The following is a 144179-nucleotide window of genomic DNA, read 5'->3' as shown; positions in this document are numbered from 1 at the left end:
CAGAGCTACCTAGATCACTTAAATGACACAATTGAAAGCATGTGTGTATTGTTTGTGTATTTATACACAGGCACTCATATATATTCAAATAATTTAAAAAAAGTTCATTTACCTGTTACTACCACACACCAAATCCGGTCGTTGGTACTTCCTGGCTTGTGTAGCCACTAGGTAACAAAGCTCAACACTGCGCCCTAGCATCCTGGAGCACTTCTGTTGTCTTTTGTACGTGTTTTGAGTTTTTATGTGCTTCTGAGTTTTTACGTGTTTTGGAGTTTGTATGTGCTTTGTCTTTAGGGACCACCGTAAATATACTTTTATTTATTCACTCCACATAAAATGTAATAAATAAATCATATAATACAAAAACCAACTATTCACGGTTCAACTTTTAACTATTTAAATTTTCAGCTTTTTCCTTTTAAACATATTTAAAGTGTAACAACATTAAACACTGCAAACCACAACACAATTAAATATAAATTAAAAATATGAAAACAAAAAGAAGATGCACATTCTCTGTCATATGGGCCTGCATGAATAAACTTTCTGAATCCTTTATCATCCGCAACTGAAAATAGTTGTGGATGATTACTATACCTTTCTAATGTGACGTTGTTGTCCCTGCTCTCTTTCTCTGTCTCTCCCTTGGTAACTACCAAGCATGTGTAACTACCGCGCCTCCCCCCTTCTTCCCAGCGCAAAGCACAAGGCTCACGAGTGGAGTGAAGCTGAAAAAAGTGTGTGAGAGAGAGGGTGAGAGAAAGAAAAAAAAAACATGGCTCCCAATAAGGAGCCGGCTCGCGTCGTTCACGTCAAAGAGCCGGCTCTAAGAGCCATTTCGTTCGCGACCGACACATCACTAGACACAAGCGTTGAAGCCTCGATACAGTCACATCACTACTTCTGTGCAGTAAAAATGAAATAAATGTCCGCATCCACGCTACAGACTGCGGCACGATTTCAGTTGATCGTAGCCAGAGTGCAAGAACTGACAGGCAGGCAGACCAACGACTCCAAGCACCTGGACTTCAGTAGTGATCTTGATAGCTGTACACGTACATCCACACCAGCAGGTGGCAGTAATGCAGCAGTTCGTTGCTGAAGTCTGTGTTTGAAAAGTTTTCTTATGGCAAATAAGACCGGAAATGGGCTCAGCATGCCGGTGTGCTCGCGCAGTTCGGCATGGGTGCTCGCTACATTCAGCAAGAGTCTGTTCGCGCTGTCTCTCGGAAAGGCAGCGCTTAGCCGGCCAGGAAGTCCGCTGTTAGCACCAGCCGCAGGTCAGGCATCAACAAGAGGCAGCATGACAGCCACGGGCATGTCCCAGAGAATGGTGTGGGTGGACCTGGAGGTGAGTCACGTCGTGGGAACTGTGGTTATTGCTACAAGGCACTAAACGCTTTACTTAGCCGTTGAATGTAACGGTAAGCTGTGGAACTAGATGGCGCATATAGCGCTGGATGCTGGAATAGTTGTGTGAAGTGTCCAACGAGCTGTAGGCAGTCCACGCAGGAACATGGCACGCGGGTGTGCAGACTTGAGCTGCTGTTCTCAATCTGTCTGTGCTGTTTATAATGACGACTACGTGTGTGTGTGTGTGTGTGTGTGTGTGTGTGTGTGTGTGTGTAGATGACAGGGCTGGACGTTGAAAAGGACCAAATCATTGAAATGGCCTGCCTTATTACAGACTCTAACCTGAACATCCTGGCCGAGGTAATGTGAACGTGAACACTGGAGCCTCTGCTCGTCTCTCTGTCATACAAGTTCAAGGCAGCTGTTGTTTTTCTCCAGGGGCCAAACGTGATCATTAAGCAGCCCGACGAGCTACTGGAAGGGATGTCAGAGTGGTGTAAAGAGCATCACGGAAAGGTAAGCCGGCGTTTGTTCAGGGGCTCGTACCAGTAAAGCAGAAATACAGATTGTTTTTCTACACGTCTGTCAAAAGTCTGTGCTGGAAAGCACCTCTGCAAGAAAACAAACTAATCTAGAATGCTAATGGGAACATGCAGCTCCTTACAACCACGGCCTTTAACCATAGCGTGAGCACGAATGTTCCCGGCTCCTACACTCTTATGAGTCTCTGAATCAGTCTCTTCTTATTCATCGTAGAGATTGTGCAGACATATGTTCTTTCTGCTGGTTGCACTGTGCCATTTGAATGCTCCCTGAGTCAAAAACACTGATACTAAATATAATATATATTAATTAATATATATTAATATATAAATCAAATTGAATTGAAGCTTTAATGTTAGTGTTTTGGTTGCTGCCGTGGTGGTTGTTCTGGAGTGACCCAGTGCAGATGAAAGGGCGGCGTGTGGTATTATGGGCTGTTACTCAAGCGTTCTTAGGAACTTATAAACTTTGTGTTCAATACACAAAAACCTTTACTGGCTAATTAGTGTCAATTAATAAAATCTAAAATGTTCACTCACCTAAACTTAAATGAAGGTTCTGGTTAGTGTAGCAAATCAAGTTTAATACTTGTCACATTACTGAAGTCATTTTTATGTTCCAGTTTCTCACAGGCTCATAGGTAACTGTACAGGTGAGACCTGCCGTTTGCCTGTAGGACAAATTCAGAACATGAAGGCTCTGCTTGAGATTCCAACTCTTAAACTTGCTTTGGTATTGTTTCACTGAAATTCTTGAGATTCAAAGAGATGTTGATGTGAATGAAGGTGGCCATCATTAACACGAACCCATTAAAAACATTAACCTCTTACCTAAGGGTGGTCCTTAAGTTGACATAAGGTAAGTGGTGACCAGTGTACTGTGGGACGTGTCGTATCTCCCACAGTACACCAGACACTAGGGGTGCAACGATACACAAAATTCACGATTCGGTTCGGTTCGATACTTTGGTGTCACGGTTCGATATTTTTTCGATACAAAAAAATGTTCATGCCTTTTTAATTTGTCATTTATTAAAATTATAAATATATATTTTAACTCAAAAGTACAGTTTTTAAATTTAACCCTAACCCTTGTGCGTGTTTTTTATTTTGACAGCGAATGCGCACCTGCGGACCACTTATGTGCAGCCCTGGTTATTTAGCTCGTCATATCGCAGCCACAGAAATTATTTTGTCCATGAAACCATAAAGCTGCACTTTCTTTTAGCCTTATAGTCTGATTTGTCATAACTTCTCCGTTTTGTGGTAAGCTTTTCTTTGGCTGTCACTTCTTCACCCTGACCTGTCTTATTTGGCTCAGCAGAACTGAAATATATATCCTGCTGCTTTTACACAGGCACTCACATAAGCTCAGCGATTCTCTGCGATCAACCTCTCACATGTTTAAGCTGCGGGAGATTTCACTTGTCATGTTTGCATAGTAAGCTAACGATTAATAAGACGATGTCAGAGGAATTGGTGCACAAATTATCATCACTCACAGATCAGTGCTGTCGCTCTCTATACACAGTTCGCACGATTGCAAAGTGAAAGCAAAAAAACAAGCGCAAATTCAAACGCGACTTCAATATGTCACATATTGACAGTGGCTCACCGATGCCAATGACATAATTACCCAGCTACATTTCTGAAAGAATGCAAAAGCATTGACATATATTTTTCCTACAATAGCCCGACGGGCAGGGCAGAGCTAGATTTTGGTAGCCCGACTGGAAAAAATCGCTAGCCCCAGGACGTTGGGCTAGCGATATTGCAAGCCCTGTATCTGATTGAGGAATCACTCATCTTTGGAAAAGAGAGTTTATTACAGAGAAATGTCTCTTTCCAAAATAAAAGCTATACTATCCGCTTCTTCTGGGCTATATTCTCAGCAGCATAAGGAGAATCATGTGCTAACAGCTGTCTAAATGACTCGGCTAAAGTTAGTAGCATGCTTGTTGTTTTTGTCTTTGCACTAGGATGATGTCGGTGTAAATGTGCAGTCATATTCGTTGTGTTCCCACTAGTGCTTTCAGGTTAATCTCATTGAAATGACGTTAACGCTACAACACGGCAAATCTCCGTTAACGAGCTACCCCTGATAGCCCCGTGCATGGGGCTAGACGGCCAACACGTTAACGAGCTAACTGCGCTAACACACTAGTTCCCACCCATGTAATTGAGCATTGCGTGGCACATCCAACATACTGTTTTACTTTAGTCCATGACTCGCTTACCTTCAGGGTCATACGTCACATGAAAACCAAAATAGTTCCAAACGCCAGATCTGAATGAGGGTGGGGGAGGTCCATGTTGTAAGGAGAGCTTAACTTCTGTCTCGCTAGCTTGCCCTGCGCTCTTCCTTCTGACTATGCTGTCTGTGTGGAGCGCTCAGTGGATCTGCGCTCGACAGTGCAGCCTAGGCGGAGTAGTCGAACGCAGATTCACTGAGCGCTCCACACAGACAGCATCGTCAGAAGGAAAGTTGATAAAATAAATTACAAATGTTGTATTGTTCGATACATATGCGTACCGAACCGAAAGCACTGTATCGAACGGTTCAATATCGATACGAATATCGTTGCACCCCTACCAGACACATTGTCATTTCAAAAATAACCTTTTTCCCCAATCGTGTGTTTAAGTCTGACGCCATTAGCTGTGTCCTGGTCCAAACTCTGTTTCAGGTCCCAAAGTCAAACAACACTGCAGCATCACTGAGAGTTGCAAACTGTCTAAATTCTTTCATCTGTAATAAAATGATCAGCGTTGCTGCTTTACCAGGTGTAACAATGAAGTTTAACATCCAAGCATCCATGAAAACAGAATTTATTACATTTAAGTTAGAAGTTAGCAGGAAGTTAGCTCGCTAGCTTCCATCTAAACATAATATAGCATGTTTTGACAGAGAGACTTCTGAAACAAATTCAAACGTACAGCTCTGCTATCACTTCCAACATAAATGAGGACAGAAAACTAAACAGCAGTGACGTTTGTAGGGTTACTGAAGTTGGGCTAGCTGGTATATAATGATGTGCTACGTGATCGCTAGCGACACACCTATGTTAGCATAGCATAAACACAGTGAAGCTGGAGGATGAACGCTAACTTTTTTCTACTCGATAAAAATTAACGTGAAGGTTCCTGATGGTTAGAGACAAATGCAGTCGCATGGCAGGATGCTGTAAACGGACCAAACTTCAGTCAGGAGAACAACTGAGATAATCCATCCACAATATGAGGTTAGTCATTCATATACTGCTGCATGGGCTGCAGTTACATCGTAAGGGTTTAAAAACTGAGAGGCCGGCAGTGATCATGGACTGTTTTTAGGGGCTTGTTCAGATTAAACAGAACAAGATACAAAACATTAAAACATGTTAAAAACACAACAGCCTTAATAAACACAGAGTTGTTTGGACTGAAGCAGGGTTCATACGTCATCACTTAAGGACCAGGTTACTAGTGTATGAAATTTACTATCATTCAGGTGACAAAGTCCACATGCTTAACTCCAAGGTTTGACGTATCCAGACCCAAAACAAAATCTTCTGATCCTCTGTAGCTCTTAAAATGAGATAAATGCAGCTTTGCACAAGAGCATGACATGTGACACCATGTCAGACTAACGTTAAACCAGAATGTAGACAGTGTGTGAAGTCTCCCTTTGCTGCTTCAGTAGAGGTTAAGTAGCACCAGGTGCTGCTAATCAATGGACTGATTAATCAGAAGTTTTGACAATTTGCTGGTCTGGACATCAGCAATGATCTTACAGAAACAGTTGGTGCGACCCGTCAAATCATTTAAAGTTCATCATTTTACAGTGAGAAAGATTCAGGGAGGTGCAGACAGTTACCAATCTTCCCAGAAGTTAATGTTATTGTAACCTCAGGTTGTGCAACACTGAGAGAAAACCCAGACACAGCAGTTCAGATTTTAGTATTTGTGCTCACGCCTGCTTTTCCTTTCCACTTTACTGTTGTCTTGTTTGAACGATGAGGCGTGTTTTAAAGTGAAGTAACAAAGTCTGTTGGTGTAATTGTGTCTTAGTCAGGACTGACCCAGGCTGTACGGGACAGTAAAATCACCCTGGAACAAGCAGAGTATGAGTTCCTGTCCTTCGTCAGACAGCACACACCACCTGGACAATGTCCCCTCGCTGGTAAACTCTTTCTGTTCATGTCCTCAGAACCAAGACCTGGGCACAAAGTTATGATTCTGCATGTCTGTCTGTGGTACTGTGTGGGTGGCTGGATTATGCCTAGCATCTCTGTAATGACTCTCCGGTGAAGCTACAGGAGCTCGAGGAGAGCCAATCGTCAGCTTAGCTTTCCTAATTTTCCGAGGTTTCCATTTGGGTTGCTGTGATTACTCTAATTAGATCGGGGTGGGGAACTCCAGGCCTCGAGCACCTGCAGGTTTTAGATCTCACCCTGGATCAAATGTTCATCACCAGGCCTCTGGAGAACTTGAAGACATGTCGAGGAGGTCATTTAGCCATTTAACCTGCAGGACACCGGCCCTGGAGGCCTGGAGCTCCCCACCCTGTGTTGGATAATGCACAGTGAGCTCATGAAAGTGATTAACATGCTGAGTGTGAAAGGACTGAGTCAGGTGTCAGTGTAGGTGATCTGTTTCTTCTACTTCACCCTCCTCATACTGGACTCAAAGCTCAGACTATCCTGTAGATCAGGGCTGCCCAATCCCAGTCCTCGAGAGCTACTATCCTGCAGCTTTTAGATGCATCCCTACTCCAACACAGCTGAATCAAATGGTTTGATTACCTCTTCAGCATGCCATCATGTTTGGCAAAGGCCTGATAACAAGCCATTCATTTGATTCGGGTGTGTGGGAACAAGGATGCATCTAAAAGCTGCAGGACGGTAGCTCTCGAGGACCGGGATTGGGCACCCCTGCTGTAGATCATGTGTGTAACAGCAGCACATGTGCTGGTGTCAGTGATTGGATTGAGGAGTCATGCTTGTGATTGGTTGTTCTACAGGTAACTCTGTGCATGCAGATAAGAGGTTCCTGGACAAGTATATGCCACAGTTCATGTACCACCTTCACTACAGAATCATCGACGTGAGCACCATCAAGGAGCTTAGCAGGCAGGTGACTTTAGGAGATGTAAACTGTGAGAGTTGTTGCAGCCAGGCCGCTTTGCATGAGCTGACCTCAGAATAATCTGGCATCTTCATGTGGAGAGCCACTGTTAAACACTGTTGGTCACAGGGAGTGTGGGTGGGGGGGACTACACCCATAAACATGAATGTATATTATGTCTAATTTCCATTTCCTAATCAAACCCTTTATAGAAATGAATGGCCACAGATTCATGGCTCAGGTATTTTAGAGTTTACAGTGTTTGCCAGAGACAAGCTGCACTCACTCACTTGGTTTCTCACTTTGATGTGAACTAAAGTTGTGAGAACCGTTTACTGGAGTTAATGCACCGCTGCACATCATAGCAAAGAAAAGGTTGCATGGCATTTTCATCTGCATGCTGCCCATACATGAAAATCATAAATGTATCAGTACGATTGACTTTCTTTCTACAAACACTTTCAGACGCTGGTTTCCAGAAGAATACAAAATGGTGCCTCACAAGAAAGCAACACACAGGTAAATAAAAAGAAAGCTGCATCAACATATATATGAAACGGCTGATGAGCTTCAGTTTTATTTATACAGCATCAAAACCTAACAACAGTCGCCTCAAGGTGCTTTAGATTGTAAGGTAGGCCCTACAGTAATACAGAGAACCCCAACAATCAGAAAACAGTTGACCTCGGGAAGGAAAAACTCCTTTTTAACAGGAAGAAACCTTCAGCAGAACCTCCGGTTGGGGGCGAGGCGACGAAGACAGGATAAAGACATGCTGTGGGAAGAGAGCCAGAGATTAATAACAAGTGTGATTCAGTGCAGAGAGGTCTGTTAACACATAGTGAAGAAGAAGAAACACCCAGTGCATCATGGGAATCCCCGGCAGCCTACGTCTATTGCAGCATAACTAAGGGAGGATTCAGGGTCACCTGGTCCAGCCCTAACTATATGCTTTAGCAAAAAGGAAAGTTTGAAGCCTAATCTTGAAAGTAGAGATAGTGTCTGTCTCCTGAATCCAAACTGGAAGCTGGTTCCACAGAAGAGGGGCCTGAAAACTGAAGGCTCTGCCTCCCATTCTACTTTTAAATACTCTAGGAACAACAAGTAGGCCTGCAGTGTCAAAGCATGACCTCTCTATAAGAGAGTGAAGATTGCACCTGATTATTGAAGATCTTGGATGAGATGTTGAACAGAATAGTGTACAGCCAACCTTTCTCTTCCTCAGGGTGATAAGGCCTCGAGGCCCTGCAGGACACCGGGCCTCGAGGCCTGGAGTTGAACCCCCCTGGTGTAAAGCTAGTTACACAGATGCTGTATTGGGTTTAGCTTGGTCCTGCTGAAATATGGAAATATGAAAAAAGACATTGTGGGAGTGTATGCTGCTCTAAAACCTGTACAGTGAGGGGAAAAGTATGTGATCCCCTGTTAAGGTTGCACACTTCCTGAACTCAGCAGTCAAACAAAGAAACAAAGCACAGAGGACTTTCACATTTCTACCACAGGTGCATCTGTGAGGAGGGTGAGGGGTACCACTGGTGTTCATTCTTAATGAGGACAATAAAGACACGTCCTCATAAGGACAGAGATTCATATTGCTGTGTGGTAATTATGAAATGCATCTTGGGCCATAGTGATGAAGGAACATGGACATAATGAAACTTGTAGTGAAACAAAGTTTCTATGGGGAAGCAACCTCGTGCGTTACTTGTAGAAAAGTGTGGACTATTGCACAGTCCAAAAATGTAAAAGGCCTCCACAGCCTAATCTTCAGACTTTGCTGTTCATATCGCTTTTTTAGACATGAAGCTGACATTCTGATAGGTTAATGGAAAGTTCATGTTTTTTTAAATCTTCCACCATAAATATAAGTTTAAACAAACACGCAGCCTGAGCTCAGGGCGTGGAGCTGAGCTTTTAGGTGAGAGCCACCTTTGCAGAATCTTGTTTTAATCCTGGAACGAAGTGTGCATGTGGAGGCGAATGTAGAAATATCCACGATGGTGAAGTTAAAATGGAGCTTTTCTTCTTTAGAGCGTTGGAGGACATCCGGGAGAGCATCAAGGAGCTGCAGTACTACAGAGCCAACATCTTCAAAGCATCAGAGAAGAATTGCACGATTGTTGAAAATGGAGGCAGCAGTATGAGTTAGCACATAGAATGAGAATATAGTCTTCAGTGTTATTATTGTATTGCCATCGGTTTTTGTTTGTGCACTTGCGAATGCTCAATAATCCTTTGTTAGAATATTGTTAGTGGTAAATTTAAAGGTTTCATTGAAAGAAGCAAGCAGCAGTTGGTTTTTTGTTTTTCTTTTCAGGAGAAATCCTTTTGTCCAGGTTCATGATAGTGATCTTTGGTAGATTGGATTTTTGTGTTGATTGAGACAGTGTCTGATGCAATTTTCAATTGTTCTTGTTTTGAAAGTGAAACCAAATAAACCTGGTTGTGCCTGTGGAAAAACTTCTTGTTTCCTTACTGTCATGTACCACATGATGCAGGAAATGGGAGCAACTATAACAGAAAATACCCAAATATTTGTTTATCCATTTCAAGTTCTTTATTTTCAATGTGCTGTGGTGTAGATAACTGGAAATGCAGTGCAATGACATGTTGGAATATTTAACATCTAAGTGAAGTGACGGACGTGAATGTTCCAAACTCAAACGTCTTCATACTGTTACATTTCTAACAGTACAGTAGTTTTATTTTCTGATCATATGTTTGGAGCCTTTATTGGACAGTGGCAGCAAAGGGCCACTCTGGGTCAGATTCAAATCCAGCCCATGTAGCATGTGGTCTGCTTACTGAGCTAAACTGGCACCCATATAGCAGGTTTGAAAAGTTGTCATTGCTGACTGGTGACGTGGGTTCAACATAAATGGAAATGATGTGTTACTTGTTTGAGTCAGTAAGTCAAAGCTCATACACAATATGCAAAGAATGTACAGCAGGGTGGTGTTAGCTTAGAGTACAACTTGGTTTAAACTGATTTAGACGAAGTGCAATGTCTTTGAAAGTGTAAGAGAATCTTTTGAATAAATGGAAAATGCTTCAAATCAAGACCAGTAAGTTACCTGACTTTAAATTCAGTGCACAGTATGTATTATTATATAAACCTGTGATGTTTGACAGCCATTGCATTGCAATCCATTGTAGCAGCTCTGCCATGAATTCTTTACATTTTAGTTTTTTGTTGACATTTTAAAATGTTCATTTTGTGTTTATTTTCGAGGTAATATCAAAATCCTTCAAAGACAGCAATCTTATCAATGCCTCTAAGGCTTTATTTGTTACGTTACATTGTAGCCATTCTCTTTGGTCTTGTCCAAAGGACATTGTTCCAGCGTGGTGTTTTTTACCACCTGTCATACTGGGTTTGGTTTGCCAAGCTGCAGTTTTCTTCTGTATAACCCCCTGCCAGATTGATGGGTAGCAGAAATTGCTTCTCTAAGATCATTGTTGATGTCCAGACCAACAAACTGCCAGAGTATTGACTCAAATACTTTGTTATTAGTGATGGGATTTCCAGCTCTTTTTAGAGAACCGGCTCTTTCGGCTCCCAACCCGCTCTTCAGGTTGTTTTGTTGCTTTAATTAATTTATTAACAACAATACAAAATTATGGACAAAAGGAATTACTAATGTAAAAGAAAACCTGTGGTTTTATTTATATATGTTTATATATAAATATATACGGTGGCCCCTAGAGACAAAGCACGTACAAACTCCAAAACACATTTCTAGCATTAACTGAACTTCCAAAGCAGAGCTACTAGATCACTTAAAATTGAAAGAATATGTGTATTGTTTGTGTATTTATACACAGGCACTCATATATATATTCAAATAATTTAAAAAATGTTCATTTACCTGTTACTACCACACACCAAATCCGATCGTTGGTACTTGCTGGCTTGTGTAGCCACGAGGTAACAAAAGCCCAACACTGCCCCCTAGCATCCTGGAGCACTTCTGTTGTCTTTTGTACGTGTTTTGGAGTTTTTAAGTGTTTTGTCTCTAGGGGCCACCGTAAATATACTTTTATTTATTCACTCCACAAAAAATGTAATAAATAAATCATATAATACAAAAACCAACTATTTACATTTTAACTTTTAACTATTTAAATTTTTATCTTTTTCCTTTTGAGCAAATTTAAAGTGAAACAACACAGAACACTGCAAACCACAACACAATTAAATATAAATTAAAAATATGAAAACAAAAAGAACATGCATATTCTCTGTCATATGGACCTGCATGAATAAACTTTCTGAATCCTTTATCATCCACAACTGAAAATAGTTGTGGATGATTACTATACCTTTCTAATGTGATGTTGTTGTCCCTGCTCTCTTTCTCTGTCTCTCCCTCCCGCTCTGTTCCTGTGCTACTGAGTGTAACTACCGCCCCTCCCCCCACTGCTGCTGCGCGTAAGCACAAGGCTCGCGTGCGGAGTGAAGCGGAAAAAAGTGCGAGAGAGAGGGTGAGAGAAAGGAAAAAAACAAACAAACCCCACGGCTCCCAATAAGGAGTTGGCTCGCGTCGTTCACTTCAAAGAGTCGGCTCTGAGAGCCGTTTCGTTCGCGTCCGACACATCACTATTTGGTATGAAGATGCACAGTAAAGAAGGTCAGACATCAACTAGGGAGAAAGTAGAAGGACAAACAAAGCCATATTGTCATTCTCTATGTAGCAGGTTTATCAGAGAAACTCAGGAGAGTCTTCTCCAAGCACAACATCCCAGTGTACTTCAGACCAAACAACACACTCAGACACCAACTGAGTGGAGGATGATTTTGGAGTGGGATCAGGGTGTAGCCACACAAATATACTACGTCAACCTCCTAAAAGCTTGGTGAAGGAAAGACACGAGTTAGGGCCCAAGGTGCCAAATTCAACTATTCCTGCCTCATTCTATTGCAATAGGGTTGGTAGATGCAGATGTGTCCTTCCCCTGCCTGGACACTCCACACTCAAAGAGCACCATTTTGAAATGTGTTACCTATAGTTTAGCTGCATTTAGTGTACTTCCTGGGTAAAGTCCACTCCGGAGTACCAAAATTGACTGATGTCGCATTCTTATGGAAAACTTGAGTTTTGCTGGAGCATTTATGTGCTTTGATATTCCTGCTTGACTTAATCTCTCTTATCTCGGTTTACTTCATATTGGCAGATGTTCCTTTCATTTAATTGGTTGTGGCAACTACTGTCTCTGTGTATTTTAATGGCCTTTTAAAATTAAATAATACACAGACTCAGGCCAGCTGATAGAAATGTGAAGTTATTGAGTTTCCCAAATGAATACATTGACATGAACAGCCAGTGAGTGGAGCTATTTTCACTTCACCTGGCTCCCGGGGTATGCCATGAATCAAAGTGTTGTGAACATACTGCCTACGGCTCAACTGATTCAGTAACTGTCCCTGCTCATTTCATTGGAAGAGACGGACAAACAATGAAGGCTGTACAGCTCGAGTTCATGACACCATCACAAGGTCGGAGGCTGCACGTGTCAAAACCCTAATGAAGAAGGACAGCCTGTGTGGCTGTGCAAACATGTATGCTGCCACTCTAGCTGACTTTGCACTTTAATAAAGTAGATGCAAAAGTTAATCAGTAAAAGAATGTAACAACCTTTATTACTGCTTTATTTGCCTTCACTTTTACCTCCAGTTACAACTTTATTGTGCCTACTGTCAGTCAGCTCATCGGAAAATCAAGGTAGTGAACATCAGATTAGGGCTGTGCGATATGACCAAAATCTCATATCCCGATATAAGACATCTATCGTCCGATAACGATATAAATCACAGAAAATTAACATTTTCTGTAAATTCTGTGAATCTCGGGCAGCTCGACTTGCCTGAAGTGTTTCCAGCTGCGCGTCATGTAGCTGGAGTCGAGTGTTTTAACTGATGCATGAAACGATACATTTTTAGACATAAGTTGTAACGGCGCCGTTTTCTTTGTGAGTATTTATTACACGGTGTGCTGCGGGGAAAAGCTTGTTTTAAGTTTGAGTCTAAGCTTTATTTTTTAGCACCTGGCGGCTCTTTTTTACTTCTCATCCGTAAACACTCTGCATCTTTCACGTGATTCAGTTTATTTTGAAAAGTCTCAACAGGATCTTGAGCTTTATTGTGAAAGGTTTATGTGGAAAATAAACAAGCAGACACGCGGTGGTTTTACCGTTGTTGTTGAAAGAAATTAAGAAATGAATATAGCCGCTACAATGACCATCAGAACCATGAAAAAAATATTGCCGTAAACAGTTTATTTTGCGACACCACGAAACAAACGACAGCGTAGAATGAAACGATAGATGTTTTTATATCGTCATCCGATATATATCGTTATATCGAACAGACCTACATCAGATTGCCCCGATGCATCCGTGGCAGTGTGTATGACAGGTAAAAACATGGGTTGTACAAATGTGTGTGAGTGCTTTGTCTGTTCATTACTTACATATTAAAAATACTATACTTACTAGGCCTAAGAATCACCACCTTAAGCGTGAATGATGCGGTGAATACTTTTTAGAAAAGACTAGCAGTTTTCTACATCAGTAGCATTTTAACCACACAAAGCACTTCACAATACAAGCCAACAGAGTTTTGTGTGGCAGAAGTTGTGAAAAGGTGGAGCTGAAACACTACGAGAGAAAAAGAACCAAAAAACTCAAATGAGCTGACATGTTAGCTGTGAGGGCTGCTGCTGCACTTTAAACAGTAGTAGCAGCAACAACAAACAACTAGCAGCAAGCCCTCGCTCTCACAGCAGGCTGCTATTAGCACCACCTGTAGAGAAGTGGGGGGGGCGTCCCAAAAAGAGTGAGGAGGTGACCGAAATAAATAGGAGGGACATAATTAGGAAGGGAGAGATTCAAGTCAAATAAATTGCTACTTTGACCATGAGCCACTCCTAGTAGCTAAAGTGTAGCTTTTAACTGTCACATGCTGCAGTGCAGTGCAACTAAGGACCGACCCTAAAAAATCTTGGCCCTAAAAGTCTAAAAAATATGATGTCCAACCCCAGATTTCGTATTTGATAAGGTTTGTAGTCAGACCTTGATCAGGTGACCGTGAATCCTTCTTTAGTTACGTTGCAATAGCCGTAGACTGCTGCGGGCTTCCCATGTTCACTCACTTTCCCCTATACCTGTTCACTTAAGTTATTCAGCAGATCAAGATAAAAGACAAGTTAAAGTACAGCCCTCAAAGAAGTTTGCAACAACTATGGTTAGCACAAAGTAGGGATGGGTATTGATAAGATTTTCACAATTCCGATTCCATTTTCGATTCTATTTAACGATTCGATTCTTTATCGATTCTTTTTAAAAAAGGAGAACACTAAGGTCGATTAGCTTAGAACTTCGTTTTATATCTTCTCTTTGAACAAGGTAGAAATTTAGGAGTAACATGGCCTTACAAACCCAACAGTGAGATCTTAAGAGATCCATAGCCTACGGCTCTTCAATGGGGTGTCACAGGGTCCCCAGGAAAAAAAATTGTAAATGTAAAATAATAAAATAAATATTCCTCTGTAGCAATAACAAAGTATAACATAAATTATTCAGTAGCAATTACACAAGAATATCCAGTAATGTCCCTGTCTACAATTAAACACATTCACTTACCGAAAATCGGTGGCATCTGCTGTGGCAAATGGGTGCAAGCCTTTTACCACAAACTTAGTCACTGCTCGGTGGCATTCGTCTATCCTGGCCTGAAAGGAGACGCTACCGGTAGACTGCAGCCAGCCAGACTCTGTGTCATGGTCCTGGGCCATGTGGGCCCAGTATTCTTAGTTTTCATGTATTTTTGTATTTTGTTCTTTATTTAGGCCATGCTTCCTGGGTTGATCTGTTACGTTGTTCCTTATGTGTTTTCCCTTCGTGACTCTTACCCCCTGTGTGCCCCTCTGTGTATTTATGAGCCCTCGTCTCTCTTTGTGTTTTATTCTATGTTTTCCCCAGCCCGTTATGTCTGCGTTCTCCCCGTGCTCTCTCTCCTCCTGTTTGAACCTCTGTGTACTTCCTGTTTTACTTTGCCCATCTCCCATCAGTGTTACGTTCACTCCTGCCGTGTCTTGTTATGATTATCAGTGTCACCTGTGTTCCCCGTGTGCATCCACTTCCCCTGATCATCCCTCATGTGTATTTAGTCTCTGTGTTTCATACAGTCTGTGTCGCGTCGTCTGTGTTCCCACCCTCCATGTTTCCATGCCCGGTCTGTTGTATTCATAGCCTTACCTTAGTTCATTCCCAGTTTAGGTTTCTGTTTAGTTATTGCTTTTGAGCTGCCCTTATTCTTGTTTGTTTCTCTTGCGTTACCAGCCACAATAAAAGGCTCGCTTTTGTTTAAAGTTTACTCCCGTGTCACTCGTGTCTGCACCTGAGTCCTCCACGCACTCTCCACACGGTCTGTCACAGCGGACCGTGACACTCTGTCTGTCTCTCTCATCATGGTCACCTAAATGCACAGTAATGGCAGGTTTTGTAATAAGGCAGATCGCGCTAACATAATATGCACTGTTAGTTGATTATTTACCTGCCGCATTAACGGGAGAGGACGTGCAAACGTTACCGCTGCTGCTGGGTTGAGATTCATGAGTCCGGAGAGGAATTAAAAACATGACATTCATTTAAGGTCATCGCGTGTTTTGTGAGCAAATGCTTTTGCATATTCGTAGTGTTTCCTCCCTTAAATGAAATATCTACTTTGCAAGTATTGCAAGTTGCCCTGTTGTCATCCGTTCTCGTAAAGTATAACCAAACTTTTGAGCGTTTGAGCCGCTTACGCGTCGTGTTTCCTGCCAGATAAATGACGCTCAGCAACGTGGTGACGTCATTCGGGGCGACTGGAATCAATAAGGGAATCGTTTACAAAAATGGCAAACAATTCCAAGGAACTGAAACGGTGGGAACCGGTTCTCAACAAGAACCGGTTTTCGATACCCATCCCTAGCACAAAGACACAGGCTGCACATGCAGTTAAAAATCACAGCTTGTCAGTTTTTGTGGCTCTTTAATAACATAGGACATATGTCATTAGAAAGATCAAAAGCTCCTAAAAAACTGCATTTGTCTAACGAATAACCTGTTTGGTTTAAAAATGTGAAGTTTATGATTTCTGTATACTAATATAATTCAATTCAGTTTTAGTTATACAGCACCAAATCACAACAACAGGAGCCTCAAGGCGCTTTATATATATCAGATAACCAGTGTAAAGCAGCAAACGTAAAACGGCAGGTACAAAAATGACTATAAAGCAAATAAGGACAAAGACATGAGCAGATAAATGCAGTGACCTTCCCTCACTGAGATACATACAGCAGTCACATTCATTTAAAGCAGAGTTGGGAGAAGGCCAGGCACTTAATTTTAACTCTCCTCACAGAGAACAGAAGTGGCACTAATCTAAAAATAGATAAGGTTCAGTTAGCTAAATTATATATACCTGAAGCTCCATCTAGGTATCCCCTCCTCCTACATCCTGCAGTATGTATCTGAGCAGCAACACAAGCACACACTGAAGGTAAGTGTGACTGCACTCAGCTTAAACATTAGACGTGAAGGAGGATAAACACCACTTTTCATAAAACAAACAGGAAAATGTGGCTTTCAAGAAAGAACTAATTTTATATTATATGGTAAAAAGTTCACACTATTTAACCTTGGAAAAGTTTTAGTAACGGGCAGCATTACTAGATTCAACTCCAAAATCGAATCTATTTTTACAATTAATAATTTTTGGCCAGAAATTGCAGTCTTGAGAAATTAAAGAGTGTAGTAGGCATCGACATTGTCCACATATGCTGCAGTTTATTGAGGATTACGTAAATTCATTAAATTCAATTCAATTCAATTTTATTTATATAGCGCCGAATCACAACAAAAGTCGCCTCAAGGCGCTTCATGCATGCATTAAAGACTCTAGTGTGGGCTTCTGCAAGACTGCTAACCATTAGACTTATAAATGATGACTCTGTTCCTGGTTAATGCTCAATATCTGACTTTGTGTAGCTGTGTGTAGCTAATGTGTCCAGTCTATACACTGTTAGACATTTTATTGTATTCTTACAGTAACTTACTGGCAACACTATTGCCAGTAAGTTACTGTAATTACTGATCTACAGTATCTTTACCGTTGTGATGTTTTACAGTTCAACCACTTTACTGTAAACGTGGTTTACAGTTAGAAAGACTTACCGTGATTAAGTTTTATAGTATCACTGTACTGCAAATGTGGTTTATGGTATAACACTGTAATTGTGTACAGTATAATTTGTTTAGACTGTAATTGTGTTTTACAGCAAATAAAAATAATGTTAACATTCATATTCAATATAAGAACATTTACAAAAAACAATATAATTCAATAAAGTAGTCTCAGAATAGTGAATTAAACCAACATTTATTGTTGATATTTTTTTTAACAAGAAAAACATTTTTCAACTGAATAAAAACAATGCCAATAACCAAAATAAATAGAAGCGTACATGAAAACTACACAGTCCTTCACCTTTCTGTGTCTGATTTTTTTAAGGAAAACAGTTTTTCATTCCACTAAAAACAGGACAAACCCACCAGCATGAACATTAAATAAACTATTACAATTGTAAAACAAAACTCATTTACAAAATGTAATAATTATCAGTGGGTCCCAGGAAATAGAATGTGACATGGGATTTAGATTTCCGTTACCAGGATGGTCGGGTTCAGCGTAGTCTTTATCACCACCTGTCAAAGACACATCATCAATATTCATGTTTGCTCAGGTTATTCACTTGTTCACATCTGTCTGAGATCATTCATACTGTTGTATGGATGTGTGTACAGTATGTATATAATTATCAGCTATGTAAAAGATATTATCATCTCTGTATTCTTACCTAGTTGGAAGTCCTCCATTCAAACTCAGAGAGCCACTGGAGGAAGGTGGTGATCCGAGGGCTGATGCTTGTAACCTTCGGTTCTCCTGTCCTCAACGACTGGACAGTTATGGGACCATGGGTGGTGCCACTCCCCTGCCGCCCGTCTCTTCCATCAAAATGACCTACCTACCTTTTCCCTTTCTGCGTAGGAAACGCTTCAGGAAACGGGGTAGAAGGAGTGGTGCCCGCGTTCGCGTCAAGGCTTATATTAGAGCCATGGCTATGGATTACCCTTCTACAAGTCGTGAGCTGTCACGATTTATCTTCTACTCCAGGAGCCGCCTTGCGGTGAAATTGTTAAGTCATCGTTGGATATGCCCTGTTGGCCCTCAAACCTATCCTACCTGTCCAGTGGCTTATCACTCTGCTCGGTCTTGGATTACACCACCTGGCCGTGGTGTTCAACACAGCAATCTCAACACCCTGCGACGGGCTACCGCTAATGACCTAGCTCCTCGGACTCGGATTGCTTTATTTAATGTTAGGTCTCTTTCAAATAAGGCCTTTCTCTTAAATGACTTTTTCCTCACCACGGGACTGGATGTTCTATTTCTGACGGAGACATGGACTTCTCCGGGTGAGTTTATCCCCTTTTCTGAGCTTCTCCCTCCTGACTGTGCCTTCTTTAGCTCACCAAGGCTCACTGGTAGAGGTGGTGGCCTAGCCTCGGTTTTTAAAAACAAACACGAAGCACGACTGCTACCCTCCCCAACCTATTCTAGCTTTGAAGCTCAGTTATTGGAATTGACTGGCCCTCGGACTACTCTGTGTGTTGTGGTTTATCGTCCGCCTAAATACCACAAGATGTTTATTTCTGAATTTGCTGACTTCTTGGGATCCATTCTTTTTAAATATGGTTCTGTTATTATTTCTGGTGATTTTAACATTCATGTCTGTTGTATGGATGACCAATTGGCTAACGATTTTCTAGCACTAACTGCTTCTTTTAATCTTACCCAGTGGGTGAATGAGCCTACCCGTGTTAAGGGCCACACCCTTGATTTGGTTTTTTCATATGATGTGGATATATGTATTAAGGAAATTAGAAACACTGGACTTTCCGACCATTCTCCGGTTATTTTCGATCTTGACCTTGGCAACACCGGATCACGCTTTGAGGCTCCTCTTTGCCCTACGCGTACTGTGAATGCTGATACTCTGTTGAAATTTTCTAATTCTTTTGTGAACTTTTCATTTACTACGTCAGATTGTCTTACTCCACAAACGCTTGAGAATTTCGCCAATACTCTATTAACTACATGTTCCTCTATCCTTGACATTGTAGCACCGATCAAAATGAAACGCCCCAGAACCTACTCACAATGTTGGTTAAATGATTCTGTTCGCGCCTTACGACGTATGTGTCGACGGGATGAGAGGAGGTGGAGGAAAGATAATCTCCAGTCATCATAAAGCAGCTTTCCTATCTAAAATTATCACCACCAATGGAAACAACCCTCGAATTTTATTCAAAATTTTCAACTCTGTGGTCAACCCCTGCCCCTCTATGCCTCTGCAGTGCTCCCCGGGCCTTTGTGAAAAATTTTCAAGTTATTTTTTGGATAAAGTCGCATCTCTTAAATCTACCCTTCCTTTGGTGACCGACCGTATGCCCACCCCTGATTGTTCTACTACTTTTTGTCAATTTGAACCTGTTTCTCTCTCTACTCTGAAGCATCTAATTGAAAAACTGAACAATACTAATCTTGTACATGATGTTCTTCCATCCCGTATAGTCAAGGATTGTTTTAGTGCAATTGGACCTTGTCTATTGTCCATATTGAACTCCTCCTTGCTGTCCGGCTATGTACCATCAGCTCTTAAACATGCTATAATCCAACCTGTTCTTAAAAAAAGTAACCTCGATCAAAATGATTATGCCAATTATAGGCCGATTTCCAAACTTCCCTTCGTGGCTAAAATTCTTGAGAAGGTAGTTCTGCTTCAACTTCAGACCTACCTGGATGAGAATAACATTAATGATAAATATCAATCGGCCTTTAAACAACACCACAGCACTGAATCAGCACTGCTCCGAGTTTTTAATGATCTTTTACTAATGGCTGACAATGGACGCCCCTCTGTCCTAGTGCTATTGGATCTTTCATCGGCATTTGACATGGTTGACCATAACATACTATTGGCGAGACTAGAGCACACTGTAGGCATCAAGGGCGCTGCCTTGGATTGGTTTAAATCTTACCTCTCCGATCGGCTCTCTTCGGTTCACTTGGCCACCTCCTCCTCCTCCGCTGTACCTGTTTGCTGTGGTGTCCCCCAGGGATCTGTGTTAGGCCCTACCCTGTTCTCACTGTATATGCTTCCTTTAAGTGTCATTTTTGAGAAACACCACATTGCCTTTCACTATTATGCCGATGACATCCAGATCTATTTTGAGCTGAATGATGATCTAGCTATGTCCGTGAGTAACTTTCGAGAGTGCATGTGTGAGGTCAAGCAATGGCTTCTGGCAAATTTTCTTATCCTTAACGATAAGAAAACTGAAATTATGATCTTTGGCAGTGACGCTCTTCGTGCCAAACTTCATGATGCTTTTGGTTTTCTCACTAGTTCTTTCCCTGACACTGTTAGGAATTTGGGTGTGCTACTTGACAGCTCATTTAAACTTGATAAACAAGTGTCTGCTGTCGTCAGATCTAGTTTCTACCAACTTCGCCTTATTTCCAAGGCCAAACACTACATCCCGCACAATGACCTGGAAAAGCTCATCCATGCCTTTGTAACGTCAAGACTAGATTACTGTAATTCACTTTATTATGGTCTCCACTCTACCCTTTTACATAGATTACAGACAGTCCAGAATGCCGCTGCACGCATTCTAACTAAAACTAAGAAGTTTGCTCACATCACTCCTGTCCTTGCTGATCTGCACTGGTTGCCTGTGAAATTTCGTATTCAATTCAAAATTCTGTTGTTTACTTTTAAAATTACTAATAACACAGGGCCAAGTTATCTTAAGGAACTCTTAAATTCATATCTTCCTACGAGGGCCTTAAGATCTTCCTCACAGTTATTGTTGGTTCAGCCCAGATCTCGCTTGAAGTCTAGAGGTGATCGAGCGTTTGCTCTAGCTGCACCTGAGCTGTGGAACAATCTCCCGATTGGCATCCGGGCGTCTGATTCTATTCAATCTTTTAAATCACGGCTTAAAACATATTTGTTTGAACTTGCTTTTTCTACTAGTTAAATTCTCGCCTCGCTTCTAGTGAGTTATTCTATTAATGTGTCTGGTTGTTTTGCGTTGTCCTGCGCTGTCAATGTTTTCTATCACTGTGTTTGATGGTACAGCTTTACTCTGCTATAGCTGTGTGCTATAGTTTATTCTTATTAGTGGTCTTTACCTGTGAACATAATCTCACACTTATATGACTCTGACGTTATAGTGCTAATTATTTTATTATTTTATTGTTGCGTTGTCTATGTTCTCTATCACTGTGTATGATGGTACAGTTCTACTTTGCTATAGCTGTGTGCTATAGATTATTCCTATTAGTGGTTTTTACCTGTGAACATAATCCCACACTTATATGACTCCGATGTTTTAGTGTAAATCATTTTATTGTTTTATTGTTTTATGTAAAGCACTTTGGCATGCCCCTGGCTTTTAATGTGCTCTATAAATAAAGATTGTTGTTGTTGTTGTTGTTTCTCTTTACGACACGACCTGTCTTGCGGCTTGTACCAAGTTTTGCAGGGCATTTTGTTCCCATGTCTGGATTGATCCTCACAAAGAACCTTTTAACGGAAAAAAGGCTGCTTTAATTTCAAAATTAAAACATACATTACAGCAATCACCTATATGTTTCTGCAACTGTAGTCAAGCTATCACATATATTTCATTCTTAAATGGTGTAAGCTTTAATGGTGTAAAGTATTTACCTCTGTATCATCTCCAGTGTGATGGACGCTGACTCCTGATACTCAAGGTTGAAAACGTAGTATGACGCAAAGAAGACAGCAAGGGTGCTGGCAAAGTCATGCATGTGCTCAGGCTCATAAAATACCGTGCCCTCCAAACTGATCATCCAGCGGCTTGCAGACTTGAAATTATTCGCTAAAAACAGACAAGAGTCCAATAAGACAATGTGCTCACCCTTACAAATAAGGTTTCCACAAGAATGCTGGATAGCAGGCCTCACACTGTACAAAAATAGAATCCACACGGTTTGCTGCTATTTCTCTTATTATTTATTATGTAATGAAAATTATGATCAATTACAGGAAAAAACTGCCTAATGTTTTGGCATTTTGGCCTGTGCTGAAATGTTAGGCTGTTTTTTCCCGTTGGTCATTGTGTATAATAAATAATAAGAGAAACAGCAGCAAACTGTGTGGATTCTATTTTTATACAATATAAAACAGACAAACCCCTGTTAAGTAAGTTGTTGTGGGTACAAATACCACAATAATTACATAGATTTTTTACAAAAATATTACAAGAGGATTGAAACTATTTACTTACCAAGCGCTATTACCCTTGGTGTGATGAGTAAGGTCATCTCTCTCTCAACAGACATCTTGGTGGAAAAAGCCTTTAAAACACAAAAGGAACTGATTTGAATGATGATACCCAAAATCATTGAAATATTTTTCCTTTGTTTATGTTGACAGTATCAGACAGAAAGTTTTTTGCCACACTCCTTAACCTCACATGGTTTACTGAGACTATCATTCCCTGAGTATTTAAACTGTGTGATCGACCTGTTTAGTTGTGCATAAGTGAAATGCTTTTCCTGTTTCACTAAATGACTGATGTACAATGCCAAGTCATTAGAGACTACACCTTCAAATAAATCATGACCCAAACATGGGGGAAGCCCAGTGCAGACATGAAAAATATTTCAGAGAATTGAAAGGTGAGTCAAACTTTACCCCCTGTACCATGTCTTGGTCAGTGGTGGATAGCTGTTGTACACTCTCCTTGTGACCAGTGATGGTTCTTTTTGGACCAAGCTTTAGTGGTGTCTTTTCAAAGTCTGTCCTTTCAATCAAGCAGTATCTACAAAAATGCGTACTACAACTGAAGTTTTCAGTGAAACCACCTAAGCAGTGTGAACCAAGATTATCTCCACAAATGGAAATCAAGGCCGCTTTGAGGGTATTTCCATCATCTGTCTCAATCACTGTATCTTCTAGATCTTTAAGGTCTGTGATAATACTTGAGAAAACTTTCTCCTGACCAAATGTCTTGAAGTCCCTTTCTCTGCACAGCATCACCAACTGCATGGGATCAACTGAAGAGCGATTGTGTGGCTGGACCTCAACTAGACTCATGTAAACCCCCAAAACTTTATGACCCAAGAGGATTCACAACCTCAAATCCATCCTGGTAGAGGATGATGGACAATGAAGAAGGATTGTCTTTTAACAGAGCATTTTCTTTTACATTTCTTCCATCTGCCACATCCTCTACAACCATGTTGGAAGAGGTATGATCTTTGGATTGGTGATATTGCTCTTTAACACTTGACTGTCTAAGGAGGGATTTTAATGTCTCTTTGATGGAAATGTACTGGCAAAAGCATTCCTTTCCAGCAGCATCACTTCCCAGATAAATCTGGGTGGGTTCAACATAGTCAAAATACTGCTTGTAAAATGTTCTCCTTGTTTTGTCAGATCTGAGTATTCCTTTGTTGTATATTGTGAAGACATCCTCTTTAGAGAGATTTTGAATAATCATTTCTATCTCAGTTTGTGGTATGTCTAGCTCAGAAAGCTTGCCCTTCAACTTGTCAAAAACATCTGACATAGAAGTGCTATGGACATGCTGAAATCCATCAAGAATACACTGTATTGTGCTCGCTGGCAACAGCATCTTGGCTTGCATTTTCAGGTAGAAAAGAGCCAAATTATGTAAAAATGTCTCTTGTTGAGAGAGAAAGCAATCTACAGTGTTTGCATGGCATTAAAGATAAAGATGTAGCAGAGGCAGCAGCGTACTAGATGGTGATGGAGGAAGTGAGGAGGAGTAAAACTGCACCATCACTGACTTGGGTTCAGATCTTGTACTTTTCTCATGGTCTCCCCTCATACATAGAAAGGTCTATTTTTGTAATTTTGCCTCTGTACATCTTCACATTAAATCAAAAAGTCAAGGTGAGATTAAAGTACACACTTTGTTTTTATTTTGTTCAGCACTTTTGCAATCACAATTATGATCCGAATGTGATGTCGTACTAAACACTTTTTCCAAGATGAGCTCTATAAATTCTCTCTAGGCTCCTCTTGTTTGTGTGTTAGTTTTATCTGTTTATTTATTCATTTCTATCAGTATTATTTCTCTTATTTCAGCATATGTGTAATATAACAATGTCTAGCCAAAGGCACACAGAGAAAGATCCAGGAGAAGGGGGGCCATCAGTACTGAAGACCTGAACCCAAATACGACTGTTGCTTCACCCTCTGCATCTTCTCTAGCTCCTCTCTCAGCTCTTGGTATTTCTCCAGATTCTTGTGTTTCTTCTCCCTTCTTCTCACTTGTAATCGCAACATCTATTACCAAGGCCATCTTCCTCTGCTTGTCCACTACTTACTATGTCCAATTGGTAAGTTACCACCAGTTTGTCTGTCTGTATCAGGAAGTTCCACAGACTCGGTCATTCTTCACCACCCTTGGGGGCGTCTCCCATTTTGACCTCGGGACTTCCAGGCCATACTCTGCACAGATGTTTCTGTACACTATGCTGGCCACTTGGTTATGGCGTTCCATGTATGCCCTGCCTGCTAGCATCTTGCACCCTGGAGAGAGTTTTGAAAATGATTTTATACTTGTAGTCTGTAATATCTATTAGACCTTATATAGATGTAATATCACATTCTTGTATAATAATTGTATAAATTGCAGGTCACAGCAGCACACAGAAGGTCCAGTTTATTTATAGCACATTTCCAAACAGTCCATGATGCAGAAAGGGCTTAACGATGTAAAATGATAATAAAATAAATAAAATCCACAACAATGAGGCAGTAAAATGTAGAAAAACACACAAGTAACTAAAATAAGTGATTAAAAAAATCTAAAACAACAACTAAGGCTGTTAAAACCAAAATGTTTAGGTCAACGTGCGTTAGCAGCCAGACCATAAAAATGTGATTTTAGTGACGATTTCAAATGTTTGTGCAGATCTGGGCATCTGCACTCGTCCGCAGCTCTGCTTGTGATTAGCTGCAGGAGTAGCAGCAGGACGCACAGACAGGAAGACATCAAGGAAGCAGCACGCTGACGAGCAGACAGGTCAGCAGACGCGAGACTTTGCGCTCGGATGAAGGGCGATGCTGACTGTGGCGTGCAGTTGAGGTGCGGCTCCGGGTCTCGCTGTAGTCGCGGTAGAGTCCTCCCCTGCTTGGATTTGTCCTTGGAGGGATGTCGGCTTCTCATCAGATCAGTCTGTTCGTGGGTAAGCTTTGCTTTAAATGTCATACAGTGCAGTGTGTGTGTGTGTGTGTGTGTGTGTGTGTACTGCGGGTTCTTGCTGCACTCCCACACAGCTTTGAAAAAGTTTTCGCGGTACTGTTTGAAAAGAAGCTTTGAAAAGCACCTCTGTGGATTAATGTGCACATACAAGATAAGGGCATAAATACCTCAGTACAGTAGACACCGCACAGACTGCTTGTCAAATGACAAAGGAAGATTGTTTTATGAAGGACAGAATTATTCCCGTTTATATTATTAGAGAAATAGAATAAAAGCCTGCACCTGAGCTGTGGTTTCACCTGCAGACAGAGTAAGACCAGTGTTCTTCCACAGGATATATGTGTGTGTGTGTCAGTGCTCATGTTGATAAAAACATTGGACAGCAGTGTTGTTGATGGAGTTTTTACCGTCACAGTACTCACTGCCCACATTCAGCTGACTGCCATTTTGTGCCAAGAGGAATTTGTCACACATTTCCAGATGGACAGTCTTTTGAACATCACGAGCACCGTTACTCTCCGTGCTCTGAACCTTTCTCACTTTATGTCCTTGTTTCTCTGCCTGTTCTGTGTTAGGCAAGCAAAGAAGACAAAACGATGGATTGAAGTTTGGAATTAGGTGCTGATTCCATCCTGATTTACCTTCATAGTGTGTAGGGTGTGTGTAGCTATTTATGTGCAAATTTCACATTATGACAGAAATGCCTAAGACTTACCAAGCATGTTAGCATTTATTGAGAAATATGAAGGTGGAGTAAACAGAGCTGCTGCAGGTTCTGCTGACCATTACTGTTTTAGAAAACAAGTCCCACACGAGAGAGAAACAGCACCACCATTGGTATGCTTGTCTGTGGGTGATGAGACACTTCATTACTTGCATTATGGGAAAATGTTAGACGAGCCACAGCAAGCACAGCTTGTTGTACTTCATCAGCTTGTCGTGCAGCTAAGTAAATGTGATGGAGCCACCATGACACATCAGTTTGTTTGTGCACTGACACCATATCTGATTATGTGGGTCATGTAGTAGTATTCAATTTAGGATTCAGTACAGTTGAAGTATGAAGATTGCTAAAAGCTGTCTGTAAACCAGCTCTCGCCCTCATCAGTCCTCAAAAAGAATTCATCTCTTTCAGTTTGAGTGGGTTAGGGTTTTAGTGTACTTTCTCTTTGAGCTTTAGGAAACTCACCTCTTTGCCTCCTGTTGAGTACTGAGAACTATCGACCTCCTTGCTTACATTGAGCTGATTTGCACAAACAGTGAGTTCGGCCTTATTCCTCTGCTTGTGTCTGGATAAAGAGATCAGCAGTGGCAGGCCAAAGGCTCTGTTAAGAGTGGAGATGATAGACGTTAGGGTGTGATGTGTTGCAGCATTCTGTCCTCAAATCTGTGGCAGCTGCCCTCCCTCGTCTCCTTTTCTTCTTGTTGAGTGTCTCAGCAGTGTGTGTCATCGGTGACTTTGACAGCCAAAAGACTCAAATAGGCCAATAGCTTTGGATTTGTTGTTCTTTGGGATGTGGGGAGCAGTGCACTCCCTCCGCCCGCAACGATGCACATGCCATCTCTTCTTTCCATCACTCCAGATTCACCTTAGGACTTCAGTGTGCATCTCGCTCAGACACTCGTCATGTTTGATAATCAGAGTAGAATCTCTGTACACTTAATGTCAGAGTGCCGAGTACAGAAGGCCTGTTTCACTCAGACTAAGGAGGTCAGGTGGCAGGAAGTGGCAGTTTTGTCTTGTTCATCCAGAACTGTGAGAAATGTGAGTAAAATGTATACCTTAAATACATCAATGTAAACTTTGTTTAGACTTGGCTCTAATCATCGCTCCATTCTTGATGCAACCATGAGTTTATGTGCCAGTACAGATCCAGTCGGTGGTGGACACACGGTCCTGCCTGGTGGAACTGATATGGGGCTGCATGCGTGTATGTAAACACTGAGTTTTAATTGGCTGTGTACAGCAGCAGGGATTGGTCCCCCTTCTGTCTGCAATAAAAGTTTGCACCACATGATAGTTTTTAATGAACTGATTTCTCACATTTATGAGTTTCCATCAGATTTCAGAGCACTGAATGAAAATGACAGTCACAGGTTTGTTTTCTTTTTTCTCACTTGTGGCCATTTTTCCAGTTCCAGTATTTAAACCTTCCCTGAATGGCTTTCAGAGTAATGATCATTCAGGGAAGGTTTAAAACCATGGAGAAGTCTTTTTATGGCTGTGGGTAGGGATGGGTATCGTTTACGTTTTATCCGATACCGGTGCCAAACTGGTACTTTTGAAACGGTGCCGGTGCTTAAACGGTGCTCAAACCGGTGCTTAAAGAATGGAGAACACAAAATTGGTCCAAAAACCTCTCATGTTCAGCTGTTTTTTTGTAAAAAGATAACAATGTTAGCCTTTTCTGCAGCTATGGGGCATATATGGTATCACTCTTGGCTGGAAGCAGTGCTTAAACAATGGAAAACACACAAACTTTGTCCAAAACCTCTCATGTTTAACTGTTTTCCACTTTTTCTTTGGTCATTTTAGCCTTTTTGGCCAGGGTGAAGGGAGTATCTGCCATCAAACAAGAAGACAGCCGCATGTAGCTATGATGGTGTTTGCTAGTTCACCTTACATGCATTAATGTAATAACGTGGTTAGCCTACTCAACGTAAATTACACACGAACAACATTAAGCTACTCACGCAGAGAAGAACGGCTGCTGCTGCATCATCATCCTCATCATTTCTGCTACACTGGCAGGGCTAGGGGCCAGGACTCTCCTCTTCGGGGTTTTTGGGGGATATTGCTAACTCCGGGTCAGATAACAGGCACTACACCCGCAGTAGATGCGCTCGGTGTGAGGTCTCGCAGCAAGCTATCAAATACGGCGCATTTCTCGGCTTTAAAAAAACGCTATGCGTCGCCAGGTGTTTCATCAGATTTGAGGTGTTACCTCCTTTGACAGTATCACAGTATCAGCTTAAAGCACTTGTTGCTGCTGAGTTTGCATATTTTGCTGTGAAGTACAACCAGACTTTGACCGCTTCGCCTTGGGCATTTTTAATCTGTAGCTCTGCCCTAAAAGAACGTACGTACCTGGACCCGCCTACTATCCTCAGAAACGTAAAATGATTGGCTAGAATCTAAAGTGTATCACAGCTCAGAAAAAAAAGCACCGAAATAAAGCACCGAAATGTGCGCTGCTTTTCGGTCTGGTTACTACTGTTTATGTCAGAACCGGTGCCATCATGGCACCGGATACCGGTACCCATCCCTAGCTATGGGTTTGATTTCCATCATTACAGATGGTTATACATTACACATGTATAACCATGTTATTGCACTGAGGACTGAGGTTACAATTCACTTCCAAAGTAATATTCCAATATTATTTCTCCACAGCCACATCGGAGTGGCTATAGGTCAGGAGGGTTTGGAAGGTTGTTCGATCCCTGACTGATCCCCAGTCTGCATGCCAAATAACCTCAGGCAAGATATTAAGCCTAAGTTGCTGTGCGATGCATCCATCAGAGTATGAATGTGTATGAATGTTAGTTAGTGAGCATTTAAAAAAATCATAGAAGAAACAGCTTGTATGAATGGGTGAATGTGGCATGTTGTATAGAGTGCTTTGAGTACTCTGGGAGAGTAGAAAAGCATCCATTTACCATTTACACCCACAGATTTAAACACTGTTCGGTCTGTGTGGACGTATTTTACAATTTCCAATAGAATACAAAGCAAAACCCTTTAGTGCGACCCAGACAGGTCACCAGTCTGCCACAGGGCTACACAGAGAGACCGACAACCATTTGAATTTAGAATCACCAGTTAACCTAACCCCACAAACCCCACAGTCTTTGGACTGCTCTGTAGCCTGACAGAGCAAACCACCATGCCACCAGTGAATTAAAGTGAAGCTACTGCTCATTTCCAACCCATGCCCCTTGTTGGGCTTTTACATCCATAGCTGAGGGCTCTGCCTCCAATTCTGGAAACTAGGAACAATAAATAAGGCTCCACTTTTAGGGCAAAGTGCTCTTAAGTACAGTAATGAATTATTTGTAAGTGAGGAGAAGATTTTAAAAGCATTTTTTCACATTCAAGGGTGGCCAGTGAATAGAAGCTAATATGTTATTAAGGACTTAGAGCAGTCAGGATGTTTGATATGCATCTTACAGGCCATATGAAAACATATAGAAATGAGCCTGAACTTATTGATACAGTTTTTAAAGGCAGATATAATGATTTTATTTTTGTCTGAATTTATATACAGAGAATTACAAATAGACAGTCTTCTGTATTTCCTTAAGCCATCTCCCCCAACCAGTCGCAGCAGATGGCCGCCCCTCCCTGAGTCTGGTTCTGCTGGAGCTTTTCTTCCCCTTAAGAGAAAGGTTTTTCTGCCCACTGTAATGTATTGCCTACTCATAGTTCATCTGATTGCTGGGGGTTTCTCTGTATCATTGTGGAGAGACTGTTGTTGTGATTTAGTGCTACATAAGTCAAATCAAATCAAATCACTTTTATTGTCACATCACATGTGCAGGTACTCTGGTACAGCACATGCGAGTGAAATTCTTGTGTGCAAGCTCCACAAGCAACAGAGGTGTGTAAAAATACAATACCGTAAGAACAAGCAAAATATAAAAATGGGTAAATCTGAGAATTATATGAATAAACATATGTAAAATATAAGAGTGTATGCACATTACTGAATGTGTGTACTAAATATGTATATCTACGTGTGTGTGTGTGTGTGTGTGTGTACATATTTTAAAAATGAAATAGACTAAACAATAAAATAAAATATACAGAGGTTGGCAGTTGGGAATGTGCAAAACAAGTGGCATTTATATACAGTGTGGAGTGCATAATGTTGAAGTTCTGGTAAGTGAGGGTGAGGTGACTATGAAGTGTTCAGCAGTCTGATGGCCTGGTGGAAGAAGCTGTCTCTCAGTCTGCTGGTTCGGGACCGGATGCTGCAGAACCTCCTTCCTGATGGAAGCAGTCTGAACAGTTTATGGCTGGGGTGACTGGACTCCTTCATGATCCTCCCCACTTTCCTCAGGCACCGCTTCCTGTAGATGTCCTGGAGGGAGGGAAGCTCACCTCCAATTATCCGTTCAGAACACTACTCTCTGGAGAGCTTTGCGGTTGTAAGCGGTGCTGTTGCCGTACCAGGTGGTGACGCATCCAGTGAGGATGCTCTCAATGGCACAGCGATAGAAGGTCCTGAGGATGCGGGGGCTCATGCCGAATCTTTTCAGTCTCCTGAGGAAGAAGAGGTGCTGCTGCGCCTCTGCGTAGTGTCGTCCGCAAACTTCACAATGATGCTGGAGTTGTTAGTGGCTGTGCAGTCGTAGGTGTAGAGTGAGTACAGGAGAGGGCTCAGTACACACCCCTGTGAATGAATGAATGAATGAATGAATGAATGAATGAATGAATGCTTTATTGGCCATATGCAGGTTGCCCCACAGAGGAATAGGACCCCTGTGGAGCACCAGTGTTCAGTGTGACGGGGGATGAGGTGATGCTGCCCAGTCTGACCACTTGGCGTCTGTCAGACAGGAAGCTAAGGATCCAGCTGCAGAGGGAGCTGCTCAGTCCTAGATCCTGCAGTTTCCTGTCCAGCTTCGAGGGAACGATGGTATTGAATGCTGAGCTGTAATCTACAAACAGCATCCTCACATACGTGTCTCTCTTCTCCAGGTGTGACAGGGCAGTGTGTAGTGTCAGGGCTATGGCATCATCAGTGGACCTGTTGTGGCGGTATGCAAACTGTAGAGGGTCCAGTGAGTTGGGTAGTGCAGAGCAGATGAAGTCCCTGACCAGCTTCTCGAAGCATTTGCTTACGATGGGGGTCAGGGCTACAGGTCGCCAGTCGTTCAATGAGGAGATGGTGGAGGATTTGGGTACAGGGACGATGGTGGCCAAATTGAAGCAGGCTGGGACTACAGACAGAGAGAGGGAAAGGTTGAAGATGTGTGTAAACACTCCAGCCAGCTGAGCCGCGCATGACCTGAGGACGCGGCCGGGAATCCCGTCCGGACCAGTAGCTTTGCGTCTGTTCACCTTCCTGAAGCACCTCCGCACATCCTCCTCAGACACAGTGTGCGCACTGACGTCATCCGCGGTGCGCACACTGTCCGGTCTCATGGTGTTCGCTGTGTCGAATCTAGCGTAGAATACGTTTAATCAATCAATCAATCAATCAATCAATCAATCTTTATTTATAAAGCACAAAGTGCTTTACATAGTTAAAAGCAGCCCACCCCACCCTCCAACTCACTCCCCACACTCTCAATACACATATATCCCCCCACCCCCACCCACACACACATACACACACGCGCACACTTAAAGAGTAAAAATTGGGCTGGGCTCGCATGAGCCAAGTGAGGAAACATTATAACAGAGAGCCGTCTGCACCAGGAGCCGGTCACAGACCGCAGCCTCCGGGCTGGGCACACAGCAGGAGGGAGGCCAAGGAGCCCCCCAACCAGGCTGAGAGGACCCCAGAGACCCAGCAGCCACGGTCAATAACAGCCCCGGTGCAGAGAGCGCCCTCCGAGGAAACACTGGAGATATGACGCAATACGATATATACAGGGTAAAATGATAAAATAAATAAGAACAGGATACAATATAAATATAAATATAAATAGAGTAAGAAGATTAAAAAATGAATAAGAATAAAATCAAAAAATATTAGGTAAATCCTAAATTAATAATAGAATAACAGGATAGAATAAATAAGCATAAAAAATAAATAAACGCTAAGTAAAAGCTAAATTAAAAAGGTGGGTCTTGAGCCTGTTCTTAAAAACATGTACGTTCTCTGCGGCCCTGAGCTCCTCCGGCAGGCTGTTCCACAGACGAGGACCATACCACTGAAAAGCTGCCTCTCCGTGAGTATGTGTCCTGACTTTAGGGACAATCAAAAGGCCAGCACCAGAGGACCTCAGGGTCCGCGAGGGTTCGTATGGTAAAAGCAGATCTGAGAGATAAGAAGGCCCAAGACCATTAAGACATTTAATGGTTTAGATCCTCACACAGAGAGGCCGTGGTCTGCGGTGTGCTGGTTTTCCCTCTAAAGTCTGCGATCGTGTTTAGTCCCTGCCACATACTCCGAGGGTTGTCAAACTGTTGCTCCACCCTGTCCCTGTACTCACGTTTGGCTGCTTTTATCGTCTTCCGGAGTTGGTAATGTGCGTGTTTGTAGTCCGATGTGTTCGCGGAGGCAAAAACGGTGCTCCGTGCCGCCAGTGCTGTGCGAACATCTCTGTTAATCCACGGTTTTTGATTTGGGAAGGATTTAACTGTTCTGGATGGGACGACATCTTCCACGCATTTCCTGATAAATCCGCAGACTGAGTCTGTGTACTCATCGATGTCATTAGCAGCCACGTGAAACATTTGCCAGTCCTCGTGATCAAAACAGTCCCACAGCGTGAACTCTGATTGGTCCGATCAATGGTGCACTGCTCTCAGGGTTGGAGCTTCCTGTTTCAGCTTCTGCCTGTAGGCGGGCAGGAGCAGGATTGAGCGGTGACCTGATTGGCCGAACGGGGCGTGGGTGAGGGCTTTGTACGCATCCCGGAAAGAGGTGTAGCAGTGGTCAAGTAGCCGGTCTCCACGAGTGTTGAAATGGATGGTGAAAAACCTGAAGAAAGTTGGTGAGACTTTCTTCAGGTTTCCCTTATTAAAGTCCCCGGTCGTGATAAACGCTGCCTCTGGGTGTGCGGTTTCCTCACTGCTGATCGCGCTGTACAGTTCCCTGAGTGCTCGGTCAGTGTCGGCTTGTGGGGGAATGTAAACAGCCGTAATAATCACTGCTGTAAATTCCCTCGGTAGCCAGAATGGCCGGCACTTAATCATCAGGCACTCCAGGTCCGGTGAGCAGAAGGATTTTACCGGGTGCACGTTCGCATAATCACACCAGCTGTTGTTGATCATGAAACACACCGCCGCCTCTGCTTTTCCCAGTAAGCTCCTGTGACCTGTCCGCGCGATGCACGGAGAACCCCGGTAGTTGTATTGCGGAGTCCGGTACCTTGTCCGATAGCCAGGTTTCTGTGAGGCAGATCACGCAGCAGTCCCGCATCTCTCGCTGGAATGAGATCCGTGCCCGAAGCTCGCACAGCTTGTTCTCCAGAGACTGCACATTAGCCAGTAATAAACTGGGTAACGGTGGTCTGTTAGTGCGCCGTCTCAGTCGAACCAGAACGCCAGATCTTCTCCCTCTGCGTCGGCGTTTGTGGCCTCCAGGGCCAGAGAACAAAGGCGTCTCAGGTGAGATGAATGGGGGGTCTGCAAAAGGAGGCTACGCGTTGCAAAACTTGAACTCCGGAAAGTGATGAGAAAGTCCATCTCTTATGTCCAGTAAGGTTTGTCGGTTGTACACAGAGAGACATGTGCTACTCGTGAAAAAATAAAGGAAAAGTAAAATTAAACACAAAAACCAGCTGTTGCTTGGGGGAGCTCGCGACAAGGCTGCAATGCTCGGCACCATCTAAAATTGAATTGAATTAATTGATTTGAGCTCAGTTATATCTGATATTGTCAACAAATGTAACGATGTATCTTCTACAAACCAGCAGATACCCAGTGTGTGGTGTTTTGTAAAGATGCATATTAGTTAAGTCAAGTGGCTTCACTGTCATTCCAACCATGTGCAGTGGTGATCATAATTAATCATGCTTTATATTGGACGTGACAAAGAGTTAGTGTATTAGAAAAAGGGAAACAACTATTAGTGTAACGTAGACTTGAAGTCAAGACCGCCTAAACCAAGACCAAGACAAGACCAAGACCAGAGGGTAGCGAGACCAAGACAAGACCAAGACAGACCGAGTCAAGACCAAGACAAAGTCGAGATGAGATCAAGACCGAGACAATAAAGCCTTTAAACTGCAGCCAGATGCTGCTTTGTTTACGGGTGTCAGGCATATTCATGTGTTTTTGCGATGCACTTGCACAGCCCTCCTCACCACTGTCTACTGTCTCACCCACTCACTGAGAGGACAGACGCACGCTCCACTTGACTGTCGCGTCTCTCACCCTCTCTGTTTTTCACATAATGATATTATCCTATATCCTCGCATGTGATTGGCCACAATATGGAGGGATTGGAGCATAGCTGAGCCACTGTGTGAGAGCTGAGCAGCGAAAGGAAATTAAGTGAGGAGTGGCTCTCGCTCAATGGGAGTCGACTCTTCTGATTCACTACAAAGTACTCTCTAAGCACAGCTCGTAGAGCTGATGCTTTTGCACATGACACATTATCGAATGTTACGTTGTGTGTCACTCCAAATCTCCCAACCACTATGTCGATCTGAGACAGCAACACCGAGACAGCGAGACCAAGACAAGACCAAGACCAAAGTCCGTGGAGACCAAGACCACGTAAAAGTGGTCTGGAGACCGGTCTGGAGACCAAGACCAACTCTAGTGTAACGGGTCAGTGCAATATCAGGACAGTCAGAGCATGTGTAATCCTGGGGTTTGTGCAATATAATTGATGTGTTTCCGTTATTGTTCTCTATTGTCCTCTGTTGTCCATTCTTCTTGTCATTGTTTGTTCTAATATGATGTGATTACTGTTTTTGTTCTTGTCACATGATCTGTAAATAGTGTCTCTGTATGTTTTTACTAACTTGTGTGTAAGACCAACCTGCCAGAGGGTCTGCAGATGGAAATTAGCCCAAGGCTATAATCTGGCATATTTGTTAAAATGTTCATTAATATGTATTTTCTCTCTTTCTAAATAATTAAATTTAATTAAATTAATAACATTAAATTATTTATTAAAGGAAACAATGTTCTTCCAAGATCATGGTGCTACATATAACAGACAATCAACATGGGACTACATAAAGTGCAAGTGTGCAAAAAACAAAAATCAAATCAAATCAATTTTATTTATATAGCACTTTTAAAAACAACAACTGTTGACCAAAGAACTGTATGATAAAATAATCAGATAAAATTTAAAAGGAAAGTAAAATAAAAGATAAGAAAATAATAAGAATAAAATAATGACAGATTCATACAGAATTAAGACAAAGAGTAAAAATGGGTCTTTAAACGAGTTTTAAAAGTATCCAGTGTTGGTGAGGTCCTGATATGTAAAGGCAGTTTATTCCACAGTTTCGGAGCAGTCGCAGCAAAAGCCCGATCTCCTCTGTGCTTTAATCTGGACCTAGGGACAATTAGAAGCATTTGGTCCGCAGACCTCAAAGGTCTTGCTGGAGTATAGGGCTTTGGAGTTGTCACGCCGCAATGCATTATGGGAGCGCACCACCATTTTAGCAGGCCACGAATCAAAACAAACACACTGTGTTGGAAGGAAGATTGCTACGAACCACACTTAAAAGCAGCTCAAAAGAAAAAGGACGTTATAGAGACAGATTGCGTCCAGATGCAAAGAGACGGTACTTACAAAAAATAGTGTGCATTGGAAATGTAGACCCGTATGAAATACGGCTGTGGAGTAGAAACCCTGAAGACCAACCGCTATTGACTTAGCCTGATATATTTTCGTACCTTGTCTGTGGAGTCAGTGCATACACAGCGAACCAATTTTGCAATTATAAATGTCTGGAGGCACACATCCAATTCACCAATGATTGGGTACAAGATTTGGCTTTTTTTAAGCCTCCACGTTGTGAATTCGCCGTCATTCAAACAAAGGTAAGTCAGCTTGAGTACTGCGAGTAAAATGCGTTTGATTTCCCCCTGAACATTCAAGTTAGTGCATTCATGAGGGGAAATTACAGTGAGAACATGTGGAGGCTCTGTTAGATGGATAACATAGTGAGATCAGTGCATTGATGTGACATTGTCCTGAAGGATGTAGTTATTCTATATGGTTAAAGAAATTGCACTAATTAATTCATATTTATTATAAATAATCCTAATTATACACCTTGCTTCCGTGTTTGTGTCCTGTGTGACAAAATATATTCTATTTTGGTTTTATACATTGATTAATGACCTGCAGAATCTCCTTATCATATTAAGTGATTCATAAAAGTCAAACTTTATGCTTTCCGTGATATCCGTAATATCAAGATGGCGCCAGTGTGTACGGCCTGCCGTCTGACTCTGTTTGTACTAGTGTTTTATTTTTACTTTGTGTTAAACCATGCTAACTCTCTGCTTGTATATGATCGCCAAATGCTGCTGGCTTTAAGATCCTCTCAGTTAAAAACTCGTTATTGCAATCGTGGATATCAGGGAACCTTCTCCCCACCGCTCCTGTCAGGAGTTCCAGCTTGTCTCCGTTGTGTTCCGGCGCTACCTCAACTGAGAGGGCGCCGTAGACGCCATGGGAAACGCAGTGGCTTATTGGTGAGAATGAAGGCTACCTGGACACGATTTCGAAAAATACCTCACCCTATCCCGACTGGATTTGACCGCGTCAACTACTGGCACTCTCTGGACATGGCTTACACTTGCCTGACACCTGTTGTCGGGCTTACGACAATAACCCCGCGCCAGCGTCCCCCCGTCTTCGCTCAGGTGGAGTAAACCCTCAGAACCTACGGCCGATAGGTCGGGCACCCACATCGACCGCTGAGCCACCTGTACCACTAAGATTAAGTCTTGTTAATGCTTGATCGCTAGCAAACAAAACTTTTATTCTTAAGGACTTCTTTACTGATCGGGGACTGGATCTAATGCTTTTAATGGAAACTTGGCAGAGAGTCAGTGAGTCCAGCTGTTTTACTGAACTTTTACCGCCTGACTGTGAATATCTTAATGTGCCGAGGATGACTGGGCGTGGTGGTGGAGTGGCAGCTGTTTTTAGGAAGAAGCTCTCTTGCAAACAACTCTTAACTCACTCGTATTCTAGTTTTGAACTTCTGACGTTTGAATTGAGGCATCCCCACCCGACACTCGTTGCAGCTGTATACAGGCCTCCAAAATATCACAAGGATTTTATCCAAGACTTTTCAAACTTTTTAGCTGGAACTGTGCCAAACCATGATCGAATCTTAATCGTTGGAGATTTTAATATTCATGTGTGTTGTCCCTCCAATTCATTGGCCAGAGACTTTTTAAGTTTGATAGACTCCTTCAGTCTTGCTCAACTTGTGTCTGGGCCAACCCAGAAACAGGGTCATACATTGGATCTTGTGCTGGCTTTAGGGTTACCGGTCCTAAGCATGGAAATATGTGATGCTGTTTTTTCTGATCACTGTCCTGTTGTGTTTGATATACTTATCTCTCCGCCATTTTACACCTCTTATTTCAACACGTCGTTGTCGTGTCTTTAACCAATCTACAACAGAACAATTTTCTATTGCTTTTAAAAAAGTTTTAAGTTCTCCCCTTGGCTTTGGTACGAAGGAAATGACAGTTAATTTTTATGATATATGTAAAACTATCCTTGATGAGTTCGCTCCTTTTAAAACTATAAGCTCGAAACCACGACCAGACCCATGGATAAATAAGGCCACTCGTTCAGCCAGACGAGAGTGCAGGAAGGCTGAACGTAAGTGGAAAAAAGATGGGCTGCAGGTGTCCTATCAGGTATCAGGACATTGTAAAAGCTGAAAAGTCAAGGTTTCTTTCTAATGTTATTGAGAATAGCTCCAATAATTCTCGGGTTCTTTTTTCAATTATTGACTCTGCCCTGAATATTTCCCCAGCTTCTTGTATTAATAGTTCCTCAGACACCTGTGAAAGGTTCCTGCAGTTTTTTTATCAATAAGATAAAACAGCTTCGATCTATGATCGCCCTGCCTTCACATGACGTTTCTAAAATATTCACCTGCTTTGCTGATTTTGATCAGTTTGAGCTTGTGTGTCTTGATGAGGTGGAGGAAGTATGTAATGGCACAAAGACATCATCGTGTCCAAATGACATTATTCCAACACATTCTAAAAAAGATTTTTAAGGTTGTCAGTTCTGACATTTTAGCTATTTTTAATAGCAGCCTTAGCTCAGGTGTTGTACAGCCTGTTTTAAACATGCTATTGTACCGCCTATACTTAAAAAACCTAATCTCAACTGCTCTGTCCTCACTAACTTCAGGCCTATTTCAAAGCTCCCCTTCCTGTCGAAAATTTTGGAAAAGATTGTGTTTGTACAGCTGCAATCTTTTGTAAACAGACACAATGTTCTTGAGAGGTTTCAGTCTGGTTTTAAAACTCTTCATAGTACAGAAACTGCACTTTTAAAAGTTCTTAATGATCTTTTATTAGCCACTGACTCAGGTGACTCAGCTGTGCTTCTGCTTTTAGATCTGACCGCTGCCTTCAATACTGTTGACCACAGCATCTTAATCTCGCGGTTGGAGCATTGTGGCGTAAAGGGCACCCCATTAGAGTGGTTCAGGTCATACCTGTCTGACAGGACCTTCTCTGTGAGCTTTGGCGATTTTATCTCTTCCTCAGCTCCCCTTACTTGTGGTGTTCCCCAGGGATCTATACTGGGGCCAATATTGTTCTCCATTTATATGCTGCCTCTAGGTCTAATTTTTAGAAAATGTAACATTTGTTTTCATTCATATGCCGATGATACTCAGATCTATCTTCAACTGAAGGGAAACAGTCCTGCCTCACTAGATCCCTTACTTCAGTGTCTCTGTGAAGTTAAATCTTTGATGGCCTCTAACTTCCTTAACTTCAATGTGAACAAAACTGAAGTGCTAATTTTTGGACCAAGCGGCAATCCCAGCACCTCTAATGTTAACCTGCACAGTCTTGAGCCTTTTGTCAAATCACATGCCAAAAATTTGGGGGTTATATTTGACAGCAATTTCACCTTTGAAAAACAAATTAGCTCAGTCGTACAGTGGTCTTTCTTCAAACTGAGGCTTTTATCTAAGGTGAGATCATTTTTATCTTTTAAAAACTTTGAACGGGCGATTCATGCTTTTATTATATCCCAGCTGGACTATTGTAACTCCTTATATGCTGGAGTTAGCCAGACCTGTCTGGCAAGGCTGCAGTTAGTCCAGAATGCTGCAGCTCGTCTTCTGACACGTACTAAAAGATGTGAACACATTTCCCCGGTGCTCGCCTCCCTTCATTGGCTCCCTGTCCACTTCAGAATTAATTTTAAAATTTTATTGTTGACTTACAAAGCCCTGAATGGACAGGCTCCCGGGTATTTGTCTGACGTCTTGCAGACTTATACCCCCCTTAGATCTCTTAGATCAAGTGATTTTTTGCTTGTAGCTGCACCAAGGTCGAGGCTGGTTCATAGAGGCGATCCAGCATTTGCAGTTGTAGCGCCTAAGCTGTGGAATAACAGGCTCCCACGGTCAATCTTTTTAAATCTTATCTTAAAACGCATTTTTATTTACTGGCTTTTAATACAGCATGAGAGTTATTTGTTAATTCATATTTGGTGTTTGCTATCAATACTCTAAGTTATTTTATTAGGTATGTTGTATTCTTGTACAGCACTTTGGTCAACGCTCCTGTTGTAATTAAATGTGCTATATAAATAATTAAACTAAACTAAACGAAACTTTCTCCATCTCTAAAGTGATTACATCATTTTTTGTTGGCAGATTTAGAATGTAACATGCAGCGTTCTATAGATGGATACATAAAAAGATAAAAAATTACATGTATGTAGGGATGGGTATCGTTTAGGTTTTATCCGATACCGGTGCCAAATCGGTACTTTAGAAACGGTGCCGGTACTCAAACGGTGCTCAAACCGGTGCTTAAAGAATGGAGAACACAAAATTGGTCCAAAAACCTCTCATGTTCAGCTGGTTTTTTTGTAAAAAGATAACAATGTTAGCCTTTTCTGCAGCTATGGGGCATATATGGTATCACTCTTGGCTGGAAGCAGTGCTTAAACAATGGAAAAAACACAAACTTTGTCCAAAAACCTCTCATGTTTAGCTGTTTTCCACTTTTTCTTTGGTCGTTTTAGCCTTTTTGTCCAGGGTGAAGGGAGTATCTGCCATCAAACAAGAAGACAGCCGCATGTAGCTATGATGGTGTTTGCTAGTTCACCTTACATGCATTAATGTAATAACGTGGTTAGCCTACTCAACATAAATTACACACGAACAACATTAAGCTACTTACGCAGAGAAGAACGACTGCTGCTGCATCATCATCCTCATCATTTCTGCTACACTGGCAGGGCTAGGGGCCAGGACTCTCCTCTTCGGGTTTTTGGGGGATGTTGCTAAATCCGGGTCAGATAACAGGCACTACACCCACAGTAGACGTGCACGGTGTGAGGTCCCACAGCAAGCTATCAAATACGGCGCATTTCTCGGCTTTTAAAAAAAACCCGCTGGCGTGTCGCCAGCTGTTTAATCGGATTCGAGGTGTTACCTCCTTTGACAGTATCACAGTATCAGCTTAAAGCACTTGTTGCTGCTGAGTTTGCATCTTTTGCTGTGAAGTACAACCAGACTTTGACCGCTTCGCCTTGGGCATTTTTAATCTGTAGCTCTGCTCTAAAAGAACGTACGTACCTGGACCCGCCTACTATCCTCGGAAACGTAAAATGATTGGCTAGAAGTGTATCACAGCCCAGGAAAAAAAAGCACCGAAATAAAGCACCGAAATGTGCGCTGCTTTTCGGTCTGGTTACTACCGTTTATGTCAGAACCGGTGCCATCATGGCACCGGACACCGGTACCCATCCCTACATGTATGTGCTAACTTTCTAAACACTTTATTCTTGTCTTTAAATGAACTTTGTCTGTGTGTGTTTCAGGTCCTGCACTCTCAAAGACTGAATAAACCAGCATTGCAGCCATGGGTCAATGTGAGCATCACAGGGAAGGTTGAAGCCACCCACTGCACCTGTAAGGCCGGAGTCGTGGAGACCTGCAGCCATGTCGCTGCTCTTCTGTTTAAAGTACACTGAACAAAAATATAAACGCAACACCTTTGTTACTGCTCCCATTCCCCATGGGATGGACGTAGAGACCTAAAATTCATTCCAGATACACAATATAACCATCCCTCCCAAACAGTGGTCACAAATCAGTCCAAATGTGTGGTAGTGGGCACATCTGCTATATTGAGATAATCCATCCCACCTCACAGGTGTGCCACATCAGGATGCTGATCTGACATCATGAGTAGTGCACAGGTGTACCTCAGACTGCCCACAACAAAAGGCCACCCTGGAATGTGCAGTTTTGTCTCACAGCAAAATGCCACAGATGCCACAAGCAATGAGGGAGCGTGCAATTGGCATGCTGACAGCAGGAATGTCAACCAGATCTGTCGCCCGTGCATTGAATGTTCATTTCTCAACCATAAGCCGTCTCCACAGGCGTTTCAGAGAATATGGCAGCACATCCAACCGGCCTCACAACCGCAGACCTCGTGTAACCACACCAGCCCAGGACCTCCACATCCAGCAGGTTCACCTCCAAGATCGTCTGAGACCAGCCACCCAGACAGCTGGTGGAACAATTGGTTTGCACAACCAAACAATTTCTGCACAAACTGTCAGAAACCGTCTCAGGGACGCTCAACTGCATGCCCGTCGTCCTCATCGGGGTCTTGACCTGACTCCAGCTCGTCGCCGTAACAGACTTCTGTGGGCAAATGCTCACATTCGATGGCGTCTGGCACGTTGGAGAGGTGTGCGCTTCACGGATGAATCATGGTTCACATTGTTCAGGGCAGATGGCAGCTGAGAATGTCCCAGTTCTTGCATGGCCAGCATACTCACCGGACATGTCACCCATTGAGCATGTTCGGGATGTGCTTGACCGGCGTATACGACAGCGTGTACCAGTTCCCACGAATATCCAACAACCTCGCACAGCCATTGAAGTGGAGTGGACCAACATTCCACAGGCCACAATTGACAATCTGATAGACTCCATGCGACGATGTGTTGCACTGCGTGAGGCAAATGGTGGTCACACCAGATACTGACCGGTTCTGGGTCCCCAGACCCCCAATAGCGCAAAAAACTGCACATTCCAGGGTGGCCTTTTGTTGTGGGCAGTCTGAGGTACACTTGTGCACTACTCATGATGTCAGATCAGCATCCTGATGTGGCACACCTGTGAGGTGGGATGGATTATCTCAATATAGCAGATGTGCCCACTACCACACATTTGGACTGATTTGTGACCACTGTTTGGGAGGGATGGTTATATTGTGTATCTGGAATGAATTTTAGGTCTCTACGTTTATATTTTTGTTGAGTGTAGAAGCAACAGTGTTGATCTGTGGCACAAGGACTGTTACAGATGAACCTGCATACTGGGTTTTGCTGGGTAATATGACCAAGATACAATCAGTGGTTGGCCATAAGATAGACTTCTCCTCTTCAGCTGCCCCCAAAAAAGGCTCTCAATCAAAACATAAACAGACCATCCGTAGTGACAGGTAAAAGAAGCCGTCCTCAAAAAAGAAAAATTCCACCTGCTACTGTGGAGGAGTTGGATCAACTGATGGGAAAATATTTCTCTAAGCATAGTTCTGTTCTGAATAACCCATAATGTTTTATTTAGGGCATAGGTGTCAAACTCTGGCCCGCGGGCCAAATTTGGCCCGCAGCCTAATTACATTTGGCCCGCGAAGCCATACCACATTACTATTAGAGCTGGCCTACTGGTATTATATACACCCAGCACGCCCCTGCGGGCGGTTTATCCTTCAAGCTCGGGTCCTCTACCAGAGGCCTGGGAGCTTGAGGGTCCTGCGCAGTATCTTAGCTGTTCCCAGGACTGCGCTCTTCTGGACAGAGATCTCCGATGTTGTTCCCGGGATCTGCTGGAGCCACTCGCCTAGCTTGGGAGTCACCGCACCTAGTGCTCCGATTACCACGGGGACCACCGTTACCTTCACCCTCCACATCCTCTCGAGCTCTTCTCTGAGCCCTTGGTATTTCTCCAGCTTCTCGTGTTCCTTCTTCCTGATATTGCTGTCATTCGGAACCGCTACATCGATCACTACGGCCGTCTTCTTCTGTTTGTCTACCACCACTATGTCCGGTTGGTTAGCCACCACCATTTTGTCCGTCTGTATCTGGAAGTCCCACAGGATCTTAGCTCGGTCATTCTCCACCACCCTTGGGGGCATCTCCCATTTTGACCTCGGGACTTCCAGATTATACTCGACACAGATGTTCCTGTACACTATGCCGGCCACTTGGTTATGGCGTTCCATGTATGCCTTGCCTGCTAGCATCTTGCACCCTGCTGTTATGTGCTGGATTGTCTCTGGGGCATCTTTACACAGTCTGCACCTGGGGTCTTGCCTGGTGTGATAGACCCCAGCCTCTATGGATCTTGTGCTCAGAGCTTGTTCTTGTGCTGCCATGATTAGTGCCTCTGTGCTGTCTTTCAGTCCAGCTTTGTCTAGCCACTGGTAGGATTTCTGGATATCAGCCACCTCCTCTATCTGCCGGTGGTACATACCGTGCAGGGGCCTGTCCTTCCATGCGCTTAGCGTACAGCCTCAGGGTGCTGGACTTGGGGTGAAACCCTCCATGCATGGTAAGGAGCTTTCTTGTCTTTATGTCAGTGGCTTCTATCTCCTCCTTTGGCCAGCCTATTACCCCAGCAGGGTACCTGATCACGGGCAGGGCGTACGTGTTGATGGCCCGGATCTTGTTCTTACCATTCAGCTGACTCCTCAGGACTTGCCTGACCCTCTGCAGGTACTTGGTGGTTGCAGCTTTTTTAGCGGCCTCTTCATGGTTCCCATTCGCCTGCGGGATCCCCAGGTACTTGTAACTGTCCTCTATGTCTGCAATGTTGCCTTCTGGTAGTTCAATCCCCTCAGTTCTGACTAACTTCCCTCTCTTTGTTACCATCCGACTACCATCTGCCAGTCTTGTTAATGATCTCACTGAGGGGGTTCAGGCCTATGCAGAACAGCAGTGGGGACAGAGCATCTCCTTGGTAGATCCCGCACTTGATGGTGACTTGTGCTATGGGCTTGGAGTTGGCCTCTAGTGTTGTACGCCACATCCCCATTGAGTTCCTGATGAAGGCTCTTAGGGTCCCATTGATCTTGTACAATTCTAGGCATTCCAGTATCCAGCTGTGGGGCATTGAGTCATAGGCCTTCTTGTAATCAATCCAGGCAGTGCACAGGTTGGTCAGTCTGGTCTTGCAGTCTCGACTGACTGTTCTGTCTACCAGTAGCTGGTGTTTTGCGCCTCTGGTATTCTTGCCAATCCCTTTCTGTGTGCCGCTCATGTATTGACCCATGTGCCTATTCATCTTAGCCGATATGATGCCTGACAGGAGCTTCCATGTAGTACTGAGGCAGGTTATTGGTCGGTAGTTGGAGGGGACCGGTCCCTTCTTGGGGTCCTTGGGGATCAGGACCGTCCGACCTTCGGTTAGCCATTCCGGGTGTCTCTCGTTAACTAGCAGCTGGTTCATTTGTGCTGCCAGACGCTCGTGGAGTGCAGTCAGCTTCTTTAGCCAGTAGGCGTGAACCATGTCGGGCCCTGGTGCTGTCCAACTCTTCATACTGGAGACCCTTTCTTGGATATCTGCCACTGTGATGGTTACTGGACCCTGTTCAGGGAGGTCGCTGTGGTCTGCCCTCAGATCCACTAGCCACTGAGCATTGCCATTATGGGTTGCGTCCTTCTCCCATATGCTCTTCCAGTATTGCTCCGTCTCCAGCCTTGGTGGTGCTGTTCTCTTATTATTGTTCCCTTGCCACTGAGAGTACACCTTTGCTGGTTCTGTGGAGAACAGCTGGTTTATTCTCCTGCCTTCTATCTCTCTGGTGTACCTCCTCAAGTGGCTGGCCAAGGCTATGAGTCTTTGCTTGGCAGTTTCCAAGGCCTCAGGTATGGACAGCTTGCTGTATTTCTTATGCATCTTCTTTGTCGCACCTTTCTGCAACTCCGTTAGTTGGCTAACCTCCCTCCGTGCTACTTTGATCTTGCCCTCTAGCCTCCTTCTCCATGGAGGGTACTGCCCCTTGTGGCTGTTCAACTTGTAGCCAAGCATCTCACTGATCACTGCTGCCGTATTGTAGATCAGCTTGCTAGTGTCGGTAATCGTGGTTGTAGGTATCGTCCGTAGTGCTGCATTAACATCATCTAGCAGACCTTCTGAGGGTACTTCACGTAATCTTGGTAACCGACTACGGGGGATACAGGTTTCAAGCTTGGCCATGATCCTATTTTTCAGGTCAGTTCCTCTCGCACTCAACGATCCTTCTCCTATCGCACTTGGGGCTATGTACCCAATCTCGGGTGGGGGTGATGATATCTCCCCCCTGACCTGGCGTCCTGACTCCTCCTTGCCATAGCATTTGTGTTGTACCTCGTCAATCTCTAGCTGTGAGAGCAGTCCCTTCTTTCGAATGTTGGAACACTGAGCTACTAGTTGTTTCGCCGTCATTGTGGATGTTGGATATCGAAGAATCCATAGGTCCCGCATCCTATTCATGTAGCCCCTTCCGCCGGGGTTACTTGCGTAGTAGCATTCCAACAACGCCCTGTTTTCGTCTCTTGCCCACCGATGCCTTCTTGTTCCAGTAGCCCACTTTTCGTCAGGGTGCCCTGGTTCCTCAACACCTGACGCGGACCTTGTTGATCCGGGCGACGTCCGAGCCGGCATGCCTTCATATTTATCTGTCTCGCTCATGTCTGCGGTAGGCTTGCTTAGCATAGGGGGTCTAGCCTTAGGACCCTTACTGGATACAGACGCCCCAGGCAGGAATCGAACTTGCGACCCTCTGCTCCAAAGGCGTGTAGTCTACACTATCCAGCTGATATATATATATATATATATATTGTCTAGTATTTAAGCTTTGCTTGTTCCATATTCAGTTTTTCAGCAAAACTTGTTTGACTCCATAAGAAGAGATTCATTCTTATATCTGGAGGAAGATTTTTTTTTTTTCAATAAATATTAATGTTAGCCCGCGACTTTGTTCCAGTTTTGAATTTTGGCCCACTGTGTATTTGAGTTTGACACCCCTGATTTAGGGGGTCTACATTTGTGCCTGACGTGCATTGCCATGTAAATAATTTGCATTTACTGAATATGTACTTACTACATATAAGTAACACTGTTGAAAAGTTGAATAAAGAAACAAATAAATGTTTGCCTTTTTTTTTTTAATTAAAACCACTTTGTAGAACATCACATCAGTAACAATGTAGAATCAATGTCATTAATAGTTTACAAACGACAAAATGTTCACATAAAATCATGACAGCATTTAAATAATATCACCCACTACTAGCATTCTGTAATTTACTCTCTTTTGAAAACTTAACACTACATATACAGCACAAGACTTTTAAGAGTATTTAACAAGAGCATGTTTCCCTGGTTTTACTACCACACTGGGGCACATGTTCACCCTCACATGGAAGAAGTAATCTGATTGGCATGCTGGTATGTAGTAGAGATGGCACGATACCACTTTTTTTATGTCCGATACCGATACCGATATCATAAATTTGGATATCTGCCGATACCGATATGAATCCGATATAGTGTTTTTTAATCAACAAAACTGTTTTTTAAATATCTTGCTGCATTTTGTATAAGTTCATACTCAAGTTTAAAACAACAACTACACTAAAGCTATTCTGTTATACCTGTATGCAAAAGAGAATATTTCATAGTTCAGCAATACTGATCAATCTAATAAACTTAAACCTACACCATCCTCCCTATTCTGGTATTTTAAAGAGTACTTAGCATAAATATTAAGCAACCTAACTAATAGGGTTCCAACTCCCAGCAACAACAAAAATAAATAAATAAAAAATAGGGAACCACCCCTCACGCACCACCTCATGATGCTTAATCGACGTAATCAACCTTAATTTGATGCAGTGTGAAAAAAAATGCACAGAAATCAATTATTTTTCAAGAAATATTAAATAGATTCAACAGCTTTCTTCAACAAAATTGCAGACTGCACAGATGGTACCTTCCCAAAGGAAAAAGTACTATAGCTTACTAGGGTATATTAGACTTAATAGTCACTATATACAGTAATTGACTTCTATTCATTTTACATCAAATTAAAACTTTGGGTGTCAGATAATTAATTATTAAAAACAAGACATTTTAAATGAGAATAAGAAAGAAAAGTATGTCTTTGTGCCCCCTTTTCCCTGTTAATGCCCTATTGGCCCCCCTGGCTAAACTTTGCTAGATCCGCCCCTGCACAGTTACCAGCGTCAGCTACGTAGAAAAAGATCCTGGTGTAGAAAGTAATATTAAATAAATTCTAACAACAGCTGATCAAGCTTAAATGTGCTGCTGTTGTTCAGCTGCTGGTTTCCTCTTTCTGGTGCAAAGTGGGCCAAAAGCAAACAAGAGACACGGACTCGCGACAGAAAAGCCGATCAGCTGATCATTGATCAGTTTCATGATTGAAGTAGCAGCAAGAAGAGGCAGTCGCTCCATATATCGCTTGTTAAGCTTAACGCAGGAATGCTTTACAAACATTCAGAGATGGACTTACACACTTGCTTTACTTCTCTCGGGGATAACTTTGTCGGAGATGAAATGCCGGGTTGCTAGCGAAGCTCCACATGCTATCCAGACCACCACAGGTCCCGCATGCCACAGCCGCTCTATCACGTGATGCATACTGCTCCGACGTGCTAACGTTCTGAGGTGAATTACGGCGTGTTGCAAGTTTTGTGAGCTGCTTTCGTGATATTTAATGGATCGGATTACATTTTTTATTTTTCTCCGATATCCGATCCAGTAATTTAGGTCAGTATCGGACCGATACCGATACGTAATATCGGATCGGTCCATCTCTAGTATGTAGCATGTGGTTTGAAGCAGGGATTTCGTAGTGCCCCATGTGTAGCGTTGGAACCCTGTCAGGATTTGTTTTATCCATTTCATAGGCTGGTTTGCTACAATAATGAAAAACAATTAGGAACTCTATAGAACGTATATACAAAATCACTCATTAGGATGTTTGTTCTAATTTGCTATGACCTATAAAACCAATAGGCTATAAAGAGTAATATGAACTTATTTAGATCCTACTCGTCTCACAGCTGCTATCCAGGCTAGATGCCCTCTTTTGGTAACATCCGATACATAAGCTCCCGCACGTTGCTTCTAAGTGGGTAAAGAATAAAAAGCGAGCCCATTTTCCAGCTTATTCCCTTCCCGGTCATGTGATCTAACAACTTACAACACAGCAAGGGCGAACCTTTGCTGATGCTTTCGCTCCTTTAGCCCTTTGTTTGGCCTGCTAAAATGGTGCCTCGGCAGTCACGTCCCCTCCCATGACATCATGCTCCAAAGCCCTATACCAATTTAAAAGATCAGAAAGATATATAGGAGCTAGTCCATGCAATGTTTTAAAAACAAGTGTCAAGATCTTAAAATCAATTCGAAAACTTATTGGCAGCCAGTGTAGCAAGGCAAGTATAGGGGATATGTGCTCTCGCTTCCACTTGCCAGTCAGAAGCCTTGTTGCAGCATTTTGAACCAGCTGTAGTCAGCCAATAGATGACTGTTAGGTCTGTCTAGCACATAAACCTATTCGCTGTAATGTTCAAGACAATTTAATTACACAACAAAAGCATTGAACACCAAGTAGGCAAAGTTCTTCGTGTTACTCATGCATGAGGGAGAGAACCACGACAAGTGCCGTTCCTTCGCTTGACCCCAGTCGCTCTCGTCCGCTCCCCCATAACATTGTTCTTTTATTGCGCTCACATGAATATACATAGGTTCATTAACATATGACGTCTACATACACACAAAGAGCACCTTGCCTGTGTGTGTGTGTGTGTGTGTGTGTGTGTGTGTGTGTGTGTGTGGGTGGGTGGGTGGGTGGGGGGGGGGGGTGTCAAGATGTGACCCTGTGAAGACTCCCCAAAGCTGGTGCTGACATAGCTACGTTTATCCTACCAAAAAACAATAAGACAAGGTACGACCTCTCTCATGCTCCCAGGATGTAGGTGTGAATGCCAGAACACTCTGGAATGCACACCAAGCCTTTGCAGACTATTAAGGATCAAACCTCTACCAACATGACATTGATTATACAACTCTAAGCATATATGAGTAGATATTTCTAAGCATAAATGACAATCAACCATACAATAACATAACAACGACGAAGTAACATCAGAGTAGAGACTGTTGCAGAAGTCGAGGCGAGGTGAAATAAAGGCATGGATTGCTTTCTCAAAGTCTCTGAAGCAGAGAAATGGCTTCCCCTTTGCAAGTAGGCGGAAGTGAATGAAGCTGTACACAGTACACAAGACAGTGCAGACACAACAGTGCTATAGAAAAGTGCAAAAGACTGAGTATTGTGCAAAAAGTAACTTGGTGTATGAAGGTGTGTGTGTCAGTCCCTCACTGTTCATATTAAGAATATGTGTTCCAGCTCAGAACCCTGTGGAATTTAGTTACTAACTTTTAATTCAATTCAATTTTATTTATATAGCGCCAAATCACAACAACAACAACAGTCGCCTCAAGGCGCTTTATATTGCACAGTAGATCGTACAATAATATATACAGAAAAAACCCAACAATCATATGAAGCCCTATGAGCAACCACTTTGGTGACAGTAGAAGGAAAAACTCCCTTTTAACAGGAAGAAACCTCCGGCAGAACCAGGCTCAGGGAGGGGCGGGGCCATCTGCCACAACAGGTTAGGGGTGAAGGGAGGAAGAGGGGACACAGCCAGAGATGAATAGTAACTAATGACTGAATGCAAATTGGTTGGTGTGAGAGAAGGAAGACAGGATAAAGACATGCTGTGGAAGAGAGGCAGAGATTAATAACAGATATGATTCTGTTAGGTATGGCTGTGTGCAGGCAGGAATAGGACCCAAGGTGCAGACTCCGGAGACAGACGTGAACTCAAAAAAGGCTTTAATTTAATACTCAAAATATAACATAACTGAAAAAACTCAAAACAAACTTAAACTAGAGAAATGACAGAACACACAGCTAGGAAAACGGTAGATCGCGACACAGACACAGAGAAACACTGGGCTTAAATACACAGAGGGAGCAATCAGGGAATGGGTAACAGGAGGGAAACACAGCTGGGACAAATCAGAACTGACGAGACCAAAGAAGCGTAAACTGAACACACTGAGATAAGACACAGACCTTCAAAGTAAAACAGGAAATGCATAACACAGACTGAACAAAGACACAGGCTCATAAGCAGGCACTACAAAGGGAACAGAGACGTGGGAACAGGGCAGACACAAAACACTGACTGAACACGGGGATATAGGAACTTAAGATACACATAGACGCGAACTAGACAAGGGGATGCAGGTGATAGGGGAGACAGAGCAACTAAAGAAGACAGAGACCTAAGCCATAAGACAGAACTCAAAGAAACCAAAAACTAGACAGTATAAATAATATCATAAACTCAAAAACCCTGGGTCGACGACCCAGGCATCCTAACAGATTCAATGCAGAGAGGTCTGTTAACACATAGTGAGTGAGGAAGGTGACTGGAAAGGAAAAACTCAATGCATCATGGGAATCCCCGGCAGCCTACGTCTATTGCAGCACAACTAAGGGAGGATTCAGGGTCACCTGGTCCAGCCCTAACTATATGCTTTAGCAAAAAGGAGATTGACATATAATTATCTAAGACTGCTGGGTCTAGAGATGCTTTATAAGTAAAGGTTTAACTGCAGCCAGCTTGAAGGCCTGTGGTACATAGCTGATTATTAGAGGTAGGTTGATCATATTTAAGTTTGAAGCATTAATTAATGGCAGGACTTCTTTGAGCAGTTTTGTAGGAATGGGGTCTAAAAGACACGTTGATGGTTTGGAGGAAGTAATTATTGAAGTTAACTCAGAAAGATCAATTGGAGAAAAAGAGTCTAACTTAACATCAATGGTACTAAGAGTAGCTGTAGATAATATTATATCTGTAGGATGATTATTGGTAATTTTTTCTCTAATGATTAAAATTTTATTTGTGAAGAAGTTCATGAAGTCATTACTAGTTAACGTTAAAGGGATGGTTGGCACAACAGAGCTCTGACTGTTTGTCAGCCTGGCTACAGAGCTGAAGAAACCTGGGTTGTTCTTATTTTCTTCAATCAGTGACGAATAGTAAGATGTTCTGGCTTTGCGGAGGGCTTTCTTATAAAGCAACAAACTATTTCTCCAGGCTAAATGATGATCCTCTAAATTTGTAACACGCCATTTCCTCTCCAGCTTACGAGTTATCTACTTTTGGCTACATGTTTGAGAATTATACCACCGAGTCAGGTACTTCTGATTAGAGACCTTAGTTTTCACTGGAGCTACAGTATCCAGAGTCGTACGTAGTGAGGAGGTAAAATATTAACAAGATGATCGACCTCTGTTGGCGTAGCGTTCAGGTAGCTGCTCTGCTCTGTGTTGGTACAGGGTATTAAAGATGCTAACAGTGGGTGGATTATATTCTTAAACTTAGTTACAGCGCTTTCAGGAGACTATCTCTCCACACCGTTACATATTCCATATGTACGGGGTAACTCTGTAAGACACACACCCCGCGAGGAGACAGTGCAACTGAACTGCCGAGAGTGAAGGTGCCGGGAGTCAGTGACAACGTAATAGGCACACCACCCTGGTCAGGGCTTCGCAGACGCAAAGGCCGAGCCAAGGGGCGAAGGCAGCAGTCTGCAGACGCCAGACTGGCCTGAACCGGTCATGCAGGATGCTGGACTGCAAGTGACCGCAAGTGACGCAGGGCCGCTCAAGGTCAGCCCAGGAACCGTGAGGCAGACCGTCAAGGAACGCAGCACACCAAGCTGTCAAGTAGCATCCTGCTGGTTGCATAGGCCTACGACATGCGGGCAATGCCAGGCAGAGTCGGCGCTACAGGCTGGAGAACTCTCACTCGCCACAGCGAGGTCCGACTGGTGTGTAAGCCGGCAAAGCGGGCAACATGCCAGGGGAACACAGCCAGCAACCGCAGGTCAAGCTAGGGATGTGACCCGTCCATCCTCTAGACAGTGACATAGTGCCAGGGAGAGAGAGCCTTTTGCAGCAGCTCGCCCACTCAGTGGATGGCCGGGCTAGGACGAGGCTCTGGGCCTGTTCCAGGAGCAGAGCAGCTGACCTGCACCATCCATGAAAGGGGAAGGGCTGGTGGCTCAGGCCACAGAGGACCCAAGTGATGAGCGACCCAAGGTTCGTCACGAGGGCATAGCAGCCATTCTGCACCGTACAGGCTGGAGAACACTCACTCGCCGGCTGAAGAATCAGACACAGTGAGGTCCGGCTGGCGTGTAAACCGGTGAATGCGGGCAATATGCCAGGGGAACACAGCCAGGAGCTGCAGCAGCTGATATGCCAGAGATAATCCAGCTAAAATAGGCTGGTGAACGCTTACTCGCCACAGCGAGGTCAAACTGGCGCGTAAGCCGGCGAATGCGGGCAACACGCCAGGAGAAGACAGCCTAGAGCTGGATTGCAGCCAGGGACATGACTCGTCGGGGATGTCAGCTCACTAAGCCGGCTCTGCCAGCCACGTAGACCCGCAACATTTGGGCAATCTGCCAGACAGAGAGCCAGCGCCGAAGGCCGGAGAACTGTCAACCGCTGGCCGATCCATCAGATGCAGCGAGGTCCGACTGGTGTATAAAACCGGCGAAGCACGGGCAATATGCCAGGGGAACACAGGCTACAGCAGTGCTGGCCACTTGGCCCCACTCAAAGGATGTCAGGAGGGAGGAGGGCAGCTGGAGGACAGCGGAGCCTAGGCTCCGCGTCCTCCCCGCCTCAACTGAACATGAACACGCCTGCATAGGCCCCTCAGCTTCTTCACAGCGAGGTGGCCGCAGGGTAGACAGGCAGTTCCATCAGCCAACCCTGGTCGCTCATAAACATCAAGTTCCTGACAATCAACCTTCACCAGCCCAGGCCTCACAGACGCAGGGCCATGGGAGGTAATGCTGTGGGAGGGGCCTGGAATCAGGCGACCCAGACATGGGTTCACTCGTCCGGGCCCCACTCCAGTGGTAGCCAGAGGGGATGGAACTTCCTCAACATCCACCTCACGATAATCAATCTCTACCGGCCCAGGCCTCGCAGAGGCGGGGCCATGGGAGGGAACACTGCAGCCATCATCCCCATTTAGCCTGAGAGGCACAGGATTGGGGCGGGCACTCCATGCCCAGCCGCCTGCAGCTGTCATGTCAAGCCACCAGCAGGGCATAAGTAACCCTCACGCCCTGTTAGGGCATGCCGCCCTGCCCAGGGAAGGCCCGAAGTGGCAACTAGGGACCGGGGGGGGGGGCTATTGGAGGAGGGGTCAAAGGCAACTACACCCGCCATGCACGGCAGCAACCAACTGCGGGCAGGGGACCATAAATGCTGGGAGGCAGGGCACTCAACTGCCTGCAACCAGACCAATCAGGCAGCTGCGGCACCTGAGGCAGGACGTGCTGAGGGACTAGATGGCACCTCAGGAAGGGCTAATTCCCACACCCGGCATGCTCCAATCAAGAGCCGAAGGGACCCATCTCGCCCGACACTGTGCCTGGGGACCAGCAGGGGGCAGCCCAGGGACAGGTGGGCAACACCTGAGAGAGGATGGAAGCTTCAACATCCGCCACCTGATAGTCAACCTCAACCGACCTAGGCCTCACAGAGGCGGAGCCATGGGAGGGACGCTGTGGGAGGGACCAGCAGTGAATCAGCAACAGGTGTGGGAGGGGACCCAGCCCATGACCTGCCTATCTGGTGTCCACAGCAGTGGCAGCCATGTTCCCCATAGTAGCCTCCTCTCTCATTTTTGGAGGCAGGAGAAGGGGGAGGGGCGGGCCATTTAAATGGTCTTTCAGAAAACCAAGCACGGTTTGTCTAGTTCGTGCTGGCAACAAAGCATTGCATGGAAGCATCAGCTTCTTTAGCCAACACAGTAGTGATGTGTTGGTCACAAACGAAACGGCTCTCAGAGCCGACTCTTTGAAGTGATTAACGCGAGCCGGCTCCTTATTGGGAGCCGTGTTTTTATTTCTTCTTTCTCTCACCCTCTCTCTCACACTTTTTTCCGCTTCACTCGGCACGTGAGCCTTGTGCTTACGCTGAGCAGAGAGGGGAGGGGTGGTAGTTACACTCGCACTAGCACAGGAACAGAGTGGGAGGGAAAGAGACAGAAAGAGAGCCAGGGACAACAACGTCACATTAGAAAGGTATAGTAATCATCCACAACTATTTTCAGTTGCGGATGATTAAGGATTCAGTTTACGTTTATTCATGCAGGCCTATATGACAGAGAATGTGTATCTTCTTTTTGTTTTGCATATTTTAATTTATATTTTATTGTGTTGTGGTTTGCAGTGTTTTGTGTAGTTTCACTTTAAATTTGTTTCAAAGGAAAAAGCTGAAAATGTAAATAGTTAAAAGTTGAAATGTAAATAGCTGGGTTTTGTATTTTATAATTTGTTTATTACATTTTATGTGGAGTGAATAAATAAAAGTATATTTACGGTGGCCACTGGAGACAAAGCGTGTACAAACTCCAAAACACGTACAAACTCTGAAGCACATACAAATTCCAAAGCACGTGAAACCTCCAAAACATGTACAAACTTCAAAACACAACAGAAGTGCTCCAGGATGCTAGGGGCAGTGTTGAGCTTTTGTTACCTAGTGGCTACACAAGCGAGGAAGTACAAACAACCGAATTTGGTAAATTAAATTTTTTTTTTAATTATTTCAGTATAAATGAGTGTTTGTGTATAAATACACAAACAATACACATGCTTTCAATTGTGTAATTTCAGTGATCTAGGTAGCTCTGTTCTGGAGTTTGTACGTGCTTCGGAGTTTGTACGTTTTTTGTAGTTTGTACACGCTTTGTTTCTAGGGGTCACCATTTATATTTATATCTAAACATATATAAATAAAACCATGTTTTTTTACATTAGTAATTTCTTTTGTGCATAATTTTATATTGTTGTTAATAATAAATTAATTAAAGCAACAAAACAACCTGTAGAGCCGGTTGGGAGCCGAAAGAGCTGGTTCTTTAAAAAGAGCCGGAATTCCCATCACTACAGCACAGCATGTTCTAGGCTGCTTTAACATTGTTATTTATTTTTCCTTTTTCGCCCAGTCACAGCAACACTGCTCGTGCCTATCGTCAAAAGGCAAAAATGCCATACACAGACATGTATGGAAAGCTGCCATACTTCTGCTATCAAGCAAGGGGGCGGGGCCACATGCTAACCACGAAGTGCTAACAGGTAGCCGGCACTAGCCGCAACCTGAATTCCCCTTTCACTGTTTACTAGCTCCTGCGTCACAGTGCTGACAGTTAAAAGCATATGCTTGGAACTCTGACACATTTCCCCAATGTAGCCGAGCTACGAGCGGAGCCCTGCTGGCCGCGTTAACCCGCGAGCTGTGGGCAACACGCCAGACAGGCTAACTGGCTGGAATGCTACTCGCAGGCCGGCTAACGATTAGCCGCCACGAACCGTAGCCTAATTCCCCACTGTTTATTCCCCAGTGTTAAGCAGGCCAACAGCGAACACTTGGAATGCTGAAGCCGTATCCCCTCTGTGTTAACACACATAGCAGCCGAGCTGCACAGTGCTCAGGCGACAGCGTATGCTTGAACGCTGAAGCCGTGTCCCCTCTGTGTTTACATACTTCACAGCCAAGCTGCACAGTGCCCAGGCGACAGCGTATGCTTAAACGCTGAAGCCATGTCCCTGCTGTGTTTCCTCACTGTAGCCGAGCTACTTGCTAGCCGGCAGCCGCACAGTGTGGTCCGACCAGCGCATAAGCCTATTTTTCGAGGCCATAAGCCGGAGAAGGGTGTCAGGGCTCTGTGTGCGGGCAGGCGGAGAGGAGGATCCAAGCGCAGGACTCGAACACAGAATTGTAAATCAAAACCTCAGCTTTATTGCTGGCATGAAAACAAAACATAAACAGAGCAAAGGTACTGAACACTAGAATGCTGACACAAAGACACACAGGCATAATCTGAGGGGACGACGCGACACTGAGCACGGAAAACACAGGGCTTACTGTATATACACAGGGTGGAAATCAGGGAATGGGCAACAGGAGGGAGACACAGCTGGGAGAGATCAGGGCTAACGAGATGGGGAGCTACGCTGCACACACTAACATAAGACAAAGACTTTCTCAATAAGACAGGAAACAAGAAACCACTAAACAAAGATGCAGACACGACACAGAGACAGACTAGACACTGAACAGAAACTGCAATGAGAACCCAAAACCTAAGAACTGATACCTCACGAAGAATAACTGAAACAGATCTATAATGATAATAATAATAATAATAAACAAAGCACCAGAACATCAGAAAATAATCCATAATGCAAAAATAAACCAAAATATAAGAAACTCAAAATGCTGGGTCAACACTGACCCAGAACCGTGACAAAGGGAGACCAACCAAGGGGAGAGCTAAGGGCCAGCTAAGGGGAACCAAGCTAAGGAATACCAGGGGAATACCAGGGGAGATGCAGCGCCCACAGAGGATGCCGAAAAACGCTCCTGACGGACGCACATACATACAGCACTCTCAAGGCACTCACACACACACACAACACAAGTGGAGATCAAATGATCACCGGTGTCACGTCTGCACAGCTGTTTTATACGTGAGCTGTGGGGCATAGCCGGGCGTGCCAGAGTGTCTTAAAGAAATATCCACACGCCATGACCAAGGGGGTTGTACCCCGTACATATGAAATATGTAACGGTGTGGACATATAGTCTCAATATGCTAGAGAACTACTGTGATAAAGTCTACTCTCCAAGGTTCAAGGTTCAAGGTTCTTTATTTGTCACATGCATAGTTATACAAGTATAACACACAGTGAAATGTAGCCTGACACGCTCCTCGACATGTGCAAAAAAATTGGGGGGGGGGGGGGGTGTAGAGGAAGAACATTATATATATATATATATATATGTAGTATATACATTGGGTGAATGTGCAGTAGTAGCAGCAAGCAGGTGAATTCTGTACATTAATATGAATAGACATCTGACTATTTTACAGGATAGACAGTATAAACATATTTAAAATTAAAGGAATTGAAATGTACATTGTGCCTTGGTTTAGTGTCTGGAAGAGTCCTGTCTCAGTCAATTATAGATGATGTGAGAGGGCGGGTGTGTGTGTTTAGGGTACGGATGGCTTGGGGATAGAAGCTCCTCTTGAGTCTCTCTGTCCTTGCCCGGAAGATGCGGAACCTTCTACCAGATTGCAGAAGTTGGAACAGTTTGTTGCCAGGATGGGACGGGTCCTTCAGTATCTGCGCTGCTCTAGTCCGGCATCTCCTGGTGTAGGTGTCCTGAAGCGGGGGGAGAACAATCCTGCAGCAGCGTTCTGCTGTACGGATCACTCTCTGGAGAGCTTTTTGGTCCTTCACACAGCTGTTCCCAAACCACGATGTCATGTTCTGTGTGAGGATGCTCTCCACAGCGCCTGTATAGAAAATCCTGAGGATCTTTGGAGAGACCCTGAACTTCCTCAGTTGTCGTAGGTGATACAGGCGCTGCCTAGCCTTTTTGGTCTGGACCTGAATGTGGGCAGCCCATGTCAAGTCTGAGGAGATGTGGACACCAAGCTACTTGAAGGACTGCACCCTCTCCACTGGAGCTCCATTGATGATAATGGGCTTGTAGTCTCTGTGCTGACCCCTTCTGAAGTCCACCACCAGCTCCTTGGTCTTGCTGACGTTCAGCTGGAGGTGGTTGTCCTGGCACCACGATGCCAGATTCTTCACTTCATCCATGTAGGCCGTCTCATCGTTGTTGGAGATGGCACCCAACACCACTGTGTCGTCAGCAAACTTCACAATGGTGTTGGAGCCATGGGTGGCCACACAGTCTGAAGTGTAGAGGGAGTAGAGCAGTGGCGAGAGGACACATCCCTGAGGTGCTCCTGTGTTGATGGTGATGCTGTTGGAGAAGCACCTGCCCACCCTCACCACCTGAGTTCTGCCAGTGAGGAAGTCCAACACCCATGCACACAGACGGCTGTTAAGTCCCAGATCCCTCAGCTTTGTGAATAGTCTGCAGGGCACTATTGTGTTAAACGCTGAACTGTAATCAACAAACAGCATTCGCACATAGTTACCCTGTTTCTTGTCCACATGGCTGAGAGTGGTGTGTAGGACGTGGGCGATGGCATCCTCTGTGGATCTGTTGGATCTGTAGGCGAACTGCAGCGGATCTGTGGTGTCTGGGATGGAGGAGGAGATGATGTTCTTCAGCAGCCTCTCAAACACCTTCATTACTACCGAGGTCAGTGCAACTGGCCGGTAATCGTTCAGGGATGAGGGTTTGCTGTTCTTGGGCACAGGGATGATGGTGGATCTTTTGAAGCATGTGGGGACCACAGACTTCGCCAGGGACTCGTTGAAGATGTAAGTGAACACACCTGCTAGCTGGTCAGCACAGCAGCGCAGCAGACGGCCGGTGATGCCGTCTGGCCCCGCCGCTTTCCTTGTGTTCACTCTCCTCAGTGCCGCTCGGACGTCATGCTCCGCGATGCTGGTCACCGGTCTCTCACTGATGATGTCACTGTCCTCGGTAGTCAGGCGGTAGATAGCATTAGCCGCCTGGCTAACCTCGAAACGGGCGTAGAACTGATTCAGCTCGTTGGTGAATGCAGAGTCAGCGTTGATCAGCGCAGTGTCCCTGGCTTTGTAGTCCGTAATGGTGTGTAGTCCATGCCACATACTCCGTGTGTCGCCCTGGTGGAAGTGGGACTCCACACGTTCCCGGTACCGGCGTTTGGCATCTCTCACCGCGCGCCGCACACCGTATGAGGCCGCTTTGTAGGCGCTCATATCGCCAGTGGCGAGACCCGCGTTGTAGGAGGCGGTCCTGGCGTTTACTGCAGTGCGGATCGATCTGTCCATCCACGGTTTCTGGTTTGGGAATGTGGTGACTCTCGCAGTGGGGATAATCTCCTCCGCTAGCATATTGACGAAGCATACTGCTACTTCCGTAAACTTGTTGATGTCGACTGCGCATGCTCTGAACATGTCCCAGTCGACGTCGTTGAGTGCGTCCTGTAGCGTAGCTTCTGATTGGGCAGTCCACCGTTTTACCTCCCTCGTGGTTACTTCTTCCCTCCGTATGCTTTGTTTATACTGGGGAATGAGGAAGATGGCGTTGTGGTCAGACTTCCCAAAAGCTGCTGTGTAATCAATTATCGTAAATGTAAATGTTATCAGGAAATGATCAGACAGGAGAGGGTTTTCAGGAAACACTGTTAAATGTTCAATTTCTATGCCATATGTTAACACAAGATCTAGAGTGTGATTAAAGTGGTGGGTGGGTTCTTTTACATTTTGAGAGAAGCCAACGGAGTCTAATAACAGATTAAATGCCATGTTGAGGCTGTCATTTTTTGCATCTACATGGATGTTAAAATCACCCACAATAATTATTTTATCTGAGCTGAGAACTAAATCAGATAAAAAGTCTGAGAAATCAGAGAGAAACTCTGTGTAAGGCCCAGGTGGACGATAGATGATAACAAGTAAGACGGGTTTCTGAGTTTCACAGGTGGGGTGGACGAGGCTAAGCATCCGACTTTCAAATGAATTAAAAGTCTGTCTGGGTCTTTGGTTGATTAATAGGCTGGTGTGAAAAATTGCTGCCACACCTCCCCCTCGGCCTGTGCTTTGAGATTTCTGGTAGTTAGAATGACTCGGGGGTGTTGATTCATTTAAACTAACATAATCATCCTGCTGCAACCAGGTTTCTGTAAGGCAGAGTAAATCGATTTGTTGATCGATTATTAAGTCATGTACTAACAGAGACTTGGAGGAGAGAGACCTGATATTTAATAATCCACATTTCACTGTTTTACTCTTTGGTTCAGATGTGGATACTGTATTGTTCTTTCTTTGTGATTGTTTATGTTTAAGTTGTTTGTTGCTGGTTTTTAGTTTGTTTTTTGTCTGTTTGGGAGCTGACACAGTCTCTATGGAGATGGGTTTTTGGGGGGTAGCAGGAGGAGAGAAGCTGCAGAGAGGCGTGTAAGACTGCAACTCTGCTTCCTGGTCCCAACTCTGGTTAGTCATATTTTGGGGGGTTTAATAAATTTGTCCCTATTTCTAGAAATGAGAGCTGCTCCATCCAAAGTGGGATGGATGCCGTCTCTCCTAACAAGACCAGGTTTCCTCCAGAAGGTTTGCCAATTATCTACGAAGCCCACATCATTTCTGGGACACCACTCAGACAGCCAGCAATTTAAGGAGAACATGCGGCTAAACATGTCACTCCTGGTCTGATTGGGGAGGGGACCAGAGAAAACTACAGAGTCCGACATTGTTTTAGCAAAGTTACACACTGATTCAATATTGATTATAATGACCTCCGATTGGCGTAACCGGGTGTCATTACTGCCGATGTGAATTATTATTTTACTGAATTTACGTTTACCCTTAGCCAGCAGTTTTACATTTCCTTCAGTGTCGCCTGCTCTGGCCCCTGGAAGACAATTGACTATGGTTGCCAGTGTCTCTAGCTTCACATGTCTGAACAGAACAGAATCACCAATTACCAGAGTTTGACCCCCGGCGGGTGTGTCGCAGAGTGGGTAAAAATGGTTAGACACATGAACAGATTGGGGGTGTACCTGGGGCTTCCGTTTAAGACTATGCTTCCTCCTCACCGTCACCCAGCCACCCTCTTTCCCCAGCTGCTTGGGGTCTGCTGGGGAATGCTGTCTCGTCTTTGACCTCCACTCCTACCTTTGTTTGAACCGTGTTTTTTACATGCTGTGCTCTAGTTTTACTACATGCTTTGTGATTGCCCTGATTGTTTTCATATGTGGGTAATAACTTTCCCATTGGTCAGTCCACCGTGTACAAATAAACCTGCAGTCTTGTGCAATTACAGATGTAACTGAGTCGCTAATATGCAACATTAGTCCTGTGACAGACTGGTGACCTGTCCAGGGAGTACTGCAGCTCGGACCCTCTAGCCTTCCTGTCACGTGCAGGGCAAATTTGCCAACTTAAAAAACTCATAAATATTGTGTTTTACATCCGATTGCCTCGAGGCCTTATGACATCCGCCACACTATGCACTTGAACATATAAAAGTGATGAGCACCTCTTTTCATTGAACTTTGAGTGTTTTAATCAACCTTGTTACATCTGGGATATTCCCGGTCGAAAGTGACTGCCATAGGAAATTAATGGGAATCCCCCCCCCCCCCTTTGGCCTCTGACTCCTGAATGGCCCACTGAATGACCCATTGAACCACCCACTGAACCGAATTTGTTGGTGAAAAATGTTTGTCATGCTAATTTCAGAGCTGTTAAAACAGACTGGTCAATTTTGACAGAGAGCACTAAAGTTGGGGGGGGGGGGGGGGGGAGCACAACTTTAGGTCTAGGAGTCTGAACCCCCCAACCCTGAATTGGATATGTGAAATAATATTGATAGTAGGACTACACAGATCAAATTTATCAAAAGAAGATATATTTGCCAGCTGAAAAATTGTCTATCTCAGTCACTTTATTATGATAACTATTAACACTTCAGCTGCACTCTTGCCTCCTTAATAGTGATTGCATTATTAGTTAGTGTTATAGTTCACTTGGTGTTTATTGAATTTCTTCGAGAAATAGCAGATTGGACGGTCCACTCCGTGTTGATCTGCCTGCAGCAGAACCGCACCCGCTGCAGTTGCGGTGGCGTCCACCTCCAACTTAAAAGGGGATTCAAAGTTAGGTGCTGCTAAAACTGGGGCACTGCACAGTAGAGTTTTCACTGACTCAAAAGCAGTTTGGCACGCCAGAGTCCATATCAAGAGTTTGGTCAGGCTGACCAGGTCAGTTAGGGGAGCGACTACGGAGGCAAAGTTTTTACAGAAACTTCGGTAGTAGCCACACATTCCGAGGAAGCGGCGTAACCCCCTCCTTGTTTGTGGAATCGGAAACTCAATAACAGCCTCTACCTTCGCGGTCACGGGGCACACTCGCCCATGACCCACCTGCTTTCCAAGGTAGGTGATGGTTGCTTTCCCGAACTCACATTTGGTCAGATTTACAGTGAGCGATACTTCCTCAAAACGCTTAAAAATAGTTAAGAGGGTTTGGAGATGATCGCTCCAGGAAGCAGAATAAATGACCACATCATCTAAGTAGGCATCACAGTTAGGGACCCCGGCCAAAACCTTAGCCATCAGGTGCTGAAATGTGGCTGGTGCATTACGCAAGCCAAAGGGCATCACACTGAAGGAAGTGATTGGGGGTAACGAATGCAGAGATCTCAGATGCTTTATTTTTTTTTTTTTTTTTTTTTTTTTTTCTAAATGACATCAGAAACAGCAGTATGCGACATTACGTGATGGCAGAGCTTCAGTTCATCCTTTGTCATTTTTTTTTTTTTTTTTTTTTTTTAATAAATAGGACAGGGGGAATGAATGAGAGAGAGAGGGGGAGAGAAAGAAAGAAAACCAAAGGGGAGAAGAGACGGTGAGAAGGGGGGGGAAGAGAGACAAAAAAAAAAAAAAAAAAAAAACTCCTGGGTCACCTGTATGGAGAAAAACAAACAAACAAACAAACAAACAAACAGAGGAGACAGCAAACAACAAAGAGCAACATAATAATAGAGAAAACAAAGCACCATCACAATAAACTAGCTAGTCATAGATATCAGTATTTACTAAGTAATAAACAATATTGTGCAGCACGCAAGATAGACAGCGCACAGTGTGCTTTGAGGCAGCAGCCAAGAAAGCTTTAGTCCGCGTCTGTGAATACCCATGTGTGCATACCTGTGTGGATCAGCATGCTTGCATTCCAAAGGTTTCTCCATGTAATGATCTGCTAGGGAGTGTGGGGGGGCCTCAGCCCCGTCCTCCAGGGTGTGAAGCGGGTATGGAGGAGATCAAAACTCCAGACATCCAGAGGCCCCCAGAACACAAAAGACCATGGAAGACCAACAGAGGGGCAGCCGCGCCACTGTTCCAGTAAGAGCTGAGGAGAGTCCCAGATGAGGGCTCACTCAGCAGCCGCGGAGCAGAAGCCAGGGGGGGTTGCAGTGACGCGCCCGTGAGCTCCGCCGGCCCCCAGCTGCGCCTGAGTGACCGAGCCCTAGGCCGAGAGGCCGGGGGCACCCCACCTCCAAAGGGGGCCCGAGCGAGCCCCAGGCCCCAGGCCCCGACAAGCGGCCGCCAAGGAGTGAGCCGGTGTGTACCCGGACGCCCACCCCCAGACACAAAGAACCACCAACACACCGACACCTGAGGGAGTCCGCCACCGGCAGGGGAAGTGGTGGTGGGTGGAGATAGGCCTCCAAACCTTGGAGGGCCTGAGGTGTCCCCAGAGAGGTGGCGTCTGATACCCAACCTGACATATAGACACAGACATACAGGCACACACAGACACAAACATCCATTCCCACCCTCATGCTCTCATATGCACTCACTCCACACTCAACCAACGTGGAGACAGACATAAAGAGACGCTGTACACACAATCACACTCCCCAAGCGTACTCTACAATCCGGGTCTAGGTACCCTTGCCCCTGGAGGGGGGAATTGCACCCAGACCCAGGTGGTGTTACCCTTTTCCCTGCGGTGGGGAGAGGCAGACCACCCCGACTCCGCAGCAGCAGGGAGGCCCCACACCCCAGACCGCAGTCGGACGGCCAACTCCTCCTACTAGCCCTCCCGCTCCAGCAGGCCGCAGAGAATGGGGGTGGGAGAAGACTCCAAACCTCCCTCCACCCGCTCATTGTAGTGTTGATGCATATGTGTTCTAAGGTGCAATTAAAACCCAGGAGGGCATGGAGCTACCTGATCTCAGATGCTTTAGCAGTTAAAGAAACCTGCCAATATTCCTTTAATAAATCCAGTTTGGTCACATAAGTAGCGGATCCCACCCACCATCAACACAGTCATCCATCCTAGGTAATGGGAAAGAGTCTGCTTTAGTGGCCGCATTTACCTTTCGGTAATCCGTACAGAATCGAGGAGTATTGTCAGACTTGGGCACTAACACACATGGAGAGCTCCATGCGCTAGCACTTGGAATGGCTAAGCCATGCTCTAGGAGATAATTGACTTCTCTCTGCATTATTTCCCTTTTCAATGGATTCACCTGGTACGCATGTTGTTTAATTGGCTTATGCCCCTCTACATCAATGTCATGACATAAGACAGTGGTTTGGCATGGGTGATCAGTGAAAAGTTATTTTTTTATCAGAGTAATGATGTCAGTTCGAGCAGTTTCAGGTAAGTCGGCAACAAATGATTCAAGATCATTTAAAATGAAAGAGTTTTTCAGATGCCCACTACCTAATGCATCATCCCTCCCAGATAATCCGTCATCCGACAGTTTGTAAGTGGGGAGGATGGCAACAGCGCACACCGGGGGCGCTGTTGTATTTTGTGCACGTGGATGGAATAGTTTCAACGTATTCACATGACAAACCCTGGTTTTTCGCCGCCGATCTGGAGTGCGAATCACATAGTGGTTATTGTCGAGTTTACATTCAACACTGTAAGGACCAGCGAACTGCGTTAGTAAACTGGACCCCACCACGGGCAATAACATCAACACTTCCTCCCCTGGTTGGAAACTTCTAACCACAGACTTTTTGTCAAATCGAGCTTTCATTTTAGATTGCACTTGCTTTAGGTTTTCCCCGGCTATTTTCCACACTAGGCGAAGCCTGTCTCGAAGCCGACTCACGTCCGGGGTCTCCGACAGCCATTTTTCCCTCAAAAGTTGGAGAGGGCCTCGGATCACATGTCCGAAAACCAACTCAGCGGGGCTAAATCCCAGGGACTCCTGTTTAGCCTCTCTAACAGCAAACAACAATAGGGGCAACCCCTCATCCCACCCCCTACCAGACTCCAAACAGAACTTACGTAACATAACTTTAAGAGTTTGGTGGAACCTTTCCAAAGCACCTTGACTTTCGGGGTGATATGGACTAGATGTAACATGCTTGGCATGTAGTTCTTTAACAATCTGTAAAGTGTAAAGTGTGTGTAAGTCCCCATAGGGAAATAGTTCCTTTGCATTTAACCCATTCACCCAGTGAAGCAGTGGGCAGCCACCAATGCAGCGCCCGGGGAGCAGTGTGTAGGGACGGTACCTTGCTCAGGGGTACCTCAGGGTAGCCGTTCAGTGGAGTCGAACCCCCGACCTTCCGATCATGGGGCTACCACTCTACCTACTGAGCTATCCCTGCCCAATCTGTGCAAAGACTCTGGACATGAAGTTGGTGCCTTGGTCTGTTTGAATGATTTTCGGCAACCCAAACACAGAAAAGAATTTGATCAAAGCTTTAATTACTGCTTTCTCGTTGCTGAGCACATTACCGTAAGAATATACCGACGGCCGGCTTTTGTTCTCGGCAACGGTCCTACACAGTCTAGTATTACTTTTTCAAAAGGTTCACTCATTACAGGGATAGGAGATAACGGCGCAGGTGGAATGGGTTTATTGAGTTTGCCCACCAACTGGCAGGTAGCACAAGATCAACAGTAAGAAGCTACATGTTTTTTTAAGCCAGGCCAAAAGAAATTACGCAACACTTGGTAATAAGTTTTAGTTATTCCGAGGTGCCCAGCCATGCCAGCATCATGTGCTAAGCTTAGCACCTGATCACGATGCTGAGATGATACCACCACCTGTGTAACATTTGATGTTCCACTCTGATCTGAGGACCTCCGCCTCATTAACACGCCATCCTGCAGGAAAAAACGGGGAAGGGGGCTTTCCCCGGCCGTAACAACGGCTGCAAAACAGGAACTTAAAGACTTGTCATTTTCCTGAGTGCTTATCAAAGCTTCTTTATTCACATCTCCACCCAATTCCGGCATTAAATGTAGCACACTGCATTTTTTTTCACACCGTCTTTCCCCACTACAGAAAGCTTTTGCTCCATAGCCACAAACGTATCTGCAAAACTAACGACATCAGCAAATTTGTGCGCTTGCGACCGCGTAACAGCACAAACGGGAAATACTGTCACTTTTAGATCAGTACCATCTGAGGCGGTAGCAACAGGGGTATCCACCACTTCAGGCGGTGGGAACACTTTTCCCCCGGACAAATCACTGCCCAAAATAAATGACGCACCTTTAAACGGCAACTGTCACTGTACAGCGACTTTCACAGGGCCGGTTGTAATTGGTGAGTGTAAATATATGCTGTGGAGTGGCGCATGCAGAACACTCATTTCAATTCCCCACACCAACACATCCGTGTGGCAGGCGGTTTTATCCGACAGTGGCAACACATCATCTAACATAAAAGATTGATGTGCTCCAGTGTCTCGGAGAATAGTGATAGGGATCCTGTCCTTCTCTTCTCCTGTTACCGAAACGAAGCCTTGGGAAAGGAATGGTTTCAAACGTGACTCTCCCTCCATTTCTGGGTCACACCCCTGTATCCGATCAGGACATATAGGTGGGGAAACTACTTTAATGAGCCCCACGGGTCCGTTAGACCATCTGCGCTGCTCCTTCTTCCGCAGTGCAGGACAACAGGCAATCAGGTGACCAGACTCACGGCAATAAAAACATTCCCGCCTTTCAGTTTCCTCCTGTCTCGCCCTTCGGGTCTGTTTAGGAGATTTTTGTCTCTTTTCCTGCCCTCCCCTCACTTCTCGTGCTGCCTCATGTGAGAAAATGTTTTTATGTGTGAGGGTAAATTCGTCCACTAAAACTGCTACTTTTTTCCAGGGACATCACTTTCTGCTTGTTTAAATAAACTACTAACTGATCCGGGAGACACTTCTTAAATTCTTCTAAAAGTACCAATTCCTTCAATCCCTCAATATCCTTCACTTTGCTGGCTTGCATCCAGCGTTCAAACAAGCGATGTTTCTCACGGGCAAATTCCACAAAAGTTTGATCAGCGGTCTTTTCACTTTTACGAAATTTCTGACGGTAAGCCTCAGGAACTAATTCATACGCGCGCAGAATGGATTTTTTCACAATATCATATTGGAGGCTGTCATTAACGGAAAGGCTAGTACATACTTCTTGAGCCTTGCCGATTAACTTACACTGGAGTAGCAGTGCCCAAAACTCGTTAAGCCAATTCAATGTAGCTGCTATACGCTCAAAAGCACTGAAATAGGAATCAACCTCAGCCTCCCGAAACGGAGGTACTAGTGTAACATGTTTGGTGATGTCAAAACTTGTTGAAGTAACTGTGGATGTGTCAGGGCGACCCGAGACAGGTGTGGAGGCAGCGGAAACAGGTGTTGAGGCAGCGGCGGGCTTGCGCTCTAACTCCAAAGCTCTAACACGGAGGTGCATAGCTTGCACTTCAAGCTCCTTAGCGCGAACCTCCACCTCCCTAATACGGAGGGTCAAACAGAGGTCCTCCGTAGACCCTACTGCCTGAGGCTCCTCAGCCACCCTGACTCCACCTCAGCCGCACCAGGCTCCACCTCAGCTGGGAGCACATTAGCAGGCCCTTTGGCATCCGGCTCCGGCTCAGTCTCCGGAGCCACCTCCACGCCGCCCCTGCCAGGCTGCTTTAGAGCTGCCTTCAGGGAAGGGAGAATGCCCTGCTGCACCAAACCTGCACACAAAGCAACCTTCACCTCCGCTTTACGGGCATTGTAGGACACTTTAATACCAAAAAAACTTGCTATAATAAGCAAATCTGCCTTTCTACACAACTCTATCTTATCCCAGGAAGGCGAGGTAACAAAGTCATCTAAAGAAAACTCCATCCTCCCACACACACACACCTCACGTCCCCCCCCCCCCCCCACACACACACAAAAGAAAAGCTGACTGAACAAACTACAGACCACAAAACCAGCCAGAAAAAAACAGACAAAACGGACGAGCCCCCAAATCATGTTACGACCTGGCTCAGAATGACCGTGACAGGAGCGGGGTGTCCCGCGACTTCCCATGCCCAAACAGACACAGCCACAGCATCGGACTTTTAAGAATAATTTATTCACAGCAATGGCGCTCAATACAACGGTAGTGCGAGTGTATGATTAGCTCAGGGTGAGCTTAGGCCAACACAACAAACAAAAATCAACCTAGGCTTCTGTAACAGGTATTACAATTAAATAATATGAGATACACATTAAATTATTGTCTCGACAACTTTGGACTAGTATCAGAAAGTTCTAGGTAAGACTATGGAGCCTTGAAAGGATCAGCAGAGAAGGAACCACACAATGATAGATAAGATGTGATTTGAATAGAAACTGTATTGAAAGTTGTAAAGTTTACAAACCCTGCCTGTCTAAAGCCGGCTTCCTACAGTGCACAAACGCACATTAAAATCAAAACCAAACATCCTCTTTAAGGAAATTCTCCAAAGAGTTTCAATTAAAGAGCTTCCGCTCCTGTTGCTCAGTCCACTTCTCTTTGGGAAGAGAAATTAGAGTTCCTTGTGTGTGTGTGCGTGTGTGTGTTTCTGTCCACTGGTTCTAACACTACCCGGGTAGATTTTTAATGGGTTAGTCTTATCTGTGTCAAGGAATGTAGTTATAGTCCTGAGGTTTGCTGAAGATGGATCCCACGGCTGGCCACACCGTACTCTGGTCCGTCTACAGTCACTCTCTTGGGATTGGCTAGCCACTGAACCCAAAGGGTTCAGATCTCGAATGATCCAGTCCTGGTCAAAAACCAATCTATGCACACAGTTCAGAGTGCATACATTACTATTTTATCTATACTTCTTCCATCACTCATCTTTCAGTCAAGTATTGCTCAAGTATAACAAATTATTTTAGTTATACAATGTCTCAACCATCATGAAATAACTTGAGTTACATCACACAAGGTTTTACCCTTTTTAAAATAAATAAACTTGTAAGATTCACTCTTCCATATTTATCCTTTTAACAGCTCGCTTTTAACTGTTCTTCTTTTTAAGATATTTCAACTTGAATTATTTCTCAGAAAAATATATCAACTTCTTAAAACATTAATACTTCAACAGAGTGATGAGATCCCTCACATTTTATAATCACATTTTATGAACTTTTTGCATCTTTATTAAATGAATTAACTTCTAAGTCAACAAAACTGAAAGGGTGCATTTAAGCACTACACGACAATATTACTGCTTCTCCAACGTTTTGGAAAGCTAACAAACTCTGATGAATCACAGTAATGTTAGAATACACAGAAATACACAGAAATCGCTAAGCAGTAGCTTAATACTAGCGGTTAGCTGGGCACATTTTAATATATTCTTTAGCACTTAAAATTAAACATCTGCACATCAGTGATGCTACAGTGCTTTAAACATAAATATCACAACTCCGACTGGTTTTGTTTTTTAAAGCAGAAAATATATTAACAGCAGTCAACTACATGTCTTTATGGTGCTAACATTCATGTAGCATCCCTTACCGGAGCTCGTGGTGAGATAGCTCGCCCGCCCCTACTAGTATGTGAAGATAAATTGTGAATTTAACTTTTATTTTAGCTTTTCTTACTGGATCTTTCAGCTAATTTGGTGGTTGCCTCATGAGTAATGGCTTTCAAAACAGGAAATGTTGACTGACAGAAAGTCATCACAAGGCATACTCGCCTCCTAGTGGCGGGGAGGGAAAATTACACCTCCAGCCTTATTCAGCAGCACAACCCACAAATCTGATGTGGGTTACACTTCGGTTCCCCTTTTACCTCTTCCAGAAAATAAACAAAGAAATGACACAGTCTGACCTCCCTGGTCTAACAACACAGGAGAAAACGAGGCTTCCCAAAATAATCGGCAGCTCACCCTTACTTGCTCCGCACTTCACACACACGGCCAAATTTAACTAGGTAGCTATAACTGTGGCCGCTCCATCTGGACCGGCGGCAAGTGCATGGGAAGTTTTCACACACACACACCCCTTTCGCAACTCTTCAATCGTCCTTTATGGATTATGTCCAGAGCCGGAGCCAGTTACATCAGGCCGTGCCTTCCGTCCACCAATCACAGCCGAGCCCCTGCACAGGTGAATTAGCATACACACATTAAGAAACAAACAAACCAACAACACACGCACGTAACACATCTTCTTTGCTGAAGCCTTCGCAAGTTACTCCAAACATGACAAGCTTCTCATCCACGTGATCTTCCAAACTCACGCTCAGGAATCCAGGGGGGAGACAAGGACAGGTCCAGAAAGATCTATGTACAAGGAAACAGGTGGTTAGAAACAATTGGGGCGATTGTGGCTCAAGAGTTGGGAGTTCGCCTTGTAATCGGAAGGTTGCCGGTTCGAGCCCCGGCTCGGACAGTCTCGGTCGTTGTGTCCTTGGGCAAGACACTTCACCCGTTGCCTACTGGTGGTGGTCAGAGGGCCCGGTGGCGCCAGTGTCCGGCAGCCTCGCCTCTGTCAGTGCGCCCCAGGGTGGCTGTGGCTACAATGTAGCTTGCCATCACCAGTGTGTGAATGTGTGTGTGAATGGGTGGATGACTGGATATGTAAAGTGCTTTGGGGTCCTTAGGGACTAGTAAAGCGCTATATAAATACAGGCCATTTACCATTTTTACCAATATGACGAGATCACAAAGAACACGAGAGCAGAATAGAGCTGGGGCTACACAAACACAGGTTGCACAACGATCCAGCAACGAGAGACACTGAGCAGCCGCCTTAAGTAGTGGCTAGAAGAGTCAGGTTAACAGGCTGCAGGTGAGTGATCAATTACCAGTGTGTGGGCCAAAAGAGGGAACCCATAATGAGTTCATCAGAATGACATCAAGCTGTATGCCAAGAGTGAACGAGACATTGATCCACACCACCAGGATACACAGCAATGACATTGGAATGTCATTCAGATTGGAGAGGTGTAGTCAGATGATAACAAAGAGAGGGAAGGTAGTCAGAACTGAGGGGATCAAACTACCAGAAGGCAACATTGCAGACATAGAGGACAGTTACAAGTACCTGGGGATCCCGCAGGCAAATGGAAACCATGAATAGGCCACTAGGAAAGCTGCAATCACCAAGTACCTGCAGAGGGTCAGGCAAGTCCTGAGGAGTCAGCTGAACGGTAAGAAAAAGATAATAATAATAATAATAATAATAATAATGGATTGCATTTATATAGCGCTTTTCTAGGCACCCAAAACGCTTTACAATTCCACTACTCATTCACTCTCACATTCTCACACTGGTGGAGGCAGCTACAGTTGTAGCCACAGCTGCCCTGGGGCAGACTGACAGAAGCGAGGCTGCCATATCGCGCCATCGGCTCCTCTGGCCAACACCAGAAGATGTGATCTATCAACACCTACGCCCTGCCTGTGATCAGGTACCCTGCTGGGATAATAAGCTGGGCAAAGGAGTAGATAGAAGCCACTGACATCAAAACCAGGAAGCTCCTGACCATGCATGGAGGGTTTCACCCCAAGTCCAGCACCCTGAGGCTGTACGCTAAGTGGAAGGAAGGAGGCCGGAGACTGGTGAGTGTCAGTACCACAGTCCAGGATGAGACAACAAACATCCACAAATACATCAGGAAGATCGCTCCAACCGACCGCGTGCTCGGTGAATACCTCAGGCAGCAGAAACCCAAGAAAGAGGAGGAACCATCATGGAAGGACAGGCCCCTGCACGGTATGTACCACCGGCAGATAGAGGAGGTGGCTGATATCCAGAAATCCTACCAGTGGCTGGACAAAGCTGGACTGAAAGACAGCACAGAGGCACTAATCATGGCAGCACAGGAACAAGCTCTGAGTACAAGATCCATAGAGGTTTGGGTGGATCAGGCAAGACCCCAGGTGCAGGCTGTGTAAAGATGCCCCAGAGACAATCCAGCACATAACAGCAGGGAGCAAGATACTAGCAGGCAAGGCATACATGGAACGCCATAACCAAGTGGGCGGCATAGTGTACAGGAACATCTGTGCCGAGTATAACCTGGAAGTCCTGAGGTCAAAATGGGAGACGCCTCCAAGGGTGGTGGAGAGTGACCGAGCTAAGATCCTGTGGGACTTCCAGATACAGACGGACAAAATGGTGGTGGCTAACCAACCGGACATAGTGGTGGTAGACAAACAGAAGAAGACGGCCGTAGTGATACTGAATGACAGCAACATCAGGACATCTGAGTTCCGAGCTATCTGGAACGCTGCATATGTTTAGTTTGACAGTCTACACACACAAATGTGTAATTAATTGCATATGTGCACATCCACATCCCATCTGTTGTAAATGCTGACATTTACAACAGATGGGACAGTTTGAATTTATAAAACACCTCATTAGTTTGGCCTGAATTATTTGGATATGTCTCATCTCCCCCAAAGGTGGGGCTCATCTCAGGGGGAGATGAGACGGCGTACAGAGCTGAGGTTTAGAGGCTGTCAGATTGGTGTGTAGATAGCAACCTGGACCTCAGTACCACCAAGACAAGAGAACTGGTAGTGACTTCAGAAGAAGGAAGTCTGAGCTGCAGCCTGTCAGCATCAACGGGGAGCGGGTAGAAAGGGTGTCCAGTTTCATGTTCCTGGGTGTGCACATAGACACAGACCTCCAATGGAGCTCAAACACCTCTGTGGTTTGAAAGAAGGCCCAACAGCGTCTCCACTTTCTGAGAATCCTCAGAAAAATGGACCTGAAGGAGCTGCTGACCGTCTTCTACCGCTGCTCCATTGAAAGTGTGCTGACATATTGCATCTGTGTGTGGTTCTCCAGCTGCACCACAGCACACAGAAAGGCACTCCAGACGGTCATCAATATGGCCCAAAAAATCGTTGGACATCCTCTTCCCTCCCTGAAGGACCTGTACAGCACTCGCTGTCTCAAGAGGGCACGCAGCTTCCTACGGGACTGCACACACCCAGGACACCGGGTGTTTAAGCTGCTGCCGTCTGGCAGGAGGTTCAGGCTGCTGAGGTCCCGAACAAATAGACTCAAGGACAGCTTTTACAACAGGGCAACAGCCCTGATCAATGCTAACAGCTGACCTGACTGGATACCTCCCTGGACTTTTTTGGGGGGGAGGTAACAACGGTAAAAACAGTAACAATAATAATATTTATATTTATAACAAGGTGCAATAACAATTAATGTGTAATAATAACAGTGTGCAATTCAAATACACGTATTCTTCTTTTCTATTACTAAGTTAATATACTGTGCTGTGTTGTTTGTGTTGCATTGTGATGTGTCGTATTGTGTCGTGTTATATGTGGTGCCGACGTAGGACAGTTTTCCAATTTCATTGTACTATTGTACTATGTATGACTGTGCAATGACAATAAAGAATTATCTTATCTTATATCTTGCTATTATATGTATATTTCCTTTTGTTTTTGAGTATTTGCATCGAGATCTAATCAACTGATACATAAGCTGAAGGGGCACTGGACTAATAGGACAAGATCATATATGAAACTAAATACATTTTTTGCAGTTATATTTATGTTGATTACACCAAGTAAATTTTAACTCATGCAACTGTAAAAACACACTGTGTCTTGCAGGAAAAGGAATACCAAATGAACCGTCCTGTGGGGTGTGTCCTGCAAAGGTTCCCGAGCACGTTCCACCTACTGGTGCTGCTGCGACTGACCTTTATCAGCAGAAGCTGGGATCAACCTTAAAAAGTTGATCCCAGCTTCTTCAGTTTATCCCCTCTTAAGAAGCCAAACAGTTGACTAAAACTGAGTCTGTTTCTCATTCTCACCTGTTGTCACTGTACCAAAATGTGGTTCACAATAAGTATGAATGTTTTAAAAATGCAGACAGGTTTGTTTGTGTTCAACAAAAGTTGTGTGTGACCTGTTATGGTGGTGTTCATTGAAGAAATGAGTATACTTCTGCAAAAAGAAAAATTATTACCGTACAGAGAAAATGTTAAAGCTGTTTCAGTTTAGAACAGTTAAAATACACTGAACAAAAATATAAACGCAACACCTTTGTTACTGCTCCCATTCCCCATGGGATGGACGTAGAGACCTAAAATTCATTCCAGATACACAATATAACCATCCCTCCCAAACAGTGGTCACAAATCAGTCCAAATGTGTGGTAGTGGGCACATCTGCTATATTGAGATAATCCATCCCACCTCACAGGTGTGCCACATCAGGATGCTGATCTGACATCATGAGTAGTGCACAGGTGTACCTCAGACTGCCCACAACAAAAGGCCACCCTGGAATGTGCAGTTTTTTGCGCTATTGGGGGTCTGGGGACCCAGAACCGGTCAGTATCTGGTGTGACCACCATTTGCCTCATGCAGTGCAACACATCGTCGCATGGAGTCTATCAGATTGTCAATTGTGGCCTGTGGAATGTTGGTCCACTCCACTTCAATGGCTGTTCGAGGTTGTTGGATATTCGTGGGAACTGGTACACGCTGTCGTATACGCCGGTCAAGCACATCCCGAACATGCTCAATGGGTGACATGTCCGGTGAGTATGCTGGCCATGCAAGAACTGGGACATTCTCAGCTGCCATCTGCCCTGAACAATGTGAACCATGATTCATCCGTGAAGCGCACACCTCTCCAACGTGCCAGACGCCATCGAATGTGAGCATTTGCCCACAGAAGTCTGTTACGGCGACGAGCTGGAGTCAGGTCAAGACCCCGATGAGGACGACGGGCATGCAGTTGAGCGTCCCTGAGACGGTTTCTGACAGTTTGTGCAGAAATTGTTTGGTTGTGCAAACCAATTGTTCCAGCAGGTGTCTGGGTGGCTGGTCTCAGACGATCTTGGAGGTGAACCTGCTGGATGTGGAGGTCCTGGGCTGGTGTGGTTACACGAGGTCTGCGGTTGTGAGGCCGGTTGGATGTGCTGCCATATTCTCTGAAACGCCTGTGGAGACGGCTTATGGTTGAGAAATGAACATTCAATGCACGGGCGACAGATCTGGTTGACATTCCTGCTGTCAGCATGCCAATTGCACGCTCCCTCATTGCTTGTGGCATCTGTGGCATTTTGCTGTGAGACAAAACTGCACATTCCAGGGTGGCCTTTTGTTGTGGGCAGTCTGAGGTACACCTGTGCACTACTCATGATGTCAGATCAGCATCCTGATGTGGCACACCTGTGAGGTGGGATGGATTATCTCAATATAGCAGATGTGCCCACTACCACACATTTGGACTGATTTGTGACCACTGCTTGGGAGGGATGGTTATATTGTGTATCTGGAATGAATTTTAGGTCTCTACGTCCATCCCATGGGGAATGGGAGCAGTAACAAAGGTGTTGCGTTTATATTTTTGTTGAGTGTATTTTGCACTTACAATCTTGCATGGGATTGTTGGCAATAAACAGAGAGATTGCAAAACATAATAAAAGCACGGATGAAATAGGTGGGGCAAACACGTAGGTTAGCATTAAAATGCACGACTACCCCAGCTGATTTCACAAATAGTTCCACTTCCTTTGTAGGAGAACCCCATCAATTCATTCACCTACTGTGGTAGTAGTACCGTGGTGCAGTATTATGAGTTACACGTATATAGACCAGCACAGACATCCTTAACCTGGTGCGACTGTGTGGCATCAATGCCTGATTCAGACACATGAGCAAAATAAAAAATGAGTCCTATAATATGCTTCCCTTGAGTCTAGAGTGTTCCTTGTGTCATTATTAACATGTCTGTCTGTTGTCAATATTGCTTTCTTTCTTTTGTATTTTAGTGCTGTCCATGCTGCTCACAGTTAGCTACACCTGCAGCATCTTGTTCCCATGTTTCATCTAAAGGTTGTGAGAGTTTTATTTATCTGTACAGAAATTCATCAAGTCCTTACTGCTTACTGAAGGACTATGAGGCCCAGAAAAATTCTTTGTCAGTGGGCCTTTTCTTCTTTTGCTGACAGATAGTGGGTTTGTTGTGATAAATTAAATCATTCCAGTCCAACTGAAATCATTTTTAATTAGTGCAAGTACACTTCACTTCAGGCTTATGGGTTCTCTGCTTTAAATTGGAGCTTTGTGATGCCACAGCACCCAGTGCGGTCTGCAGCACTACTAACAAGATCGTCCAAAAAGTGCATTATTGTAAATAATAACATAATTGTGAATCACAGACCTAACTGGTCACAAGGTGCTTAGGGAAAAATGAGAGGCTTGTCTTGTTTGGAGTAACTTCAGCAGAGAAGATGACACTACATATTAATACAGTCACGTAAAGATTATAAACAAGTTGTTAAACATTAAATGTTCATTTTCTGTGTCATATTTCAAGTGCTTGATTAAGATGGTGAGTGGTTTATTTACATTCTGGCAGAAATCACATGCTGTGTGAAGTTGACACTGGTGGTATCAGTAAATAGCCACAGTTTAGTTTTCATTCCACATGCAGCTATAGCATTAATAAAGACGCCTTCATTTGCAGGTGTTGTTCCTATTCATTTAGTGCAGAGGGTTTGCATTGTTATAGTGTAGAGGTTATTGTCATATAGAATGGCTTTTTTCCCATTACTTCCATGACTCATGACAGCATTTTTACTTTGTGTACTTTTAAATCGCAGTGTCTTTTCATTCAGGTACATTACAAAAGCCCAACTAACGTTTAGTTTTGCTCTTGTTTTACACACCCCATGTCAGACATGTACATCCTCACCAGCTGTATGTCTGTTCTTGCTACATACTTTAGGGTTGTTTGTGGTAAAGTTTGGCATTTAGGACACAAGTCCTTTCAAAACAAGAGGAAGTGCAAAAAGTCCCCAGTGTTTCCTGAGTTTCCAGTGTTGTATATAATACATGATATGCAGTACTAGGTACCATATATCATCTAAATAAGATATATTGTCTAAATGTGTAAGGATATCGCCTTACATTAGGTTTATTTAGGCCAGTTTGTTTCATGGAAATTGGGGAAATGGCCTGATACTTGCACAAAGGGAACATTTGTTATTAAATGCTACCCTCCCAACCTGTTTCTCATGTTGAGGCTGTGTAAAAGAATGGGGCATAAAAGGCTGCTTTGTCATCACAGCAGTAACAAACACAAACATCTGAAAATGAAGACCTTCTCCGACAGACTTCATGCCAGGGGTGTCTAACTCCAGGCCTCGGGGGCCGGTGTCCTGCAGGTTTTTAGACCTCACCCTGGGTCAGCACACCTGAATCACATGATTAGTTCATTACCAGGCCTCTGGAGAACTTCAAGACGTGTTAGGGGTGTCCAAATTCATAGGCTGAATCCTCCTGAGGACCCGTCCTTCACGGTCTACGTGGGCTGGGTCCTCAGAAGGTCAGGTAGACAGGAAGCGAGCGGCTGTGAAACTGGACGGTCTAGCCTTCAGATTTGCATCACCTCTGTCTCGGTGGAGTTTAATAAACTCGTCCGTCTGCTCCTTGCTATCTAAAATATAACAGGACACTGGTGTAAATTCTCGACCATCTCACACTTCTGTTTAATCAGTTTTCTGTTTGACGTGGATTAATAAAGTTTTATTTTATCTAATCTAATCTAAGAACTTTAATCTCAGCCAAACCGATTTACTCAGGAACAAATAAAACACTGAAAAAAGCCAAACAATAACATTTTTAGGTTATCTAAGTGACTTATATATCACGTTTAACCTGAGTAGTGCAAGACCACGGTGATCTGAAAATGATCCGCCGGGAGTTCTCGCCGGCTCTAGTGACCCTCGAGCTCCCGGCTAGCTATCGAGCTGGTGGGTAACAGACGTCTCTGAAAACGTCGGAGCACTTTTGCAAATATGTGATGTCTTGATAAACCGAGCAGATATTTGAAGTTTACACAGCTACTTTCTCACCTGAAAATATGTTGAAAGTGTATTTTGTGACCCAGAAAGAGTAAAAAGAGTAATATTAACCCTCTGGGGTCCAGGGTGTAATTGGCCGTTTTTGACTATTTTTGATTTTATATTCTATATTTCCCCTTTAAAAACTGTTTATCTTGCCTTGTTTGGTGTCATTATTTTCAGCACAACCTCAAATATTTGAAATTTGAGTTTTTTTTTTCATTTTGGCATACTATATTAGCACAATTGATCTAAATTCAGACAAAAAATAAAAAATCTGAGTAGGAAAAAGTTATATTTTTTTTACTGTAAAACCCACAAACATGTTTAACGAATCATTTTCATAACTTGAAATGCAAATAGAAATTGTACATTTCTAAAACGTTTTTATCAAAACTCTGGTTTTACGTGGCCCATCGACACAATTCACAAAACTGGTATATAGTTTGAAGTCCGCACTTTCGACCCAAGTTGAAATGGAGACTCTGAGTCGCTGCATATTGTAGCTGTGTCATCTTAAATTGGTCATGTGATTTTGATGCGCCGGCACGTCTGTCGACACCAGAGAGTTAAAACTTAGTAGCCACCATTGTTGAAAACTGGAATTGGCTGGGCCGTGCTATGCATTCTGGGATATGGTGGGCCACAAAGGATACACCCGACCCATCCTTCAAATTCGGGAAAAAGGAGGACGCATTTGTCGGCTGCATTCGGGGGAGTCTACGAATTTGACTCTTTGAAGTGAACGACGTGTTTTTTTTCCCTTTCTCTCACCCTCTCTCTCGCACTTTTTTTCCGCTTTTTCTCCTTGTGCTTTGCGCTGGGAAGAGGGGGGAGGGGCGGTAGTTACACTCTCAGTAGCACAGGAACAGAGCGGGAGGGAGAGACAGAGAAAGAGAGCCAGGGACAACAACGTCACATTAGAAAGGTATAGTAATCATCCACAACTATTTTCAGTTGCGGATGATAACGGATACAGAAAGTTTATTCATGCAGGCCCATATGACAGAGAATGTGCATCTTCTTTTTGTTTTCATATTTTTTCATATTTATATTTAATTGTGTTGTGGTTTGCAGTGTTTTGTGTTGTTTTACTTTTAATTTGTTTAAAAGGAAAAAGCTGAAAATTTAAATAGTTAAAAGTTGAAATGTGAATAGTTGGTTTTTGTATTATATGATTTATTTATTACATTTTATGTGGAGTGAATAAATAAAAGTATACAGGGAGTGCAGAATTATTAGGCAAGTTGTATTTTTGAGGAATAATTTTATTATTGAACAACAACCATGTTCTCAATGAACCCAAAAAACTCATTAATATCAAAGCTGAATGTTTGTGGAAGTAGTTTTTAGTTTGTTTTTAGTTTGAGCTATTTTAGGGGGATATCTGTGTGTGCAGGTGACTATTACTGTGCATAATTATTAGGCAACTTAACAAAAAACAAATATATACCCATTTCAATTATTCATTTTTACCAGTGACACCAATATAACATCTCCACATTCACAAATATACATTTCTGACATTCAAAAACAAAACAAAAACAAATCAGCGACCAATATAGCCACCTTTCTTTGCAAGGACACTCAAAAGCCTGCCATCCATGGATTCTGTCAGTGTTTTGATCTGTTCACCATCAACATTGCGTGCAGCAGCAACCACAGCCTCCCAGACACTGTTCAGAGAGGTGTACTGTTTTCCCTCCTTGTAAATCTCACATTTGATGATGGACCACAGGTTCTCAATGGGGTTCAGATCAGGTGAACAAGGTGGCCATGTCATTAGTTTTTCTTCTTTTATACCCTTTCTTGCAGCCACGCTGTGGAGTACTTGGACGCGTGTGATGGAGCATTGTCCTGCATGAAAATCATGTTTTTCTTGAAGGATGCAGACTTCTTCCTGTACCACTGCTTGAAGAAGGTGTCTTCCAGAAACTGGCAGTAGGACTGGGAGTTGAGCTTGACTTCATCCTCAACCCGAAAAGGCCCCACAAGCTCATCTTTGATGATACCAGCCCAAACCAGTACTCCACCTCCACCTTGCTGGCGTCTGAGTCGGACTGGAGCTCTCTGCCCTTTACCAATCCAGCCACGGGCCCATCCATCTGGCCCATCAAGACTCACTCTCATTTCATCAGTCCATAAAACCTCAGAAAAACCAGTCTTGAGATATTTCTTGGCCCAGTCTTGACGTTTCAGCTTGTGTGTCTTGTTCAGTGGTGGTCGTTTTTCAGCCTTTCTTACCTTGGCCATGTCTCTGAGTATTGCACACCTTGTGCTTTTGGGCACTCCAGTGATGTTGCAGCTCTGAAATATGGCCAAACTGGTGGCAAGTGGCATCTTGGCAGCTGCACGCTTGACTTTTCTCAGTTCATGGGCAGTTATTTTGCGCCTTGGTTTTTCCACACGCTTCTTGCGACCCTGTTGACTATTTTGAATGAAACACTTGATTGTTCGATGATCACGCTTCAGACGCTTTGCAATTTTGAGACTGCTGCATCCCTCTGCAAGATATCTCACTATTTTTGACTTTTCTGAGCCTGTCAAGTCCTTCTTTTGACCCATTTTGCCAAAGGAAAGGACGTTGCCTAATAATTATGCACACCTGATATAGGGTGTTGATGTCATTAGACCACACCCCTTCTCATTACAGAGATGCACATCACCTAATATGCTTAATTGGTAGTAGGCTTTCGAGCCTATACAGCTTGGAGTAGGACAACATGCATGAAGAGGATGATGTGGACAAAATACTCATTTGCCTAATAATTCTGCACTCCCTGTATTTACGGTGGCCCCTAGAGACAAAGCACATACAAACTTCAAAACACGTAAAAAGTCCATAGCACGTAAAAACTCCAAAACACATACAAAACACAACAGAAGTGCTCCAGGATGCTAGGGGGCAGTGTTGAGCTTTGTTACCTAGTGGCTACACAAGCCAGGAAGTACCAACGACCGGATTTGGTGTGTGGTAGTAACAGGTAAATGAACATTTTTTTAAATTATTTGAATATACATGAGTGCTTGTGTATAAATACACAAACAATACACATATGCTTTCAATTGTGTAATTTAAGTGATCTAGGTAGCTGTTTTTGAAGTTCAGTTAACGCTAGAAATGTGTTTTGGAGTTTGTATGTCCTTTGTCTCTACGGGCCACTGTATATATTTATATATAAACATATGTAAATAAAACCACGTTTTTTTTTTACATTACTAATTCCTTTTGTGCAGAATTTTATATTGTTGTAAATAATAAATTAATTAAAGCAACAAAATAACCTGAAGAGCCGGTTGGGAGCCGAAAGAGCCGGTTCTAACCCTAAAAAGAGTCGGAAATCCCATCACTAAAGTTTAGTTAATCCACCGCCTCCTTTAATAATAACGATACTTGTAAGAAATTTAGCCAGTTTGCAGCTCTGGGTACCAGGATGAATGAATTAGAGAACCAGCTCCACACCATTGGCCCTGGCCTCCACCAGGCTGCTGTAGTCAGAGTGAGTGAAGGTAGCTTAGCCACTATTAGCTGTATTAGCCAGCAAATGATGTTGAAAATCAGTCCAGCTGGGTGACTATGAGCAGGAAGCATAGCCCTAAATAGAAGCCCCTTGTACACCACCAGCCTCTGCACACTTTAAATTGATTTTCCCCACACAGCAACACACCAAGAAAAAACATGGCAACTGTATCGTGAGAAGCATAATGCTAGACACATGACCGAGCATTGTTTATTGCCTTCCATGGGCCAGAGCAGGCGGCACTAAAGAAGCCCTGAAACTGTTACTGATATTTCCCATCGGCAGTGATGCCAGAAGTCAAAGGTCATTAGAACATGTTTACCATGTTTAGCATACTGTATTCATCTTAAATCGCTGTCTGTTTTTTTCTTGCCCTGTCTGGCACTTATGACAGCTATATAGAATCTCTATAGGCTCTTCTTGTTCCTGTGAATCTGTTAGCTGTTTATTTATTTCAGATTTTACATTATATGTGGTATGGTATGACGACGTCCAAGGCAGGACAGGCAAGAGAAAGAAAAGAGGAAATGGTGGGAGGTGGGACCTTCTGGGGGAAACCTGGTCCGTCCCACTTTGGAAGTAGCAGCTCTCATTTTTACAAATCTGGCCAAAGTTATTAAACCCAGGAAAGCATGACCCCACCCCCACAGAGACCTCTCTGCTCCCAGACCACCAAACCCAGACCAAAAATCAGCAAATAAGACATTAATTATGAAAAAGTCACAGACAGAATAATTAATACACATACTTAACAAACACTGTCAACTGAACCAAAGAGTAAAAAAGTTAAACGTGTATGATTAAACATTAGGTCTCTCTCTCTAAAGTCCCTGTTAGTAAATGATTAAGTAGCTGATCAACATATTGATTTAGTCTGCCTTACAGAAACCTGCTTACAGCAATATGATTATATTAGTTTATTATTATTATTATTTTTTGCATGGGATTAATGAAGACGCTGTCAATTTTAGAAACTCCCACCATGCTGTCAGAGAAGCGCTGATGTTGATGCTTTTAAAGCATTCATGTCGTTGGATGTTTGAGCTGATAAATGGTAGGTCTGAGATCTCTAGATTATTGCAGAGTGCTTGTTCTACATCTAGCCAAGGTTCATCTAAGAGGGTATGTTTTAGCCATCCTGAGATAAACTGAAGCCTGTTGGCTAAGAAGTAGTGCTGAAAGTTAGGCAGTTCTAGTCCTCCTTTATCCTTGGTCTTTTGTAGTGTTTTTAAGCTTATACGTGGGGGTTTATTTTTCCAAAGGAATTTGGACATACATGAATCTAGAGATCTGAACCAATCTTGTGGCGGTTTAGTTGGGATCATTGAGAATAAATAATTTATTTTTGGTAAGACCATCATTTTTATAGCGGCAACCCTTCCCATGAGTGATATGGGTAGACATTTCCATCTAGCCAGATCATCTTCTACCTTCTTTAAAAGTGGGATATGGTTTAATTTAGTTAGATCTGCAAGCTTGGGAGAAACATTAATACCTAAATATTTTATATTTCCCGATTGCAGTGGTGTAGAAGAGGAATTATGGAGGGAGCAATTAATCGGTAGAACTGTAGATTTTGACCAGTTAATTGAGTAATCTGATATTCTTGCAAAAGAGTTTATCAATTCAATCACCCCAGAGATATTGGTTTGTGAATTTTGGAGAAAGAGTAACACATCATCCGCATAAAGGCTGATTTTATGTTCCACGTTCTTGCATTTTATGCCCTTAATTACTGAATTCTGTCTAATTGCTGCTGCTAGTGGTTCAATAAAAATTGCAAACAGTGAAGGGGAGAGTGGGCATCCCTGCCTGGTGCCCCTCAAGAGACAGAAGCTGGAGGATGTCTGGTCATTTGTTCTGACACAAGCTGTTGGGGAATTATATAATATTTTTAACCAGTTTATGAAAGAGGATCCAAAACCAAATTTGTGTAAAGTTGCAAATAGAAATTTCCAGTTAACTCTGTCAAATGCTTTTTCTGCGTCTAAAGAGAATATTGTAGTTTCTAGGTCTTTACTGTATGAGTAGTCTATCAAATTAAGTAATCTACGTGTATTTGTTGATGAGTGCCTACCTTTTATGAAACCAGTTTGGTCAGGATGAATTAAGAGGGGGGTTATTTTCTCCAGTCTCTTTGAGAGAGCTTTGCAGATTATTTTAAGGTCTACATTTATAAGGGATATTGGACGATAGCTTGAGGGATATACAGGGTCTTTGCCTGGTTTTAGCAGGAGATTAATGTTTGCAGAATTCATATTTGATGGAAGTCTGCCCTTTTCTTTAATTTCCAACAACGTTCTGCAAAAAAAATGGTGCTAGAATCTGTAGTATCAGGTAAATGTTAAGTGGTAGGAACGTTTCTGCTGGGTTGTTGTTGTAGGGGGGGATGGAAAATAATAAAGGACACTCATGGAGTAATGGCGCGTCTCGTGTGTCTGTGAGTTATGCCTCCAGTCAAATAACATCCATAACCTCAAATAACGGAACATGGTGTCAGAAGACAATTGGAAACGTTAGTTGGGCATAAGTGAAAGGTTTCGGCGTCGGTGCCAGGTTAAAGGTCGGCCATAGAGGAGCTGCGCGAAAAGAGACGTGGCGTCATGAGTCAGTTTCAAGTCACCCCGCCGGAGAAGTTCACTTTTAGGTCCGACGACTGGACCAAATGGATAAAGCGTTTTGACAGATTTCGCATCGCGTCTGGATTGGAGACGCAAGCGGACGAAAATCAAGTGAACGCCCTTATCTACACTATGGGCGAGGAGGCAGAGGACATATTGGTATCCCTGCACCTGACTCCCGAAGAGGCGAGCGATTATGAGACCGTTAAAAGGAGGTTGGATGCTCACTTCGTAGCCCGAAGAAACATCATATTTGAGCGAGCGAAGTTTAACCAGCGCCAACAAGAGACGGGTGAGTCAGTTGACAACTTCCATACTGCACTGCATTGTCTGGCAGAACATTGTGGATACGGGACTTTGCATGACGAAATGGTGCGAGACAGATTTGTCGTGGGTCTGAAAGACAAACGATTGTCAGAACAGCTACAAATGGATCCAGAACTAACGCTAGAGAAAGCGCTTAACAGAGCCCGACAAAGTGAGCTTGTAAAGAAGCAACAAGAGATGCTAAGCACTAACTTTAAAATGGATATTACCAACTCACAACTGAACCGCGTCCATGCTAAACGGCAAGAAGGGGCACGTCCCAAGCAGCTGACACCGCTACATAAACAAACCGCCAAAACACAGAAAGAAAAAAAGACACAATGCAGAAGATGTGGAGACATAAAAGGTCACAATCTTCAACAATGCCCTGCGAGGGAAGCCGCATGTAATTACTGTAAGAAAAAAGGACATTTTGCCAGGATGTGCAGAAACAAAAAACTGTGTGAAGTCAATGCTGCAACAGTTTCAGAGAACAGCGATACAGATGATGAGGTCGCTTTCTTGGGTTCCCTCTCTGCGGACACCAAAGAGAGTCCATGGGTAACAGAGATACATGTGGACAAATGCAACACATTCTTTAAAATCGACACCGGAGCGGATGTCACAGCAGTCCCAGAGACTTTCTACACACAGCATCAGTTGGGGAGATTGGATAAGCCCAAAAGGGTTCTGCAGGGCCCAGGAGGAACACGTCTGAAGGTAAAAGGCATGTTCACAGCCACTCTCAGCAAGAACAACCACAAAACCAAAGAAGACATTTATGTCGTAAAGGGTTTATGCACACCGCTGCTGAGCGGGCATGCTGCAGTGGCACTACAGCTGGTTGCTAGAGTTAATCATATTAGCTTAGACTCTATTGACGCTGTCAAACAAGAATTTCCCAAGCTTTTCAACGGCTTAGGCAAAATGGAGGGGGAGTACAATATTGTTCTGAAACCAGAGGCACAGCCGTTTTCCCTCTCGACCCCTAGGCGAATCTCTCTTCCACTCTTACCAAAGGTTAAAGAAGAGCTGAACAGGATGGAGCAGCAGGGTGTCATTTCCAAGGTGGAGGAGCCCACTGATTGGTGCGCGCCTATGGTGGTGGTTCCTAAGCGCACAGGCAAAGTGAGAATATGCAGCGATCTCACTGAACTAAACAAATATGTCATGAGAGAGAAGCATCCACTCCCTTCAGTAGAACACACACTAGGACAGCTTGCAGGAGCAAAAGTGTTTTCAAAGCTGGATGCCAATGCAGGATTTTGGCAGATTCCCTTATCCAGGGACTCTTCTTTGCTCACGACCTTTATTACACCTTTTGGTCGGTATTGTTACAATCGTCTGTGCTTTGGAATCTCATCAGCCCCAGAACACTTCCAGAAACGGATGGCACGCATTCTTGAGGGTTTAGAAGGAGTCCTCTGCCAGATGGATGATGTGCTCATCTGGGGGACGTCACAAGCAGAGCATGATGAGAGACTTCGAAAAGCACTGGTTCGACTGCAGGAGGCTGGAGTAACATTGAACGACAAGTGTGAGTTCTCCAAGAACAGGATAAAGTTCCTGGGGCAGGTCATTGAGGCATCGGGGGTTAGCGCAGATCCTGACAAGACGCATGCCGTGAGTTCCATGGATGAGCCCAGCAACATAAGTGAGGTGAGACGCTTCCTGGGCATGGTGAATCACCTAGGAAAGTTTCTTCCTCACCTGGCGGAAAAAACGCGCCCCCTAAGAGATCTACTGAAGAAGTCCAACCTGTGGTCATGGGGGCCACAGCAGCAGCAGGCTTTCGACGGCATCAAAAAAGAACTGACAACACCCCCAGGGCTTGCTCTGTATGATCCAAATGCTGAAACGTGCGTATCAGCTGATTCATCTTCGTATGGCTTGGGAGCAGTGCTTCTCCAGCGGCACGCCGATCTAGGGTGGAAACCAGTAGCATACGCTTCAAAAGCTCTCAGCGCGACAGAGCAGCGATATGCTCAAATTGAGAAGGAGGCCCTCGCTTCAACATGGGCCTGTGAGAGGTTTGCAGAGTTCCTAATTGGGAAAACATTCCACATTGAAACAGACCACAAACCTCTGGTCTCGTTGCTTGGCTCCAAGGGCCTGGACGAGCTTCCACCTCGTATACAACGTCTACGCATGCGATTGATGAGGTTCTCTTATACCATATCTCATGTTCCTGGTAGAGACATTGCAACAGCAGATGTACTGTCCAGAGCTCCTGTATGTGACACAACTGAGGGTTTGCCGGAGGAAGAAATCAACTTGTATGTGGAGTCCGTCATAGCAAGCCTGCCAGCCACAGAGCCACGACTCAGAGAAATCCAGACACATCAGGACAATGACAGCATTCTAAGCCAGCTGAAGAAGTTCTGTGTGGAAGGATGGCCAGATAAGTACTCCATCGGAAGGGTTTTCCAGCCTTATCTGCCATTTTCAGGTGACCTCACAGTCCACAATGGTTTGCTTCTTTATGGGAGCAGAATAGTGATTCCCACATCGCTCAGAGCAGACATTCTGTCTAAACTACATGAGGGACACCTAGGAATAACGAAATGCAGAGAGAGAGCTAAACAATCTGTTTGGTGGCCAGGCCTGAGCAGTGAGCTGATAAAAGTGATTGGGACCTGTGACACTTGCTGCCGTGAGCGGACTAACCACAAAGAAACCATGCTACCTACCGAGTTCCCACAAAGACCGTGGGCCATGGTGGGAACTGATCTGTTCCAGATAGAGAATAAACAGTACCTGGTCATTGTGGATTACTTTTCCAGATTCTTCGAAGTTGCCAAACTGACATCTACAACATCAGAGGCAGTGATCGAGCACTGTAAATCAATCTTTGCACGTCATGGCATACCAGAGCGGGTTCGCTCTGATAATGGACCTCAGTTTTCGTCTGATTCCTTCAAAAGATTTGCACAAGAATGGGGTTTTAGCCATGAGACATCCAGTCCCCACTTCCCTCAGAGCAATGGGGAGGCCGAGAGGGCAGTCAGGACCATCAAAAGTCTTCTTAAAAAGTCTGGCGATCCCTATCTCGCCCTTATGGCATACCGGGCCACTCCATTGGCAAATGGCTACAGCCCAACGGAGCTTCTCATGGGTAGACGGATAAGGACAACTATTCCTGTCATCCCATCACAGCTACATCCAAGAGGTACGGACACAGACAAGCTCAAAGCTATAGAACAATCGTACAGACAAAAGCAAAGACAAAACTACAACCGCAGACACAGAGCACATGATATGCTACAGCTCAATCCTGGAGACAAAGTGTGGGTCTCAGACATGGATACTAGAGGGACAGTCGTGTCCATGGCAGGCTCACCGAGGTCCTACATCATCAAGACAGCAAAGGGCACGCTGAGAAGAAACCGTTACCATCTTACATGGACACCTGGGGCACCAGAGATTTCTGGCGATCCACCAGAGGCTTCACCTGAGAACTCTGTTCCAGCTGCACAGATTGTGTCGGTTCCAGACACTATCTCACAGGAGGCCAGCCAGCAGACTCCTGAAGCTGGGAGCCAAATCCAACCCAGGTCTAGGAGGCCTCCAGCATACCTAAAAGACTATGTTTGCTCATAGGGCTTGGAACTGAGTGAGCACTGGGGCAGAATAATCCCCACACTCAGGCTGAGGGCTGGGTAGTCTACCCCATCCCTCATAGAGACAATGAGAAATAAAGCAAATGGTTGCACTGTTTAAACATGTTGTTTGTAGCTGCACTGAATAGTTCAGAAATGTGCACTTATGCTTAGTGTTCAGAGTTGTATACTTTGAGAGTTTATTTTTGGACATTCTGAGTAGTCTGGTTTGAAACCAAGCGAGTTCAGTAAACAAGCTGTTACCAGATAAAGCACAAGGACATAGTAATAGTATACTTTAAAGCGTGCGGGTCTAATCTGTTTTCTTGGTTATATTCCAGCATCACATCCTATTTAGTAGGGGGGATGTAGTATCAGGTAAATGTTAAGTGGTAGGAACGTTTCTGCTGGGTTGTTGTTGTAGGGGGGGATGGAAAATAATAAAGGACACTCATGGAGTAATGGCGCGTCTCGTGTGTCTGTGAGTTATGCCTCCAGTCAAATAACATCCATAACCTCAAATAACGGAACAGAATCGACCAGAATTCTTTGTAGAATTCTGCAGGAAAGCCGTCTGGACCTGGAGCCTTATTATTGGGCATACTTATCAGGGCTTCCTGGAGTTCACCTGGTGTCAGTGGTGAATCCAGTGCCATTGCTTGAGTGTCCAATAATTTTGGAAGAGTTATGTTGTCCAAAAACTGATCAATTTCTTTTTTAGATGGGTTTATTTGTGGTGAATACAACGTTTTATAGAAATCCCTGAAAATGATGTTTATTTGTATCGGTTCATATAATGTGTTCCCAGATGAATCTTGAACAGCACATATAGTTGTTTTTTCTTTCTTTATTTTTAGCTGGTTTGCTAGAAATTGACCGGATTTATTACCATGTTCATAATTTTGTAGGCGTAGTCTTTGTACTAAGAATTTTGTTTTTTTTTTTATCAATTATCTCATTTAATTCTAGTTTTGTTTTGCGTATTTTGTTCAATGTTTCCTGATCTTGGTGGGACGCGTAGGCTTCTTCTAGTGATTTGATGTTTTTTTCTAATTCCTGAATATTTTTGTTTTCTTTTTTCTTTTTATGTGATGAGAAAGAAATTATTTTACCTCTCATCACAGCTTTCCCTGCTTCCCATAGAACAGAAGCTGATGTTTCGGGAGTGTCATTATAGTCCAAATATGAAGTCCACTCTTTTTTAAAATATTTAATAAAGTCTTCATCTTTAAGTAGTGATATATTAAATCTCCAGTTTTTTCTTGGCGTAGTATTATTCTTGTGCATTAGTGTTAAAGATACAGGACCATGATCGCTGACAGCTATAGGATGAATCTCAGTGTCTGAAATGTCGTTCAGCAGTGAGCTGCTGACCAAAAAATAATCCAGACGAGAGTAGGAGTGATGGACATGTGAGAAAAAAGTATATTCCTTACTGGTGGGGTGAAGGGAGCACCATGCATCGCAAAGACCAAAGTCGCTCATATACTGTTTGATTATATTTGTGGACTGCCAATTACGCTGAGTTCCCGCTGTATTGAGCCTATCCATGTCTTCATTTAGTCCAAGGTTGAGGTCACCTCCAAGAACAAGTGTGCCATCTAAGTGTTCAGAGAGTGCACTGAAAAAACCGTGAAAGAATGAGGGATCATCAACATTTGGACCATATACACTTGCAATACATAGCTTTTTATCACGTATAGATAGTTTAATGATTAAGAATCTGCCCTCTGGATCTATAACTGTATCGAGTACTGTGAAATTAATATTTTTATGTATTAAAATTGCTGCTCCCCTTTGTCTAGAATTATAACAAGCTGAGAACACATTGGGAAACTCAGGTGTTTTAAGTTCATTCGAACCTCTAAGAGGTCTGTGGGTCTCTTGTAAAAGGACAACATCTGCCTGTAGTTTTTTGAGTTGGTTAAATATTTTTAACCTCTTTACTCTGGAGCCAGCTCCATTTATATTCCATGTAATGAACCTCAGTGTACCCATAGATGTTTGTGTATAACTAGGGATGTATGCTGTGTGCGTCGCTTAGCCAGGTGGAGAGAATATGTCACTTGTTCATAAATAAAGAGAAGGAGAGAGAGAAAAAATGTGTGGCGAGATGCTCCCTGAGTCTGACTTTGTGTATGCATAGTTACTAATATGAGTAGGCTTGGCTTAAGTGTGTGTATCCTAAACGACTGTGTGCGCTGTCAGACTGATGTAAATGTGCTGCCGTTGAGCGCATGGTGCGTATGTGTCGAAATAAAGGATGTTTGTGGATGAGTGTCGAAGCAGGTGATCGAGGCAGTGAAAGGAATAAAGAAAGAAACCAAGGACAGGGGTGAGCAGCATAAAACCAAGAGGGGGGGAAAGAGAGGGAAAAAAAACGAGAAGAAAAAACAAAACAAAACAAAACGTAAACATTCCAATTAAATCACTGACGGAGAGTGACGGTGTTAATTCTGCTATGAAATCACACTTTAAGATGCGATTTGATACTGGTAAGTTAAACAGATGTTAATGCAAGTTAGTGTGAGTGGATAGGGAAATGGTGCAGCTGATTCTTATCTGGTGTGAGGTTAATACAGCCACGGAGTGATGTTGGGGTCGCGGTGGAGCTGTCCGTCCACGTACAGCCGGTCCACAGCGATGACAGCGTGGGAGCCCTTCTGGATGAAGCCGCGTCGATTATATTAGTTTAAACGAATCAGCACCCTCAACTCATACTAACTGTCAGAATCTGAGGTGAGGGTCAGTGTGTCCATCCAAATATCAATAACATTGAGACAATAGGACAGGGGTCAGCAACCTTTAAGACCCAAAGAGCCATTTGGACCCAGTTTCCATGCAAAAGAAAACACTGGGAGCTGCAAATATTTTTTGACATCTATTGTTTTTTACGTTTATGCTTTGTGTGAACAACTAAGGTGTGTTGCTTATGAAATCCATGAAGTGCTACAGAGAAAATTACATTTTATTTATGTAATTAACACATTTTGAACTCTTAAAGAAATATAACAAAAGGAAACAAAAACTGTTGTGAGCCACCCCCCTTATATCGCTTTTGGACTTTTGGAGCCTTGAACTGACTTTTAAAAAATAATTGGAAAAAAAGCACTATGCTGCTAAAAAATGAAAAATAGATATTTGCAAAATTCTGCCTAAATATGTATTTTTTTTTTTTTTTTGAACTTTTAATTGCAAAGCAGGGAAACAGCAGTCACCAGCATATACACACAGGACAAAGATGCATCTACATGTATAGCAGGACGTGGGAGGCAGAAAGAGAAAGCCAACAGCAATATTCATAAACAATGAAAAAGGTTAACAATCGTCCCTTTGTTGCCAGGCTAAATCCCGTAAGCCCGATTTCAACCTCTGAGCAGAAGGAGTGTTCAAGTGGGCCAAAAAAGGGTCCCATATGCGATAGAAAAGGAAAGGTTTGTCCTTAAGTGCTGTAGAGAAGGCTTCCATTGGCATGATACATATCACAGACTGTAGCCACTGGTTGACAGATGGGGCCTTATCAGAAATCCACAGTACCATAATGCACTTTCGAGCGTAGTGTAGCAGTATGTGAAGGAGATCTTTGCTGCGAAAGCCGGCAGGTAGCTCATTGTTCAGTCCTAACAGGCAAGTCCTTGGACCCTAAATATGTATTTTACCAGGTTAATGTGTGTGGCGGGGCATCGTCTGCAGCGCCGCTGCAGGGGAGGCGGACGCACCTGAGCGGCACCCCCAATCAAGCCTCGCCGCCTTAACGTCTGTGCTATCTATACTGTTGTATTGTTGTTGGTGTGTGTCGGGCTGTGAGCTGAAAAGCTACAGCCAGCTGTATGCGTACAGCAACCGTGTGTGAAAAGCGGTCGATAAAGAGATGCTGAAAAGCGTGTTCATGCAAACATCGTCGGGTCTGCCGTGATATGTTTACAATAGGACTTCTGCTGCTGAACCTCTGCAAATTGGGGCTGTACGAAGTCACTTCATCTTTATGCAGGACAGTAAGGCAAGGCAAGGCAAGTTTATTTGTATAGCACAATTCAACAACAAGGTGATTCAAAGTGCTTTACAGAGACATTAGAAACAAAAACAAATAAAAAGCATGATTTACAATTGATTAAAACAAGCAAACAAACAAACAAACAAACAAACAAAACAGTATATAAAATCAAAACAGATAAAATCAGAACGATAGATAAAATCAGTAGTTAAATGTAAGTTTTGAAATTTAAGCTTAAAAGTGTGGATTTGGTGCTTTATTCAAATGCAGCTGAGAATAGGTGAGTCTTCAACCTGGATTTAAATAAACTGAGTGTTTCAGCTGATCTGAGGCTTTCTGGGAGTTTGTTCCAGATATAAGGAGCATAAAAGCTGAATGCAGCTTCTCCGTGTCTGGTTCTGACTCTGGGAACTGATAAAAAACCGGATCCAGATGACCTGAGGGATCTGGAAGGTTCATACTGGGTCAGGAGGTCACTGATGTATTTTGGTCCTAAACCATTCAGAGCTTTATAGACCAGCATCAGGACTTTAAAGTCTATCCTCTGACGGACAGGCAGCCAGTGTAAAGACCTCAGAGCTGGACTGATGTGGTCCACTTTTTTGGTCTTAGTGAGGACTCGAGCAGCAGAGTTCTGAATGAGCTGTAGTTGTCTGACTGATTTTTTAGGTAGACCTGTAAAGATGCTGTTACAGTAATCAAGCCTACTAAAGATGAATGCATGGACTAGTTTTTCCAGGTCCTGTTGAGACATCAGATCTTTTATCCTTGAAATATTCTTGAGGTGATAGTAAGCTGACTTTGTTATTGTCTTAATGTGTTTTTCTAAGTTTAGGTCTGCATCCATCACTATACCCAAATTTCTCGCCTGGTTTGTGGTTTTTAGGTGTATAGATTGAAGTTCTCTGGTGACCTGTAATTGTTTTTCTTTGGCGCCAAAGACTATTACCTCAGTTTTGTTTTTGTTTAGCTGGAGAAAATTGTGGCACAACCAGTCATTGATTTCCTCAATGCATTTACCAAGAGCCTGTACAGGGCCTCGGGCTCCTGGTGACATTGTGATATATATTTGTGTGTCATCTGCATAGCTGTGGTAGTTTATTTTGTTGTTCTTTATAATCTGTGCCAGTGGGAGCATGTAAATGTTAAACAGAGGGGGTCCCAAGATGGAACCTTGGGGAACTCCACATGTGATACTTGTCTGCTCAGATGTGAAGTTACCTATTGATACAAAGTATTTCCTGTTTTCTAAGTATGTTTTGAACCAGTTTAGTACAGTTCCTGAAAGACCTGTCCAGTTCTCCAGTCGTTTGAGTAATATGTTGTGGTCAACTGTATCAAATGCTGCACTGAGATCCAGTAAAACTAGGACTGACATTTTTCCACTGTCTGTATTCAGACATATGTCATTAAACACTTTGGTCAGAGCGGTTTCAGTGCTGTGGTTCTGTCTAAAACCTGACTGGAAGGCATCGTAGCAATTATTCTGTTTTAAGAAGTAACTGAGCTGTTGAGAAACTGCTTTTTCAATGATCTTACTTAAAAACGGGAGATTTGAGATCGGCCTGTAGTTGTTCATTTGTGTCTTGTCAAGATTGTCCTTTTTCAGTATAGGTTTGATTACAGCAGTTTTTAGTGATTCTGGAAACACACCTGATAATAAAGAAAAGTTGACGATCTGTAACAGGTCTGACTCCAAAGTCTTTGAGACCTTTTTGAAAAAACTTGTTGGCAGGACATCTAAACAGCAGGAGGAGGAGTTCAGGTGACCTAAGATGTCCTCCAGGTCTTTGCTGTTAATAGGGTGAAACTGTTTCATGGTGTTTAAACAGTTTTTCGGTAGACACAGTACATATTCTGGATCTGCTGTTGATGTACCAATTGCTTGTCTAATTTTTTGGATTTTTTCAGTGAAGAATTTGGCAAAGTCATTGCAGGCCATGGTCGAATGAAGTTCAGCTGCCACTGACACAGGAGGGTTTGTTAGCCTGTCAACTGTAGAAAATAAGACCCGAGCATTATGGCTGTTTTTAGTGATGATGTCAGAGAAGTAGGACCTCCTTGCACTCCTCAGTTGTAAATTATAATTGTGAAGTTTCTCTTTATAGATGTCATAGTGAACCTGGAGGTTTGTTTTTCTCCATCTGCGCTCAGCTTTCCTACACTCTCTTTTTTCATTTTTCACTAGTGTGGAGTTTCTCCATGGAGACTTTTTCCTTCCAGAGATAACCTTCACCTTAATGGGAGCAATTGTATCCATTACATTTTTTTTTTTTTTTTTGCCTGTCCCGTTTGGCTCTTTTGCCATCAGAATTGTTGTCTAAAGGCAAAGAAAGATGCCCAACGGATTTACTTTACCAAATTGACCATCCCAGCCTTGCGGTAATGGTCCATTTGATTCACCTTTTATTGTTTATTTTATTTTCACTTACTGAATACGGGACAGACTTGACTGGGGGAAAGAAGGGGAGAAAGAAAGAGGGAAAGAGAAACAGCTGAGAAGACGGACGGGGAAGAAGGGCAAAAGACAAAAACCAACAGAATGAGCAGAAAAAAAAAGAAAAAAATGCATATATCAATCACCTGGATCACCTGCTGAGAAAGAAAAAAGAAAACAAGCAGAAGAGAACAAGAGTAATAGAATAAACAACATCACAATGATATATGGGAATATGACAGTAAATACTAAATATTAAACATTATTGTGCAGCACATAAGATCAACAGAACACAGTGTGCTTTGAGGTAGGAGCCAAAAAGGGTGTAGTTTGTGGGTGTGATCACCCGTGTGTACACCTGTGAGCATGGACGCGCTTGTTTTTTTTTTAAAAAGGTTCCTTCATGTAATGATCTGCTAGAGGGTGTGGGGGGGCCACAGCCCCGTCCTCCAGGGCATGAAGCAGGTGTGGAGGAGATCAAAACTCCAGACATCCAGAGGCCCCCAGAACACAAGAGACCAAGGAAGACCAACAGAGGGGCAGCCGCGCCACTGTCCCAGTAAGAGCTGAGGAGAGTCCCAGATGAGGGCTCACTCAGCAGCCGCGGAGCAGAAGCCAGGGGGAGTTGCAGTGACGCGCCCGTGAGCTCCGCCGGCAGCCAGCCGTGCCTGAGTGACCGAGCCCCAGGCCGAGAGGCCGAGGGCACCCCACCTCCGAAGTGGCCCGACCGAGCCCCAGGCTCCAGGCCCCGATAAGCGGCCGCCAAGGAGTGAGCCAGTGTGTACCTGGACGCCAATCCCCGGACACAAAGAACCACCAACGCACCGACACCTGAGGGAGTCCGCCACTGGCAGGGGAAGTGGTGGTAGGGGGAGATAGGCCTCCAAACCTTGGAGGGCCTGAGATGTCCCCAGAGAGGTGGCGTCTGATACCCAACCTGACATATAGACACAGACATACAGGCACACACAGACACAAACATCCATTCCCACCCTCATGCTCTCATATGCACTTACTCCACACTCAACCAACGTGGAGACAGACAGAAAGAGACGCTGTACACACGATCACACTCCCCAAGCGTACTCTACAAACCGGGTCTAGGTACCCTTCCCCCCTGGAGGGGGGGAACTGCACCTAGACCCAGGTGGTGTTACCCTTTTCCCTGCGGTGGGGGGAGGCAGACCGCCCCGACTCCACAGCAGCAGGAAGGCCCCACACTCCAGACCGCAGTCGGACGGCCAACTCCTCCTCCTAGCCCCCCCGCTCCAGCAGGTCGCAGAGAATGGGGGTGAGAGAAGACTCCAAATCTCCCTCCACCCGCTCATTGTAGTGTTGATGCATGTGTGTTCTAAGGTGCATTTAAAACCCAGGAGGGCATGGAGCTACCTGCCAGAGAGCAGCAGGTAAGCGCATGGTCTCTCCTGCTAGCCCTCAATGTCTACGTGTATTTAACATTGAGAGGTGGGCAACGACGCCAGGGGTGAGGTGTACACCCTGATGGTACTTTGGTTTCCGTGTATCGTGCCCACCCCCAAGATCCTATATGTATGTGTAATGAGAGTGTGAGTAATGTGAATGTCTAAGTTGTGGGATAAAATTGAGGCACAGGCAGCCAGAAGGGGACATTACATTTAACATGTTAGCATTGAAGCTATTGACGAGCTCATTGACTGACCCTCTGGACAGGTCAGGTGTTAATGGGAAGACCTGGTTAAAAATTGCACTACTGTGTTCAGTTATACACCGTTTTGTGATCACTGTTGTTGATATATTTATGTGGGCTGAGATTTTACTTTCAAAGAAAACACAGTAATGATCAGACACGCCCACATCAGACACAGTAACCTTTGAAATGCTCAGGCCCTTGGATATCAGTAGGTCAAGATTGTGTCCTCTATTATGTGTGGCCTCTGTTACATGCTGAGTCAGCCCAAAGTTGCCCAGAGTGTTACTCAGGTCTTTAGTCCCTTTGTCCTGAGGGTTGTCCACATGGATGTTAAAATCCCCAACAATAATTACACAGTCAAAATCAACACAGATCACAGACAGCAGTTCACTGAGGTCATTAAAAAAGTCTGTGCAGTATTTGGGAGGCCTGTAAACATTAAGAAACACAACTTTGGATGGGGCCTTCAGCTGTAAAGCCACATATTCAAAAGACTGAAAACTTCTAGGAGATAGCTGCTTACATTGAAATGATTCATTAAATAAGACAGCAACCCCTCCTCCTCTCCTGCTCACCCTGGCCTCACTGATAAAACTAGTTAGGAGGGGTCGTCTCGATGAGAACAGCTCCACTGTTACTTTGGTCCAACCAAGTTTCAGTTAAAAACATAAAATCAAGGCTGTGCTCAGTGATTAAATCATTAATTAAAAATGTTTTCCCAGCTAAAGATCTAACGTTTAATAAAGCCAACTTAAGTGTTTTAGAGGTATTACTTGTCCCCTCGTGTTTGGGAGCAGTCTGTGGCACACAAGGTATGTTTACTATGTTTAAAGATCTTTTAGAGTGCAGCTCTCTGTGTTTTGACCAGGCCACATGTCTCCTGTCACCTAAAAGTACAGAAATTTTAAAACCTTCTAGTAAACAGGGTCCCAGCTTCTCCTGGGAAAAGTCATCACTGCCATAATCCTCACAGCCCGGACCCTCCACACATCAGACTGCGGAGACAGGGCATGAAGAGGAACTAAGGGGGGCGAGGCTGGGCAATGTGACTTCGATTGCTCTGTTGAGGGTGGGGCTCGATGGCGAACCTTTGGCCGCTCTGGTGGGGGGTTTATGGGGGACAAAAAGGGATTGGGCCGGGGGGTAGATCTGAGCCCAGCATTGACCCGCTCCATCATCTCCTCAGTGAATTTCAGGTGTGGGGAGGAGGGAGAAAGGGAGGGGAGGAGGGTGATGGCCTGTCAGGGGTTTGGGGGACTGGGGAAGATCGTGGTCCCTGGTCCTGGTCGTTGGTGTTGTTAAGAGAGTTGGAGGCAAATAGGGACCCCTCTTCTTGCCTCAGATGTCTCTCCTTTCTGAGGCTCTTCCCGGGTGTGGGCAGATGGAGCTCCTCCTCAAGGTTTCTGCTGGGCTTTGTCTGTTCTTGGAGTACTGTTTGTTCCTCTTTATGAGATAACTCCTCGTTTATCTCAGCCTTGGCACCAAGCACAGATGGATGACGTATGGAATAAAACAAGTTGGAGGTGAACAGTTTCACCCCTGACTTGTTAATATTAAATCCATTTGCTTTAAACAGATGCCTGCGTTCCCAAAAAATATTAAAGTTGTTGATAAAATGCACTGAGTGGTCAGCACATGCTGATATAAGCCATTTATTCAGTGTAAACAACCTGCTGAATCTCTCGTCTCCTCCTCTGACGGGCGGTAGAGGTCCACTGATGAATACAGCTGCATTCAGAGAGTTTACAGTATTTAATAATCCAGTAAAGTCCCGTTTCAGAACCTCCGACTGTTGTTTGGACACATCGTTTGACCCTGTATGCAGAACAATGTTTGTCACAGTTGGATATTCATCTGCAATTTGAAGAATTCTCTCCTTCAGGATGTTGACCATATCGTTAGGAAAGCAGAGGACTTTAGTGTTCTTACCGCACATCCTTTGTACATCCTTTACGGCAGAGTCACCCACAATCAGAGTTTCAGGCCTAGCCTTTAGCTTTCCCTGTGGTCTTTTACTTTTCAACAGATTTTCAGACCTTACTTCGCTGCTTTTAGATGGATGGTTGTCTGATATAGATCCAGGGTCCTTTGATAGTGGAGCAAATCTGTTCTGCAGTTTCACATTCAGTTGTTTTGGAGGTTTGTTGTTATTCTTCCTATTCACGGTTGTCCAGTCCTGTTTCCTCTCGTATACAGGGGTAGAAGAGCTTCTCTGTCTCGTAGGAAGTGAAGGCCAGTCAGTTTCAGAGATTTCAGCTCGCTGTACTCTGCCTGTGATACGTCCTCCCCCTTCCAGGAGACATGATTTATGTCTTGGTTTTGCACCAAGACAGTCCAAGGGGGGATTATCACTTGAGGATTTATAATAATGCACAGAGTCTACTTTCTTGGTCATGTTATCTGTGCTCCTTAGCTGTGTACTAGCTTGCTCATTGCCATTGTTTTGAATCAAAGGCAAGGTTGTTTCATTTCCACACAGTCCATTTACCTCCACGTTTACTTCTAAGCGATGAATTTTTGTCTCCAGTACTGCAATCTTCTGCAGGAGGCTGTGGTAGTCATCTGTGGAGAGGGAAGGCATCTTGTTGCTAGTTAGCCTAGCGGTTAGCACCTTTCCAGGCTATTGAGGCTGTTCGGTGCCCAGACGCTGTAATCAGGCTTCAGCTGTGTCTAGGCCACAGACACACGGAGCGCTGAGGATAAGGTAACTATAAAAATGTTGCTGTTTCTGTTAAGAACACTTTAGTCCTAATGATCTATAAGTGTCCAGAAGCTATCGCAGGTAAGCTCATACGGAAAAAACGGAAAAAATCAGCATAAAAATCAATGAAAAACAATAAAAGCAGCAAAGCATTTAAGAGCAAAGAGATGAAGCGTCCACACTCACAAAAGGGGAGGAGCAAGCTGACCTCTGTGAGGCGTGAGCAGTGTTTGTTTTTAACATAGTTCGCGGTGGAGCTGCTGACATAATGTGGATCCGAAGATCAATAATTGGCCTACCTGGGGTTGAAAGTCTGCACGGCGTTTCGGGGGGTACACCGGCTTACGCTAGTGTGACCCTTATTTTGAGCGATGAAAAAAATAATAAAATATAATTTTATTTTTATTTTATATTTTATATTTATTTTTATATTTCAATATCACAATAATCTTCCAATTTAGAACTACAAGTTAAAAAGTTAAAAAAGAACTAACATATATAAAATACACTTCAGTTAAATACTTCTAATTTATTTTCCCAAACCACGCGGAGCCGCAGTATAAGGACTAAAGAGCCGCATGCGGCCGACCCCTGCAATAGGACAATAGGAAAGATACTTTCTCTCCTCTAGGTTCAGTACATTGTTGCCGCTCATCCAAAATGAGACGTCTTTGCAAACACCATTCTTCTCAAGCAGGCTCACGTTGCTCCACCCCCTCTTCCATAATCTGCTGTGATTGGTTGTCCTGCACTCATGTGACTGAGCCTTACTGAGCAGTAACATACTGTAGTGAGTCAGAAAGCAGAGCATCGTGTTGAAGTACTCTAAATGAAACACTGCAAACATGATGCATGTTTCTCTACTGTGGCCATACCACCAACTTATATGAAGACTTAAAGGAGCTTGAAAAAAGAACTTTGTCCTTGAACAAGCAGCAAAAGAAATGAAGGGAGGAGGAAGGAAATCCCTGAAACAGACAAAAGAAACAAGGGAAAAAAACTCAAATATAATTGAGTCTCTCAAGAAAACTGAATTACCATTAGCTGATTAACAAATAACTTCAAACTCTGCAGCAGTCAAGATCCATGCCCAGTCATTGCTACCAGCAGGTACTGACCGTAAGACCATATTGTGAACACACCAATGACTTTTACTCATCACTGCACATTTACTGGCAGGCTGCAAGGGGAAGCTGCAAGCTCCCAAGAGCGACACTGATGTCAAGCGATTCAGCTGTTCTGCATTATTTTAAAAGGAAGACATATTTGGATGTGCAGGCATACTATTTCACCAAACTGACAGGACTAAAACTGTTCAATTCAATTGAACTCAATTCAATTTTATTTATATCGCGCCAAATCACAACAACATCCTCAAGGCTGTGATGGCAACATCACTACTATGCATTGATACTGTCATAAATATGACCTTTAATTCAACCGGCTGCATTTCCATCTTATCAGACTGAGATGTGGCTAGAACAGTTATGAGTAGCTCCTTCAGTAACAGTTTTCAACTTTTTTTAATCCAGCCCTCAAAGGGTTAGTGATTTTGTCTTCCACTGACATTGTTACATCTTTTATTATCAACAAATTACACAGTGTTCTTCATTAAAGACTCCTTTTCTTCTGCCTGTCAGCTCTGGCATTGTTACACTAAATATAAAAATAATAAAATTATCTAACAAGAGGAACCTGCAGATAGAGCTCTTGTTGGTAAAGCAAATGTGTTTGGCACAACACAGCGTTCAGACCATGATCCTTCTTTTTAACATTGCTGCACATGACATGTTTGAATTCAAAAAGAGTTTAATATTTTGGAACAGTTAAGCGAGGCATTGTCTCAATTGTTGACGTTCAGTCTTCAGCTGAGCAACTTTCCAGCTGGCACCACGCATCCTCTCCAGGTTCCAACATCACTGAAGAAGGGGAGAGCATGAAATAAAGTGCAGCTGCCCTACCAACCTCCCCTGCACTGCTGCACCACCCCTCCCCTGCAGTGGAGCCATAGACCACACACACCCCTCCGCCACAAGCTCAAATTAAAAAAGTGTGGCTAACGTCGATATTGTATCTTTTACCATTTTAAACTGTACTGGGACATGCAAACTGGATCACATATCTCCCGTACTTGCATCATTACATTGGCTACCAGTCAGCTTTCGAATTGATTTAAAAATTTTAACACTTGTTTTTAAGACCTTACATGGCTTCGGAATTTTTATGTGTTTTCAAATTTGCATGTTTTTTAGAGTTTGTACGTGTTTTGGAGTTTGTCCACGCTTTGTCTCTAGTGGCCACCGTAAATATACTTTTATTTATTCACTCCACATAAAATGTAATAAACAAATTATAAAATTCAAAACCCAACTATTTACATTTCAACTTTTAACTATTTACATTTTCAGCTTTTTCCTTGGAAATTTTTTTAAAGTGAAACTACACAAAACACTGCAAACCACAACCAGTGGCGTGTCTAGAAAATTTTTGTTGGGGGGGGCAGGGCAGGTAGGGGCACAGATTTGGAGAAGGGTGGCAGATGTAATTGGCAGATAGTGTTAAAAAAAAATTCTACCAACCGTTAACCATAATTCAATAACCCTGTAAACCTAATAACCGAATGCGCTTTTAACTCTTATTAGAATGAGATTTTAACCACTACGGTGCAAAGTTTTTAGATACTGTGTTGATAAAGTACAAGAGATACAATCAGTGCTTTGTCAGTGTTTATTAAGCATTCAAGGACAGCAATGTTTTCATAGTATTTTTACTGACATATAGTGCACATATGTTTTGGGCAAAAACATTTTTGAATATTAAAATACGAACATTTTTAACATACAATTGGCAAATTAGCCAATGCCAATGCAAAACTTTATTTGCCTATTAAAAAAAGAAGATAATCTGTGCACAAGTCTGTAAATGATTCTTTAAATCAGCTGTGTTGAAGTATGGAAACATCTGAAACCGGGAGGACAGGAGCCTTGAGAACCAGAACTGCACATCCCTGCATTGAACATGGCACAGCCGTTTCATGGGGTGATTTACACTCTATTCATAACATGGAGCTGGAAGATAGGATAAGTAATGAGAGAAATTAGCTAGACCGCACAGTGTAGTGTAAGTGCTGCCTTATGGTAAACTTTAGTAATATTGATGTATAAAGAACAACACTGGCTGATGATTAAATACAATCAGCTGGCATGGTGACACTGCCAGTATTAACCTGCAACCAATTCTGCAGCTCCATACAGCAATGTTACGACTTGGATTATATCTTATAACTAGGGATGGGTATTGATAAGATTTTCACGATTCCGATTCCATTTTTGATTCTGTTTAACGATTCGATTCTTTATCGATTCTTTTTAAAAAGGAGAACACTAAGTTCGAATAGCTTAGAACTTTGTTTTATATCTTCTCTTTGAACAAGGTAGAAATTTAGGAGTAATATGGCCTTACAAACCCAACAGTGAGATCTTAAGAGATCCACAGCCTACGGCTCTTCAATGGGGTGTCACAGGGTGCCCAGGAAAAAAATTGTAAATGTAAAATAATAAAATAAATATTCTTCTGTAGCAATAACAAAGTATAACATAAATTATTCTGTAGCAATTACACAAGAATATCCAGTAATGTCCCTGCCTACAATTAAACACATTCACTTACTGAAAATCATCTGCTGTAGCAAATGGGTTCAAGCCTTTGACCACAAACTGAGTCTCTGCTCGGTGACATTCGTCTATCCTGGCCTGAAAGGAGACGCTGCCGGCAGACTGCAGCGAGAACTGCCAGCGTCTGAGCCAGACTCTGTCTGTCTCATCATCACGGTCACCTAAATGCACAGTAATGGCAGGTTTGTAATAAGGCAGATCGCGCTAACATAATATGCACTGTTATTGATTATTTACCTGCCGCATTAACGGGAGAGGACGTGCAAACGTTACCGCTGCTGCTGGGTTGAGATTCACGAGTCCGGAGAGGAATTAAAAACATGACATTCATTTAAGGTCATCGTGTGTTTTGTGAGCAAATGCTTTTGCATATTCGTAGTGTTTCCTCCCTTAAATGAAATATCTGCTTTGCAAGTTGCCCTGTTGTCATCCGTTCTCGTAAAGTATAACCAAACTTTTGAGCGTTTGAGCCGCTTAGGCGCCATGTTTCCTGCCAGGTAAATGACGCTCAGCAACGTGGTGACGTCATTCGGGGCGACTGGAATCGATAAGGGAATCGTTTGCAAAAATGGCAAACAATTCCAAGGAATTGAAACAGTGGGTTTTCGATACCCATCCCTACTTATAACTCATAACTCTTATGCTAGCTTCCCCCAGTAGCCTACTGTCTGAAATATTTGACGGTTGCAATAATTCTTTAAGTGGCGACCGTGGCTCAGGGGGTTGGGAAGCGTATCTGTAACCGGAAGGTTGCCGGTTCGATCCCTGGGCTCTCTGCCCTGGTCGTTGTGTCCTTGGGCAAGACACTTTACCCTATCGCCTACTGGTGTTGGCCAGAGGCGCCGATGGTGCGATATGGCAGCCTCGCTTCTGTCAGTCTGCCCCAGGGCAGCTGTGGCTACACCTGTAGCTGCCTCCACCAGTGTGTGAATGTGAGAGTGAATGAATAGTAAGTAAGTAAACTTTATTTATTAAGCGCTTTTCACAGACAGGCAATCACAAAGCGCTGTACACAAATATTAAAATAATAAAAGAAACAATAAAATCAATAGACATTATATACAATGTAAAAGATCAAATGTAAATAATGTAAAAAAATATAAAATATGTAGATCAACAAAAGGCTTGTTTGAACAGAAGAGTTTTTAACTGCTTTTTAAAAGAATCCACAGAGTCAAGCAAACGTAATTGTAGTGGTAAACTGTTCCACAGCCTTGGTGCAACAGACTGAAAGGCTCTGTCCCCTTTTGTCTTCAGTCGTGTACGGGGAACAACTAAGAGACTCTGAGTCTGTGAGCGGAGATGACGAGCAGCAGTGTATTTTAAAAGAAGCTTGGATAAGTAATCTGGAGGCTGGCCATTTAGTGCTCTGTATGTTAAAACAAGAATTTTAAAGCAAATTCTAAACTCTATTGGGAGCCAATGTAAAGAATACCGGTATAAGATGGGAGTGATGTGAACACGCTTGGTAGAGCTAGTTAGTAGTCTGGCTGCTGCGTTTTGTATTGTCTGGAGGCGAGAGAGAGATGATTTATCCAAGCTAGTAAACAGGGAATTACAGTAATCTAAGCGTGATGACACAAATGCATGAATGAGTTTTTCCAGTTCAGCTGAGGAAACCATATGTCGCAGTTTAGATATGTTTCTTAAATGATAGAAACAGGAACGAGACAAAGATTTTACATGAGAGTCAAGGCCCAGGGAAGAGTCAAATATTACTCCAAGATTTCGAATATTTGACTTGACAGATGGACAGAAAGAGGCAAGAACCTGATTTTAGAATGTAGCTCAGGAGGAGCTATGATCATGGTCTCGATCTTGTTAGTATTTAGAACGAGGTAGTTGCTTGAAAGCCAATCAGAAACCTGGGTTAAGCACTGGACTAGGGTGGACAGCCTATCCAGCTGATGAGGCTTAAAGGACATATGGAGCTGAATGTCATCAGCATAAAAATGATAAGACAGGTTGCTAAAAGATTGAATGATACCAGCTAAAGGAAGCATATAAAAAGAAAATAGTAATGGACCTAAAACTGAACCCTGTGGGACACCACAGGTCAGGGCAGCAGTGTTAGAGGAGAACCTATCAGTCCTAACAGAAAAGGTCCTGTCTGATAAGTAGGAAGAAAACCAGTCTAGGGCAGAGCCAGATACACCAGCCAAAACCTTCAGCCTGTTAAGTAGGATTTTGTGGTCGATGGTGTCAAAGGCTGCACTAAGATCAAGAAAAATGATCACAGAACAGTTCCCTGCGTCAGATGCCATTAATAGATCATTATAGACTCTTAAGAGAGCGGTCTCTGTAGAGTGCTGCTTTTGAAAGCCAGACTGAAAAGGGTCAAGAATGTGTAATTTACATAATAGAGACCTGAACTGATTTTCAACAATTTTTTCAAGTAATTTACTGACAAATGGCAATTTTGAAATAGGTCAGTAATTACTAGCAGAGCTAGGATCAAGATTCAGTTTTTTTAACAGAGGGGTTACCTCAGCATGTTTAAAATAAGATGGAACACAGCCTTGCCTCAGTGAACTGTTGATGATGGATAGTAATGTGGGACCAATGCTGGTGATAGACCTGGACAGGACAGAGGGAGGTAATATATCTACAGAGCATGACAAGGATTTCATTTTACCTAAAACTATAATTAAGTCATTTAGTGTGATTGGAGAAAAGGAGGTAAATGATCCAGGACAACAAGGGGTATCTTCATAAGGGGAGGCACTTGAGAAAATTTTAGATTTCAAGTCCATCACCTTATTTACAAAGTAATTAAGGAAAGTATTACAATCTTCATCAGAAAGCAACAGAGCATGCTGGGTTGGAGGAGAAACAATACTGTTGATGGTATCAAATAGAATTCTTGAATTATTTTTATGACGATTTATAAGATCGCATTAGTGGCATTGTAAAGCGCTTTGGGTGCCTTTAAAAGCGCTACATAAATCCAATCCATTATTATTAAGTGTTATTTTTTCCTTGGTATTCTAATTTCACCAAAGTTTACTAAACTCAACAAACTTAATATTACTTACCAGGACATTTATTCTCTCCTCATTTTCTTTCGCCGAAAATTTGTTTTCTGCCCTGCCGTCTTTCGCGCTTGGCTCTCCTTCCTTTGCTAATGTGATGCTCATAGTACAGAAGCCGATGCTGCATTCACTTACACTCGGATATCTGAGCTTCACTGTGAAAACATAATCGAGCATTTGATATTTGATTGAATTTTATTGTTTTAGCTTCGGATTGGCACCTGGGGTGGCCAGTCTGGTTGGGGGGGGGGGGGGGGGGTATGTGCCCCCCCAGGCCACCCCGCTGGACACGCCACAGACCACAACACAATAAAATATAAATGAAAATATGCAAAACAAAAAGAAGATACACATTCTCTGTCATATAGGCCTGCATGAATAAACGTTCTGAATCCTTAATCATCCACAACTGAAAATAGTTGTGGATGATTACTATACCTTTCTAATGTTGTCTCTTGTTGTCCCTGGCTCTCTTTCCCTCCCGCTCTGTTCCTGTGCTACTGCGAGTGTAACTACCGCCCCCCGGAGTGAAGCGGAAAAAAAGTGCGAGAGAGAGGGTGAGAGAAAGAAAAAATAACCCACGGCTCGCGTCGTTCACTTCAAAGAGTCGGCTCTGAGAGCTGTTTCATTCGCGACTGAAACATCACTACTGTGAATTTCACATTCCAGCCGCAGCATATTTGGTGCTTGCTTGGACATTTAGGGGTTTCTTTGCTGTAAAAAGAAGTTTTCATCCCAAGCAGTGAGCAGCGGACACTAATGTTTTTGTCACTTTTTATCGAATCAAACTCAAAGTAAGGTCAGTACTTCCACGCTTTAAACGCTGCGCAGTCATACTCTCTCCCGCACTAAATATATGATCCATTTTTGATCTGCACACAGCTGTTGCCATGAATGTCGCACTCGCTTACGTCACTGTCATGAGACACTCTCGCAAAAAAATCATGGTTTTAGTAACGCAGTAACGCAGCGTGCTTACGGGAAAGTAACAGTAATCTAAATACATTTTTTGCAATAGTAATCCCTTACTTTACTCGTTACTCGAAAAAAGTAATCGGATTACAGTTACGCGTTACTTGTCACGCGTTACTGCCAGAGGTGGAAAGTAACGAATTACATTTACTTGCGTTACTGTAATTGAGTAGTTTTTTTTGTGTATTTGTACTTTTTAAAGTCATTTTTCAAGTCTGTAATTTTACTTTTACTTAAGTATATATTTTTTAAAGTATTGTAGTTCGCTACGTTTTCAATCACACCCATTACTGAGTAAATTAAAAAAAAAACCCACAACATTGCGCTTTGGAAATACTGCAGGGAATGATGGGTAGTAGAAAAAATTGGCGCTAAGGTCACGTTAAAGATGGAGTCTGACATCGGTGTTATGGATCCAGTGAAAAAAGAAGCCCCGTCGAATTCGGCTGACCCTGAACTCGAAGAAACGTATGTAAACCCCTGGCCGTATTTAAGGGACCATTTCGGCTTTAAGTGCAAGAAAGGCAACAGCTTTATTATGCAGTGTAAGCTGTGTTTGCCCAGAGAGACCGAGTTAGCAGCTTTTAAAAATTCCACATCAAACCTGCGCAAGCATGTAGAGGTAAGTTAAATACAACTCGTACCGTTATGGTAGCAAAAAGGCTGGGTTCAAATTAATCACATTAAGTTAAGACATCTGTGAAGAACACAGATAACGTTGGTTGGTACTAGAAACTTGCTGTAATCGGGCACGTTGTTGTCCACGCAACTTACTTTTTTTTTTTTACTGGGTTGGTAAATTGCCAAAAGAAAATGTGTTTACCTACGTTTTTCCTGTTTATTAATAATAATAATTTATTTTAAAAAATAGTTTAATTAAAGACAGAAGCGGCTACTTTCTTACTTAACCCACATATGTTCACACTGCAGGCAAAAGAATAACAGAGCGCTCACTTACCTTAGATTAGTCAAAGACAGCTGACTTCTGTTACTTGTTAATTAGCACTTGCAACCTCCCGTTAACTAGCCTGTTACTGTCCAATAAATAAAAGGGCCAAGTTTAAAAAATTAAAAAACATTTTTAAAGCAGCTGCCGTTCAGTTCAGTACTTGTTCTCTTATTTGACAGTTTAGAACACATTCTCATGTGAAAGAATGATATGGTTTTGTATTGAAAACACTGTGATACCTGACAGTTTGGTTGATTGGTTTGGTGACCATTATCCATTTTCATGTATAGACTTGCAGTTTAACTGCCACTGCTCTTTAATATGTAAAGTTTTTCTTTTCACTAAAAAAGAACCACTTTGAGATTTATATCCCACTGTCTTTTTTTTTGCGCTACTCAGAAGCAGCTGTCCTCCTGCTGACAGAAAAGTAACTATGTAACTTTTACTCTGAGTACATTTTAAATGAGCTACTTTTTACTTTTATTTGAGTACATTTTTAGACAGGTAATTTTACTTCTACTTGAGTAAAATTTCAGCGAAGTAATAGTACTTTTACTTGAGTAAAATATTTTAGTACTCTTTCCACCTCTGGTTACTGCCCATCTCTGCTGATAGAGGCCATGTTTGTGGAGTTAATGAACCTGCCTGAATAGTTATTCAGATCTCACTTAAAATCTCACATTAAAACCAAGGCTTTGACTATCCAATTATAAGTTTTGAACAAATCATTATAACTTGACCAGTTTCTGAATGACATGAGTTTTAAAATATCTAATGTAAGTCAAAAACTACACTGCTAAAGCATCTATTTTCTTTGAATAGACACTCTTGTTCATTTTCAGATTTTACAATAAGGACTAAGAACATAAATATGCAAGCTGGCTAAACTGTTACACTTTTAAATTTCTATATCTTCAAATCACATTTCTGTCTAGGATTCATGAATGTTTATTATTTATTATATTTATGTTGATATCTGATGCAGTGAACAATGATCTTGAAGAAGCCTGTATCTCTACAGTTCTGCTGGGTGTGCTAATGACATGTGCCCAGACAGTGATGAAGAGGGTTGTTGGAGACAATGCCACGCTGCCCTGCCACCATCACTTCTGGGTTGGTGATCATCCCACTCTGGACATTGAGTGGCTGCTCCTCAAGCCGACCAACAGGCAGAGAGTGGTATGTGTCTCTCAATGCATGAGGTTCACTGCCCATTTTGGATAGACAACAACAAACCTACTGTTACCTGTTCTCTTCCATAGTCTCATAGTCATTTTTAAACTATTATTTTAGTAAAATATTATTTTTATTAATATTTTTTAATTGATATTTTAATATTTAAGTTACTTTGAATTTTTTCAGTTGCACAGGTTTTCTAGGCATCATGAAAAGTTTCACACAAAGGTTGTATGAGTTAAGTTGTAGTTATAGTCGTTTTTCTATATAAAACTATTTTAGCGATTTTGTAGTACATAAAAAAACTACAAAAGAGTGCATACCTTTTGCAAATGGAAAACAGCATTTATCCATAGCTGTTGCAATTAATGTATTTTGCATTGCCTTGTTAAATGCACAGACAGAAAATAAAGAGCATTTCAAAGATCTGTTCATAGCCAACAGCTCGCTATTCTATGATGCAAATTCTGCAATCAAATACATTAAAACCTGATATTTTTCCAGAACCTTCCTCACCAACATTTAAAAGGATTTCTTCCTCTCCACATGGTCTACCTGTCCACTACATTTCATGAAATTCAGTATGGTAGTTTTTGTGTAACCCTACTCCAGGCAATCAAACGAACAAGCAAAGAAATGGCAACATTGGGTTCTTGACATTGGTAGTATGCAAAGGCTCAACAAAGCAGTGTTTTATCAGCATCCTTCCATTTTTAAATAATTATTTTTTCAAATAATTAAAAACATATATATTAAAATTCTTAAGCACATATAGTTCGACTCTCTCTCTGATATATTTGCTCATTGTTGTAGATAAACTGGACATTGTTGTTCCTCTATATATGCATTATCTTGCATGACATGTTACAAAACCACTACCATTACTACCCACCTGTTTCACATCCTCCTACCAGGTGATTACCTACTTTTCTGGAAGAGTTTTTGACCCCAACGAAGGACAACGCGGTCGTGTAGCTTTTGCTGGAGAGTACTTAAAAGGCGACGCATCTCTGCTCATCAGTGACTTGTCACTCACAGACTCAGGAGAGTACAGCTGCAAAGTCAAGACTGGGCCACGGTACCACTGGAGTACCATCAGTCTCACAGTGCTAGGTAAGTAAAAGACAGCCCTTGGTTCACAGAAACTAGAGATATATAGGTAGAAGATACATAAAGTGCCATGAAATCCATAACCTATGAATTAGAGCAGTCGTTCTACAATAGTTTCAAGTTTTACTGTCATATAAAGATAAACAGCGTAAAATTCTTTGGCTCGTGCTCCTCAACAACAACAACAACAACAACAACAACAATAATAATAATAATAATAATAATAATAACAACAATAAAATACTTAAGCATTAAATAATAAGAGAATTTAAGATAGTTGTTTGGTATTTACATTTTTTGCAAAAATCTTGTGCAGTGAGGATTTAAAGTGGTTAAAGTGACACTGTGTAGAGTCTAGTAGCTATAGTGAGTGTGTAATGATGTGTGCAGAATGTCAGCAGTTCCAAAGCCAGATGGCTTGTGGGTAGAAACTATCCCTGTGTCTGGTATTGTGGGTCTGGATGCTCCTAAACTGCCTGGATGGACAGCAGGAGTGTGAAAAGTCTGTGGCTGGGATCACAGAGGATCCACTACATCTTCCTCGTGCAGCGCTGTCTATGGAAACCTTGCATGGCTGGCAGTTCAGTCCTGGTGATGCGCTGTCTGATCTCACCACCCTCTGCAGAGCTTTGGTCCTGAGCGTTACAGCTTCCATACCAGGTGGTGATGCAGCCAGTCAGAAGACTCTCAATGGTGCATCGGTATGAGTTTGTTAGTATTCTGGGGTTCATGCCGAATCTTCTCAGGCGCCGCAGGAAGAAGAGCCGCTGTCTTGCTGCTTTTGTGATCACACCAACATGGTGTGACCAGCTCAGATCCTCGCTGATGTTGATGCCCAGGAATCTGAAGCAGATGACTCTCTCCACCTCTGCTCCTTCGATGTGGATGGGAGTGTGGCCTCCTCTCTGCAGTCTCCTGTAATCCACGATGAGCTCCTTGGTTTTGCTGACGTTGAACAGCAGGTTGTTGTCGCGGCACCATGATGTCAGGGCTCTCACTTCTGCCCTGTATGCCATCTCATCTCCATCAGAAATGCAGCCGATGATGGTGGTGTCATCTGCAATATATGATGGTGTTGGAGCTGTGTGTTTCTGTACAGTCGTGGGTGAACAGGGTGTACAGCAGGGGGGGTGAGCACTCATCCCTTGGGGGCACCTGTGCTGAGTGAGAGTGTGGATGTCTGTCAGGAAGTCCAGGATCCAGCTGCACAGGGAGGAGCTGATGTTCGGGTCACTGGTCATATCATCCAGACAGGACGAGTCTGGATGATATGATGGTGTTGAAGGCGGAGCTAGAGTTAATGAACAGCATATGCACATATGTGTTTTTCTGGTCCAGGTGGGAGAGGGCAATGTGAAGTCCACTTGCTATTGCGTCTGTAGATCTGTTAGGCCTGTAGGCAAACTGGAGTGCTCAGAGCACTTCATAGCAATGGAGGTGAGTGCTACTGTTCGATAGTCATTTAGGCAGCTCACATTAGTTTTCTTTGGGACAGGGGTGATGGTGATCCTCTTAAAACATTTTGGGACAGCAGCCTGGTCCAGGAGCTTTCCGAGTGTTTATTTTCCTGATGTATTTACACACGACTGCCTGAGAAATCTGAAGAGAGCAGCAGCTGTCCTCTTCCAGCAAAAGCTCTTGAGATAGATGTTTATCAAAGCGTGCATAGAAGGTGTTAAGCTTATTAGGGTAGAGAAGCAGTTACCTTCCTCACTCTGCCGCTGTTTCCCTTGTAGTCTGCGATGGTCTTCAGACCACTCCACATGTTCATCCACATTCCTCCACATGAGCTGCTTAGTGTTGGAGGGAGGTTGGAACAGTCAGAATTTACATTCAGAAGGCAATATCCTTGGATTCTGCCAAACAAACACAGATTCTCACAAATGCTTGTACAGGACTGTCACGATGCACTCAGGAGTGAGCGACTCTCTCGTACAAATAAGAGAGAGATATTAGATATTGGATGGGGCCGCTTTATGTAAAAGCATATGGTTCTGTGAAAAAAATCTAACATTGCCCTATTTACCCATCCTGCAATCCAAGCACTCCATTTAGAGCTGGTCTGGAATCAGTCAACTGAGACATTTTTGGTAGCATTGAAGAGATTTGTTGCTCTGAGAGGCGTTATCTATTTCGACAAAATTTAAGAGAGCAGACCAAGACTTAAAAGGGCTATAAAAGACCAATAAAGTCCTGCAGTTATTGAAGTTTTTCTCAAAAGGGGGCATCACCTGGAAGTTCATTGCAGAGCAAACAGCCTGGTGGGGTGAATATTGGGATCATCTTGTCCAGTTGGTGAAAACCTGTCTCAAGAACGTACTAGGAAGAGCTTCACTCAGCTTTGAAGAAATGTGCACTGTACTAACAGAAGTCAAAGCTACCCTGAACTCTAGACCTCTCAATTTTGTGCACAATGAGGAAAATGAGGCAGCCACTTACATTCCCACCAGGGAATTGGGTGGTATAAGACGGATCAACAAGAAAACAAAATGAATAGGAGCCTAAAGTCCAAAAACAAGAGCATAAGCATCCAAAACATAGTTCACTGCTACCCTTGTAGCAGGAACAGGGAATGACCGGGCCCTAGCCACCTTTACCCAGGGAACTAGAACAGGTGTAGAAAAAGGCTGGACCGTAGTCGCCCTTGGGACAGGAACATGCTGAGGTGCTGAATAAGTCTTTACAAAGTCCAACACAGCTGTAGAAAAATGACACACTGACTTATTGCTTGTTGCCTCAGGTTCACTACATGGTTTAATAGTAACTAAACTAGAAAGTTCATTAGGCAGCTCTGAAACTCCACTGCTAACCCATCTTGAATTTGCCTCCGATAAAAGAGTTCACAGTCTTAACCAATGCTACTGACACGGAAAGAATTTAGAGTCTTTATGCTGGCAGACTAGGGTTTGAAAGGGTGGCAGTGCTACTCACAGGAGACATAGACTCAAGTGGAATAACTGTTTGAAGTTGACACGTGGACCTCTGAGAAGAGGGAGTCTGTGGGACCGAGGCAACATATCACTCTGAAGTGCTGTGGTGTATCTTGAAGGCCTGAACATGAAGATGAAACCTGGCGAGGATACGGTAACCTTGGAAACATGGTGTGAACATAACCTGACAACGAATAACAGGAAACTCACACACTGGATACACAGAGAGGAGACACATGGGGAACACAGCTGACACAAATGAACATGACACCACAGGGGAAGCAAAACTCAACACATTGGACATAAAACACAAGACTATCAAAATAAAACAGGAAACATAAACATGAAGACCAAAGACACACGGGGAGGTAAACGTAAACAGTTTCTGCCACTAGAGTGGCCGATAAAAGACGAAGTCATTTGATTTCACAGGCAGGCAACAGGTGAGACAAGCACATAAGCTCAAGGAATAAATCATAATGAATGCAAACCACAAAACTCAAATATATCAGAAAATGATACCAGACTAAACTATTTTTAAACAGTAACTAAATCATCATGATACCAAGAGAATATACAGTTAGCTCAGGATGCTGAGTGAAAACAATCCTGTCAATTGTCATTAGAAGACAGCATTTTCCAGGATCCTTTGCAGTAAGAAAAAAAATTAGGGAAGCCATTATAATTTGTGCTCTTCTGTTGTTCAGTGTTTCATGTTGTCCACCATTTTAAAGTCTCATATAAAGTCTATCGTCTCTTTTACAGATATCCTGTCTGTTTTCTTGGCTAAGGGATAGGACCAGGGATAGCTCAGTAGGTAGAGTCGGGCCCCATGATCAGAAGGTCGGTGGTTCGAATCCACTAAACGGCTACCCTGAGGTACCCCTGAGCAAGGTACTGCTCCCTGAGCGCCCAATGGCTGCCCACTGCTTCACTGAGTAAATGGGTTAAATGCAGAGAGGAATTTCCCCACGGGGATCAATAAAGTACACTTTTCTTTTCTAAGTGGATTTGCTACATCAGGGATATTTCAATCGGCTTTGCAGTCTTTAGGACCAGCGGCAAAAAAGTGGTCTGGTAACTCAAAGTGAGACCCAAGATTTCCCAGAATTCAAAAAGTTAAAGTTAAACAAATTTGACCTTGACCTTAAAGAGCCTGGTTTGACTGAAAAAGCCAGGAGAGAGCATGGTGAAATACCTGAGAGAGGTCTGGCCTTTGCTGAAGAGCTTGTTGTGACACCTGGTCCCTCTACATCACAGCTAAGAGAAAGTAAAAGGTTTTAATTCCCAGCCAGAGTCCTAAAAGAGGGATTTTCTCTATTTCCTAATTATAAAGCATTTTTATTGTTAATAATGGATTAATTCAAAATACAGGTTTGATCAGTATATAAAGGAAAAATATAGTTTAAGTAGTGAAAATGATTGTTTTAATGTCAGAGTTGTGTGTGTGCACATGAGCCAGCCTCAACCTTGTGTGTGTCTGAAGGAATGAAGGAAGATAAGAACTGTGTTGCCAACTCATCATAGAAATAATCCTGAAGAACCATAGCATTAGGTTTTTTAAGTGTAAAACACAAAACCATGATTTATATGTGGTTGTACTGATGGTTAACACAGTTGCACTTAAAACTAATATAATATAACATATTAAATGCAAATACATAAGGATCAGCCACAGAAAAATGATCTGTGGCTAATTCTAAATACAGGTCCTCTTCTGCTTCTCTTGAATATGGTGTGCCACAGGGCTCTGTTTTGGGGCCTTTATTGTTTTTGCTGTACATACTCCCTCTTCAGCACTTATTGAGCACTTTTAAAGATATTTCTTATCACTGCTATGCAGATGATATTCAGTTGTATATCTTCTTTAAGCCCCAAGATGTTTTCCAAACTACCGATTTTACAAAGGTGCTTAGATTCCATTAGGGGATGGATGGCTGATAACTTTCTTCAGCTAAATGAGGGGAAAACTGAAGTCCTTGTTTGTGCTCCCAAAAAACTGGTACCTATGGTGAGGGAAAACTTCGCTACATTTGCCAAACCTTCTATCAGGAACCTTGGTGTAACTTTTGACTCAGCTCTGACTTTGGACACTCATGCTAATTTAGTGGTTCGCTCCTGTTTTTATCATTTAAAAAATATTGCTAAGGTGAGTCCCATTATATCACGCTCAGAACTAGAAATGGTCATCCATGCATTTGTCTCATCTTGTTTGGATTATTGTAATTCTTTGTTTACTTGTTTATGTAAAGCCTCCGTGGATCGTCTCCAAGTTGTTCAGAACGCTGCCACAAAGCTTCTGACCAAGTCTTCTAAATACTCCCACGTTACACCTCTGCTGATCCAGTTGCACTGGCTCCCCATAAAATTAAGAATCCACTTCAAGATTTTGACTTTGACATTCAGCACCAACCTATATCAGAGATCTTTTAAATCAGTACATCCCCAGCAGGTCCCTGAGGTCAGGTGATGAGGACTTGCTGGTCGTCCAACATACGAGGCTAAAAGCGATAGTGTTTGTAACTGTGGCCCCCAGACTCTGGAACTCCCTTCCTTTGAGCCCAAGATCTGTGGACTCAGTGGTTTCATTTAAAAAACAGCTAAAAACCGATCTTTTTTGGGATTTGGGATTTTTGTCTTGAAAGGTGGTATACAAATACAATTTTACTTTACTTTACTTTAAGGGTTAATTATTCTTAGTTGCTTAATACTGGCATGCTGAATATCAATAAAATAAAATAAATATGTTTAAGTTAACCAGTATAATGAATCAGAAAATACAGTAACAGTGATTCTAATAACAGGCTTCACTGAGAGCCTGCACAGAGTCTGATCTTGGTGTGTGTGTGTGCAGGAAGTGAATTATATCCATTTGTAGTTAAATGTTTAAATTTAAATGATTTCTTTATGTTAAGAATAACAAAGAAAATGTAATGAGGTGATTTTAAAGTGTAAAAGCTGGCATGCTGAATATCAATAAAATAAAAATAAATAAAAGCTTTGTTTTAAATCATGTAAGTCAGATAGAGAGATAGATAAGGTATTTAAACGTCAACAGTTAGACTGTCCAAAATGCAAAATGTGACATCCAGTAGGGAAATGAGGGAGAAAGGGTGAGCAGATGTAAAAGAGATTTTGGGTTCTTCCCTTTCGTCTTCTGTGAGCAGTTCAGACGATTCCAGCAGATAGAGTCCAAACTCTGAACCTGTGAATTGATTTTTGAATTTCTGGATTTTCATCTGCTCATTTTTGCTGTTTGATGGTTCATTCAAAAGTATTTTGATTTGCATCATACTTCCACTAAATGCCCATCTGCTTTCCTGTTGGGTGAACAAAATCAGCATTAGCTCGGAGCAGGTTGTTAGATAAACATAGTTAAAGTATTTAATAATTGTTTAATGATGTTTTTATTATTTCATTTTGTTTTTGCTTTGCTCCTGTTAAATCGCTTTAACAAAGTCTAAATGGTGGACATATACTTTACTGTTTCACAGAAGGTTAAAAAGTCTGAGGATTCTTCTTTATTGGTGCAAATAGCTCTTACAGGTTATCCTAGCTATATTAATAAATTTATAATTCCTTGGAGCCTCCTTTCCAGGCCACTAAAATCATCCCAGAAATAACAATTGCCATGATCAATAGAGGAGCTACCATTAATATTCCTGCATTTATTCCCGTGTTCAGTGTTGACTGGAAAGTCCTCTTTATCCCATAATCTAACTTGTCAAAAATGAGCAGAGAAAAGCCAAAACCAATTTGCAGGTTTACAGTTTGGGCAGCAGTTGATCCCTTTGGCACCTGAAAGGAAAGAACCTCTGTGTCTTTTCAACTTTCATACCTGCCCCCCCTGTCTTTCTGGATATCTTCTGAAATGACATCTGGCCTCACCCACTGTGACATCCAATCAGCTGATGTCCTTATCTTCCTCTCTCATTCTACCTGACTGCTCCACATACATGGTTTAAAAAAAAAGTTTAAACTTTAAAATCACTTCATTACATTATATACCTTATTTCTAATACTCTGAACAGAGAAAATTCCATTATGTATGAACATTCAGTCACATATGAAAATACTTTAATTTAGTTTATGCTATTTTACTTTAACTAGATCTATCGTTAGCTCATTCTAATATGAAAATGTATTTCTTCAAAATCCCTTTTTGTTTTAAACACATTCAAATACTTTCTCTCACCTTTTCTCTTCAAAACTCTGTGCTTACTAATCACACAACACAATATAATTACTTTCATTAAATCACACATTTTAAAAGTCAGACGTTCTTTTAGATAAGTGGCTCCTTGGTGTCACTCGCTCACTTGCCCCTCCCATCCTTTTCACATAAACACATGCACACACAACTTCCAAGGTCATCTTTGCAAAAACAAGCCACTCCATATGAAATCTAAGTGAAAGGCCTTTTATTAGAATTATTACATAGATTATATATTTTTATTTATTATATTCAGATCAGAAAAATCATATCATTTCAAAAATAATTTCAGCAAAATCATATATGGTTCTCTGTTCAGCTACAACACTTAGTACCATTTGTTTTATTCAGAATCATGTGTAATAATGCGTTGTTATCTTTCATATTCCTGCAGCCACACAGACACTAATCTGCCAAGTGTGAAGCTGGATCATAGAATAGAATAGAATAGAATACTTTTATTTGTCAATTTCTTCAAATGTACTTGCCATACAAAGGAATTGAAATTACGTTTCACACTGTCCCATGCGTAGGCATTGACAACAATAAGGTGCAGATGCACAACAAAAACAAAAACAGCCCTAACAATAAGATAATAAATAGTAATATAATAATATAAATAGTGCTAAAAGAATACTAAAAATATATATATAGCAGCAGGTGTGTGCAATTGCAATGCAAGTCAGGAATGTTTTCAGTTCTTGTCTGTGCGCACAAAGACAGGGTGGCTGTAGCTCAGGAGGTGGAGCAGGTCATCTACTCATTAGAAGGTTGGTGGTTCAGTCTGCTCCACTGCTGCAGTCTCCGTGCCAAATATCTGTGGGCAAGATACTAATCCCAAGTTGCTTTCTGATGCATCTTTCAGAGTGTGAATGAGTCAGGCATGTTGTATAAAGTGATTTGAGTGTTAGAGAGTAGAAAAGTGCTAAATAAGAATCAGGCTATCATTCATTTAGCAAAATATAGGCGTTAGAATAATTTCCATTGCTTATCTGATTTCTGGGCAGCATGGTAGTGCAGCGATTAGCACTGTTGGCTAGACTTGTAGTCAAGACCACCTAAACCGAGACCAAGACAAGACCAAGTCGAGACGAGACCAAGACCGAGACCGAGAGTGAAACCAAGAGGACAGACGCACGCTTGGCCACAATATGGAGGGATTGGAGCATAGCTGAGCCACTGTGTGAGAGATGAGCAGCGTAAGGAAATTAAGTGAGGGTAGAAATTACTGAAAGATTAATAGGCTGTGTTTTGAGTTTTGTTCAAAAAAGAATGACTTCATATAGGAAAAAAAATATATCACATATGCAGGACACCTTAATCTAGCTTTTTAATTAAGCAGCGAGGCAGAACAAAGTCGGGGCTGTATCAAGACACGAGGACTAAACCCCAATTCAACCAGAGCCAGAACTGATCCGGAATTAAATCAGGACTACAACAGTTCAAAATCAGGACTACTGAGGACCTAAAAATCCTCATAGACCTGCACTACACTTATTTTTTAATTCTACCAAAGTCCACTATTTAGATTCAGAAATGTTTATATAATAACTTAGCCTTGTTGTGCGAACAAGCCTGCAAAACGTAATAAATATAGAATTTGAAAGTAACATATTGTATCTAAAAAGATACAGTAGGCACTGGATACATGTTCTGATGAGTTTTGGCAAACAACCATGTGACTAACATGTGTGTCTCACCTGCTCTTGTTCCCTCTCTGGTCTGTCCTCATTCTCTCTCTCAAATCAGACTAAATGTTTATTTTTTTAGATTTGTTAACATATTTGTTAACTTTAAGAGTAAAGAGAGAAACTATCTGTATTTCTTAATTGCAAATGGCACCAAATTGTATTCAAACTGAGCCACACTTATGGAGCTCCACAATTCTTTTCCTGGTGTTTTGGTTGACATCTCTTGATTTTCCCATGTCACAGAAACAGGCTCTGTGTTTTGCCTTATATGCATCCACAGCTGTGCCACCAGTTTACTCACATGGACTCTACAAACCAATCAGAAGCTTCTTCAGCTCAGAATAGAATCGTCTGGAGTTTCTTATTAATTAACAATAAACTTAGTGTATATGTGCTCCTAAATTTGATGAAAGTGATAAAAAAAATAGAATAAAGAGAGAGAGAGCTGTCTGACATTCAACTAATTCAAAAGATATTTCAATATTTATTTATCTAAAACAAAACAAGTTTACTCTAAATTCATGTTTAACAGTAAAAAAATTTTTTGATGTTTTTTCCCAACAGTGTCTAAAATATCTGGTTTCAGCTGTGAATATACTGCTGTGTATTGAAATTCCTCTTGTTTTGCATAGAAATATACTGAACAACATACAAAGCATAATATATAAAATAACATCTACCTGAGTTTTTCTTTGAAAGAAGCCCCTTATGTCCATTGTTGTGTTCATCAGTACATAACTGAAACCAATTTAGAGAGTTTGTTTAGCCGTGGAGGGAAACAACTGAAAATATGAAATAAACACACACATGTGAGCTAAGACTCTCTAAAAAAACCAACATTGTTGTTGTTCAGCTTTTCATTTCGCCATTTGTTGATTCACTTGAAGAGCAAGTAACGTAATATGGGTCAAGTGATAGTTTGATATCAATCTTTTGTGATACACCGCCATATTTACATTATTTGTACAGTACGAATGATTTGCTTTGGTACCTGGTCAAACTTAAGCTCTCCTCTGTCTGCCTGTCTGCGCTTCTCCTACAGCAAACTCGCAGGCAGCAGCTTCTCCCCCCTCGCTCACATGCGTAAGTGCTGTGCTCAGTCGCCTAGTGCCTGAGCTCGGATCATACCAAAATTAGGGGGAATTTACGACTGTGCGCTTCGAATATTGTGTGTAGTTTTTGTTTTATACAGTTGTCAGTCAGGCATCTGACGATGTTGATCTGAGAATGCAAGACCAAGACAGCGAGACCAAGACCACGTAAAAGTGGTCTCGAGACCGGTCTCAAGACCCAAATAGAGGAGCTAAATCAATGCACTTTTGTGAAAGACTGGGTGGGACCAGTTCCATGCAGGGCACGTGACCATCAAAAGGACACTGCAGTGTTGTGATGAGTTTGACATACTGGAGACAATTTTGTTAAAGAAGAGGGATGTGCAGGTAAAAGAAGAGCAGTTTAGCCTATTCCAAGGTAGAAGGAACCAGGAATCAAAGTGGCCAACAAACTAAACCAGGAACCAAAGGGGCTGTTCATCCATTTTGGTGGGTTGTATGTTAGGATTTGACTGGAAACTATGTGATATGGACTAACAGTCCTGGCATAAATCAGGAAGTAAAGATATGTGAATGGAGTGGAGATCACTACATCTTCAAAAATCAGGATTCACACCTAAGAGTAACTCAGAAGAGGTTGGAATCGCTGGTATCTGGATTGCCAAGGACTACAGCCAGCCATAACAAAAAGTGGTATAGAGGTAGATAGGCCACTTGGCTGGAATTAGTCACTGAAAGAGAAGAACCCATTCATATGTAGATGTGCATTGTGTGGCCAATGTGATTCAAGTATCTTCTAGCATGAGAGGAATTGCTGTCTCCTGGAATCATGCCATTGCCAAAGTCAGATGGATTGGCCATCACTGGAAGTAGGTGTAGCTGAATCTTGAGGTGAGGTGGTACCCATCCCTAATATAATCAGGAACTCTCTAGATGCTGAATCAAAAGACATTGTTGGGGACTTGAGGGAGGCAGCAAGCCACGCATAATTCCCCTGATACAAAGCAGATTCCTGAGACCATGTGGTGACCAAGAAGCAACAAAAGGTTCTAGGTAACCCTAACTTGGCCCGGGCAAAGAAGCAGAAATATAACCATAGGTTTGAAATTAAAAATGGAAATTGAAATGCCTACAGCACATAGAGCCAGCAACAAACAAGATATTGGACTTGAGGAGTGAAGACAACAGCCTAGGAAATGACAAGGATATTGAAAAAACAATTTTTCACCTTTGCCTGATGATTAAGGTTATGTAGCAGGCCTGGTAGCAGTCCAGAGATGTGTATGTTGCGTAGGACAACCTGACTATTTTGAAAAATCGGTGTAGGTTCCACTACTCCATTCTCACTCTTTTGTGATAACTAGACAAATAGATGAGAAAGAATCAGCTGCTAGGCTGGAGATGGGAGTGGCAGAAGTGTCACACAGTGTCTAGTGGAGCCCCATAGTTCTTATGGTGAGGAAAGATGGGTCTATACAGTTCTGTGCATTGGATTCAATGCAATTCATTTTAATTATACAGCGCCAAATCACAACAATAGTCGCCTTAAAGCGCTTTATATTGTAAGGTAGAACCTAGAATAATACATAAAGAGAAAAACCCAACAATCATATGACCCCCTATGAGCAAGCACTTTGGCAACAGTGGGAAGGAAAAACTCCCTTTTAACAGGAAGAAACCTCCGGCAGAACCAGGCTCAGGGAGGGGCGGGGCCATCTGCTGTGATGAGAGAAGGAAGACAGGATAAAGACATGCTGTGGAAGAGAGACAGAGATTAATACAGTGGTTGCAAAAGTATTTGGCCCCCTTGAACTTTTCCACATTTTGTCACATTACGGCCACAAACATAAATCCATTTTATTGGAATTCCACATGAAAGATCAATACAAAGTGGTGTACATGTGAGAAGTGGAATCATGTATGATTTATACATGATTCCAAAAAAGTTTTTACAAATAAACAACTGCAAAGTGGGGTGTGTGTAATTATTCAGCCCCCTGAGTCAATACTTTGTAGAACCACCTTTTGCTGCAATTCCAGCTGCCAGTCTTTTAGGGTCTGTCTCAACCAGCTTTGCACATCTACAGACTAAAATTCTTGCCCATTCTTCTTTGCAAAACAGCTCCAGCTCAGTCAGATTAGATGGACAGCGTTTCTGAACAGCAGTTTTCAGATCTTGTCACAGATTCTCGATTGAGAAGAGAGTATAATAAACAACATCATTGCGATGATCTATGTGAATATAACAGTAAATACTAAATATTGAATATTATTGTGCAGCACGTAGGATCGACAGCGCACAGGTAGGAGCCAAAAAGGGTGTAGTTTTTGTCTGTGAGCACCCATGGGAAGACAGCCTAGAGCTGGAGTGCAGCCAGGGACATGGCTCGTCGGGGGTGTCAGCTCACTAAGCTGGCCCTGCCGGCCACGTAGAGCCACAACATTTGGGCAATCTGCCAGAGAGAGAGCCAGCGCCGCAGGCCGGAGAACTGTCAACCGCTGGCCAATCCATCAGACGCAGCGAGGTCCGACTGGCGTATAAAACCGGCGAAGCACGGGCAATACGCCTGGGGAACACAGCCTACAGCAGTGCTGGCCGCTAGGCCCAACTCAAAGGATGTCAGGAGGGAGGAGGGCGGCTGGAGGACAGCTGAGCCTAGGCTCCGCGTCCTCCCCGCCTCAACTGAACATGGCCATCTCCACATGCCTGCATAGGCCCCTCAGCAAGGTGGCCGCAGGGTAGACAGGCAGTCCCATCAGGCAACCCTGGTTGTCTGACCGGAGCAAAGCGTCAGAAACATCAACCTCCTGACAATCAACATTGTCCGGGGGGGGCGTTGGAGGAGGGGCCAAAGGCAAGGCAACTACTCCCGCCATGCACGGCAGCAACCAACTGCGGGCAGGGGACCATAAATGCTGGGAGGCAGGGCACACGACTGCCTGCAACCAGACCAATCAGGCCGCAGCAGCGGCACCTGAGACAGGAGGTTCTGAGGCTGCATGATAGCATCAACCTTGAGGTCCACTCTACTAGATGGCACCTCAGGAAGGGCTAATTCCCACACCTGGCATGCTCCAATCAAGAGCTGAAGGGACCCATCTCACCCGACACTGTGCCTGGGGACCAGCAGGGGGCAGCCCAGGGACAGGTGGGCAACACCGGAGGAGAGGATGGAAGCTTCTTCAACATCCACCACCTGATAGTCAACCTCCACCGACCAGGGCCTCACAGAGGCGGAGCCATGGGAAGGACGCTGTGGGAGGGACAGGCAGTGAATCAGCAACAGGTGTGGGAGGGGACCCAGCCCATGACCTGCCTATCTGGTGTCTACAGCAGTGGCAGCCATGTTCCCCATAGTAGCCTGCTCTCTCATTTTTGGAGGCAGGAGAAGAGGGAGGGGCGGGCCATTTAAATGCTCTTTCAGAAAACCAACCACGGTCTGTCTAGTTTGTGCTGGCAACAAAGCATTGCATGCAAGCGTCAGCTTCTTTAGCCAACACAGTAGTGATGTGTCGGTCGCGAACAAAACGGTTCTTAGAGCTGACTCTTTGAAGTGAACGACGCGAGCCAGCTCCTTATTCCGAGCCGTGGTTTTTTTCCCTCTTTCTCTCACCCTCTCTCTCGCACTTTTTTTCCGCTTCACTCCGGGGGGGCGGTAGTTACACTCGCACTCAGGGGGGATTGCAGTGACATGCCCGTGAGCTTCGCCAGCAGCCAGCTGTGCCAGAGTGACCGAGCCCCAGGCCGAGAGGATGAGGGCACCCCACCCCCGAAGTGGCCCGAGCGAGCTCCAGGCTCCAGGCCCCGACGAGTGAGCCGGTGTGTACCTGTACGCCCATCCCCGGACACAAAGAACCACCAACGCACCGATGTCTGAGGGCGTCTGCCACTGGCAGGGGAAGGTGTTGGGGGAGATAGGCCTCCATACCTTGGAGGGCCTGAGATGTCCCCAGAGAGGTAGCGTCTGATACCCAACCTGAAATATAGACACAGACATACAGGCACACACAGATGCAAACATCCATTCCCACCCTCATGCTCTCATATGCAATTACTCCACACTCACCCAACGTGGAGACAGACATAAAGAGACACTGTACACACAATCACACTCCCCAAGCGTACTCTAAGAACTGGGTTTAGGTACCCTTGCCCCTGGAGGGGGAAACTGCACCCAGAACCAGGTAGTGTTACCCTTTTCCCTGGGGTGGAGAGAATCAGACTGCCTTGACTCGGCAGCAGCAGGGAGGCCCCACATTCCAGACCCCAATCGGATGGCAAACTCCTCCTCCTAGCCCCCCCGCTCCAGCAGGCCGCAGACAACGGGGGTGTGTGAAGACTCCAAACCTCCCTCCGCCCGCTCGTATGTAGTGTTGATGCATGTGTGTCCTAAGGTGCATTTAAAACCCAGGAGGGCATGGAGCTACCTGCCAGAGAGCAGCTGGTTAGTCCATAGCCCCTCCTGATAGCCCTCAATGTCTACATGCATTTAAAATTGAGAGGTGGGCAACGGCGCCAGGGGTGAGGTGTACACCCTGATGGTAATTTGGATTCTGTGTAGCGTGGCCACCCCCAAGATCCTATATGTATGTGTAATGAGAGTGTGAGTAATGTGAATGTCTAAGTTGTGGGATAAATTTGAGGCAGAGGCAGCCAGAAGGGGACAGAGGGGGGGGGGGGGGATGCCTCCCCTGCACCCTGGTGACACACCTTTACCCCAAGGCCCTGCATGTGTGGGTGGTTGTGGTGGAGCGGGAAGAGGGAGGCAGCTGGAGATGGGGAGGGAAGGAAGGGAGGGGCAAGTGACCCCTCCCTGGGGCCAGCTCCCCCGCTGACCCCAGTAGGCACCCCCCATACTCTGCAACCCGCCAGGGAAAGGGGGCCCAGGCCCATCCGGACCGGGGCCCAGTTCAGCAGCGCCGCCTGGCCCCACAGAGCCCGGGACAGCCTTCCCGACCCCACCACAGAGAAAACTGCACCCACCCCACCATCCACTCATCTTCCAGACTACGCAAGACAATAGACAGCCAGGCTGAGATCTTCCTCCACCTCTCCTGTATCTCCCCCTCCTGCAGAGTGAGTTCCTGAAGATAGGAGACCTCCTGCAAGATGTAACAGCCTCCCCCACCAGTTGAAGAGCCCCCCAGGTGGCTCGATGCACCGGCAGCACCCTGCGCCAGAACTGGGCCCCCATACACCCACCCACCCACAACCCCGGCAACACACCAACCAGGACCCAAGCCCCCGAGGCCCAGCCAGGGCCCCAGCCAAGAGACGGAGCACCCCCAGAACCCCACGCCCGTCCCGGACCCACCCAGGGGCAGCCAGGCTACCAGGTCAGTAACCCATGTCCGTCAGCACAGACCCTCCCCTAGCCCCACTGCACGCAGCCACGAGGAAACCGTCACCTAAGAGCCAACCGAGCCCTTAATAGGCCATGGCCGCAACCCCAGGTTGAGCCCCCCAAGGAAGATGCTCCTGGGGAACCCCCCGACGCCCTAAGCCTGTCCCTACCCCCACACCAATCACAACAGCAAAGGTGGGACCAAACTATGACCCCCCACCCCCACTAGGTGATGGAGCTGATCAAAGGAGCCCAGAGCAATTGATCTATTGTGGTGGCAGAGGCTGTATCAAGACTAATGTAATCTATTAGATAAATTCTATATTGGTTAGAATTAAGATCATTTTTATTTTTCCAGTTCATGAGGACTGTTTTCTTGGCTATGCATAGGGCAGTGAAAACCATATGGGCCATATTCTTATCTGTAGTGCCATTATCTAAGCTGCCCAACAAACACACTAAGGGGGAAGTTGGAATGTTACATTTCAGACACTTTGATAAGTCTTCACATATCTCGCGCCAAAACTTCTGAACTGGTGGACAGAACCAAAGAGCGTGGATATAATTGTCCGGTGAATTGGTTTGGCAGTGTGAGCAGTTGTTGATAGACATAAAGCCCACCTTGAACATCCGATGACCTGTATAGTGCACTCTATGTAGTATTTTGTATTGAATTAATTGAAGACTGGGATTTCTAATTAAATGAAAGGTTTTTAAGCAAATCTGAGACCAGAAGTTTTGGTCTAAGTTAACTGATAAATCTGCTTCCCATTTTGCAATAGGAAGTGATATTGATTCATCTGTTTTAGAAAGCATTCTGTATATTTTGGATAGTAATTTGGGGGTTTTAAGAGTAAGAAATTGAACCACACTTGGTGGTGTTTGTAGTTCAACTTGACCCGGTTTAAATTTCTTTTTTACTATGGATTTAATTTGTTGATATTCTAAAAATCTTTTCTTGTTGATCCTATATTGTGTAACTAGTCTGTCAAATGGAATAAATTCTGTTCCTTCTAATATATGTTCCAAGTATTTGATTCCTTTACAACACCAATCTGAAAAGTTTATCATATTATTGTTTTGTAATATGTCAGGGTTGTTCCAGATAGGTGTACGTTTGCATGGGATTAATGAAGACTCCGTCAATTTTAGAAACTCCCACCATGCTGTCATAGAAGAGTCCTGTTAGTAAATGATTAAGTAGCTGATCAACATATTGATTTAGTCTGCCTTACAGAAACCTGCTTACAGCAATATGATTATATTAGTTTATTATTATTATTATTTTTTGCATGGGATTAATGAAGACGCTGTCAATTTTAGAAACTCCCACCATGCTGTCAGAGAAGCGCTGATGTTGACGCTTTTGAAGCATTCATTTCGTTGGATGTTTGAGCTGATAAATGGTAGGTCTGAAATCTCTAGATTATTGCAAAGTGCTTGTTCTACATCTAGCCAAGGTTCATCTAAGAGGGTGTGTTTTAGCCATTAGTAGTGCTGAAAGTTAGGTAGTTCTAATCCTCCTTTATCCTTGGTCTTTTGTAGTGTTTTTAAGCTTATACGTGGGGGTTTATCTTTCCAAAGGAATTTGGACATGTATGAATCTAGGGATCTGAACCAATCTTGTGGTGGTTTAGTTGGGATCATTGAGAATAAATAATTTATTTTTGGTAAGACCATCATTTTTATAGCGGCAACCCTTCCCATGAGTGATATGGGTAGAGATTTCCATCTAGCCAGATCACCTTCTACCTTCTTTAAAAGTGGGATATGGTTTAATTTAGTTAGATCTGCAAGCTTGGGAGAAACATTAATACCTAAATATTTTATATTTCCAGATTGCAGTGGTGTAGAAGAAGAATTATGGAAGGAGCAATTTATCGGAAGGACTGTAGATTCAATCACACCAGAGATATTGGTTTGTGAATTTTGGAGAAAACGTAACACATCGTCCGCATAAAGGCTGACTTTATGTTCCACGTTCTTGTATTTTATGCCCTTAATTACTGTATTCTGTCTAATTGCTGCTGCTAGTGGTTCAATAAAAATTGTAAACAGTGAAGGGGAGAGTGGGCATTCCTGCCTGGTGCCCCTCAGGAGACAGAAGCTGGAGGATGTTTGGTCATTTGTTCTGACACAAGCTGTTGGGGAATTGTATAATATTTTTAACCAGTTAATGAAAGAGGATCCAAAACCAAATTTGTGTAAAGTTGCAAATAGAAATTTCCAGTTAACTCTGTCAAATGCTTTCTCTGCATCTAAAGAAAATATTGTAGTTTCGATGTTTTTACTGTATGAGTAGTCTATCAAATTAAGTAATCTACCTGTATTTGTTGATGAGTGCCTACCTTTTATGAAACCAGTTTAGTCAGGATGAAGTAAGAGGGGGGTTATTTTCTCTAGTCTCTTTGAGAGAGCTTTGCAGATTATTTTAAGGTCTACATGTATAAGGGATATTGGACGATAGCTTGAGGGATATACAGGGTCTTTGCCTGGTTTTAGCAGGAGATTAATGTTTGCAGAATTCATATTTGATGGAAGTCTGCCCTTTTCTTTAATTTCCAACAACGTTCTGCAAAAAAAATGGTGCTAGAATCGTCCAGAATTCTTTGTAGAATTCTGCAGGAAAGCCGTCTGGACCTGGAGCCTTATTATTGGGCATACTTATCAGGGCTTCCTGGAGTTCACCTGGTGTCAGTGGCGAATCCAGTGCCATTGCTTGAGTGTCCAATAATTTTGGAGGAGTTATGTTGTCCAAAAACTGATCAATTTTGTTTTTAGATGGGTTTATTTGAGCCAGGCCAGCTACTAGGTGGCATAGGGGGCTGCCCTGCCGCCTCCCCCAGTTGTGCAGAGATAAATCGAGGCGCTCAAGCTGCCTGGGCGATGGCAGCAGATCCATCCTGTGGTCTCCATGGGCAGCCCGCAATGAACAGTTCCAGGATCTCCTGCTCTGGGTTACAGCCACAGCCTCGCTGAGTTGACTAGCGTAGGGGAAAGGCTAGTCCTTCGGCCCCATCCGACCCTCCCAGAACCGCCAGCGATAGTCCTGTGGTACAAGGCCCTGTTGGACATCTGCAAAGCTGCTGCTCACACGCGGGCAGGCTGAGAGCCACTGCATGGGCTTTGCCAGACAGCAGCGGGAGCAGAATCAGCACTTACTCCTCCTCCAACCAATGGTACACAACCGCCATGGCCCGCAAGACCTCCAGGAAGGCGGGGGGTGGTCGTCTCCCTCCCCCATACAGTAGAGGGACACTGGCGGGGGCCAGCCCAAGCTACCAGACTTCCCAAAAGCCCCATCCAGTGCTCAGATTGGTCCTGCAGTTGTTCCAGCTGGTGGCTAAACACCACCTCCTGCTCCTACTGCATACCCACCAGCTCACCCACCATCCAGGCCAGCGCCTCCACTGGCTGGGCCGGTCTTGGTTCTGCCAGTGGAGGCGCTGGGTTTTGGCACCACTGTGGAAATGATGTACCCGCCAACAGCGTTTGCAGTTGCACACGTTTTTATTTGCACTGTTTTTAACTGGACAACTTTTCATCTGCCCTGCTTGTAGCCCTAGGTCCCACCTCAGGTCCCAGCACATCTTTTATCGAGGAGGCATGACTAGATGATGGAGCTCAAGTTTGAGTCAGCCTCACACCTGAGGCTGATTCCGCACCCTGAACCCTCTGCTCCACCCCTCCCCTGCAGCTGAGCCACAAACCACACCCTGCCACATGACTCAACAGCATTTTGAGAATGTCTGTGTGTCTGTCTGACTGTATGTCCACAGTGAAGCCATCTGAGCCACAGTGCTGGATGGAGGGCAAATTCTTGGAAGGCAGTGATGTTAAGATGAGCTGCAAGTCCGCTGATGGCTCTGATCCTATCCATTACAAATGGGAAAAAGTACTGGACGAAGGCAAATATGTAGACAAGCTGCCTCCACTGACACTGATAGGTAAGTCTGTCAGATGTACCTAGGGCTTTTTAAAACAAAAATTTAAACCTTGAAACGAAGCAAAAAAGAACAAAACACACACATCATTGTGATGTGGTAGGGCATCATAATGAAAACATAAAAAGTGTGTTGTACAGCTCTCTCCATGCCCAAAATATATATACCTCGATCTGGTCAACTTTGACCTTTGTTTATCCAACCTCGGTACTCACGTCCCCCAAGGTCAAGTGTATTGTTCTGGAATTTGAAGATGATCTATAAAAAATTGCAGGTAATATAAACTGTTTAATGATTTTCACATTTGGTGTTACTGACCTTCAACCAATTTTCAAAAAAATTCTACCATGATGCCAAATCTGAAAAATGCTAAACTGTGGACACTAGATGCTGTGCATGCTAACATAAAGACAAACAAACAGAACCGATTACATACTCGTTTTACTGCATAGTCATGTTTCAGCTCTTAAATAAATGAAGACTTCTGACTAATCTAAGTTATTCTGTTCTCCTTTTATCTTTTTCAAGTACATTTAGCTTGCATAAAGAATCTGTCAAAAGTATTTACTTTTTAAAAACAGCAAAGATTTGTACAAAGGCCATGGCTATTTCTTTATGTTAACTCATCTTTAGGTACATTTATTTCAATAGAAATCAACTCTTTTTCAAACAACACCATAAAACAGTAGTGCACTCTTAGATGCTGTCTTGTCATTCTTGGTACATCAGATTTCAAAACCCCAGAGATTGTGGCACTGAGGAATTTGACCAAGGACGATGCCGGACTCTACAAATGCACAGCCAGCAATGATGTGGGAGAAGAGAGCTGCACAGTGGAAGTCAAGATACACTGTGAGTGAAGAACTTTTTTTGAACACTGAATAAGTTAACAATTGCTGCTTTTGATTTGCAGAATAAAATCCCCTCTTCATGTCATTGTAGAGCTCATCTGCAAATTATTTTCATACACACTGCCTGAAGTGCTATAGTGAAACTGTAGGTGAACGTGACATTCTTTTAAATTGCAGATCACAACATCTCTCAAAATTTGTGGTCTGTCTGTGCTTCTCAACCTTAAGTTCACTGCTTCTTAAGTGGAATCTCAGTTATTTTCCTAAAATCATTGATCATTTTTCTTTTAGCAAAAATGTGGATGAAATTTGTTGAAGTGGATGGGAAGACAGTCTTTTCTCTATAGTTCAAAATAATACATTGCATTGTAAACTCACACTTGAAGGGGCTTTCTACACTCATTATTGATCAGATCCATCAATTAACACTAGACTCCATATATGATAGTGTTTTTTTGTTGATTCTGAGTGGAAAGGTGGTGCATTGGTTCACCCTATCACCTTGCATTAGTGGTTTAAATTTAGATTGGCTGGGGCTTTGGTGTGACAAAGCCTCCCTCAAACTTTAATGTAATGCAAATGGACTTATTCTTATACAGTGCTTTTCTATGCTCTTTCTATGTAAATGCTTTCTATCTAAATCCTACTTCGGAGAGCAACATGGGGTTAGTATCTTGCCCAAGGACATTTGGCATGCAGACTGGAGCAGACAGGGATCAAAACACAACTGAAGACAATGAGGGAATAACTATGGGCAGAAACATCATGAGATATTGTGTGTAGGTATTTGAGGTAAAAAATGAATTTCATCCATTATGAATATGAATATTGTGAGAAAACCTGGAACAACTTAAGTGCTTGTCAGTACTTTCCCGGATCTGCTGTACCAATCCATTCTTTTCCTCATACCACTAGCAATGCAGCTCTTTTGATTTGAACATAATAAAAACCCTCAGTGGCCACATGGGAAATGTTCTGGCACAGGACATAAACTACTCTCCCAGTCCTCCCTCTGACATTGAGTCAGCACTGTCATCTGTGGGACATATTTGTCCTACGTATATTACACGCTTGACAGTGGCTTGTGCAGTAGCCTGGAGTTGGTCTCCAGCAGTGTTGTTCAAATTACTTGAATAAAGTAATTAGTTACTTAGTCACTTTTTAAAGAGTCAAACTCAAAGTAATGTCAGTATTTCCCAACATTAAATGCTGCATGGTGCTGCTCTATCCCGCGCCCCATGTTTTCTATTCTTGATCTACACATGTGTCTGTTGGTGCCATGGACGTTGGAAAGTAACAGTAATCTAATTACCTTTTTGCAATAGCAATCCCTTACATTAAAAAGTAATTGGATTATGTGTTACTGCCCATCTCTGGTCTCCAGTATTGTCTTCCAGTGCACTGAGTTCCTAAGGAACATTACTAGTGTACTTTAAGCCTTGTATAGTGCCAAGCATTCCTATACCTGTGAGATCTGATTGAAATGACCTCCTCAACATGTCTTGAAGTTCCCCTGAGGCCTGGTAATGAACTAATCATTTGATTCAGGAGTGTTGATCCAGGGTGAGATCTAAAACCTGCAGGACACCGTCCCTCGAGGCCTGGATTTGGACACCCCGATCTAAAGGATAAAGATCACTCTTTCAAGGATGTCAGTGTTCACATTTTAGACAGACAAGACAGATAGTTTGACAGAGAAGTGAAAGAGGCCTTCTATGTCCACTGTGAACAGCCATCTTTCAACAGAGGAGGTGGCTTATCACACCAACTGCTTGCCACCTACAATGCAGTTTTGAGATCCCTTTCCCAAGGTGCCTCAAGCCCTACTTACATCTTGCGTCAGTTGATCTCAATGGGTCACATGATATAGGGTGAGGGAAGGTTTGTTCTGCTGATGAACTCTGCTGTTAATGACTTACAGCTTTTTTAACATCTTGGCTCATGTGACAAGGCACATCATCAATAGTGGTTCAACGACCTTCTTAATGGACCACCCCCACTAGGGTTTTAAATATCTGAGACTTTCCACCATTTGGTTTTATAACTGAAGAAGCTTTCAGATGAGAGGTGAAGTGTCTTCAAGAAACTTTAAAAAGTCCAGTTTCGTTCTTTTCCAAGCTCATCAGACAATATAGGAGAAATCTGCTCTCTCTTTCTAGTTGCTGTCAGTACTCCTGCTGCAGCATCAGCATTTTAGATCAAGTGACGGCTTTTCAGTCAGTTTTTAGAACAACCTGATAATAATGAACTAAAGTAATCCAGTCTAGAAGATCTAACTGGATGAAGAGGATTTTTAGCATCATTTTAAGACTGGATTTTTCTAAGTTTAGATATTGTGCAAATGGAAGAGAGCATATCTGTTTAATATTTTTTGAGCCTTTGTGTTTTATGCTTGAATCATTCAAGTATAAAAAAAATGCACCCTACTCAAGGGATGAACCTGTCATGGCTACTGGACGGACTCACGCGCAGATAGTTCTTTCTTTGAGAACAAAAGGAGATTATTTATTTACAACAGGGATCACCTCAGTGCTATATATATGTACAGTGAGTTGGGAGGGGGGTCCAGGGCGAGAAGGGGGAGGAATCCACACACGCTTCCTCTTCCACACAGTCACCGCCACAGCTCCTCCGCACACATGCACTCCTCTTCAGCCGCACTTGCTCCAAAACTCCACACACGCTGCCACACCCGGGCAGGTCCCGTGATTTGCCAGAAGAGGGATATCTACACACAGAATTTCAACGTTAGTTCCACAGCAAAATACACACAGTGGATTCTTTTGATAATGCCGAGAGCACGAACTCAGGAGGTTCAACGTTCCAGCGGTGAGCTGCTCTGTGCCACTGCCTTAAATAGCAGCTGGGGAAATCAGCCAGATCAGCAGCAGGTGGACACAATCACACAGGTGCGTGGGCCAAGAGCGAGAGCCCGTAACGAGCTCCACCCAGGCAGAGAGGAGGAGAAAAAAAAAGAACAACAACAACAAAACCTGTAGCCAGCGGGAGCCAGCCAGAGAGACACGGGGACCGTGACAGAACCAGTGCCAGCCAAACAATTTATCAAAGAACCCATTTTAAATGGAATCTTTAGACACCTTGTTACTAGCAGCCTGGTGCAAAACACACCTTGAAACAACAACAAGGTGATTTAAAAAGACAGCCAAAAATCTGTTACAGCTCAATATCTTGTGCCGTGTGTCTTTAAAATAATTTGAGGGAAACTGGACAAGTGGAAGACAAAAGAGGTAGCAGGCCTTTAACAAACTACAAACTTTCCAATTGGTAGACAATGCACTCTTCCTCCTGAGCCACAACCACCTCTTAGAATAAGTATTTGCATTTGCACATACTTCAGTAAATCACTGAACATATTTCCAACTTTTCAAGAACAATAAAAAGTGATGACTCAAGACTTTCGCACAATACTATAGTCGACAACTTGGAACTTCTGGAATAGCATTATTTAAAACAATTTTAAAATGTATTGATTTTCAAGGTTCAATTATTTTATATTATAGCTATAATATATAATAGCTGAAGGGATAAATTGGGTTTTTTTTTATCTGGCTTTAGCTTTTATAATACTGGGGTGTGTTATATAGGTTTCTGAAAATGATAAAGACGGGGAGACAAGTATTTTACTGAAACTTGCATGCAACTGAAAAATAGCAATGGTGAATTTGATGCATTGGTGGTTGTAGCATAATAGTGTGTCTTACATCAATATTTTTTGTTATTTTTGGTAGATGTGAAGGGAATTGGTGTGGTAGCAGGTGTAGTGGTTGGTGTGTCCTTCGCCATTCTGCTTATCTTACTCATCATCTGGTTGGTATTCTGCAAAAAGGACATGGAAAAAAATGAAGAGGAGGAGACGCCCAATGAAATCAGGTAGACAATGCCTAGAATATTTCTTTGCACATGATAACTACCCATGACAAAAAACTTTACTTTTACAGTTTTATTCAATATATTAATATAATTGCTGCATGTTATACAATCATTCATTTCATCGTTTCAGCCATCTCATTACCAGAATCACTGAAATATATGTATAACCTGTATACCTGTAGGACTGCCTTTCTGATCCATCAATGTTTCTGCATGAAATAAAAACTTCAAATAGATGAATCCCAAAATGATAGTTTCAATTTATGGCTGTATTGGTTATAACAGCAGTTACTTTTTCTCACTTTTTACACAAACTGATTGTATTAGTTTGAATTGAAATAATTCAGACTGTTGTGGAATTTTTCTATTAATTAACCAGTTACAGAACAAGAAAGTTGAAAGTATTCATTACTGATCAGAAGACTTAGAACACTCTAATCCTTCCAGTTATTTATTGCAATTCAAGTCGTTCAAATCCAATGAATCCAGCTTGAAATGGTACAAAGGTAAGTGTTGAACTGCCAGAGGTTAAAAAAAGGTAAGGTTACCCAACACTAAAAAATAATGTACATTTCAGAAAAATGGCCTTTTTCAGGGAACACAACATGGTTTTAACAATTTAAATCTGTTCTCCAACAATGGAGGTTGATCCAGCCGTGAAAGCTGGTGCTACTAATTCCTACAGGTCTTCCAACTTCTCTGGATTACTTCCAGCTCCCTCTGTCTGCATAAAAGCAGTGTTGGAGCACACTGATGTACCCTCGTGAGCATCACTTGAACAGTACTGTACTGCAGAAAGTAGTGTGTTGTACAGAAATGGTGAGAAAAAGGCAATTAACAATGGAAGAGAGACAGACCATCATAACATTTATAAATGTAGGTCTGTCCTACAGAGAAGCTGCAAAGAAAGTCAAGGTGTCAGCGAGTACAGTTTCCTTCACCATCAAAGACACTCAGAAACACCCCAGTTTCCACAAAGCGCAAGCTACCACAATAAAACCATTCAGGAGCTGAAATAATCGACTTGTACCTTTGGCTTAATCGTTGCCCAGCATATCTGAAATGTCTCCGCCAAAGAAAGCCTCGAACCTAGGCAAGAATAAGACCATCGACAAATGGTCGAGCATCGAGCTTGATGCTAATGATAGTTGCACCAGCAGGGCTTTGGCTGAGCCTAAAGTTGTCACTCCGGATGACAAGAGTGAAATGTATAAGATATGCCAGGAAATATGTAAGACAATATCTGAATCAATCCTGGAAAAACTTGATGAGCAGTTTGATGCTTTTGAGGCCAAGTTCCAGTTGGTGCTATCCGTACAGACTGACTTACAGAACCGCATGGAAGGTCAGGAAATTAGCGGTCAACGCCCCGGGAATAGCGAATGGGAATGCTTGAAGCCAAATGCGAGGACCTGGCAAAGCTTGTAAATCAGATTCAACCCAAACTATTGGACTTGGAGGCCTGTACTCGGAGACTTAATATAAAAATTGTTGGCATAAAACAGCGCTCAGAAGATAGGGAGGCCGAAGGAGTTTATTTCCAACCTCATCCCCGAATTATTGGGTGAGCAACACTTCCCACATCCACTTAAGGTCGACCACGCTCATCGATCCCTATGGCCTAGGCTGGCAGCGGGAGAGAAACCGCATACCATCATCGCCCGAATACATCACTTTCAGACGAAAGAGCTTATTCTATGCCTCGCCAGGATGCAACCGATGGAGTACAAGGGGAATAAAGTTCTGATCTTCCCAGACTACACCAGCGAAGTAATGAGCTAGCACTGTTCCTTCCGGAATGTGATGCAAGCCCTGAGAGAAGATGGAATTAAATTCCAGCTATGGTACCCAACAAAGCTGTGTGTGCACTAGAAAGATGAGGATGTTCCGGAGGTTTTCAATGATCCAGAACAAGCAGAGGTGGCTCGCCAGCGTTACATATAGTGCTACAGAGAAGGAGTAACTTGCCTATCAGCTGTGATTGCATGTCTTCTTTTTTCTTTTTTTTCTCTCTTTTTGTCTAATAAGGTGAGCGAGCTTTTAGTTTGTGTTGTGCCTCACGCTGTGGACTATCAAACAGACTGCACTGTGTTGTTCCTAATTTCTGACTTTTTAAAAAATATTTTGTTTTCTTTATCTGTATGCTAACTGTCAATCCACAGTTTGCATACAAACTAGCGCTGATCAGCTTTTCCAGAAAGCACATAGTTCAGTAAGCTCATCTGGTAATGTGTCATAGTTATATATATATAATTATATTAGTTAAGTAAGTGCAATAGAATACAAATAGAATACACGCATCTAAGCCACAAAACAAAACAATACCCCAGCGCCTATCACCCGCCCACACCGCTGCTCCCAAAAATGACATGCATCTATCCCTAGTAAACCAAACCGAGGCTGCTGGGCAAATTGTGAACCTCACTTAAAGGAATCACAATGCCCGGATGATACGGATGATAAAGGATTCAGAAAGTTTATTCATGCAGGCCCATATGACAGAGAATGTGCATCTTTTTTGTTTTCATATTTTAATTTATATTTAATTGTGTTGTGGTTTGCAGTGTTTTGTGTTGTTTCACTTTAAATTTGTTTAAAAGGTAAAAGCTGAAAATTTAAATAGATAAAAGTTGAAATGTGAATAGTTGGTTTTTGTATAATATGATTTATTTATTACATTTTATGTGGAGTGAATAAATATATGAGTATATTTACAAGCCAGGAAGTACCAACGACCAGATTTAAATTATTTGAATATATCTGAGTGCTTGTGTACAAATACACAAACAATACACATATGCTTTCAATTGTGTAATTTAAGTGATCTAGGTAGCTCTGTTTTGGAAGTTCAGTTAACGCTAGAAATGTGTTTTGGAGTTTGTACGTGCTTTGTCTCTAGGGGCCACCGTATATATTTATATATAAACATATATAAATAAAACCACTTTTTTTTTACATTAGTAATTCCTTTTGTGCATAATTTTATATTTTTGTTAATAATAAATTAATTAAAGCAACAAAACAACCTGAAGAGCCGGTTGGGAGCTGAAAGAGCCGGTTCTCTAAAAAGAGCCGGAAATCCCATCACTAATAACAACGATTCTAATATAATGTGGCTGGAGATCTTAACTGTTATCTTGACCCCTTCTTAGATAGATCATCCACGTGACTAGCACACCATTGTTTTTCTTGTGACATTACCAATAAGTTTGATGTGTCACATGGCCCTCTTCCTATTGAAAAAAACTAAAGTTGTATCCAAGATGGCCGACTTCTAAATGGCCACCATGGTCACCACCCATCTTGATGAGTTTGCCCCCTCACATATACTAATGTGCCACAAACAGGACTTTAATATCACCAACCATTCCCATTTTATTACGGTGTATCCATATAAATGGCCCACCCTGTACTTTATGGGAAGCACTGAAGACTGTTTTGAGGGGTGCGATAATTTCTTACACTTCAGCTCTTAAAAGAGAAAGAGAGAAACGTCTGTCGGAAATCAATAGCTTTCCTGTCCTGGAAAGAATGTATCAAACCTCTAAATCGTCTATGGATTATAAAGAGATACTGAAATTAAAATATGAATATAATGGCATTATGAGTGGCCTAGTCAGCAATTTACTCTGGAATTTGCGACAAAAGCTTTTTTGAGTTTGGAGATAAACCTGGTACGCTGCTTGCACGACAGCTTAAGGGTGTTCAAGAGCAATATGCTGTCATGGTCTCCTTGCCTGCCCGGCCAGCCCCACAAGGCTACATTTGCTGTTTTGGTTCTCTCCCTCTCTGCCTGGGCGGAGCTCACTGTGGGCTCCCGCCCTTGGCCCACACACCTGACAACAATCACCTGTCATTACCGGGAGCACTATTTGAGGCTGGAACACAGATCCTCTCGTCGCTGGATGATTGTACTACTGACGTTAGTGTTCTCACAGCTCTTGTGGACTTGTGCTTCGTGATTTGTGATTAGTTTGTGACTTCCCTTCTCTTCTGCTTCAGACCTTCCCCCCCCCCCCGGACCTGCGACCTCCCTGCCGTGTGAACGTGTGTGAGTGTGGGCAAGAAGACGTGAGTGAGTGTGAGAGAGCTACCCTGTGATTCCCTGGAGTTTTGGATTCCCTTCACTGTATATATTGTGCACTGGAGCCGTAATAAACTGTATTTTGGAGACATCTAACCGCTCTGCGCTTGAGTCCCTACAACCAGATCAAGACATATGCGGCATCAAATCTAAAACAGGAACTCTGCTAACTAACCCTATTGATATAAACTGTTGTTTCAGTGAGGTCTATAGTGATTTATATTCTCTTAAGCATGTCTTGCAATCCGATCTTAATGGTTTCTTCAACTCTCTCCCACTACCTAAACTGAGGAGCTCTGACCAGGATTATCTCGATTCTGAGTTTACTCTTCAGGAAGTTGTCCAGGCTATAAATTCATTCCCTAATGGCAAAACAGTGGGACCCGACGGTTTTGGTTCAGAGTTCTATAAGACATTTTGTGACATTCTTGCACCACTTGTGCTTAGGATGCTGCGCAACTCAAAAAATGAAGGAAAATTGTCTAAAACTTTGTGGAAAACCAATATTGCTCTCAGTTTGAAAAAGTGAAGAGATGGGACTAACCCTGCTAATTTTAGGCCGATAGCGCTTCAAAATTTTAGTAGTAAGAAAATTACAAAATCTTGGCGACTAGATTAAATAAACATTTGGCATCCATTATTCATCCTTACCAGACGGGGTTCATCCCTGGTAGACTTTCCTATTTTGACATTAGGCGATTACTCAATATAATTTATTCCGACTATAAAAATTGTAAGGGAGCCTCTGTTTTGGCCCTGTATGCACATCAGGTCAAGTGGCCTTACATGTTTGAGTCAGATTTGGATTTGGTGAATCTTTCATTTCTTGGGTGAAATTGATTTACACAGAACCAATGTGCTGAACAATCAGTTCCTTTGCTCCTCAGCTTGATCACCTTTCGGTAAACTATCATCAACTGTTCAAAGAGTGAGTTTATGCCTCTTTCCAACAATAGCTCATCAGAATTTATGTTGCAAGATCCATTTAAAGTAGTTAAGAATCCTCTACCCTACCTTGGCCTGACCATACTGAGTATGTGTCAGGGCTAAAGCAAAGCATTGAATATTGGAAAACACTGCCCTTGTCAATGATTGGACGCATCAATTCAATCAAGATGATTTCAAACTCTTCCCATTTATCATACAATGGCCTTTTTCAAAGATCTGGACGCAATCATTCAGTCCCATATTTGGAATGGCAAAAGGGCCAGAATCTCTAAAGTGCATTTGCAGAAATCCAAGAGAGATGGAGGGCTTGGCCTGCCAATTTTTAAAAACTACTACTGGGCTGCTAATATCAGAGCGTTAGTGTTCTGGCAGCAGGACTCCCTGGATTACCAGGCATCGACTCCCCTATTGTGGATTAGAATGGAAGCCGTATCAGTCAACAATTCTTCCCTGTGTTCCCTATGTTATTCACCAAGCTTGGAAAATTAGATTCTTATAAATGTCTGGGTTTTGTATTAAAACAAACTATTAGAATCTTGAATCATGTTATAAGTTTTTTTAGCACTGCCAGACACTTCCATACAGACACCAATATGTTTTAATCACGATTTTATGCCTCCTTGGCAAGATAACATTTATCACGGCTGGAGAGAAAAGGGTTTAGTGTCTATTAAGGATATGTATATTGATAACAAATTCTCTCCTTTTAGCCAACTAAAAGAAAATATAATCTGCCACATTCACATTTTTATAGGCATTTGCAGGTCAGGCGATATGTCCAATCCAAGTTTAAAGAGTTTGCAACTCTACCGTCAGAACATGGCATCTACGAAATACTCAAGAGCCAACCTGATTCCAGACATCACAAAAATTGTACAGTTATTTGGTGATTCTATCATGGTGCATACTGCTGGGATTTGGCAGGCTTGGGAGAATGAATCGGGGATGAAGGTGTCTGAATCTATGTGGAGTAAGTGTCTGTCTAAAATCCATTCTTGCTCCCTGAAGAGTAGACGCCAATTAATTCAATTTAAAATCCTCCACCAATTACACTACTCTAAGATCAGACTGCATAAGATTTATCCTTCTATCTCCCCAATGTGTGACAGGTGTAGATTGGCAGAAGGTACGTTGTTGTTGTATGAAACCTCTACAACCTGAACTTGTAATTTTTGGATGTTCTCCAGCATCAGAGCTACTCCTGGTTACAGTGCAACGGCTATTGGAACTAGGTTTGATTGCTGCCAAGAGGTTAATCCTGAGGGAATGGAAGTCCCCCACTCCTCCTTTCTTTCAGTTGTGGGTAACAGACATGATGTCCATAATACAAATGTGGTGTTTTGTGAAGTGCATGTTTGTCTGAATTAATTGTTTTTTCTGTAACACATCTGAGCCTGTTTGTTATTGTTTGTTTGGAGTTTGTTTTTGTTTTATATTTTTAAAAATTTAAAATTAAATTATCCAAAAAAAAAAAAAAACACGGAGGAGGAAGTGTGATGGTCTGGGGCTTTTTGCTGGATCCAGGGTCGGTGACTCGTACAGAGTGAGAGGCACCCTGAACCAAAACAGCTACCACAGCACTCTGCAGCTCCATGCAGTAGCCTCTGGTATGGACCTAGCTAGTCAGGAGTTCATCCTACAGCAAGATGATGACCCAAAACTTGAAAACATGGAGTGTCCATCGAGTTGGTTTTAGATGAACTTTTTTTTAAATCATTTTTATCATTAACTTGGTTTCCCTGGGTCTTTTCCCGTGTGTTATGAATAAATCTTCTTTTTTTGGTACCGGTACTGGTTTTATTTTGGTGAATTTATCCATGACACCTTAAATAAACACCTTAAATGTTGTTGGACATAAACTGGTCCGTGGCGCAAAAAAGGTTGGGGACCGCTGGTTTAGAACACATTTTGGTCTACAAATTGATTCCATGAATTTTTTCTTTTGACTCCAGTTGCTTATTTGTACTATGCTTCATTACAGAGTGCAATGTGACAGTAAACTTCATAATTTTCAATAAAAAACTGGAAAAATTGGGGTGTTTTAAAACTTTTGACTGGTACTTTTCTACTAAAAGTATACTTTCTACTTTACTAAAGCTAAACTTTCATGATCAATTTCAGTTTCGTCCTGCCAGTAAATCATGCAGCTATGTTCTCATTTCAGGGAGGATGCAGAAGCTCCCAAAGCCAAACTAGTGAAGCCCAACTCCCTCTCCTCATCTCGCTCTGGCAGTTCCCATTCGGGCACCTCCTCCACCCAGTCCATGGTGCACAACTTGGGACCTAAATGTCAGCATGCCTTTGTTCCTGCTGTGGCTGCCCTTAACGAGAACTGCCAGGCTTTCCCACAGTCTCCACCTGAATGCCATCAGAAGATTCCCAAGATCCCTGAACATCTTTTGCACCCACTTCCATGTCTACCTCTCACTCCAAACCCAGTCACTGCTGTTATGATCAAACCAGCTCAAACCAGGGCCTTCCAAGCCGTGTAGAAGAAAAATCCAGTTCCTCAACTTACTCCATTCACACTGTGACAAAACACTTTCAGCAACTTAACTTTTGAAGAATTTCTGCAATATAAAAACAGTTTTGTTCTGGTGTCATTTATTTGTACACAGTCACCTCTGTAGGTTTTAGAGAGAGATTGTTAGATTGTTAAAAGTATATTTCAGTATACTTTTAACAACCTAACAATCTCACATACATCTGTTAACACCTGTAGTTTTACTTTCTGACAAAAGTTTAGGTTTTTACAGATTTGGATATGATGCACAGTCTCAGAGGTACTTATTGAAAGTTTTTAATTCAGGTTCATGGACCAGTTCTTACCATTGTTCACTTTTACATGAAAATGCAAAAATACCTGCAACACAGTGTGATTGCAGTTTGTAAAATACTGTTGGCCACAAACTAATTTGTGGCCATGGATGTTAAATATTGTATTTTTTAGTTGGATCAAGCTCCACTGCAGAAAGAACTATGTAGTGGTGCTTGCATAAGTCACAGGACCTAAAAACTTCCGTCTGAGAGTTTTTTTTGTTTGCTTTGTGTGGGACCACCAGGGGACTCCACTCACATCCAGTGAGAAGGGAAGAGGGAGGGGTAATGTTTTTGGGTTGTAGGAGGTGTTTTCTGCCTTGTGAGTTCAGTTGTGTGAAGCTGAAATTAAAGTTGGAGTAAAACGTGATGAGGTCTTGTGTCATCCTTACGTACCTCCACATTGGTGACCCCTGAGACGAACATGCTGAGGCCCGAAGAGGAAACCGGCCCTTTCCCAGAAGCATCTGTGGCTGCCAGACTCCCACCTCTGCCTGCACCTGCGTTTGCTTTGGTAGTTAAAGTACAGGACTTTTGGCTTCACGACCCTCCTTCAATTTTCGTGCATGTCGAAGCTCAGTTTGCTCTTCATGGAATTTTATCTGACGACATGAAAAACATGTGGTGGCCTCATTGGCCTCATTGGACTCCGCTGTCCAATGACCCTCCTCCAGAATCCCCCTGGCCAAAGGAAATACACCGCTCTCAAGGCGCTGCTGCTCAGGGTCCTTGAGCAGTGTGGACTATGATTATTGTTATTATGTGTGTTTTTGGTGGTTTTCTCTCCTTTTTTGTCCTCCTTCTCCCTGTGTGCTCCCGGATGTTTTGGGTCGCTGAGGGGGACTGCGAACTGGAAGTGTTCCCGCACTGGAAGCTGCCACACCTGCTGCTCGTTAGCCTTCACCAGCTGCAGCCGATTGCTTCATCAAGAGCGTCCTATTTAAGAAGGTGGCCGAGCTCCAGTCAGCACGGGATTATTCTATAGCAAACTTGTAAAGTACCTCCGTTGATGAGTGTTTATGTGAACGACATCGCTACTGTGGGTTTCCTGCTGAGCTGTGTGTGTTTTGTGTCACCAGGAGTCGGGAGCGAGGAGCGTCGTCACGAGGGGAAATTGGGTTTTGGAGTCGTCACTTTTTCACTGTTTATGCACACGTGCACGGTATGGGATTCACAGAGGAATCACCACAGGAGCTACAGTGCTGGATTTGTACATAGTTGTTGTTTTTGTCCACTCACCATAAATAAATCCACTGTCCTTCACTATAAGAGTCTAGCGTTTGGGCCCTACTTTCCTCAACTCCACGGTCTGCCATCACTGACCGTGACAGTAGCATTCGATACTGTTGACCATAATATCCTATTAGAGTGATTAGAGCATGCTGTAGGTATTACAGGTACTGTGCTGCAGTGGTTTGTATCATATCTATCTAATAGACTCCAGTTTGTGCATGTAAATGGAGAGTCCTCTTCACACACTGAGGTTAATTATGGAGTTCCACAGGGTTCAGTGCTAGGACCAATTCTGTTTACATTATACAAGCTTCCCTTAGGCAGCATCATTAGAAGACATAGCATACATTTACACTGCTATGCAGATGACACCCAGCTCTATCTGTCCATGAAGCCAGATAACACACACCAATGAGTTAAACTGCAGGAATGTCTTAAAGACATAAAGACCTGGATGGCCGCTAACTTTCTGCTTCTTAATTCAGATCAAACTGAGGTTATTGTACTCGGCCCTGAAAATCTTAGAAATATGGTGTCTAACCAGATTCTTACTCTGGATGGCATTACCTTGGCCTCCAGTAACACTGTGAGGAACCTTGGAGTCATTTTTGACCAGGATATGTCCTTCAACGTACATATTAAACAAATATGTAAGACTGCTTTCTTCCATTTGTGCAACATCTCTAAAATTAGAAATATCCTGTCTCAGAGTGATGCTGAAAAACTAGTTCATGCATTTATTACTTCCAGGCTGGACGACTGTAATTCATTATTGTCAAGATGTCCAAAAAAACTCACTGAAAAGCCTTCAGCTAATCCAAAATGCTGCAGCAAGAGTCCTGACAGGGACTAGAAAGAGAGAGCAGATTTCTCCTGTATTGGCTTCCCTTCATTGGCTTCCTGTTAAATCCAGAATTCAAAATCCTGCTCCTCACATACAAGGTCTTAAATAATCAGGCCCCATCTTATCTTAATGACCTTGTAGTACCATATCACCCTATTAGAGCACTTCGCTCTCGCTCTGCAGGCCTACTTGTTGTTCCTAGAGTATTTAAAAGTAGAATGGGAGGCAGAGCCTTCAGTTTTCAGGCCCCTCTTCTGTGGAACCAGCTTCCAGTTTGGATTCAGGAGACAGACACTATCTCTACTTTTAAGATTAGGCTTCAAACTTTCCTTTTTGCTAAAGCATATAGTTAGGGCTGGACCAGGTGACCCTGAATCCTCCCTTAGTTATGCTGCAATAGACGTAGGCTGCCGGGGATTCCCATGATGCATTGAGTTTTTCCTTTCCAGTCACCTTTCTCACTCACTATGTGTTAACAGACCTCTCTGCATTGAATCATATCTGTTATTAACCTCTGTCTCTCTTCCACAGCATGTCTTTATCCTGTTTTCCTTCTCTCACCCCAACCGGTCGCAGCAGATGG

The 144179-nt window shown here is 43.3% G+C and overlaps 3 protein-coding genes across 3 annotated transcripts; 2 read left to right on the top strand and 1 right to left on the bottom strand.

The window, feature by feature from the left end:
* The first annotated feature begins 1114 nt into the window (after positions 1-1114).
* smfn (small fragment nuclease) lies at positions 1115-10064 on the top strand. Its single transcript, XM_080866741.1, has 7 exons — positions 1115-1354; positions 1633-1716; positions 1795-1872; positions 5949-6060; positions 6901-7009; positions 7470-7523; positions 9036-10064. Exons 1-7 carry the CDS (start codon positions 1130-1132, stop codon positions 9151-9153), a joined length of 780 nt encoding a protein of 259 aa, XP_080722867.1. The 5' UTR covers positions 1115-1129; the 3' UTR covers positions 9154-10064.
* Positions 10065-25230: 15166 nt separating this feature from the next.
* On the top strand, positions 25231-141244 carry LOC308387529 (CXADR-like membrane protein; the record flags this gene model as incomplete). Its single annotated transcript, XM_080867632.1, is given in 8 exon segments — positions 25231-25323; positions 25329-25365; positions 108489-108646; positions 109558-109756; positions 128764-128931; positions 129658-129780; positions 133529-133670; positions 140867-141244. Coding segments are annotated over 8 exon segments (1248 nt in total). The 3' UTR covers positions 141195-141244.
* LOC308387409 (uncharacterized protein) lies at positions 95189-99012 on the bottom strand. The gene is made up of 2 exons (XM_080867417.1): positions 98069-99012; positions 95189-97954 (listed from the first exon to the last, which is right to left on the bottom strand). Exons 1-2 carry the CDS (start codon positions 98718-98720, stop codon positions 97332-97334), a joined length of 1275 nt encoding a protein of 424 aa, XP_080723543.1. The 5' UTR covers positions 98721-99012; the 3' UTR covers positions 95189-97331.
* Positions 141245-144179: the final 2935 nt, after the last annotated feature.

This window comes from Rhamphochromis sp. 'chilingali' (genome assembly GCF_963969265.1).
Source record: "Rhamphochromis sp. 'chilingali' genome assembly, chromosome: 19".
In the NCBI taxonomy this organism is placed as follows: domain Eukaryota; kingdom Metazoa; phylum Chordata; class Actinopteri; order Cichliformes; family Cichlidae; genus Rhamphochromis; species Rhamphochromis sp. 'chilingali'.
Note: the sequence above shows the minus strand (reverse complement) of the source record. Positions and strands in the feature narration are given on the sequence as shown.

What these genes read in the sequence shown, in the direction of transcription:
- smfn (XM_080866741.1), top strand. Translation starts at nt 1,130, where the DNA reads ATGGCAAATAAGACCGGAAATGGGCTCAGCATGCCGGTGTGCTCGCGC. An exon ending in ACCTGAACATCCTGGCCGAG is followed by an intron (nt 1,717 to 1,794) that starts GTAATGTGAACG and finishes GTTTTTCTCCAG; the next exon opens with GGGCCAAACGTGATCATTAA. An exon ending in ACCATCAAGGAGCTTAGCAG is followed by an intron (nt 7,010 to 7,469) that starts GCAGGTGACTTT and finishes AAACACTTTCAG; the next exon opens with ACGCTGGTTTCCAGAAGAAT.
- LOC308387409 (XM_080867417.1), bottom strand. Translation starts at nt 98,720, where the DNA reads ATGCCTTCCCTCTCCACAGATGACTACCACAGCCTCCTGCAGAAGATT. An exon ending in GGATGTACAAAGGATGTGCG is followed by an intron (nt 97,955 to 98,068) that starts GTAAGAACACTA and finishes TTCTGCATACAG; the next exon opens with GGTCAAACGATGTGTCCAAA.